The sequence below is a fragment of the Equus quagga genome, chromosome 12 (assembly GCF_021613505.1).
Source record: "Equus quagga isolate Etosha38 chromosome 12, UCLA_HA_Equagga_1.0, whole genome shotgun sequence".
NCBI classification, from domain to species: domain Eukaryota; kingdom Metazoa; phylum Chordata; class Mammalia; order Perissodactyla; family Equidae; genus Equus; species Equus quagga.
In genome coordinates, this window is record NC_060278.1 from 99,204,406 (window position 1) to 99,348,160 (window position 143,755).

Genomic DNA, 143,755 nt, shown 5'->3' on the forward strand with positions numbered 1-143,755 from the left:
GATAAATACAACATATCCAGTCAAATTTAAGTTTCAGGTATATAGCGAATATTTTTAAAAATATAACTATGTCCCAATTATTGCATGGGAGATATACTAGAAAAAAGCATTCATTATTTATCTGCAGTTCAAATTTAACTGCTATGACAAATTCCTACAAGTTTAGCGGCTTAAAGCAAGATAAATTTATTCTCTCCCAGTTTGGGAGGTCACAAGTGCAAAGCGGATCAGCAGGGCAGTGTTCCTCGTGGAGGCAGTGAGGGAGAACCCATTCCTCTGCCTTTTCCGGCTTCTAAAGGCTGTCAGCGTGCCTTGGCTTGTGGTCCCACAATCACTGCAACCCCTGCTTCCATCATCACATCTCCCCTGCCTCTGACCCTCCTTGTCCCTCTTATGAGGACCCTTGTAATTATATTGAGCCTACGGGATAATCCAGGGTAACGTCCCCATCTCAAAACGCTTAAGTTAATCACATCTGCAAAGTCCCTTTTACCCCCTAAGGTAACATATTCACAGGTTCTGAGGATTAAGATGTGGGTATCTTTGGGGACCATTATTGTGCCTAGCACAGAAACACAGAAGTTGCTTCCCAAATAACTTAATGATTAAATGCGGGTGACCCCAATCCAGCCAGCTCCATTCATTCATTCATTCCGTAAATGGTTATTGGGCACCTCCTATGTGCTCTGGGCACAGAGCTGTGACCAAGACAGACAACGTCTCTCCCTTCATGGGTGTACATTCTACCTGAGGAAGACAAGATGGTAAGTTAACAAACGTGGAAACAGACCTTTCCTTTAAAAGGTGGAGCCTAGTTCTCCTCCCCTTGAGAGTGGCCTCGACTTAGGCACTTACTTCTAAAGTGACTATATGTAAATCAAGGGAAAACCGTATTTTGTCTGGAACTTTATCAAATGTCATTCACTCTCTCAAAACCACTTCACCAACTTTTACGTTAACTTTGCCTGAGTGGACAAAACAGCACCCTCAACCAGCCTGCATGGTGACCCACTTTGGAGACTAGGTCATAAAAATCACTGCGGCTTCCTACAGTTGCTCTCTTTTTTTTCCCTTGCATCACTCACTCTGGAGAGAGCGAGGTGCCACGTCATGAGCAGACTCAAGCAGCTCTGTGGAGAGGTGATGAACCAAGGCCTCCAGCCAACAGCCATGTGGGGGGGCCAGCGTGGAAGCAGCTCCTCCAGCCCCGGTCGAGCCTTCACAGGACTGCGGCCCCAGCTGACAGCTTGACTGCAACCTCATGAGAGATCCTGAGCCAGAACCACCCAAGCTGCTCCCAAATTCCCAACCCACAGAAACTATGAGATAATAAATGTTTGGACCTTAAGCCACTAAGAGTTCAGCTAATTTGTTCTGCAGCAAAAGATAACTAATACTCAGATAAATAAACACCACCATTTCACAAACTTAAACTGGTTTAGTGCAATAAAGAAAATAAATCAAGATGACATGGAAGCAAGGGGTGGGGGCAGGGCTGATAAGACTAGGAGGTTGATGAAAGCTTCCCTTGCAGGTGATGTGGAGCTGAGAACAGAATGAGGGGAAGGGCCCAGCCAGCAGAGCTTTCCAGCCCCAAGAGTCTGCACACACCCCTTTGTATAACCACAAGGCCGCCGTTACTATTCTGAAATGAAATTTAAAGATAACGAAATCTTCCTACACACATAATTCTTTAGGAGATAATGACTTAACAAAGAAAGAGGAAACCAAAGGAAAGCAATGTATAATTTGCAAATTTTATCTCCATATACAAATGCTCAGGCACAGTTACACTAAGAGATATAATAAAGCAGTCAGATACTGGAACCTAAAAGCAGAATCCGGGATGATGGCCACAAATGCGGACCAATCGGGCGTGCCATCGTGGCAGTTCAAACACCAGGGCTGGCATAAACGGTGGTGATGTGGTTTGGAAACTGTGAACAACATTTGGTAAAGTTCCAGACAAAATGCAGTTTTTCCTTGAATTACAATGTAGTTGCATTCCTGGAAAATTCGATACGTATTAAAACTGTACCAAAAAATGTTTTGTGTTTATAGGTAAAGCAGATGTAGGTTCTAGGTTCAGATCATTACTAATAGGTTTTCCACCTCCAGGAATGTCTGGCCCAGCCACGTGGGACACGTGTAATTCCTCTCTATGTGGGATTGTCCAGCTTTGCAGGATGTTGTCAAGCATTCCTGCTCCCCATCATAACAATAAAAATATTCCCCCCACAAAATTTCAAAATGCCCCTAGGGATGGTACTGCCCTCACTGAGAAGCACTGATGGAGAGGAAGAGAGGTCGTAACCCAAGCCTTTCATGGGAATGAAAAGGAATCCAGAGCAGTCAGGGAGTCCTAAGAAGGAAGGTAGGAGGAGAGAGATCAGGGCAGACAAGTCAGCCACAGTGAGATGCTGAGACTCAACTCCTAGGGCAATGGGGAGCCACTGCAGGGTTTTCAGCAGGGGAGAGACATGGCTTGACCTTGCTGTGGGGAGTGGCTCAAAACTTCTGTCACTCAGTGGATGGCACCGTACTTTTCTGAGAGTCTCACACATTCATTCACTCACTCATTCATTCAACCCAGAAGTGAGGGGTGTCTCAGCGATCTATTGCTGTGTAACAAGCTACCCCCAAATGTAGTGGCTGAAAGTAATAACAATTTGTTGTTTTCTGCTCTTTTGTGGGTTGGCTGGGCAGTTCTGCTGCTGGCCTCAACAGGGTTACTCAAGCTGCTGTGTTCAGCCGGTGGGCCGGCCGGGGGCTGGGCTCAGCTTGGAAAGCCGGGATGGCTGGGCTTCTGGCTTCCTGTGCTCTTTCTTCCAGATGCTCCTGAGCATTCAAGGCCTCTTGGTGCTCAGGCTCTGGGACGCAGGCAGCCTCAGTTCAGCCACATTCTGGTGGTCAAGGCAAGTCACAGGCTAGTCCCAGGCCTGGAGAAACACAGTCCACTTCTTGAGAGCAGGAACTGCAAAGTCGCCTCACAGCCACGGAATTCGCAGCCGCGAAACGTTCTACCTGGCTCAGGACCAGGATCCGGGGATACAGCCTGGCCCTCCGTGGCCTGCATCCTCATCAGGCAACAAACAAGTCAACAAGTAAAAATGTCAGGAAGTGCCATGAAGCAGGTCAAATAGGGAGGGGGCTACTTTAGACAGTGCGGTCAGGGAGGGCGTCCCTGAGATGGTTGAGCCGAGACCTGAGCATCTGAGCATCCTGCACGGGAAGTTCCGAGGGTTCCGAGAAAGACACTGTCCTTGCGTGAGCCTGGCAGCACCACGGCTCCCCTTGGGGGAGGTGGGCAGTGTGAAAGGACGGGCTTGGGGACATCACCAGGTGGTGTGATGTCAGTGGCAGTGGGGTGGAGTGGAAGGTGCCCTGGGGCCAGAATATCTGTCTTCTTACACACATTTGCGGCTGTGTGACACTGGCCATCTCTGTTCTTCCCGTCAGACGCCCCCAAATACCTCCTGCCCTGTGCACTGCACTGCGAGGCAGTCCAGGTTTATGAAAATAGACGGATCCGCTGGCTCCAGGGGGAAGTGCCCTCAGGGTGGTTCCTACCGGCACCGAGCACAGATGTGGCACTCGATACACAGAAGTGCACTGAGCCAGACGGCCAGGAGGTGGCTCGACTGTGGTGACAGGAGGGTTGCGTGGAAGGTGTGTGTGTCCTGTGACAGGCATGGCGGATCCTGTGTTGGAGTGTCCACAAATACGCCTCCTCTCTCTCTCTCCTTCCTTTCACCTCTCCTTCCCATTCACCCTCGAGCCCAGCTTTCCTTTTCTTTCTCCATCACCCACTAGGCTTTCTTGTCATCTTGCTTTCTTTTCCACTTCATTCCTCTTCTCTCCTCCTGACTTCCCGCTCTTCCCTTTATCTCTCTCCTCACCTCCTCTTCTCTTCCCCTCTTCGCTGCTCCTCTCCTGGACTCTCTTCTTCCTTCCTCCTCTCACGCCACCTCCCCCTCTCTCTCCCTCATCTCTTCTCTCTCACCTTCGTGCCTCCCCTCCTGTCTGGCCACCTCACCTGCTCTTCTAATTCCCCTTCTTCCTCACCTCCTTACTCCCTCATCACCTCCCTCCCTCACCAATCTCCTCTCTCTCCCTCGCCTCCTCTCCTTCCTCCTCACTTCCTCCTCTCGCCCCTTCATCACCTCCCTCACTCTCTTACCGGTTCTCTTCTCTCCAATCTTCTTTTCCCTTCTTTCCTTCCTCTCCTCCGAACTCCTCTCCTTCCTCCTCTTCTCCTCCCGCATCACCTCCACGCGCACACCCTCAGTGCCTCTCTTGCTCCTCACCTCCTCCTCTTTCACCCCATCGCCACCTCTCCTCCCTTCGCCTCCTTTCTCCCGTCCTCACGTCCCCTCCTGCCGTCACTCACTTCCGTTCCCTTCTCCCGTTCCTCTTCCCTTCCTTCCCGCACCTTCGCTCCTCGGCTTCTCGCCCCTGGCCCCGCCCCCAGCCGTAGGCCCCGCCCCACCAGGGTCACGGGGTCGACGGGCGCGCGGCGGCCGTAGCGGCCCCGCCGGTCACGTGGTCACGTGATGCGCTCCAACATGGCGGCGCCGTGGGGCCGCGGTGTCGCTTCCTGACGGGGCGGCGCCGACGGACGCGGCCGGTGCCGGCCGGGACGCCGGGCCCACAGCGTCGTTTGCCCACTCGCTCGCGCCGCCTGTTCGCGGGGCTGCCCACTCCGCCGGGCCGGGGCCATGCAGGAGAGCCAGACCAAGAGCATGTTCGTGTCCCGGGCCCTAGAGAAGATCCTGGCCGACAAGGAGGTGAAGCGGCCCCAGCACTCCCAGCTGCGCAGGGCCTGCCAGGTGGCGCTCGGTGGGTGAGCTGCCCCGGCCCGGCCCCGCGCCGGCCGTTACCCCGCCCGGCCTCTTGGGCTCCACCTCCTCCCCACCCGAATCCCCCATTCCCGGCCTCCTCCCGGGGGAAACTGATGCAGCTCGAGACTGGTCCAAGGTCACCCAGCAAGTGGGTGACAGCCAGGGCTGGCTCTCCAGCCTCCCATCCCGAGGCTCTTGCCATGACTCCTTGACGTCCTGTTTCCTGCTTCCTCCCCTACCCCCCTCAGAGGCAGGAGCCCTTGTCCTAAGTTTTTCTTCTCCTGCGTCCTGTTGGTTGGGGTTCCCCTATGTGAGCGGAGCAGGTGGGAAGAGCTGCTCAACTGGTTTAGGGAAACCCCTGAGGCTTGCTTTGGAAGTGCCGGATCGGAGAATGTTTCCCTTTCATTTGGGCATCTTCCATAACTCCTTCAAGGAAGGAATGTAGAGGGTTATCCCGCATCTCCCAGGTATCGTAGTGTGCAAGAGATCTGCTTATTTGGGCCGCCCACTGAAATAGAGAGTCTGTGAGGGCAAAGATACTTGTCCGTTTTATTCACCGCTGGATCCCTTGCGTTTGAGCAGCACCGGACACGTAGAAGATGCTAATTGAATGGACCCACCGATTATGGAAAGAGGGAGAGAACTCTCTCATAGCTAGTTAAAACCTTGGTAGTTGATTCCGACATCAACATCCTACCTTTTAGTTTCCATCATTCAACAAATTTTTATCAGATGCCCACTATGTGCTAGGCAGTGTGGTAGGCGCTGTAGAGGGGAACAAGACAGACAAGGTGTTTCCCCTTATGAACTTATACTGTAACAGGGGAGACAAAGTAAGTGAATAAGAAAGTTAATGAGACAATTTTGAATACTAATAAATACTTTTGTGAAAGGAAAAGAGCGAGATGGGATAAAGAGGGCCGGAGGACTGCTTTTGATGTGGTGGTCAAGAAAGTAATCCTTTCTGAGGAGGTGACATTCGAGCTGAGTACTGAAACGCTAAAAGTATCCACCATGCAGAGTTTCAGAAGAGAGTGTCGGGCAGTGAGGATCTATACGTTTGACCAGAGCTGTGTTCAAGCTAATTCACCACCCCAATGCCTTTGGTTTGGAATCTGTAAAAAAGACCTGTTTTTCCTAACAAATTGCCTGAGTAAATGGAAAGTTTGATTTTCTGTCACAGAATGTGAGGTTGCTGTCACCTTTCTCCCTTCATTTGGTGCAAGGTACAGCGCTGGAATTCTTCTGGGGACTAGGAATGAACTTGTGAACTTTGCACTTCTCTGGGAAGAATGTCCATACTTTTCATCAGACTTTTTAAAGGGTCTGAAACTCCCTCAAGCGTCAGGAACTGTTGATATCGAGGTTGTTGTTGCTTAGATAATCTGGAAACAGATGCTAGTCCTGTGAAATTCAGGATCAGTGGGAGGAATTTACCGAGGTTTAGATTTTTAAAGCCTTTCAATTCAGAAAACCAAGGCTAACTGTTGGATATTGTTTCCTCAGGAGTGCGGAATAAGCACTACAAAGCAGTTTGTAAGTTAGGCAAAAGCCTGATATTTACAACTCCTCTTTGAACTCCACCTGGATCCTGTCCTCTCAATATTACTTTGAGTGTTGTTGCAGAAGTTTCAAAATAGTTATTTGACAGACAAGTTTTCATTCCCTCTTCAGAAAATTTAACATAAAATTTTCACAAAATTGTGTATCACATTGTTGGAACCTACTTATAAAACTATCATAAGGGCCATAACATTGAGAGCTTAAATGTTTTTGGATCTTGTGTTTGTTCGGAAGTTCATATTTTTCCAACCCAAATTGTGGAATGCAAGTTCAGTGTTTCAGTAGTGAGTTATAAAAAATAGCCTATCTAGGAAGTAGTTTGATCACAGGTTAAATGAATAGCAAAATGACATGGTGGCTCATCATTATCAAATTGGGTAATAGCTATTATAAGGGAACCTATGAATAGCAAGGAGTTAAACTGGCCATCTTTTTTAAGAGAGTAAGTGTGTGTCATTGCTGGTAAATAGAAGTGACTGCTTTTACTTATCCATAATAGAAAACATACAGCAAAGTACCTGGTGATATTTCACGCTGCATCTCAAGGCACGATCATAATTATGTCCAGTAAAAGTAGCTGAAGCGAGCCTGTATGTAAGAAGCATTGCAGTGTGGCTGGTATTTTAGAGATTACCATGTGTAGATTATCGTTAGTTTTGGTAAGAGGAACTGTAAGTGACCGCTCAGAGTTGAAATGCTTGCCTGATAAAGAGCACTTACAGGAGGCAGCTTCTCTGATGCGATTCCTCCAACTATAGTGGATTGGGGTCGGGGATCAGGGCTGCAGGGCTGGATGCAATAGAGATTAGGAGCGCGTTCTCTGGATTTAAGACTGTCTCGGTTCAGAGCCCTTGCCTTCTACTTGCTATCTGTGATCTTGGACAGGTCTTATACCTTCCTTATAGGGTTATTATAAAAATGAAGTTAGTTCCCTGCACGTGTGTTAAATAGTGCAGGGAACTTGGCATGTAGTAGGTGCTCCATAAAAGCTTGCTGTTGTTATTTATTTTTATTACTATTTTAAGCTGCAACAGACCACAGAAACTCTAAGCGCTCCAGCTTAATGTTCTTAACCTGCATTGGTTCCTCATTCAGCAGTGACTTATTGCTCTATTTGGTTTGTAGAGGCAATAGATAAGAATGTAATTACATGACTAAAGGGCTGTGTTTATTGGAATGTTAACTTGCTAAGCTCAGTGAAGACAGGGGTTGTCCCTTGTAAACGAAGCCATGATCAGGATGGACCTGGTTTGGAGTAGTCTCTGATTCGTCTCACTACATGCCAGATGCAGAGATGGGGACTGTCCACGTGGGGATCACGTCTTTCCACCCATTATCTGGAGAAATCAGAGTGCTGTGAGAGTGTTCATCACCCCAAGGACACTGTTGCTCTTTACCTCATTAAAGAAGCTTTAATAGATATTAATAATCTTGAACCTTTCTGCCCTCTGTTGGGGCACATAATTATGTTCTTACACCTCCCTTCCATGACTGTTTTATTTAAGAACCATTTTCTCCCATGATCTCTCTTTAAATTATATTTCTGCTCTTTTTTTATTTATTTATTTTTAAAGATTTTGTTTTTCCTTTTTCTCCCAAAGCCCCCTGGTACATAGTTGTGTGTTTTTAGTTGTGGGTCCTTCTAGTTGTGGCATGTGGGACGCCGCCTCAGCGTGGCCTGATGAGCGGTGCCATGTCCGCGCCCAGGATCCGAACCAGCGAAACCCTGGGCCGCCGAAGCGGAGCGCGCGAACTTAACCACCCGGCCACAGGGCTGGGCCCTATATTTCTGCTCTTAAACTATATGGAGTTTGGAGACTTGACGAGATACTCTGAGTGTTTTTAAATTGGGTATGGAAAAATTTGGAAACCTGGGAAACTTTAACTGAATTGTTCTAACAATACTCTTCATGTATACATATATGATAAGAGATGCAGTATCTTATTTAATAATTTAATGTGCACAAAGTGCTAAGTAAGGGCTAAGTGCTCTATACTTGCTAGCTGTCATTATTCTTAGTCATTATCAAGAAAATATAAAACAAATAGTAACCATGCCTATGTGTTTCTCATATGAAATTGAGTGACTTTTTTTAAAAGGATAGACTTTATATTTTAGAGCAGTTTTAGGTTCACAGCAAAATTGCACAGAAGGTACAGAGAATTCCTGTATACCCCGGCCCCCACATACGCATAACTTCTCCGTTATCAGCGTCCCTCACCACAGTGGTACATTTGTTACAATGCTGAACCTACATTGACGCACTGTTATCACCCAATAGAGTGACTTTTTAAAATCACATGTTATGTAATAACTATATGGGATCTCCCATGGACTAAGCATTTCTGTGTTCCAGGCACAGTGCCATGTGCTTTGCATGCAGTTTAGTCCTCACTATTATTATCCTCACTGAGGCCCAGAGAAGTCGGCCAGTGTGACTCAGCCAGCAGGCAGCGGAGTGGGCTGTCAGGGTGTGAATGCGGGCAGTCTGGCTCCAGAGCCCGAGACCTTAACCGTTACTACCGTGCTGTAGTGTCTGTCCACATGAAAGTTCTTGTGTGTAGAGTCCTCAGTGGAGTCTTTAAACAATCATTATTATGCTGCAGTGAAGTTTGGGGGAAGTTTCAGTAAGTAAAGGGACCATCTTTTCTGTGGTTGAATTTTGAGATGTATTTGAAAGCCTCTAGGCAAAAAGATCCCAGCTTTTTCTCTGCAGCTTTGTATTGCACATGTCTTTGGTTTACTTTAGGGACTAACAGGAAGAAAGAAATGACAGTAAAGAGCTGGTTTCTCCGTAGCTTCATTTGGGTAATTAAGTTTTTCTGATTTGAGACATCTCTCTTCATCAGCGGTAAACTCTCGTATTAATCCTGCACACATAATTGATGTCCGTCTTTGCGTACAGCAGGCAAAGGGAAACCCAGGCTCAGAGAGCAGCTTGCCCACATCTGCTCAACCAGGTGGGGAACAGCTACAACACATGGTCTGCCCTGTCATAGAAATCATAAAATCCATTTTTAGATTTTCTACTCAAACTGTTATATGGGATTTTAGAGACGTGTGGGTCATTGGTGATCTTAGCTTGAACTGTTTTTGTGGCACGATGAAGGTGGAAACCAGACTGGAGTGGGTGGAGGCTTGAGTGGGAGCTGGGGAAATAGACAGTGAGCACAGACAACTGTTTCCCAAAGTTTGGCTGTGCTTTGAAGGGGAGGAGAGAGATGTGGATCATGGGAGGGTTTTTTCTTCTTCTTTTCTTAAAGGTAGAAAATAACTTTTTTAAATGTCATTGAGAAGGAGGAGCCAATTAAGGGAGTACATTCATAAATCTTAGTTGTGTATAAATGGGCAAAAAATATTCAACATTTACATGTCCATAAGATACACGGTAAATTGGTTTTTCCTCTATATGATGATGATGTTCTAATTTTGATATGTTCAAAATAACTATTCTCGCCATTAGGAAGAACCTAAGTGCAAAATTTGAAAAATATAAAAAATATCCCTAAATTGTCATAGCAAATAAAGGAAAGCTTTCAATTGAAATATAGAGTCAAACCTTTAATTTTAGCAAATTCTGGTGTTGTGATTAGACATTTTGTTTGTTTGTTTGTTTGTTTGTTTTTAAAGATTGGCACCTGAGCTAACAACTATTGCCAATCTTTTTTTTTTTTTCTGCTTTTTCTCCCCAAAGCCCCCCGGTACATAGTTGTATATTGTAGCTGTAGGTCCTTCTAGTTGTGGCATGTGGGACACCGCCTCACCATGGCCTGACGAGTGGTGCCATGTCCGTGCCCAGGATCTGCACCAGCAAAACCCTGAGCCGCCGAATTGGAGCGTGCAAACTTACCCACTCAGCCATGGGGCCGGCCCCCAGACGTTTTGTTTACGAGTACTGCAGATTATAAAAGTTTTGAGGAGTAACAGGATGTGGGATCCTGACAGATTACTTTTTGTTGAAAAGCTTTATGATGATTCTTCAGGAGGTCCTGTGTCTAGAGACAGCATCTAAAAATTAGATTTTGATTATTGAATGGCATTCATTTATTGGATTGGCAGAAAATTCATTGAGAGCTGAGTTTGAAACTTTGCTCATTGATTAGTCCTTGGATCCTGGGCTAATCATTTAGCTTCCTTGCACCTCAATTTTCTGAAATGGTAAAGATGATACTACTTGTGTCACAGGATTATTGTAAAGCTTGGGTGAACTGATGCAGTAGAGTAATTAACAACGCCTGACAGAACCCTGCGCAGATTCGGAGGCGTCGCTGTGGGCGCTGTTAGAGGAGGCGCTCGGCACTCCTCTTCTGTGCCTCCCTTATTATGGTTTATGGACGTGTTTGCTGCTCTCTTGACATTTCGACGCCGGTGAAGCCAGGGCCTGGATGATTTAGAGCTCTGTCCTGTCCTTGTAAACCTCAGGGGAGAGTCTGTAAGCAGTGCTAGGGAAAACAGTGAGACCATTCTGTATGGAAAAGAAGGAACTTGCAAAAACGTGTCCTTAATCAGCAAGTACATGGCGTCTCCTGTATAAATAGCTCAGAACTGTACTTAGTCCTCACCGTTTTCACCAGGCTTAGGGGCCTGCCAGGAAAAGACTTGCCTTTCTTTTCAGCAAGTTTATCTTAGAAAATAGTTTCATGTTTGCTAATTCATTCCTGGAGTCTTTCTGTAAGAAACTTCTTTTGGTTTACTGTCTTGGTTGTAAATAAATCTTTTAGCTTTCTTATTAGGTTTTATAGATTTGTCGGGAGAACAGCCTTCTTATCCTAGGACATAAAATTCTTAAATTTTTCCTCAGTCCTAGGGAGTAGTCAGTGCATGTTTGTTCTTTATATAGTCCTTTTGTCTGTAGACTAAACCAGGCTGACGTTCATTCAGAAGATGTTTGTTTGGGTGTTATACCCGGTGTCATGATGCAAGGGAAGCAAAATAAACAAGAACTGTGTTCTCAGGGAGTTTGCAGTTAGTGGGGAAGAAGGGCGTTGTTCAAATGATCACATCATCGGGGTCGTACCAACAAGCTGAGAAATCCTATGAAGGTGAGAAACCTTGCAGGGAGCGAACAAAGAGGTGAGGGAAAACTGTCCTGAGGAAGTCTTGAGAGCTGAATGATAAATGAGAATTAAATAGTTGAGGTGAGAGACATTTTGGCAGCAGGGGGAAGGGCATATGCAAAGACCCTGTGGCAGAGAGGAGTGCGAGTGACTGTTAAGGAAACTAAAAAGTACAAGTGTGTGTGAATCTAAATTATCTCAAAATGAAATTTTTTTTAATTAAAAAAACAAGAAAGTAAAAGAGGCCACTGTGTGGTTGGAGTGTGGTAAGTGAGGAGGGAGAGTATTTGGGGATAAGGTGGGAAAGGTAGGGCAGGGCCCCACCATGCAGGACCTTGGAGGTCATGGTGAGAAGTTTGTCTTTAGATCAAAAGCAGTGAGTCAACACTGAAGAGTTCTAAGCAGGGAAGAAGGTGATAGGATGACCAAGTTTGCATTTTGGAAAGATCACCTGGGCTGTGGTATTCAGAACGTCTAGAGGAAGACCAGAGGGATCGCCTAGGGACTAATGAGGAGGCACTTAGCTTCTTCCAGGGGAGAGATGTTGGTGGCCTGGACTTAGAGTGGTGACAACAGAAATAGTGCAGAGTGAAGGTATTGTCCACTTGTTTAGAAGGCAAAGCTAACAACACCTGTTGATGGATTGGGTAAGAACACGAGCAAGAGGACTGACTATTGAGTTTCGGACTCCCCCAAGTAGGTGGCTGGTGGTGCTGTTCTTGAAGATGGCGTGTGGAAGACCATCTGGAGAGAGGTGGGGGAGGAGGTTAATCTCAGTTGGGACTTGGATGTGTCGTTTCCCCTGTCTTGGAGCATCCAATTGGACAGGCGGAGTAGGAAGTGGATGGATGTATGAACCTGATGTTTATAAGTCAAGCCTGGGCTGGAAATCGACCTTTAGGAGTCTTCAGAGCCTAGGTGGGAATTAAAGGTGTGGGGGAAGATGAGATGGCCCAGGGAGAGAGGGTGCAGAGGAGAGGCAGGGGAGCTGGGCCTGGGCCTGCGGAACCCTGGCCTGCCCGGCTGGGCAGAGGAGGCTGAGTGCAAAGGAGATGAAGACGTGGGGCAGGGAGCAGAGGGCGGATGAGAATGTGTGCTAGTGAAGCCGGAAGTAGAGAAAATTTCAAGGAGGGTGAGGTCAGTAAGGTCAGGTGCTATAGGGAGGTCAAGTGAGGTGGAGACTGTAAAAATGCCCGTCAGATGCAGAGACAAGGGGGTCATTGGTGACCTTAGCTTGAACTGTTTTGGTGGTGCGCTGAAGGGGACAGCAGGCTGCTGTGGGCTGAGGCATGAGTGGGAGGTGCACAGCTATTTCCAGAGTTTGGCTGTGGTGTCGAGGGGAGGGGGAAATGTGGCTCATGGAAGCCTTTGTTTTCTTCTTATTTTAAAGGTAGAAGAGACTTGAACTTGTTTAAGTGTCATTGGGAAGGGAGCCAGTTGAGGGAGAGGTTCAGTAATGTGGGAGAAAGAGAAAGGACAGTTTATTCATTCAACAAATATAGGGTGCCTACTCTGAGCCTAGGAATTCCTAGGTGCTAGAACGGAACAGATGAAAGTCTCTGTTGTCGGAGAGTTTATATTCTCCTCGGGAAGACAGATAATGAATGAACTGATACAAGTATGTCACCGGTGGTAAATACTGTGAAGAAAGATTAGAAAAATAAATCAGAGTAAAGTGAAAAAATAAAGCAGGTTAGGAGATAAAGAATGACAAGGAGGGGTGGGGTGGCAGCTTTAGGTGGTGAGGGAAGGCCTCTCGGAAGGGCTGACAATTGAGCAGAGATCTGAAGGAAGCGAGGGAGTGGGCCATGCGGCTCTCGGGAGGGAGGGCATTCCAGGCAGCAGGAGTAGCGAGTTCAGAGGCCCTGAAATAGGAACATGCAGCAAGTAGCCCAGCGGCCGGGTGGCGGAAGGGGAGGCCAGAGGGGTAGCAGGGACCAGATCTTGGAGAGGCTTGGAGGCCAAGGTGAAGATGTGGGATTTTACTCAGCACAGATGGGAAGCCACTGGAGAGTTTTGAGCAAAGGAGCAGATGTGCTCTGATTTGCATTATGAGGGTTATGGATCATCTGTTTTGAGCAGATGTAATCTGATTTACATTTTAAGGAAATGCCCTGGCTGCTGTGTGGAGAAGATGGGTGGGAAGAGGGTGAGAGCTGAGGCAGCGAGACCAGGTAAGAGGCTGTTGCGGTGGGTGGGGTGGGAGATGATGGTGGCTTGGCCTGGGGTGAGGGTGGCGGCCTAGCATGGTGAGAAGTAATCAGATTCTAGATGGGATGGAGAGCATGGAGTTTCTGAGAAGGCAGGTAGGGATGGGAGACGACAGAGGTGAGCGGATTGGACACTAACTGTCTTCTAGCAGGAGGGAGCAGAGGGTGGGGACTGAAGAAGGTCACTTTGTAGGTTCCCTAACAGGAGGTTGAGGGGATCTCCTTGTGGCGGCTTCTAATTTCTGCATGAAATAGGAGGCCGCTCCCTCTGTTGTGAGTAAAGAGGAATGGTGACGATTAGGAGGGAGAGATGAGGTATTTGAGGAGAGTGGAGACATTTGCAGTTGTCTATGCGGAGAGCTACAGAAAATGAGTTTAACTGGCAATATTTGGGTTCCATTTGTGCTTGGCGGTTACAGCTTTACAGACCTACTAACTTGCCCTGTTGTCAGAGGTCTGGTTGTTAGGTAGAGACAGGTCGAAAGGAGATGGTAATATCTTAGTTTGGGATTTTGCCAGAAGTTAAGACTAAAGGTCAGAGAAAATGAAGGCTATTGATTGCCTATCATTCAGATAATGATCCTGCTAATGGGGCCTGTCCTGGAAATGAAGAAAGAGGAAAGCTGACATGTTGGTCTTGTCAAGGTCTGACTGGCCAGAGAAGGGTCCGACTGGGAGCAGGTGAGTAGGTCAGCTGGGAGGAGAGGAGGCTGTGGGCAGAGAGCAGCAAGGAGCTGAAAGCGCCCCAATTCCATGGGAGGACAAGATTCAGAGTGTGGCCCGCCACACAGGGCTGCCTTGGAGTGGAGGCGGAGGTTCTTGGAGGGGGAGCTGAGGGAGTTGAGGGCGGTGTTGGTTTGCATAGTAGGGAGGGGTGTGGCAGATCAGACGTGTGAGGAGAGTTGAAGGGTCGAAGGATGTTGTGGGACTTTGGGAGAGCTGACCAGTGATGGGATTGTTGAAGGTGGTGATGGTCATTGTTGGACTCAGCTTGGGAGTGGAGCAAAGAAGGTGAGCCGGTGCCGAAGTTGCTGCTGAATAGAAGGGTGTGTGTGTGCATGAGCTGGGTGGCTTTTCTGCTGAAGCTGCCCCACCTCACTGAGTCTCCCTCCTCTCCAACCTGTTCATTTATTGCTGCTAATAGCCCAGTTGGCAGTTGGGAAAGCAGTGCCTATTAAAATGTGGAGCAGTAAACTCGAGCAGGTGTGCCCCACCATATGCTCCTCTTCCTCACCCATCCTCCTCCTCCTCATCATTGAGGGGCTCTGGAGTGTCGCCTCTGGAGCAGCCAGCCTGGGTGTGAATCCTGACTGTGCGGTAGCACTTCCTGGATCTGACCGTGGGCAGGTGACGGTGCCCAGATTCCTCGCCTGTATAGCAGTTATGGGATCAGAATGCTCTTGCCTTCCCAGGTTGTGGTGAGGACCAAATGGGCGCCTGGCCCTAGTGAATGTCAGCTGTGATGATTATACTTTGGGTTCCACTCTTTTTCTTTTTTCCCTTAGCTCTGCTTGGTTCCACCAAGGGCACCAGAAACTTTGCACTATTGCTGACTCCTGTTGTAAGATAAGAGCGCGAGAACTGACATTTATTAACCACCTACTGTATGCCAGACACTGCCTTAGCCATTAATCTGACAATGCCTCTCTCATGGGGTTATCGAGAGAATTACCTGCACCCAAATGCCTAGTTACAGTCTCTGGAGCATATGGGACTGCCTTTTATCGTCCTCGTTTTTTAGAGTAGGAAATGGAGACTCTGGGAGGGTTAATAACCCGCCTGGCATCATTCAGCTAATAGATGTCCATGCCGGGATTTGAACCTAGTTCTCGCTCAGTCTGAAACCTATGTCTTCTCTTTCCTCCACACCAGGCTCTGTCAAGCTGTGAGGTCCCCTGCTGCACACCTTTTCCTTGTTCCGTTTTCTGCCTCTTTTTTTTTTTTAACTTTTTATTAAGATTATGATGGTTTACAACCTTGTGAAATTTCTCTTGTACGTTATTGTTAGTCATGTTGTAGGTGTACCACTTCACCCTTTGTGCCCTCCCCCCGCCTTCCCCTGGTAACCACCAATCAGTTCTCTTTGTCTATATGTTTAACTTCCACTATGAGTGGAGTCGTGCAGAGTTCTTCTTTCTCTATCTGGCTTATTTCACTTAACATAATACCCTCAAGGTCCATCCATGTTGTGAATGGGACCATTTTGTCCTTTTTTATGGCTGAGTAGTATTCCATTGTGTGTGTGTATATATACACACCATATCTTCTTTATCCAATCATCAGTTGATGGGCATTTCTGCCTCTTTTTAATGGAAAAAAAAATATTTTGTTATCCAGAAGCCAACTGTTAGGTTGGACCATATGAAACTACTAATATTTGACTGTAAAAATGGTGCTTTCGTGTGGTTCAGACTGGTCCTTCTCTCTATTCTCACAGCCTCCACCCTGGTCCAGGATGGCTTGCCTGGATTATTAGCAGTAGCCTCCTGATGGGCTTCCCTCTTCCATCCTGGCCGCCCTCCTCTGTATACTCAAAACAGCAGCCAGAGTGATCTGCCAAAACGTAGGTCAGCTCAGGCCACTCTCCGTTCCCTTCCAGGGCTTCCCATCTTCTGGACCCCTGCTGTGCCTAGTGGAGGAGATTTTTCAAATTTTTTTTCTTTAACTAAGAGTGGTTTGGAGAGTGCAACAATTCCTAATTCTTGTGGGAATACTTAAGTGTAAATTAAGAAAACTAAAGGAAATCTGTGAACATTTAACTCGCAGTTGATGTTTCTTGGCCTTCCGCAGTGGCTGTCCCGGTAGTTTCCTCTTTCCTACTCTCCTTGGAGGGCCCTCTGTGTTCTGGACTCGTCTGGCCCTGTGCTGCTCCACCACTGCCGCGGCCACAAGTCACTCTGGCCCTTGATCATTCCCTTTGGAAAACCAGGGTGCACCCTCGCTGTGGTCCTGCCTCAGCAGGCCAGAAAAGGGGATTGGGAAATTCCAGAGCTGGGGTTGTCAACAGCCTGCTCAAGGCCAGGTGGGGCTCACGGAGGAGCATGAGCACCAGAGCTTTGAGTTCTGGTCACAGCAGTCACTGTTTGTCTTAGTGATAGCACAACCAGCATTTATATTGTTCTTCACTTACAGTTTATGGGGTAATTCTTTGCGTTTATTTGATAGTCAAAGTACCTGAGAAGCTATGAACACCGGCTCTGGAGCCCAATTTTCTGGGTTCAAGTCCCACTCCACCACTTACTAGCTTGTGACCTCTCTGGATCTTGTTTCTTCATCTGTAAAGTTTAGTGGAGTTTGGCCTTGAACCCTGATCCTCTGGCTCCTTAGTTGCTCTTTGCTCTTTGGCCAAGCCACATTTAGCTTGTACAAAACTTGAATGTTTTGTCTTCATAGCACTGGTCGTAGTTCTTTTTTTTCAAAGACTTTATTTTTCCTTTTTCTCCCCAAAGCCCCTCAGTACATAGTTGTATATTTTAGTTGTGGGTCCTTCTAGTTGTGGCATGTGGGATGCCACCCCAGCATGGCCCGACAAGCGACGCCACGTCTGTGCCCAGGATCCAAACCAGCGAAACCCTGGGCCACCGAAGTGGAGCGCGTGAACCTAACCACTTGGCCACGGGGCCGGGCCCTAGTCATAGTTCCTAAAAGCCACTTTTATCCCCTGCAGTTACTTTTCTGCAGCCAATGAAATACTTTCTCTTTGATTCTTCCCTGTTCCTTAAAGCAAAGATTACAAACTGGTCAGGGCAACCTGTAAACCAGTTTTATTTGAGCCATAATATTTTTTAAAATATTGAAGTTGCTGTGAACTGCAGTCAGACCTTTCACTTAAAATCTGGATTTTGATCTCTGGCACCATCAGAACAACTATTACTCTGGGCTCAGGGTCTCTAGTGGTCCCAGGCAGCTGAAGCTGAGGCGCTGCTGCGCCCCTTGCCCTGTTGGGTGGTGGGGCACTCCACGTCTCTCCTTGAGGTTCCCTGCCTGGCCACCTTAGGCCTTTGAGCGTGTAACTTCTGCTCTTGGTTTTATTACTCTCAGTGCCTCAGTGAGTAAGTCGCAGTCCTGGTGATTGATTCGTCGATTGGTGGTTTGGCACTAGTGGCATTCCGAAACAGATTATTTTAGAGCTCGGAGGCCAGCACAGACCCTAGTGAAGGCCTAATTGCTTCGGATACATTTAACACCTAAACTTCACGCTAAAAGGTAACCATGAGTGGAAGGAAACTTTATGTCTGAGTTCAGGCAACAGTGCCCCTCTGCCGTGCCACACAGTGACAGTCTTACCGCTAAGCAGAGCCTTAATGTTATGGATACAGATTTCTGCACAGAAAGCTTGGCTACCAGCCTCATGGACTGGATCTCCTGGGCCACTCCCAGTCTCAGCTCGCCTTGCCGGGGGGCCTCAGCTAGAACGCAGAGCTGCCTACTTACTGAGTTCTCGTCCCTCGAGGGCAGGAGCCATGCCACAGAGCTCTCTACGGTCAGTGAGCAAAACAATTGCTATTAGTCGTCTGGGTGTTTCTCCCGTTTTCTTCCGTGTGTAGTAAGGAGACGTTGAAAGCCTGGCTGGAAGGTTAGAAGTTGCCACCTCCAGTGAGTCCACTTGTTCAGTTTTCAGTCCTAAAGTTCAGTCTAGAATAGAGTTGTCCAAGAAAAGGAAATTTATAATTTCCAAAACTGTATTCTGGGGTTGCTAGGATAACCAATGTCGCATCCAAACCGCTGGCTCTGGGGAGAGTGTGTAAGGAAGGCTGGCCTATGGAGATCGTCTGAATGCATGGCCTTCAGGGTAGACCTGCTTCACGGGCCGCTTTGATGACAGTGCACCTGCAGAGCTAACATGTAGGAAGACGTTCGACCGAGTACGTGTGGGGAATTCTGCATGATTTAGATAGGGTGTTCTGTTGTTTCAATGGCCTAAAACCTTGTTCTCCTGGAAATAAGACTCTCTCTTTAAGATTAGGATTTTTGAATAATGACACTTTATTTCTGTGACCTTAACATTGTGGTTGTAACCTCCATGGTAAAGATTTTTAATTTTAGTTCATAAAAATTATAAATGCCGGGGCTGGCCCCATGGCCGAGTGGTTAAGTTCGCGCGCTCCGCTGCAGGCGGCCCAGTGTTTCGTTGGTTCGAATCCTGGGCACGGACATGGCACTGCTCATCAAGCCACGCTGAGGCAGTGTCCCACACGCCACAACTAGAAGGACCCACAACAGGGGCTTTGGGGAGAAAAAGGAAAAAAGTAATAAAATCTTAAAAGAAAAATTATAAATGCCTTAGCTGAACAATTATTGATTTACTTAATACCACTGAACTGTACATTTAAAATGGCTTTAAGATGGTAAATTCTATGTTATGTATGTTTACCACAGTTTTTTTAAAAGTGCTTCAAAAAGTATATATGCTTATCATCGAATATGTGAAAAAAGAGAAAAAATCATCATCCCACTACTTAGACAGCTTTCAATATTTTATGTTTGTTTGTAGTCTCCTATGCATATTTTTACACAGTTGAGATGTTATTGTATTACCATAATATTGTGTTAGCTGTTATTAACATCCGTTTTGCAGAACATGGAAATAGAACATGGACCGTGGACTTCACACAATGCCTAGCACATAGTAACTGCTATGTAAATGCTAGCTATTATTACTGCTATTATAATCACTTTCTATCACTTCAAATCAGCATTTCTATACGAAAAATCTCATAACAATTGTTTTTAATAGTTTCTGAATATCTTTCAGTAAAGTGTTCTTTTGTATAAATGTTGCTCCTAACGTGCCTCTCTTTCTTCCCCACCAGATGAAATTAAAGCAGAAATAGAAAAACAGAGGTAGGTTGGGGCGCATCCTTCTCGCTGAAATACAATGTTAAATGAGTAGGCAGTGGCTGTGGGAACCTGTATGTCAGCGTGTTTTCTCATATTTCTGGTTCTCAGAGGTAACCCACACTCTCCTAGCGTGGTGTCGGGCAAGACTGCATGTGTTTGAACCGATCGCAGGGTAACAGGTTACTGGCTTAATAATCATGTCTGGAGGAAAGGGTGAGGAAGAGCAAGTCAGTGCTGTTGTACCTTTTCTCGACGGGTGAGGCACAGCCTTTCTCTCTTATGTGTCAGGCTTCCTTACGCAGGAGGACGGGCCGTCCTCCTGCCTCGTCCGTGGCTGCTCCTCCCCTTCGTAGTGGTGAAGCCAGTTAGTCACGCTGCAGCAGTACAGCTCTGACAGGGTTGATGCCAGGCTTCTGTCCAGGACGCTCTTGATACAGCTCGCTTATCAGAGGCCTCGTTCTCTGCATGGGGCACTTTGGCGTTTTTCCCCTAATACATGTGTTTAAACTTTTAATTGTCTAGCCCTACAGATGCAGTTTGAAGGTTCTTTTAATTAAATGATTGCAAGTGGGAGGGGAAGTTAGAGTGAGATGTAGGAAGAACAAGCCTTTTTTTTCCTTCATTTCTCCTCTTCGGCCCTTGCCTGCTTTTTTCCTAGGCTTGGCGCTGCTGCACCACCAAAGGCAAACTTCATTGAAGCTGACAAGTATTTCCTTCCATTCGAGCTAGCTTGCCAGTCCAAGTCCCCACGAGTGGTCAGCACGTCCCTCGACTGCTTGCAGGTACCATAACTTGATGGTGTAAAGGGGTGGGGGGAGTCCTCTCCAGTCCATGGGTGGTCCTTACACAGGAGCTATACTAGTGACCACCCTAGTACTCAGAATGTGCTCAGAGGCGATGGAGAGAAGAGCAATCCAACTCTTTCTTTATGGAGGTCTCGTGAGGGAGAGATGAGAGAGGGCTCTGACCTCCTTAGCTAAAAAAGAATTTGTTTCTGTAGAAATATTTCTTGGTCTCTCTTATGTGTGTTTTTCTGAATGAAACTTTTAGCATTGATTGCAATGTTTGATACACATGGGCACATAAGGTATTTTTATGCAACTTCTTTTTTGATAGCGTTAGAATTCATGAGATCAAGTAGAGAAATAGATATAACCAATTCTTTTTATTTGTGGTAATGTTCTGTAAAGTCACTGCAAACACTGCATTAGCAAATATCGAACAATTGTTCCTGCTTACAGTATGAAGGCTGACACTAGGAAGCAGAGCACCTCCTCACTCGACCCTGGCTGGGGATGTGTGCATCAAGTGATTCGAGGTTTTCACTGCTCCGCACGTGTCCACAAATGGCCACAAGTATTGATTTGGGCCTTATAAGAAAATTTTAGCGAGTGGGCACATTTGCAAATACAGAACCTGCAAATAATCAGGATTGACTGTCTTTAGAGCTACCAGTGACCTTGTTATAAATCACCTTTTACTGGTGAAGAAGCAGGAGTAGAAGAGTTAGGGTGACTTGTCCAGTGGCATACAGACAGTGAGAGACAGAGACAGGACTGCAACTCAGGTTTCTCAATTCCTGGTCCAGCATTCTTGTTTTTGTCTTAAGATCTACTCCTGAGGCTTCTGGTTACCTCAAAGAAGATTTATTCTTAACCGCAGTGGGCCACCTACAGGAACGAAAAAAGCTTGTTGACTTTAAAAAGATGTATTGACGAGATCACGATTTACTAGTACTTTCTGGAACAGGAATAGTGACTAGGTTGTCTACTGTGACTGCTTAGCAGCTACGGTGAAAAGCTATCTGGAGCTTTATCTGGGTTTCTTGAGACAGTGTCATGATTGATGAGTTATGTCTGCTGAGGCACAGGACTGCCAAGTGACAGAGGGCGTGCCACATTTTTGGCATCTCTAGTCTAATATTTACTCTATTAATCTCTGTTCTTTGATATATCTACACTTGAAAATTGATGACCGTTTCTTCACAGAAGCACTTCTTCCAAATGAAAACTATTTTCTCATTCAATGTAATTCTGTACAGATTGTCCTATGTGAAACATACAATGAGCCAAGAATTCTTAAATGGTAGGCTCAAGACCTACTTCTAAATTATATGTTGCTGGGAACATTTTCTGAGGAAATTTGGCATTAGTTTAATTTTAGTTGTTTTCTCCTCATGTTAAGGTTTGGTTTTGAAACTGGTGCTGGTAGTTAACATTATTGGTGTCCTAAGAAGAATGACTAACGTGTATTGAGCACTTAGCCTGTGCTGGGCCCTGTGCTAGGAGCTTTATCCACATTATCGTGTTTAATCTTCCCAGGAACCCTCTGAGGTACTTACTCTCATCCTCATTTTAGCACTGGGGAAACTGAGGCTTAGAGAATCAAGTGACCAACTCGGTCAAGTTGCCCTGGCCAGAAAGTGATGGGATTGGATGGATATCTGGGTCTTCCTTACCACCCCACCCCCACCCCCGTCTGTGTTGTTTAACCAGGGGTCCTTAAACTACAACTAGAAGCCAAATCTGGCCTGCCACCTACTTTTGTAAATAAAGTTTTATTGAAACACAGCTGTTTAAATCTGCTCAGACTGATGTCACAGAATATCACAGACTGAGTGGCTTCAACTAGAGACATTTACTTCCCACAGTTCTGGAGTCTGGTGAGGTCACTGTGCCGGCTGGCTCATTTCCTGGTGAGAGCCCTCTTCCTGGTTTGTAGATGGCCAGAGTCTCACCATGTCCTCATGTGGCCAAGAGAGAGCACCAGCTCTCTGATCTCTTCTTATAGAGCATTAATCCCATCGTGAGGACTGCGTCCTCATGACCGCATCTAAACCTAACCACCTCCCGAAGGCCCCGCCTCCTAATACCATTATACTGGGGATTAGGGCTTGGGAGTGGGGGAACGCAGACATTGTCTGTAGCATCAGCTGTGCCAGTCGTTTATGTGTCACCTGTGACTGCTTTCTTGCCGCTACTGCTGAGTGGAGTAGTTGGAACAGAGACCATATGACCTACAAAGCCTAAATATTTAGTCTGTGGTCCTTTACAGAGAAAGGCTGCTGACCTCCACTCTTAACTATGACCCTGTCATTCTGGTCTCGTCAATTGAAAATATGCTGTGTTTTCCTAGAAATAGTCTGTTTCTGGGACTCTGTATGATTTCTGATGGAAACTTGCCGTCCTGCTTTGCCTCAGCCCACTGTCTTGACTGGAGTTAGGACTTGAACAGTGTAGTACCTGTCTGGAGGTTTGTGGCATATGGTTAGCTCTCTTTTCCAGAATGGACCATCTCTGTAATTTAATAGGTACACTAGGATTTCTTGGGTTAGTATACAAAATGCAAAATGTGTCGTCCTTTTTATGATGTTAGAAAGTGATGGGGTGCTCTCTGGAATACTCAGTGAAAAATTTCATTTCCTCTTGGCTGTCCTTGCAGAGCTTTGGACTGGCTTTTCCCAGTGTGGGTGAGGTAACTTCTCTCTTGGAAATGTAAGGCTAGCATCCAGGGGTAAAGGTTGGTCTTGGCAGAATTGAAACCAGCTGCAGACACATCCACATTCTGCCCTGGGCGTTTCAAGGTGTCCTCCTTGGAGCTTGGAAAGGTGATGGGTGGCAGAGGTTTGGTGTGGTGTGCCCTGAGCACTGTTAGCTCAGTGCTCCCTCTCCCCACTGGGAGAAGCCTGGAGATGCCCCTAGTCCTGCCCACAGTCATGAAGTGATAGAGTCTGTGTTCCTTTCTTCCAGCACTGGGTCTGCCATACGCTTCCTCAAGGCCAGGCCTGCAGAAGGAGCGTGAGGATTCAGTCTTGTCCAAGCTAGTGAGCGATCTCTCGGTTTTTCTGGGCACGTATCAATCATGAAATTCTTTTTGTAGAATATCCTCTCAATATATTCATATTTCTTCAATTACAACATTATATACATGTACTGCTGTTATTAACTTACGTATGTTATAAAACTGACAAAAATAGAACTTTTAAAAGGATAGGATAAAAAAATAGATAGAAATAGAGTTCTAATATTTCCTTTATACACCCAGTGAAGGCTGTAGGAAACCACGGGTCTAAGCTGTCTGCCCATACCACAAGCATTATCTTTGAGCTCTTATTTCTAGGAAATTTTGGATTTTTTAATATACACTTTAAAAATCCATTTGTAATTATATAAGTTGTACATGACTACATTCCCTATTAAAAATTTTTTAGAACTTTACAGATAAGGCTAAAGTCCCTTGGATAACTAGTCCCAAACCCATTTGCCTGTTATGGTTTGCTTTCTGTCTTTTTTTCTTTCTTTCTTTTTTTCCATAAATGGTATCACTTATGCACATTTTTCAACAGCTTGCTTTTTGTGTTCAGTGGTGTCTCTAAGATCTAGCTATGTTGCTGCATGCAAATATAGGGCATTCCTTTTGACTGACAGTGATGTTTTATGCCACCGTTTTATCTGTCCCTTGCCCTGTGGAGGGGCATTGACAGAGAGGGTTACAGTGAACATTCCTGTGAAAGCAGCCTTGCTGGGCACATGTATCAATAGGCCAGCTGCCCAAAGGCCTCCCTCCGCTGTCCCTCTTCCCATCCCCTCGTTGTGTCAGCAGGGAATGAGGCAGGCACTTCTACTCTCTGTCTCTATCGCTCCCCCCTCCCCCAAAGTCTAAGCCACTAGCATCTCCCCCGGACAGCTGAAGTAGCTTCTGCACTGGCCCCCTGCTTCCACTCCTGGTGCCCTTCGGCCTGTTCTCCATGCAGGGGTCTGGGGAGCCTTTAGAAGTGTATCACATCGCGTTAATCCTTTGCTTAAACGTGCCGGTAGCTCCCGCCTCCCTCCCTGTACTAAACACTGTCCTCAGGTTAGCTTGCCAAGCACACTCATGCTGCTGGACTCGGTAGGTCGCCAGGCTTTTTTCTGTGCAGTTACAAAAATACTTACACACACTCCCCCGCAGTTTTTATTTTCCAAAAATGAGATAATGCTATGCATTATTGCTGCAACTTGCTTTTTTCAAAATCTCTACAAATCCCACAGGGCCTGTAGGTCCTAGTCAGGATTTTTGGCTTTGGTCTATTCCCCCTGGAGAATATAAACTGAGAAAAAGGACCGTCTTATTCACTACCCCTAGTGCCCAGAACAGTGCCTGGCCCAGGGAAGGGTGAGAAGGCAGGACTGGAAAGACCCACAGGACGCAGGAACTCTGGTTTCTTCTGGCCCGGTCTCACTACACAGACGAGAGAGTAAAATCATACTTAAAACTCTTTTCACTTTGAAGGCTAATATGCCCTTTAAAGAATCTGTGGAGGGGAGAATACTTCCAGTTTTTTTTCTTATTCAAATTAAATATCTAGTAATACATATCCATCTTTGCTTTGCAGCATTAGTATTGGGTTTTGTGGGGCCTGCTTTTCAACATTCACATTTTAGAAGTTCATAGACCATCCCGCTCATAACCCAGTATACAAAAGGGACTTGAGTCCATTAGGAGTCAGGAGTAAGCAATATCAGAAACCAGAGCCCATTTACCGGGTAGCCGGCGCTGCCCTCTTCGGAAGTCTGCATATGCAGCAGCAATGAGAGGGATGAGGTAAAGAGCGTCTTGACTTGTTCTTCAGAAACACAGTTCAGTTCTCCCCAGCCTCACCCCCATCTGGAGATCTCTGGGGCTGGCCTTGATGAGCAGACTGTGTGCGGGCCTCTCCTGCTCCTTCAGTCACTTGATCCAGCAGTATCACGTTTCTACTCTCAGTCACTCTCTCTTAATGTTTTTTTTTTCTGTTTATTGAGTGGCAGCGCTTTCGTAGCTAATGATGGGGAAAAGCCATTGAGAAGTGGCGTCAGTCTGCTGCAGGCTGGGGAGTTTTCCTGTCGTGGTGATAGTGGCACTGTAGATGACCTCAGGAGCTTGTGTTGCTTTGTGCAGGTAGAGGCAAGAATGTGGCAAGCCGGAAACCAAGAAATACAAAGAACACATTTTTTAGTAAGTCCTGGAAGAGAATTACTAAACACAGAACAGCATTTTTTAGTAATTCCCTGGAGGCAGAGAATGCCTTAGAATTCATGTATCCCAGAGGGGCTGTGTCAGATGACCAGTTTCTTTTATCTGGTCAACCATCAAAATAACCTGGATAGCTTGGAGAAAAACACTGATCCCCGGGCTCCACTCTGGAAGTTCTGGTGCAGTGGGTCTGGGTAGAGGTCCAGGAATCTATTTTGAATAAGCTCTCTCAGGTGATTCTGAATCTCAGCCAGGCTTGGAAATCATTCTGCCCCTGACCTTTGAGTTGCCTTCCAGCTCTCTGATTCTTTCTGCATGATGAAATCCAGATCCAGGTCGTCAGGAAGGTGGCACAGTCAGGCTGCCTCTGAAAGGTGGCACTTGTCCACACCTGTCTGTCCCCTGACTGTGCGGGCATGGCCCAAGCAGCCACTTATCTTTTCAGGCATGTGGGTGACACGCAGTGTTTGATGACATAGGTGCGAAATTCAGTTAGTGTTTTTACTTTAATTTTTGGAATAAAAAATATACTGACATGATTCAACATTTAAAAAGAATGAAAGCATGTACTATAAAGTGTCTTAGTCCCACTCCTGGCCATGGCTACTTAGTTCCCCCCTCAAGCAAAACATATTATCATTAGTTTCTTGGGTATCTTTACATTTAAAGAAAAAAAATACATAAATTTTTTTTAATAGCTTGAGATAGAATTCACATGCATACAGTTCACCCATTTAAGGTGTACAGTTCAGTGATTTTCGTATATTGACAGAATTGTGCCACCATCTCCACGGTCTAATTTTAGACCATCTTTATCACCTCAGAAATAAAGCCAGTGCTCATCAGCAGTCGCTCCCCATTTTCCTCTCATCTCCCGAGCTCTAGGCTACAACTGACGACTTCTGTGTCTATTGTGTATAGCTGTTAATCCCTCAATTTTTCTCACAAGTGGCTGTGTACCGGGGACTGTTCTACATCTTGTCTCTTCCGTGGGACACTGTTTCATCCTCCTGGGGCTCTTGTGCCATTGGGAGACAGGATGGACGCTGCCCTCTTGGGTGTCTGTGCCCGCCGTGCCGCAGGGAGTAGAGGGAGCTGTGGGAACCGGAAGTTGGAGGCCGTGCTGGCTGCCTGTGTTTTCCTGCCATGGACGGCTCAGTCAGTGCTGGCCAGGCAGAAGCTTCTTACCTCTCTCCTTTCTGTGCTTAGAAACTCATCGCATATGGACACATCACCGGCAATGCCCCGGACAGCGGCGCTCCCGGGAAGCGGCTGATCGACAGGATCGTTGAAACCATTTGCAATTGTTTTCAGGGCCCTCAGACAGATGAAGGAGTTCAGTTACAAATAATTAAGGTATTTCTGTTTGTTTGTCCAGTCTGGATTTTAAGTTAGAAAGTTAGTCCCCTTTGGGAATTGGGATTTTTGAGGTACCATGTGTTGGTTGTCTCGGGTGGTGCTGAGCCAGAGCAGAAAAATGTAAGCATCACTTAGATCTTTTGTTACACGTCAGAATGTGTTAGCGTGGACTGAGACAAGAAGAGTGGAACCAGGTGTGTTTTCAAAGTAAACAGTTCCACTAATAACAACGTAAATTGCTTGTGAATTAAATTGGCTTGAAATCCTCTGGTCTTTCCCCTTGAAATTCTGGATACGCAGTCTACCATTTCTCAGGAGGTCCTCCTTGATACTCTTATCACCAGTTTGCCCTTGTCCTCTGGTCTCCCCCCATTGTACTTCCCTATTCCGTGTCTGCTGCCAGGAGTGGTTTGGCATGGGGTGGCACCGTCTGCTTGTTGGGAGAGCAGGATCAGGATGGGTATGGCCAACATTCCGCATCTTAAGTCCTGAGTGTGTTAACTTCGTGAGGGATGGTTCCGTGTTAGCCACACCTTTCCTAAAGCTCCTTGAAAACTCACCGGGAGCTGGGAAACTGACTGCCCATCAAAACATGTATATTTGTGATGAATGTAGAGGTGATCAGGTTGGAGCATTTTCCCTCCTGAGAGAAGTGTCTGTATTTTGGCTTTTTAAAAAGTAAGCTGGTAGAAAGCTTACTTCAGCACAACTTAATTACTTCGAATAATTTGGATTTTGTGAAGTTTATTATCTTTAAACTCAAAGCAATGAGGAGTTGACTCCAGTTTAGTTTGCAGAGCCATCTTAAAATTTATGAAGCCAAACCCTGTAGAAAAGTTTGACTGTGGGAGGATGGGGTGAAGGTGCAGGTTGCGAGTTCTTGTTTCAGGCTCTTCTGACAGCGGTGACGTCCCCACACATTGAAATTCACGAGGGCACCATCCTGCAGACAGTTAGGACATGTTACAATATCTATTTGGCCAGCAAAAATCTCATCAATCAAACGACTGCCAAGGCTACCCTTACTCAGATGCTGAACGTCATTTTCACCCGCATGGAAAACCAAGTGGTGAGTGGCAGCAGCTATCAGCTGCTGGGGGCGGGACATCGTCCAATGCTGTGGACTGTTCCACGTGTGGCCTCCGTGCCAGGCGAAGACTCACTAGCGTTTATATCCCCTCTTCCTCTGAATTCTCTGCCCTGTCTTTTGTTCCTGCTTTAAAAAGCAGAGAGAGTGTAGCATGGGTTTTGAAATTTGCATTCAGAATTTGCTTTGAGTTTATCAAAGGAATTTATTTCCTTTTTTAAATTTTATGCTTCTGTTTGGGAATTTTTTAAGCAACAGGCTGTCATATTTTCCATTCCTTATTAAAATGCTGGGACCGTTTAGATTAAATTCCTTTTTTGTTGCCTTTTAGTTGCAGGAGGCCAGAGAATTGGAAAAACCAATCCAGTCGAAACCCCAGTCCCCTGTGATCCAGGCTGCAGCAGTGTCCCCAAAGTCCAGTCGTTTGAAACAGAGCCAGGCACAGAGCAAACCAACAACTCCTGAAAAGACAGATTTAACCAATGGTGAACATGCCGGGAGTGATTCTGGAAAAGTGAGCTCTGAGAATGGAGACGCGCCCAGAGAAGGAGGCCCATCCTTACCAGGTACGCCCCATGCGCTCTCCCTTTCCAGCTGTGAGAGAGAATCATCCTGTGTCTGTGGGGCATATAAAGGAGTTGGCTGGTATCATCTGCAGGAAACCTCTGAAAGCAGCTGTCTGTTTCTGGGCCTCCCCTTGACTTCCCCTTACCTTTTCTCTTAAGGAATGTAACTAGCGAGACCTTGGTGTCCAATGTCTCCTTGTCAGCTGTGTAGTTTTCTCTGGATAGTTCCTGCAGTATACCTGGCTACTGCTGCTTGATCTCAGCTTCAGTGTGGTGGGTCCAGTTTGGGACACTTATTTCCCAGTAGTTAATTGTTTGGGTGGTTAGTCGTTCGGTGTCTGTCTCATCTTCCCCGAGGAGGACAAAGACCTCATCTGTCATGTATACCTGCAATCTCTGTGCCTTGCCCACTGCCTGGCAGTTGATATGTACTCGTAGACATCTGTGAAAGGAGCGAGAAGGTGGGTGGATGGGTAGACACACAGATGGCTACAGATGGACAGATGGACAGCTTTGTTTGCTGCTTCTGTGATCAAGTACATTACAGGTTTTTGTTTGCTTTTTTAAATGAAAGCGATATTCCACACCTGATTATAGTCTTAAAGTAAATAAAATATCAAGCATGAAGCTGGTAAAAGATCAAATAGATCTACACATATTTACTTACATGGAATGATATTAATTGCTATTAAGAGGAAAAATCTGTTATGGGATACTGCACATGGAAATATACATTATGAATGTAAATATACATGATTATGAATATCAAAGAGAGTGGAAAGTTACAAGTAAATTGTACAGTAGATATGAGATTTTTGACTTTTACCTTTATATTATTTGGATTTTGAAATAATCATCCCCACAATAAAGAAATTTCTATTTAGGTTGAGAACACATGATAAACCAGTGATTTAAAAAAAAAAAATCAGGCACAAAATCATGGATTGTGTTTTCATGAGATTATTTCTTATATTTGCATCTTTCCCTGGGCAATTTGTACGAACTAGATCCAAAATTCATGTTTTTTTCTGGAATGCACCTCCGAAGTGATTCTGTCAAATAGTTCTTTACTCTAGCTGGTTGTTGTACGTGAAATATCTGACCATACCTTCTTCTGTCACATCATGGGTAATGGTTTCTGTTGGTAGTGTGTTCTCTACTAAAGTGCACGTATTTGAGCAGCTTTGTTCCTCTACAGTTTACCCGAGTGCTTGGCATGTAGAGGAGCAGACCCAGTGTTGCTGCTAGAATGTTGTTCTGTATCAGTTCATGCAAGGAAAGGACAAAAGAGAAAGTCGCCACTAAGAATTGCATGTGTCTCAGGGTGAGCACAGAGTTGCCATCTACTCCATCCTGCTGTCGTGTCTTAGGGAAGGTGCTCGGAAACTCCTGGCCCACCCTTGATATCTGTCGTCATCTTTGCCTTCTTAGGTCTCAGGGCAAGGACTGGGTTTTTACTGTAACCCTTATCAGGATGTGGTCAATGTATAAGTATTAATATTTAAACACCCTGTAGTAAGTATATCTGTGCAGATGTAAAAGCTGGCCTCTGCGCTGCATGAAGTGTTTCCACCACAGCCCATTTTCTACACAGCAGCCAAAGTGATCTCTTAAAAGCATGAATTAGATCACAACCCTCCTCTGCTTAAACTCCTTTGGTAATTTCCCATCCTATCCCATTCCGAGTGAAATCTGTGCCAGCACTGCCCCCAGGGCTTCCAGGGCCCTGTGACCTGGCCCCTGTGTCCCCCGTCCCCTTCCTATGCCTCTTTCCCGCTTGTTTGTTACACAGTGCGCAGCCAGTGTTTCTGGTCCTTGAAAGTGCCATGCTTGCTCTTGGTGCCTTTGCACTTACTGTCCCTTCCCCACCCTGCCCCCCTTTTATCTTCATGTCTCTTGGTTCAAACTGATCCCCCTCTCTCAAGCTCCCCATCTCTTCTGTCCCATCATCCTCTTTTTGTTTTCTTCTTAGCGCTCATCACTACCTGAAATACTGAAGAGGTTGTGTTTACTTCTTCTCCGTCTGAGAGCTAGGCCGCCCTGTTCGCCCTGTATTCCCGGCACCTGGAATGGTGCCCAGCACACATGGTAGACACTCAGTAAATACATTTTTTGAATGAATGGGGGGAAAAACTTGATTTCTAGAAAATAGTTATTTAGAAATACAGTAACTTAAAATTCTGCTGTAACAAAGAGAGGATTTGCAGTTAGCATGTTGCTGTGGATTTTGTTGCCAGTATTTGGTGTACCCCTCAAGGCTTCTCCCAAGAACGTGGGAATCCGATTGCGCCATCACCCTCAAAAAGAACGAATGGCTTCCACTTATCAAGATGTGGCTCTAAATGAAGAAGAGGTCCTTCAGAAAAAGGGGTTGACAGCCTGAGAGGCTGGCCATGGAGGTACCCGCCCAGGGGAGAGTGCCCTGGCCAGAGTCCAGGCCGTCAGGCCCGTTGGACCCAGACTTGAGCCCTCTGTGATAGAGGTGACACATCCAGCTCTCCTGCGGTTCCATCCAGAAGTAGTCACCATCATGTAGCCACCTCTACCTGGCTGGTCACTGAGCCAGGCGCCGTGCTCACTGATTTGCACGCAACATACGTTTTCCTGCTTAACTAACTGGGAACCCTCCCCATGGCCTTCCTGGGATAATTTGCCTCCCAGTGAAATTTGTATAGCCGGAGACAATTCACCAACAGACCTGAGCATCTTTTCCTTTAGCAGTTTTTCATCCCAAATTAGTAAATCAACATCAATGTGTCAGTGTTATCAGCCTGTCCAAGAAGTGCGTCAGATCGCTCTTTGTAGACTCCCACTATGAGATTTTTGAGCCTCAGACATGCTAGCTAATTCAAACTTTTGGGCACAGCCAGCCAGCCTTCCCTGGGAGACCTTACCATTCTCGCACCGCCTGATTGCCCAGCTATTCTTGTCAGTTGTTTAAAAAACCAGCTTTATTGAGATACAATTCACATACCATAAGTTCTCCATTTAAAACGTACAATTCAGTTCTTTTTGGTATGTTCACAGAGTTGTGCAATAATCACCACAATCAATTTTAGAACATTTTCCTCATACCCGAAAGAAACCCTGTACCCCTTAGCACTCACTTCCCATTTTCTTTTAAGTTCATTTTTAAGATTGACTGTTTAACTCCCAACATTACACATTAGTATTTTTACATTTCTACAACTAATATGTAGCTTTTGTTGGTACACAGTTACCTATGTGTTTACAGATTTCTTTCTTCCGTTTTTCTTTTTGCGTCTCATTCTTTATGGAAAAAACAACCCAACTCTTACGTACTATAAAGTAGAGAAAATTTATCTTCCCTCAGCCATATGGAGGTTCTGCTCAGATAGCCTGGTTTCAGATCATGACTCCACCACTTGGTAGCTCTGTGATCTTGGGTAAAATCTTTAACCTCTGTGAGCCTCAGTTTCCTCATCTGTAAAATGAGGATACAGTGAGTACCTATCTTATAGGTTTGTGAGAATTCGTTGAGAGCAATGTCTGGCCCTTATGGCTATGTAATATGTGTTTGCTATCATTATCTTTCAAATAAGTTTCACCTTAGAAAAATGAGTTAAAGAAGAATAGCAAATAGTTCAGATGGTAATCAGATGTGAAGCTGGTGGGAACAGTGCAGCAGGATAAAGTAAGCCTCTGTTCCATGTTAGCAATACCAGATCCTCTGCTGTAGGAATTTTATTATTTTTTGTTGACAAAAAAAAAGCAGTGTCAGGCTAATAGAAAAATAACAAAATGTACCCACAGATCCCCTCCTTTTTGACTTGTTTTTGACACAGCTGCCTTATAGGGAGGCATTTCAGCTCATTGGTTTACAATGGTTTTATCAGCTATGCAATGTAGTGTAATGTAGAGTGTTTATTTTGAGACATTGTTACCGAATGTATTTCTTCCTGTCAAGGAACCGTATGAGTTTGCGGCTCCCTGGTTTTTTTCCCTTTAGTATTTTTGTTACCATGTGTTCACATTTGCCCCAGATCTGCCTTCTCCCACTCTACTTTTTCCCTAGCACTGTAGGTATAATTTAATTCTTTATTACCCCCAGCTAGAATGTTAAGCACCGTGAGGATACGAATCTTTGTTTTAAACAGTGATGTATATTCCAAATGCCTGGAACAGTGCCAAAAACACAGGTACTCAATTGGTTGATTGAACGAGTGAGTTAATGCATCTTACTACGCCACCTGCGCCCATCCCCCATGGTCCCTACTTAATTGGTTGGAAAACAAGGACATGGGAAGACCTGTCTCAGATTCCTTTTATTTGTTCCCATTATTCTTCACGTGTAATTTCCATCCTCAAGGTCACCTTGTGGTTCCAGTGCTGCCATTTTGTTCCAGGCAGGAAGAAGGAGGAAGAGGGTAGGAGGAAGAGGGTAGGACGAAAGGACTCCCAGCTGAGTCACGCCTCTTTCTAAGGAGGCTTCCTGGAAGCTGATGCCTTCCCCGGTAACTTACGCTTACCCCTCATTGGCTAGAACTTTGTCACACGACCACTCTCTTTCTGCTAGGAAGGCCAGGAAATGTAGGCACAGTCCCTTCTGAAACAAAATTAGAGCGTTGTTAGGAAGAAAGATATGAGGTAGGTAACTGGCAGTGCCTGCCGCCAGGGTTGTTCTCCAGCTGGCTAGGGAGGGCATGGCAGCAAAGGTTTCTCCTATCTGAACCTGTTCAAGATGACCTTCATATTTTTCTTGGGGACAGAGTCTGTGAAACAGGTAGGATCTGGTGCTAGTCTGTAATGGCCAGGTGGTGACTGCTGAGCAACCCAGGGAACCGGCAAAACCAATGTTTCTTAAGTATACTCTTTGAATCTTGCAAGGATTTGATTTGATTTGATTTGTCTAACATTTTCATAGCGTGCTTGAAACTTAAACACTGCAGTCTTCTCAGTGGTTATTATAACACCCAGAAAGGCCTCTTCTGAGACCTACCCCAGGCTGTCGCGTCAGCAGGGGAAGCGCTCCAGGGTTACCGTGTGGAGTCCTGCTGCTGCTGGGCCTCCATCGGGATTCCTCAGCAGCAGCTCCCTCTGCGGGCACTTTCTGCTGGACTTAGGCCTTCCCGACTCTCCCGCCCCTCCTGGCCTGAGACTATTTCGATTGTGCACGAATGCTATTGCGGATCTAGCCTGTCAAGGAGAATGAGTTACACACTCTTATCCCTCCAAAAAATCATGATCCTGATGCTGTTTAAATGGGGAAGCTGCAGTGAGAAGAGGAGATCCACGTTGAAATGGAGATTTTATTTTTCTCCTTCAGAATGAAAGATAATGGAGGCTTTAACTGAAACTTCTCTCAATATTGTTAGCTGGGAAATTTCAATATTGACTTAGTCTCCAGGGCCAGGCAGATGACAGAAATGAGCAGGCTTCTGTCATGAGGACATCGCGAATGTCTTAACAGAGTGACACTACATATGAAACACACAGGCCTAAGAAACATTGTTTGAGTGCTCACTCTTTTCAGGCACTGTCTTCAACACTTCATGTTTATTATCTCATTGAGTTCTCACAAGGCCCTATGAGGGAAGTGATGTTGTAATCATCTTAGTTTACCGTTGAGGGAACTGAGGCTTGAGAGGTTAAGTAACTTGAGTATTCACACTGGGAAGTGGCAGAGCAGGGACCTGAACCAGGCACGCTGGCTCCAGAGCCCTCACTTTTAATCAGTGTGCTGAAGTCACTTCCACAAAGGAACATTTTCTCTCTGCTGTTCTTAAAAGACCCTTCCCTGTCATTCTTCCATTTTTCCTACTCTTGACAGAAAGGTGTTACTAGACACATAGTGCTTTTCTCCTCACTGTACTTTAACAACACTTGTCCACGTGTGATGGCGACTGGCACTTGGCCTCCGCAGAGGAGAGACAGTTGGGAGTGGTGAGGACTGAGACAACAGGATATCTGTAGAGTTGGTGCCCTGGATAAAGAGGGCAGCTGCTCCTGGTTCCAGCCAGTTGTGGCCCAGTGTTGCCAGATAGTCTTTTTTTTTTTTAATAGAAGCCAGATCTGGATTTTTATGATGTCTCCCAGTTTTTACATGTTTGCAGCTAATTCAGCCGTCTTAAAAAACAGTGCATAGCTACAGCAAAAGAAACAATCAGCAGGGTAAAAATGCAACCTATAGAATGGGAGAAAATATTTGCAAACCATATAATGATAAGGATATCCTTATCCCTGATAAGGGAGTTAATATCCAAAATATATAAGAAACTCATACAGCTCAATAGCAAAAAAAAACAATAACCCCATTGAAAAATAGTCAAAGGACCTCAGTAGACATTCCTCAAAAGGCATACAGGCAGAAGAGGAATCTGAGACTGCAGAGTCTGTGCGTCAGGACCAAATCCAGGATCCCACTTGGCATTGAGTTATCCTGTGACTCAATCTGTTAACCACAGATGGACTGCATATATGACGATGGACCCATAAGCCTAGGGTCATCTAGCCTGGCTGTCCAGTAGGCTACGCCATCTGGGTTTGTATAATCCTGTCTTAGGACACTCCGTCCCAATATGAGTTTTCTTCATTCTTCACTGTCTGGTGGCCTACAACACGTTAGAATGGATGTACCGTATTTTGGAAACTCTTATGTTAGAGGCATTTCCCAGCCTGTGGAAATCCAAGATGCAACCATGCCATCAGCCATCTGGCCTCCAGTGAATATCCCATCTACCTGCTACAACGGGAATTGTTTTCACCAGAGAACACATGAGGACAACTGGATGCCTACAGAAAGGCTGCTTAACCGCCAAGCAGCAATGGCAGCCACACTACCAGACAAACCGAAGAGAAGCCAAGAGCGTACCTCATTCACCCCTGATCAGAAGGTAGAGCTGGAAGCGCTGTTTAGTTTGACTCAGTTTCCAGATTATGTCACCCAGGAGTCACTGGCATCAAAAATCCATTTACAATACAGTGTAGTGAAGGTTTGGTTTAAGAACCGCTGAGTTAAATGGAGAAAGAGTGAGTGGAAAGAGCAGGAAGGGCTTCCAGCCCGCGCCTGCCCAGCCAAGAGGAAGAGAGCTACAGCCCCTAGAGACCTTGCCGACAGAGGCCCTCTTCTCCCCAGAGTTTCAGACCCCCAGAGCACACCTCTAACTGACTATTCAGAAGACTGCTTTGCTAACCCAGACGGGACTTCCCCACAGCGTGACTCTGAGCTGGATGGGCTGGTGGCCACAGCTCCTGCTTTGTCCTCCATTCCCTATGACATAGCCCAGGTCATGGAAGCCTATGGATGTTTCAAAGAGGATGAGAGTTCCAGTACTTTCGCTTGCCTTTATCAGTATCTCTCCCTGTCTGATAGCTAGCTGGTTCAGTCCCGAACTGCCCTGCTTCTTAAAGGCTATTGATGCGTGCAGCACAGGAGCAAGCTGGGAATTTCAAAAAGTCTCTGAGATGGTTCATCCCATTGATTTCAAAATTGATGGCTTTAGGTCACACCAGAATTTATGGAGTATCTTTCTATCTTTTCTTCTCTCACCACTGTTTTCTTTCTTTCTTTTTTTTTCTTGAGGAAGATTAGCCCTGAGCTAACATCTGCTGTCAATCCTCCTCTTTTTGCTGAGGAAGACTGGCCCTGAGCTAACTTCCGTGCCTATCTTCCTCTACTTTATATGTGGGATGCCTGCCACAGCATGGCTTGCCAAGCAGTGCCCTGTCCACACCCGGGATCTGAACCGGTGAACCCCGGGCCGCCGAAGCGAAACATGCGAACTTAACCACTGCACCGCTGGGCTGGCCCCTATTTTTGTTTTTAGTTGTGATAAAATATACATAAAACTTAGCATCTAAACCCTTTTTAAGTATACAGTTCAGTGTGTTAAGTGCATTCACACTGCTGTGCAAACAATTTCCAGAACTCTTTTTGTCTTGCAAAACTGAAACTCTGTACCCGTTAAACAGCAACTCCCGTTTCCCCTCCCTCCAGCCCCTGGCAATCTCTCTTCTACTTTGTGTCTCTACGGATTTGACTACTCTAGGTACCTCGTGTAAGTAGAATCATACAGTATTTGTCCTCTTGTGACTGGTTTATTTCGTTTAGCATAATGTCCTCTGGGTTCATCCATGTTGTTGCATGTGTCAGAATTTCCTTCCTTTTTAATTAAAAAAATTCTATGATCATTTAAAAGAAAAAGGCATACAGATGGTCGACAGATATTTGAAAAGGTGTTCAACTTCACTAATCCTCAGAGAAATGCAAATCAAAACCACAATGAGATAGCATGTCACACCTGTTAGAATGACTATTATTCAGAAAAGTGAACGATAGTAAGTATTGGCAAGGATGTGGAGAAAAGAGAACCCTGTACCCTGCTGGTGGGAATGTAAATTGGTTATGGAAAACAATACGGAAGTTCCTCAAAAAATTAAAAATAGAACTGCTTTATGATTCAGCAGTCCTTTTCCTGGGTATACGTCCAAAGGACGTGGAATCAGGATCTGGAAGAGATATCTGCACTCCCGTTCATTTCAGCATTATTCACAATAGCAGAGATAGAGGAAACAGCCTAAATATCCATCGATGGATGAATGGGTGAAGAAAATATGGTATATACGTACAATGGAATATTACACCTTAAAAAAAAGAAGAACATCCTGGGGCCGGCCCAGTGGCATAGCAGTTAAGTTTGTGTGGTCTGCTTTGGTGGCCCAGGATTCACCAGTTTGGATCCCAGCGCAGATCACTGGTTATCAAGCCATGCTGTGGCAGGCATCCCACAGTTGAAATAGAGGAAGATGGGCACAGATGTTCTCTCAGGGCCAATCTTCCTCAGCAAAAAGAGGAGGATTGGTGATGGATGTTAGCTCAGGGCTAATCTTCCTCAAAAAAGAAGAAGAAGAAAATCGTACCCTTTGCAACAACAACAATGACCTGGAGGACATTGTGTTAAGTGAAGTAAGCCAGTCACAAAAAGACAAATCCTCCTTGATTCCACTTATATGAAGTACCTAGAGTGGTTAGATTCATAGAGACAGAAAGCAGACTGGTGGTTGGGGAAGTGGGATGATACTGGTCAAGGGGTACAAAGTTTCAGTTATGCAAAATGAAAAAGTTCTGGAGATCTAATGTACAACAATGTGACTATAGTTAAGAATACTGTGTTATACTTGAAATTTGCTGAGTGTAGATCTTAAGTGTTCTCACCACAAAAAAAGAAAGAAAATAACTATATGAGGTGATGGATATGTTAACTAGCTTGATTACAGTGATTATTTCACCGTGTGTGCTTAAATCAAGTTCAACACCTTAAATATGTACAATTTTTAATCATCACTTGTACCTCAGTAAAGCTGGGTGGGGGAGCAGTGCATGGGCAGCAACGCAACCTGCAGACCAGACGCACTGAGCGGCCACCACTTCCCAGCCTCAGGTCTAACGAGCGCACTGAGCCTGCCACTCCTCTGATGAAATGTATTCAGCAAGCTGATGTTTCTTGGGTGTTGAGTGTGTACACAGGACTTTGGAATGTACGATAGAGATTAGAAACTGTCACCATAATTTGATTAAGTCATAGTATCAGGGAAGGTTGGAACTGGAAGGGAACTTGGAATATCTAGTCATGTGTTTACCAAATCATGGTGCCGATGAGATCATTTTAGGTGGCTCAGGTGAACGGTTTTTATTTTAATAGTTACACATTTATTTTAACATGCATTCAGAAAATATCCTTAGCATATGAAGCCTGTGATTTTGTGATTATTATTGCTTAAGGTGAGCACCATTATGTATATGTAATACAGTCACATGTTGCTTAATGATGGGGATGCATTCTGAGAAATACATCATCAGGTGATTTCTTCGTTGTGCGAACATCATAGAGTGTACTTATGCAAACCTAGGTGGAATAGCCTACTACACACCCAGGCTATAGGGTACTCATCTTAGGGACCACCATTATATATGCGGTCCGCCATTGACTGAAATGTCCTTATGTGGCGCATGACTATATACATAATAAGTGGTGTGTGAAAATGGCGGAAATTATGACTGAAGTATGGGTAACACCCGTCTCGTCTAAATGGTCTTATCTAGATGAAGAAAGAGGCTCAGGAGATTGTGACTGTGGCTGCGGACTTTTCTAACTGCCATTCAAGTTCTTTTTCGCCCTCTAAGAAAAGCATGTAACATCAGTATTTTCCACGTAAATTTACTCACCCATTTAAGTCATTATGGCAGTTTTATTTGTCGGTTATATCTCAGTAAAGCTTGTAGAGGGCTAAATAGATAAGCTGTTATAGAGGGCCAAGTGCCGGGGGGATGCAGATGCTTTGTGCTGCTCTGCAAGACCTGCGGGCCGAGCACGGAGCTCACCAAAGAGTAGCTGGGTGGGAAAGCCTCACGAGGGAAGAAGTTAAACGGTTATTTTGGTTTTGTTTATTTAATGTGATGGCCTTTTTGGTCAATGTGACATTTTATAAATCAGTAATGTTTACTTCCAAAAATCTAGTCGAGGGCTGTTTCAGTAAGTTCTCCCAGAACTAATTTTGTACCAAAACAACTGGTTCTGAACCTCTTCCACTTAAACAGTTAACATTTTACAGGATAATTGAATTTAAAATTTAGTAAATGCTCAACTGTCCCAGTAGAAATCTCCTGCTAAGTTTGTGGGGAAATCGAAGGAGCAGAAGGCACGTCACTTAGCAAGGCTCCATGGTCCCCGCAGTGAAGGCACAAGAGAAAGCTCCATCTTTTCTTCTGCCAGGAACCGTAGCTGGATAAAATTCAGCTCCTGCCTCCAACTTGGGGGTGGTGGGCCCTGGGCTGAGCAGCTGTGACTTAGGAAGAAAAAGTGTAGAAGTCAGAGGGATTTTCGGGTTCCGCAAAGGGAAGCTTGAAGTCATAGCAGATGCTGCCTGAGAGTTTCCCGATTGCACAGGACTTGTCTCTGTTGGCACAGTCAGATTCGGCTTTGGGCTGTGCTTATGTGCACCCTTTGCCTTCTGAAGTGTGACTCTAGAGAACGTTGACATAGTCTCCTTCTCCGCTTTCCTGTGTTTCCCTGGAAATGCCCACATGTATGTGTTTGTCTTTGTGTATTTGGGTGTGTGTAGGGACTGATGATGGAGCTCAGGAGGTGGTGAAGGAGGTCTTAGAAGATGTGGTCACATCTGCCATTAAAGGTAAGAACCAAGAACCCAGCCTTTCCTCCAACTCGTTCTCCAAAAAAATCCTGCGCCAGGTGTTTTAGTGGTGGAGTGCCCACCGCCAGTGAACTCGTGGAAGCTGAGTCTGCCCTTCTTTCACAGGGAATTCAAAAATTACTTGTTTCTAGGGATTGATTTTATTCTCATTTGGACTGGGATCAAGAAGCATAGTCTGACAGTGTTAGAGTTGGGTACTCCACGTGGAGATTAGAGTTGGATGCTCCACGTGGAGATTAGAGTTGGATGCTCCACGTGGAGAGTAGAGTTGGGTGCTCCACAGGGAGACACATCCGGGCTTTCCCAGCACTGGGCTGTGAGCCCTGAGGTGGTGTCCACTGCTGCTGAATTTTCATGGCTAGCCATTGAGGTGTTGAGGGGACAGTCCCCACGTCAGCAGGAATCAGACGCACAGGGAAGCTTCGTTCATTTTGTTAGACTTCCTCCCTAACTCCATCACTTTTTTTGCTGTGGTTTCAGTGGAATTAAACTTGTATAGTTCAGAATGACTGCTGGATGAGTTTTTCTTTGTTCTTGCCCAAAATCTCAGGTCAATGACTGTGTCTTGAACATTCGGTTCCAGTGCCAGTAAACCATTAATAGGTCAATAAATCAATAACTTAGTGGGTTGCAGTCAGCATTTTTTAAATGAAAGAGAATAAAATGAAAAAAAATACAAACTGAATGCATTGCTTATAGTAAAGTTAAGCATTGTTTCATGAAACATGCATTTCAGTTATTTGTGTGTACACATTTGTACTGGGTCATGAGCTTTAAAATGTATTTCTTACTGAGGGTCACGGTCAAAGAAGTTTGACCCACTGCTCTAAGCCTTATCCTTTATTAATCACCAAGCAATGTGCATAGATTTCATTATTTAACTCCATGTAGAAATGTCTTTAAAATAGAATAATTTTAGTTCATACCCTTGGAATTTTTCCTGGGGTCAATACAAGAAGTCCTTACACAATGAGCACTGTCTGTCTTGTTCACTTCTGTATCCCACAGCCCCTTACACAGAGCTTGGCACATAATAGGTACCTGCTAAATATTTGTTGAATGAATATATGCTTTGTAAAACCATTATTGAAGATCATGCTTATTAAGTTGTTTGGTTTCCCTTATATATATAAAGATCCAGATGGTGAATTCTTCATAGATTTCAGCTGTTCTGCTAATCATCAGATATGCTTTCTTTCATTAAATGATGAAATCTATCTAATTCTTTGTCTTTCCCTTTTTCACATGACTGCCAGGAAGCTCAGTTCTACATTTTTTTTCCTGTGACTGAAGTTTTTTGTCGTAACTGTCAAAACTCTTCATTTACATGGCTCTTCTTCTCTAATCCCTCTATTAATAGCCCTTTTAAAAAAATCTGTGCTTTTCATGTTTAGCTGTTTCTCATCCTTTTCGGAAGTGGATGGGGGTGGGCAGGACTGCTGTATTGCACAATTCTGGAGGCACCATTGTCATGGACACAGTATGAATGAAGCCCCCTGGTGGTGGGGCTGTGGGTAGTAGACACTTGGAAAGCCTCAGGGCCTCTTTGGTCAATCCTTTCTCACTGTTATGTCAGTCAGAGAGCGGTGGTGCAGGGGAAGGGGGAAAAGCAGTAGCTGGAGGGTTATGAGTAACTTCTCCCTGGTGTCAGGTAGCCTTTTAGGATAAATTTGGCCATGACTTTTGTGCTTATATTTTAAGAAGCAGCACAAAAGTACCGTCTGACAGAACCCGAGAGAGTCCTAGGCGAACTGGGCTGCCAGGAATGTGCCATTCCCCCAGCAGCAGACGAGAACTCACAGACCAACGGCATAGCGGACGACAGACAGTCCTTGTCGTCGGCGGATAATCTGGTATGTTGGTGATCCTCCCCCACAGACTTGTTTCAGTTTTTACTTTTTTAGAAGATTCAGAATTAAGTCTCTTTCAGAAGAAGCAAGTGGAAACCAGCAAGCCCCATTCAGTAATTCATCACCCAGTCCTGGCCTGATATTCTTTATGTTAGTAGGTTTCATTGGAATGTGCTAAAGTTGGTTGTATATAACACTGATATTAAACCCTGTTTATTCAGGCTTTTAAAAACTTAGATTTCCTGCCCTTTTTCGTCTCTCTCAAAATAATATACATCCATTACAGAAAAATGAGAAAGTATAGAGAAGGAAACAGGGAAATAAATTTATCTGTAATCCTCTAAACCAGAGATCACTCTTGTTAACATTTTACTTACATCCTTCTAGATTTTTCTCACCCTCCCATATTTTTTCCACTTACATGTAATGACACAGTATACATGCTGTTTTGTAATCTGCTTTTTAACCTTAATGTATATTATAAACATCCTTTCAGGTCCTTAGATATGTCTGCCACATTACTTTTTTTTAAATAGCTTTGTTGTTCTCTTGAAAATGCTGTATATGAACATTCAAAACAGGAAGAAATATGATATTAACATCCCATGTCTGTACCTTTTCACCAGTGTTTCTCAACCTTTTTCATTATCACCCCCTCCAGGAACCTTTTTATATTTGTCTTTTTCCTAATCAGCACCTCCCTTCGTGAAATTTTACAGCTACTGATAAACTGGATATTTTTCTATATTCTGTACATATGTATGTGCTTTATCCATAAATAAGATTCTTCTCCCAAGAACTGAGTTTTGCCTCTGTCTTAGTCTGTGTGGGCTGCTGTAACAGAAACCCGCAGACTAAGTGGCTTAAAGACGACAGAAATTTCTCACAGGCTGGGAGTCTAAGATGGAGGTACGAGCAGTTTCGGTGTCTGCTGAGGGCCTGCTTCTTGGTTTGTAGACGGCTGGCTTCTCCCCTGGCAGAGAGCTCTTCAAGAAGGACGCTAACCCCGCTCGTGAGCGCTTCACCCTCCGGACTTGCTCACCTCCCAAGACACCACTTCCAAATATCATCACAGTAGGGATTAGGTTTCAACATACAGATTTGTGGGGGACACAGACATTCAGTCTGCAGCAGTCCCCATTAAGAGGGCATTCATAAGGACGTACTTAAATCCTTACGAGGGACTCGTGTCTTTGTACTAGGCTGCAGCTTGCTTTCTTCACTGTTCATGGACAGCTGCACATCCAGATCTAACTAGTTTTTTTATGGCCATGTAAAATTCTGTCATATGGATTACCATAATCTGTTTAACCAATTCCCTATTAAGTTTTTAGGTTGGTTCAGTTTTATCACAGGAAACAGTTCTGTAATGAACATCTATGTAGATAAATCTTGTGCACGTCCTTAATTCTTTCTTTAGGATAAATTCCTACAAGTGGTATTGCTGGGTCAAGAGTTGGAAGCTTTAAAACCTTTGTTCCTTAGCATCAAGTTAGTCTCAGAGAAGGTAATGCTCAAATTCTGCCCGCCTGTAGGCTGTCACTACTCATTTTCCCATTCCCTCATTAAAACGGGGCAGTAGTGCTCATTCACATCTGTGCTAGTCTGATGGAAAACAATCCTGCTTTAAAAATTAGTAGTATGTTATTTAGCTTTATCTGTTATTTGCATTTCTTGGTGAATTGCTTATTCATGTTTTTTGCCTGTGTTTAATTTGGGAGGAGGGTTTCCATATTTCTGTAATGAATTATAAGAACTTTTTGTATGTTGAGGATGTTAATCCTTGCTGTATGTTACAAATATTTATGTTTTAACTTTTAAATGTAGCTTACTTTTTTAGTTAATAATAAAATAAAATAATGAAGTTTATTTTAAAATGCTTACTATTTTTTCCTCATCTGTCCTGCAGTAGTGTTCTTAGAAATCCTTTTTTGGGACTGGCCCTGTGGCCAAGTGGTTAAGTTCACACGCTCTGCTTTGGCAGCCCAGGGTTTTGCCAGTTCGGATCCTGGGCGCGGACATGCACCGCTCGTCAAGCCATTCTGAAGTGGCATCCCACATACCACAACTAGAAGGACCCACAACTAAAAGTATACAACCATGTACCAGGGGGCTTTGGGGAGAAAAAGGAAAAATAAAATCTTAAAGAAAAAAAAAAGAAATCCTTTTTTATAAACTAATATAAATAATTACCTATATTTGTTTGAGTTTAGTGGGTTTTTTTTCTTTCCTGAGGAAGATTTGCCCTGAGCTACATCTCTGCCAGTCTTCCTCTGTGCCACCACGGTATGGCCACCAACAAGTGGTACAGGTCCACGCCTGGGAACTGAACCCAGGCTGCTGAGGTGGAATGCACCCAACTTAACCACTAGGCCATGGGGCCCGCCACATGGTTTAGTTTTTCTGTGGTTTAGCATGTGCCCATTTATCATTTTAAGCCATCTATACCCACTTTTTGAAGGACAAGAACAAAGTTTTAGAATTGCCGTAATGGCTCCCCCATAGCTCCTGTTGACTTATGGTCCCTTCCCCGACATCCCTCACTTCCCCGTTGGATAAATAAAAGAGCTTAAATTTCCATGAGATAATTACATTTCTTGTCTTTGAAGAATTATCCTTTTGTTTTAACTGTTTGATTTTTCTCTCGTTTCTAATCTTAGGAATCAGATTCACAAGGACATCAAGTGACTGCTAGGTTCTCTCACATTCTGCAGAAGGATGCCTTCCTCGTGTTTCGCTCCCTTTGCAAACTGTCCATGAAACCCCTTGGTGAAGGCCCCCCAGATCCAAAGTAAGCAGACCACAGTTCTTGGCCATTTATAAAATCCAAATGATCCAGGTGGATCTTGTGGGTCCAAGAAACCTGAGTGCCTTGTCCCCTGGTTGGTGTGAATGCAGGAATTTACAGGATGGTCTTAGCTTTTCACACTCATGCAGTGTCTACAGTCCTTTCATAATGAATTATTTCTCTGTCCCCATCAACCAAGATTTTGCCCAGTTTTGTTTTTCTTGGTTTATATGCTAAAAATAATCATTATATTGAACACATACCCTGTTTTTACTGACTGATGAATTTAGTCTCCTGATGAGGGGTAGGCAGGGGCAAGGCGCACGCAAACCTCAGTGCCCTGCCCTGGTTGGAAACCCCTGCTTCATGGATACAGGCTGAAGCCCCAGACTCGACCTAGAGAAGCCAAATCTTCCTACATAGTGCACAAACTACGGCAGGGATCACAGTGCTGCAGGTGTCAGAGCAGAGGTTCTGGAGCCAGAGAGACCTGCATTCAGGACTGGCTCACTCGAGACCAGCTCCATGGCCGTGTGAGTTACCGAACCTCGTCTGAAAAATGGGAATATGGAAAATCACTTTACACGGCCATTTAAATGAAATGATATAATGACGTCCCGAGCACAGGCCCTTGTACTTTATAAAAGTTTTATAGTCACTGTTATTATTATTATTAGTCACTAATAATAACCCTCAACTCTGGTATTAAGAATAGGATGACCATTAGGGAAATGGTTCATGAAAATTTCCCTTTCTTTGTGTCTCTGTGGGCGAGGGTGGGGAGCACGAGGCAGGCAGAGAAAGTGCACTGTTTTCATTGTCTGTGAAGGTTGAGTGGTACTGATGTCATAGTCTCACACAAATGATGTAAAGTAATTAGTTCTGTTAGGTTAGTTGCAGAACCACCTTTCCAGAGTCTGTTTACACTTATTTTGCTCCTGCTGTATTCTCTACTTTATGGCAGAGAGAGAGACAAAAAGAATAGGAATTGTTAGGCCCACCTGGTGGTGTAGTGGTTAAGTTCACACGCTCCGCTTTGGTGGCCTGGGGTTCGCAGGTTCACATCCTAGGCGTGGACCTACACACTGTTCATCAAGCCATGCTGTGGTGGCATCCCACATACAAAATAGAGGAAGATTGACACAGATGTTAGCTCAGGGCCAATCTTCCTCAGCAAAAAAAGAAAGAAAGAAAGACAAAAGAATAGGAATTGGCTGCTCTTGTTCTCACAGGGCCTGCAGGTTCCCAGACGACCCACCTCATGCCGTTTGCCCTCATTCTCTTGATATTTAGGTGCTGTTGCCAATTCTTAATTCATTGGCTCCTCAGAAAATTCTGCTCACTGGTAGAGGAGACTGGCCTTCTTAAGAAACGTGCTTTTTAAAATTGCATCTTTTAGAGCTGTCCTTGTTGTTCATTTTCTCTGCCAGATCGCATGAGCTGCGTTCCAAGGTGGTTTCCCTGCAGCTGCTCCTCTCCGTGTTGCAGAACGCTGGCCCAGTCTTCCGGACTCACGAGATGTTCATCAGCGCGATCAAACAGTATCTCTGTGTGGCGTTGTCCAAAAACGGCGTCTCTTCGGTGCCTGACGTCTTTGAGCTCTCTCTCGCCATTTTCCTGACGCTTCTTTCAAACTTTAAAATGCACTTGAAAATGCAGATAGAGGTACGGACTCCACGTTGATTTTTTTTTATTTGATGATACTTACACCGGGTGAGTTAACTGCTGGTAGCATAGTCACCAGGAGCTAGAGTTATGCTGGAACCCCAAAGAAGAACTTTTTGAACGAGTGAGAGAATGTCTTTTCATAAAAAGTTTCTGCCCCTCAATCTTCTGTGCCCTTCAGTTTAACCAAAGGTTTAAATCGTGTGGTCTGTGTCCTGGACCCAAACATGTTTGTTCAGCCTATACATTGTTTGAAATAACTTGAATTAGTTGCCGGATTGAGAAATCAGATTCTACGTGAAAATCCAGATTTCTAGTTTCTCTCGAAAAATCACAGCGGTCATGCGTTTCCTCGTGGCACCTCTTCCCTGTTGCTCAGGAGCAGCTGCTCCCTCTAATGCGCCCATGTTCTCCAGCTCACCATGGTCCTGCCCTGCTCGCTGTGCCCACTTGAGGCCAGGGTGCCGATGCCCTGCAGCAGCCTGTGCCTGACTCTTGTCCTACCCAGCTTCTTCACTCAGAGGCTCTGCCTGTCCTCAAAAGGCTTTTGGGTTGTTTTTTTTTTTTTAAGATTTTATTTTTTTCCTTTTTCTCCCCAAAGCCCCCTGGTACATAGTTGTGTATTTTTAGTTGTGGGTCCTTCGAGTTGTGGCATGTGGGATGCCGCCTCAGTGTGGCCTGATGAGTGGTGCCATGTCCGCGCCCAGGATTTCCACTGGCGAAACCCTGAGCTGCTGAAGTGGAGCAGCGAACTTAACCACTTGGGCACGGGGCCCGGCCCCAGGCCTTCGGGTTTTTGAGCTCAATTTAAACTGGCTATTAATTGGTGTCCTCCTTTGTCTTCGTGTCATGTAGGTCTTTTTCAAAGAGATTTTCCTGAACATTTTAGAAACATCCACAAGTTCTTTTGAGCACAGGTGGATGGTCATTCAGACCCTGACAAGGATCTGTGCAGGTACTTTTACCCCGAGGGGGCTTTTGATGCTTTCTTCTTCCAAAGTCCAGATTACGATCTTTAACTCCTGTTTTTAGAGTTTTAATGAAGTGCTGGAAAAACCATTACCTTAAAGGCAAAAGCTGACCTAAGGACTAGTCCTGCCCACTGTGTCTCCTCCTTTGGAGGATGATTAACTCCATCTGGTTTGCCCGGGACTTTCTGGTGTTAGCCCTGAAAGTCCCACAACCTGGGAAACCCCCTAATCTCTTGATTGGATGCTGCGATAAATTTGTATTTCCCTTAACACTGTACAATTATGTGACTGTAAACCAAGCATTCCACCTGTCTGTCATCAAATGTAATTTCTCAAGAGTTACACAACTTTAAGAGGTGGATTGGGCAATTGTTATCCCTTTTTTTATGACGAAAGTGAGCCTTAGAGAGGTGGAATGAGCTGAGATTTCACTTGGTCCTGAGTCAGGCCTAGAAAGAGGGCCTCCTGACTTCCTGGTACTTTACACGTACATTTCCTGAGTGGGGCGTGTCCACCTGAGTTGTAGTTCACTAGAAAGAATTTTTGACAAAGGAATCTCATTTAATAAGAAAACATAATTGCTATTTGTGTTAGATCAGAATTTCTAATATCTGTGTGTTATTTTCCAAGATGCCCAGTGTGTTGTAGATATTTATGTCAACTACGACTGTGATTTAAATGCTGCTAACATTTTTGAGCGCCTCGTAAATGATTTGTCCAAAATCGCTCAGGGAAGAAGTGGACATGAGCTGGGAATGACACCTCTGCAGGTAAAAACACCAAGAACACTCATTTCTATTTAAAGTTCATGCATCTCGGTAAACGTTTATTGTGCACCACCATGGTGCTGGGGATACAAGAGTGAATAAAGCACAAACATGCATGTGTGAGCGCACAATTGATGTGGTCACACTTACACAAACAGTGAAGAAGTGGGCTACAGAGAAGAATGGGGCAGGGACGATAGAGAAGGAGTGCTGGAGGTGGGGGTGTTGTCATTTTTAATGGGGTCCTTGGCAGGTGGTCTCCCTGAGAAGGTGACATTTGAACTAAGACATGTAGGAAGCGAGTTCACTCTCAGGCACCTTTCCAAAGATCCTGTGAAAGCGGGATCCCAGGCTCCAGCAAAGGCAAAGGAGATTGTCTCATCCTTAGAGAGCCTGCAAAGGGAACAGGATCCTTAGCCTGCAGTCTGAATGAACTGATCAGAAGGGCCATGGGACGCCTGGAATTACGTGTAGAATTTCGGTGTATGGGCATTTTTCCTAGAAAAAGGTCCATAGCTATCATTACATTCACAGAGAGGTCTCTGCCACCTTAGATGTTGTTTTAAATCTAAAATACTTGCATTTTTCTTTAGATTATCTGTAATTTGCATTTAATTTTTTATTTAAGAAATCAATATTTTTATTTACTTGTAGAGTGGGTCTTGAAATGGGATGCGTTTGTGGGTGTTTGGGGGATAAGAGTGTATCCAGAATCACTCATTTGTTGCATAATATAAGATTCTCTTCTCTTTTTGGAAGTCACTGGTTAAGACCCTGTTATTTAAAAAAACGGAAAGTGTTTTAAATGTTTTTTTTTCAAATTATATTTGCAGTGAATAAGAACTTCCTTTTAAAAATCCAGGTAACACTGTTCGTTTTAGGAAAACACACATCCCATATTTTTGCTGCTGGGGTGTTTATAATGAATACCTTCCAAGATTTTCAGGGTTTTTGCGATGAGCTTGTAATACTTGTCACCTGCTAACTTTTCCTTAGGTTTTGTACTCCGTAGCACTGAATGTCAGCGATTATCTGGAATCCTCATGGGATTCCCTACGAGCCCTGTAGATGTCTGCACTTGATTTATCAGTGAAGTCTCTGTGTCACTTTTGTCCTTTAGGAGCTCAGTCTGAGGAAGAAAGGCCTAGAGTGCCTTGTGTCCATCCTCAAGTGCATGGTGGAGTGGAGCAAAGACCTGTATGTGAACCCCAACCACCAGACCAGCCTCGGTGAGAGAGCAGCGCTGCCCCTGCCACCTCCCTTCACAACAGCTTCCTTCTCTCTGTTGGGAAAGTTGTCTGAGGCTAGTTGTCTGCTTGTCTTAGAAGTAGCCAAACACTTTAGTTTGCTAAATACCTATAGTTTTTGAAAGCCTCAGCTTTTTAATACATCCAAATTTGGGGGGAATAGTGTGAGTTGTGCTCTGACTTCAGTTTTCCAAATAGAGAGCCAGTTGTTTCAGCATTTTCTTAGTGCTCTCTCCTTCCCGCACGGATTTGAAACACCACCTGTATGGTGCACTAAATTCCTTTAGGTGCCTAAGTCTGTTTCTGAATTTTCTGTTCTATTCTATTGATTTGTCTGTTCTTGCACCGATACCAGGCTTCCAGATGCCTGGAGTTCTGTAGGGAGTTTTGATACCTGCCAGCACAGGTCCTCCTTCTTCATTGTTCTTTAAGTGTCTTGACTGTTTTTTGAACTTTAATTCTTTCATGTGAATTTTATCATTAGCTTATTAAGTTCCACAAAAAAGTAAGTTTTTAAGTAAAGTATCTGAGTGATGTCAAGGATTTGTGCTTATGATGCTTACAGTACAAACTCCGTTGTTACAGGTCTGGGAGAAGGAACTGCAAAGCCAGACCTGAGCTCAGCCGCATCCATGTCCCATCTGCTTATTTGGTTTCCTTTGGTTTTGTGTTGCTGCAGGTCAGGAGAGGCCCACAGATCAGGAAATGGGGGATGGGAAAGGCCTTGACATGGCGAGGCGGAGCAGTGTGACATCCATGGAGTCCACAGTGTCCTCGGGGACCCAGACGGCTGTCCAGGATGATCCGGAGCAGTTTGAGGTCATCAAGCAACAGAAAGAGATCATTGAACATGGCATTGAGCTGTGAGTGTGGCTGCTATTCCAGCTGAATCTCTTGGGGCCTCTGGCAAAGCCGCATCTTCCTTGGGAACCGGGGACTGACTCCTTAAGGGGAAATGCCTGTTAGAAAAGCCAGTGCTGGCACCAACAGCCGAACTGATTGAGCCAAGCAGAGTCAGTGAGTGACTGTGTGTGAGACAGAGACAGAGAGAGGGAGAAATTTAATAGCTTTGTGTGGTTGATGCCTGCTCTTTTTTTTTTTCTAATGACAAAAATTAAACCAGTTTAGAAAATACAGAAAACTATAAAGCAACAATGTTAAAAACACTCATAAAATTACTACCTACAGGAAATCACCATTGGTAACATTTTTTCCCAGTTACATACTATGAAAAATTTCAACATAAAAACTTTTGCCATCTTAGTGTTATCTGTGTATGTTTTTTTCTGAACCAGTTGAAAGTAATTTGTAGCCATCATAATATTTCACCCCTACGTCTTTGAAAAATAAGGACATTCTCCCCTGTAACCACGCCATCATCATGACAGTCATTGGTAAATCTGAATGTGTTCTTTCCCGTCTTTTACACACAAAAATACAAACACACAATCTCATATCCTGTCTAGCTTTTGAATGATTAGTTAACTTAGTAAGCTCTGTTTTAAAAGTTGATGTTACAGTACTCATTTATGAAAGGAGGTGTTGATCTCCTTGTTTCCACTCCCACTATCCCTGCATCCCCCCCCAGTCTGTTCTCCCCATAGCAGCTGAAGTAATCCTTTAAAAACTTAAATCGATCTTATCACTCCCTGCCTAAAATCATTCTAGGTTTCCCGTTTCCTCATCACAGCCCCCTCGCCGACCTCATCTCCTGCCAGAACTCCTGAGTGCCACGGTGCATGTCAGTGCCTTGAACACCTAAGGCTCTTCGCACCTTTGGGCCTCGGCTTGGAATACTCTTGGGTCTTTTTCACCCTTCAGGCTTGGCAAAACATCTCTTCCTCAAAGAGGCCTTTTGTAACCACACTATCTGAGCAAGTCCCAAGTTATACTCTGTTCTTGCACCATATTCATGTCCTTCTGGCACAGCCCTTGCCACAGTTTGTGCTCATATATGAATATCATTCTCCGGTGTGCAGCTTGGTAGATAAAAAGTTGAATTCATACATTTGTTCACTTTGCCTGCCTTTAACAGGAAATACAGAATAGCACTGCTTAATCAACTATTAAAGGAAATCCCAAAGTGGGCAGTCTAGGGCTATTTATAGTGGCTCTTATGGACACCAGAGACCCAGGCTCCTTTTATCTTGCTGCTTCCCCATTCTTAACACAATTTTCGTCTTCAGTGTTGCCTCATGGTTTGAGATGACTCTGGAGCACTGACCATCACACACATATTCTGAGGAAGAAGAAGAGAAGGGCAAAAAAGACAAGTCGTCTTTGTTCAAGGATCTTTCCTAGAAGTACCCACACCACTTCTGCTCGTGTCTCACTGGCCAGAACTTTGTCACGTGGCCATACTTTGTTTAAGGGAGGCAGGGAAAGAGAATTTTTATTCCAGGTACTTGTGTGCCCAGCTAAACATGTACGGTTTGAATAGTGTTGGAGAAGGGGAAGGTGGATGTGGGGTGACAACCAGCAGTCTCTGCTGTAGCCAGGTCAGAAATGAAAGGTGGAATTCAGAAAAGCTGCCTGGGTACGCAGGACCTTCCTAGCTGAGAAGTAATGGCTTGTTCATGGCATTATTGTAGCTTGCCTCAATGCCAGCTTTTTCTGTCCTCCGGATTTTGAAATAAGCAACCCTTGTCCCATCTCTTCTTGAAACAGGTTCAACAAGAAACCCAAGAGAGGGATCCAGTTTCTCCAGGAGCAGGGCATGCTGGGGACATCAGTTGAAGACATTGCCCAATTCCTGCACCAGGAAGAGCGCCTCGATTCTGTAAGACGGGGTTGAGCACTTGCCTGTGGGTTCTTTCAGCTGATTCTGAGGTCTTACCAGCATCAACCTGGAAATGGCTGACCCTGAGTGCAGTGGCTGTTGTCCACACCCCTGCTTACAGCAGCCCTGCTTCCCCTTTGGCTGGTGTTGCACAAAGCTCTATGAAAGGAATAAACTAGCCACCCAACAGGTTGTTTTGTATTTATTTGGTGGGACAGTGTCAGAGCTAGAAGTGTCCTTTGGCTGCTAGAAACTCTTCCTCTGGCTGCCCGTGTGCAACCAACCTACCCCTGAGTGTGCCCTGTCATTTCTCCATGTTTACGTCTCTTGTTCCTCCACATCTTCCTTCATTCGTGGCAGGACGACCTGCACCTGGAATGGCTGGGTGGGTGGGCAGGCTCAGGGAGTCCCCTAGCCTTTCTAGCAGTCCCCCTTTCCTGGGTGTTTAGAGCCGAGGCATTCTGCCTCCCCCTTTGACTGAAATGTCTTCTGCTGTGCAATCATATTGAACAATTTCTAGATGTGAGTAAGTGTGTATGGTGTGTATGTTTTAGACCCAGGTAGGTGATTTTCTGGGAGACAGCATGAGGTTCAACAAGGAGGTGATGTATGCCTACGTGGACCAACTTGACTTCTGTGAAAAGGAGTTTGTCTCAGCCCTACGGACGTTTCTAGAAGGTTTCCGCCTACCTGGGGAAGCCCAGAAGATTGATCGGTTAATGGAGAAGTTTGCTGCAAGATACATAGAATGCAACCAGGGGTGAGCGTCATATCAAGTCCCTCCACATCATCTTTTTGCCTCTGTCAGAACACTAATCTTAGTTTGGTTGGGGGTTGAGTCTCATTTTTCTAAATCTGTGGCAAGCAGCTAAGCTTTCTGTTCACCATGTGCCAGGCACTGTGCCAAGGGAGTGTCTCACATAAGACCTCACAGCAACTCTTTGTGTCCTCTTTCTACACACAAGGAGATGAGGGCTGGAGAGCCCTGGTGACTTGCCCAAGATCACAGAGCTGGAGCCCACGCTATTGATGATGATAAAAGAGTAGTTTCAGGAGCTGAGAGGAGGCCTTGGCACCTCTTCCTTAATCAGGAACAGCTCCCTGCTTTAATACCGGGTGGATTGCAAGGATTTTGGTTTTTCTTTGATTGCATGCTGATGAGCAAGTTACAAAAATGGCTACATAACTAATAAAACCGACCTAAGTAGGTCATTTCATCTTGGGGCCTTTTTTGATAGGTAGTTAATATTTTTGAAAGAAGTGGAGATTGAAAAGAGAGCTGACCTTTTTGAAACACCTCCCGTGTGCAGCTGTGCTTTGGGTTTTACATGCCTTTCATTTAATCAGCGGTAAGCCTGGGAGTAGTGTCCCATTTTATAGATGAGGAGACAGGCTCTGGGAGATTGAGCAACCTGCCAGAATCAATCAGCCACTAAGTGGCAGAGCCACGATTGAAGACAAGTTTGTCTAACTCAGAAACTCCTGCGCTTTCCACTGCACTTGAAGTTAAGAATGAGTGTACTCTGAATGTGATGTGGGAATTGTTTGTGGGAACATTTTGATAACAGTTTTGCCTCTCAAGTCAACTCGGTTTTCCTGTTAATTGGTCCCAGTCCTGTAAGTGCATGGCAAGCTGTCCCATGAAACGGCGTGATCAGCCAGGCAGCGTCTGGTCGTTTTAAGCCAGTGGACGTTAGAATTTGCCATGAAGACATAATTAGATATTATTTACTTTAAGCATATCTCCTGTGTAGACCCAGAAACCTTTGCCTGTTTCCCTTAATCAGTAAATATGTGACCCAAGTAAATGTCATGTTAGAATGCAGACCTTTTCTCGTGTTCTTCAGAATTTCTCCCTTTCCTACCAGGGGCAATTTGGATAGACCAGTTTTTCTGGCTTTAGCCTCACATATGATGAGGCTGTGCAGCCACAGGTTTTTACCTTTCTTTTCTTACCTAAGGCAAAAACAGTCAGACTTCCCCAGCATATTGTTTAGAACACATAAATATTTCCTTGTATTTCTGCTGTCAAACACTGTGGTGGATGATGTGAACTGAAGACATCTCATCGCAGGGCAGCAGTTGTAGCCGTCCTGCTGTCCACCGCCTGGCCCAAAGCAGACACCCTCAGGAGCGGGTCCAAGGTGAGGTGGGCGAGTCCCGCAGGGCGCAGGCCACAGGGGCCTCCCTCTCGGGGTCCTGCCACAGGTTGGCTCCGGGCAGTGAGGTGCCTTGCTTCCCTCACCTGGTCCCTGGCCCTCAAGTCTCCTTAAGGGTCCTAAAGAAATTGACTTGAAACTGCTGTATTAAAGGAAGTCTAAATCTGACACATTCTTGATTAGCTTTTCCGCACTCGGGGTCGGTAGTGACCACTCAGTGATGATAAGGCATGAGAACTGCTGGCAAGCTTGGCATCACGTGGAGCATCGGCCTGCGTTTAGTGCAGCATGTCCCTGTTGGCACTGTGCCTTCCCAGCCTCGTCCCCGTGCCTGTTCTTACATCCGGAATCTTCTCTTCCAGGCAAACTCTATTTGCCAGTGCTGACACTGCGTATGTCCTGGCATATTCAATTATTATGCTAACCACAGACTTGCACAGTCCTCAGGTAAAATATTTTAATGATTTCTATATTGTGGTAGCTAACTAGATAGCTTTATGTGGGCCATTGGATGTTTTCTAAATGGTTTGTTAATTTTTTAAAATTTCAGGTGAAAAATAAAATGACAAAAGAGCAGTATATTAAAATGAATCGGGGTATCAATGATAGTAAAGATCTACCAGAAGAATATCTCTCAAGCATTTATGAAGAGATAGAAGGCAAGAAAATTGCAATGAAAGAAACAAAAGAGCATACGATCGCAACCAAATCTACTAAGCAGAGTAAGGTCTAATGGCAAATTATTTCTATTAATTCCAGTTTTTGAGTGTATCAGGAATTACATGATTAATTCCTGATGATTGCTTTAATTTGCATATCTAGATATCAGAATAAGAAATGTGGTTAAATTAATTATTATGCTTATGTTGGTTCTCATATCAGCATCTTCTTGCTAGATTTGTAATTAGTTACAAGAGAGAATTTAAAATAAATAATCTGAGAGCTAAATGACTCCCCAAAAATATTCCTTAAAACTTTAATACCAATGGTGATTATGCCAACTTTGATTAGAATTCTCTTAGTTAAGACCCCTGTGAAGCTGTTTCTTTGTTTGAGAGGCAGCAGAGTGTGGAGCCTGAAGCACAGGCTGTAGAGCCACACTGCCTGGGTTCGAGTCCCAGCTCTACTGCTTGTGAGCTCTGTGACCCTGGGCAAGTAACTTAATTGCTCTCTGCCTCATTTTCCCCTCAGTAGAATGATGATAATGTTTGTAACAGACTTATGAGGGGGTTGAGAGGATTTGTGAGTTAGTGATTGTAAGTCTTCTGAAACAGTGCCCGGCACGTGGCAAGCACTCAGTGAGTGTCAGCTGCTGTTATTCTTTCTTTGTAGGTGTAGCTAGTGAAAAGCAGCGGCGGCTCCTGTACAATTTGGAGATGGAGCAAATGGCGAAGACAGCCAAAGCTCTGATGGAGGCTGTGAGCCACGCTAAAGCCCCGTTTACAAGTGCCACTCACTTGGACCACGTCCGGCCCATGTTCAAAGTGAGTATCCTGAGAAGTCAGGACGTGGCTAAGCCCGATTCTGGAGTTGACCTGCTAACCAGCAAGTTGATAATGGTGAAGAGATTGAGAGGAAAGGCCAAGTCCGGGTGTTTCTTTCTGAACAGTAACTAAAGTGAGTCCTTCCTAGAAGCCCTCTGATGACGCTGGGGACATGCCAGCACCAGCCAAAAGCAAGGGCTCTCCAGTCAGAACATCTGGTTTCAGTCCTGCCTTTGCCACTATGCAGCTCTGTGAGCTTGGTTAGGTTACTCAGTCTCTCTGTTCATCATCTGTAAAATGGAGACAGATACAGGGTTACTGTAAGGGTGGCTGGGGGGATTGACTGAATTAATAATTGTTCAGGCAAAAGAGACAGTTTTATTGTTATATCTCATCTCAGTGGCCTCAGGGTTAGTTTATCAGATGAGATTAGGTGGAGGTGAAAGACAGTATCCTGAGGTATCTCTATTTTTAAAATAGAGGAAAAGGGGGCCAGCCCGTGGCTGAGTAAAGTTCATGCACGCCACTTTGGCAGCCCCGGGTTTTGCCAGTTCGGGTCCTGGGTGCAGTCCTAGCACTGCTCATCAAGCCGTGCTGAGGCAGCATCCCACATAGCACAGCCAGAAGGACCTACAACTAGAATTTACAACTATGTGCTGGGGGGCTTTGGGGAGAAGAAGAAGAAGAAGAAGAAAAGATTGGCAACAGATGAAAATGTCTAGAAAAGATACACGTTCTATATACATAGCACTCATTCTTCTTTAAGATTTTTTTTTATTTTTTATATTTTTTAAAGATTTTTATTTTTCCTTTTTCTTTTTTGAGAAAGTACATAGTTGTATATTCTTCGCTGTGGGTCTTTCTCATTGTGGCATGTGGGACGCTGCCTCAGCGTGGTTTGATGAGCAGTGCCATGTCTGTGCCCAGGATTCGAACCAATGAAACACTGGGCCGCCTGCAGCAGAGCATGCAAACTTAACCACTCGGCCACGGGGCCAGCCCCTTCTCTAAGATGTTTTCATAGTAACTGTTAATAACCTGTTAGTTGATCACTTCTAGATTTTTGTGAGCTTTTATTTTCGGGGAATTCACAAGAAAATTGGAGGAAAAGTAAAGTCTAAATAATTTTAATTAGGAACCTTTCAGTAAACTAAGTTTATGGGACATAAGTTGCTTATAGGTTTTATTTTGCGTGCCAGACTCTGATTTGTAATGGTTGCTTGCTGCACTGTGTGAAGAAGGATTGATTCTCGAGCCCTCAATAGACAGCATGAAGTGGGATCTCTGATTGATTAGTGATATCTGCCATGAGCGCAGGCAGATGCAGTGATGGCACACTAGTCACATATTTACCATCCTTCTTTTGAACTGTACGTTTAGTAAATGGCATATCTATAGTGATAGCTTTGACCACGGTTTAGGAGGAACGGTTTAATATTGTGGATGGAATAGATTGAAATCAAAATCACAGTGAATTTGGCATCCTGGCCGTGCTCATAACTAACAGTGTGGCCTCTCAGAACTCTTCCCATGCTGAAATTCTAAACGTTATTGAAACCTTCCTTCCTTGGTAGCTGGTGTGGACACCACTGTTGGCAGCCTATAGCATTGGACTGCAGAACTGTGACGACACTGAAGTGGCCTCCCTGTGTTTGGAAGGCATCCGATGTGCAATCCGGATTGCCTGCATCTTTGGAATGCAGGTGGGTGTAAGTTAGCAACGCCCTTGAGATGCTGGTGGGCTGTGTTCTTTTAGATTTGGCAAAACTTAGAAACTATCAGTCATTTTCCAATTAGCCAAAAAAGTCTCAGCAAACTCCTTTCATGCGCACTGAGAAGAAGTCCAGAGATTTGTGCTGGCAGCGGCCACATTAGGGGAAAAAATCAGAGATTTGGATTAAAGCCTTCTTTGAAGGTAGGTGGGGTCCAGCTACTTGATTGGATTTGACAGAGCAGCCTTCCTATCTGCCTAACTTGCCTGCCCTAGTGCTTAAAATAGTATTTTTCCTTTTAAAATCAGTTTTTATTATAATTTTCCTTATTTCCAGGTCTTTTCTAGGGGAAACAAATAGTCCAATGCAAAATGAATATGTCTGTAAACCTTTTGAAATCTTCAAAAATTCAAGCAAATAAACAAAATACAATTCTCAAACTGTTATGAAATCAGGAACTTGTCAATCCCACACATCGTTTTCTAAGTCAGTAAGAATTTGCAACCATTTATTTTGAAAAACTCAATCTTCTGTTCCCATTGATTTTATGGTTAGACGTTTTCTTTCATGTGAAGACCACGGGCTTTGACATCAGACAGTCTGGGTTTCAAAACCCAGCTCTGCTACTTCTCTAGCCATGTGACACTGGCCCAGCCAACTTCTCTGAGACATGCTTTATCTCCTCACTTGTCAACTTGAAAAAATAGATCAGGAGTGTCACAGATAATAAAATTTGTGTGACAGTCTTAGCATTCAACAGATTCCTCCTGCGCTCCTTCCAAAGGGAATGGAACGTAAGTTTGAGGTCATTTGGAAAGGAGAGGGCTAGTTCTCAAACATGCAGTGTGTAGGGAGCCTCACTGATAGCAGGAGGATACCAGCATGAAATAACTGGCGTGTTAATGTGCATGAAGCCTGTCAGCGTGTGTACAGAAGGGATCAGAGAAGCCCAGTACACAGTCCCATAGATGTGAAAACAGTCATGCTAAGGATGGAATCTCAGTGTTCTCTATTGGGCTTCTGTTACAGCTGGAACGAGATGCCTACGTTCAGGCTCTTGCTCGCTTCTCCCTGCTGACAGCCAGCTCCAGCATCACGGAAATGAAGCAGAAAAACATTGACACCATAAAGACGCTTATTACAGTGGCTCACACCGACGGCAATTACCTTGGGAATTCCTGGCATGAGGTGTGTGTCTCTTTGAAAGCCTGGTAATTGCCTTTCCTTAGGATGACTGCCAGCATTCGTTTATTCAGTGTCAGTCTCTCTTTGGTCGAGTCCATTTTTCTGAAGTCAAGCCTAACTTCACTCTGGGTTTTCTCTCATTCTCAAATACCTCGTGGGCTGGCCCTGTGTCCAAGTGGTGAAGTTTGCGCGCTCTGCTTTGGTGGCCCAGGGTTTCGCTGGTTCAGATCCTGGGCACAGACATGGTACCACTCGTTAGGCCATGCTGAGGCAGCATCCCATATGCCACAACTAGAAGGACCCACAACTAAAAATACACAACTGTGTACTAGGGGCCTTTGGGGAGAAAAAGGAAAAATAAAATCTTAAAAAAAACCCAAATAACCAAAAAAAAAGCCAAATACCTCGTGTATCTGGAAGTCAGCTCTCTGGAGCTGTGGCAGGTGAAACGTGGTCCTCACGAAGTGCTCCTGTACCCGGCTGCCAGTGTCCTCACAGAGTGCACTTCTCTTGCAGCAACTTCCTTCCCACAGTAACGCCACGTTCCCCAAGTCCTTATGCGCCTCCTGGGAGCGCTAAATCAGTGAGTAGATTCAAGACAAAGCCAGGAGCTTGATTTCTCTCCTAATTGTATCTAAAAAAAAGAGGTCGACATTTACAATGAGCCATTAGGAGATTGCCACTGGGTTCATATTTTAATTTAACTAAACAATATTCTTAAGATTCTCGCCTAAGGAAATAATTAGTCATGTGCAAATGTGTTTGAAAGGTCATTTGTCAGTATTTTAGTTGTTCTAGGGGAAAGATTGGATCAGAAACAGCCTAGATGCCCCAACACTGAGAGATTGTCTTTTTTAAAAAAGATAGGGCATACCGTTCCTTAGAGTGTTATGTGGCCATTTAAAATGATGGAGAGACAAGCAGACGTGATGTGCTCCCCAATGGAAGTACACACCACCACCTAAGGAATGTTTCGGCCAAAACTCAAATCTGAGTCAATTCAAGCCTCTACTGCCGGTTTACAGGAAATACAGGGTACAGAGTAGCATGGCAGATGATATCATGAGAATGCAGTTTGCAAACTCGAGGATATGACAGATCCTCAGAGTAAATGCCAGGTTCCTCAGCAAATTGCAAGAAAAATAGTAGATGGGGGGGGACCTATGGATTAAAAGAAACTGGAGAGAGGAAAGATAAAGATGTTATTAAAGAGTATCTAATGTTGTGGGAACATAGTCACAGTATATTAAATAAAAAGTCATCGTAAAACATTGTGAGGCATCGTTCCTTGTGCCAGACATACACAGAGAGTGAGATTTGAAAAGATAAACAAAAATGTTAACATCCTGAGTAATAGAATTATGGAGGTGATTTATTTTCTTCTTTTTTCCTTAAATTCTAATTTCTAATTTCTCTGTCTACATTTGTTACTTTTTGTTTTAGAGAGAAAACTATAAAAGAGTAGAGATAAGAGCATGGAGAGTGATGGGGACTGTGATGACCTAGAGAGAAAATTGCTACCTGCCCCCCCCCCCCCCCCCGCCCAGGACCCAGTAGTTAAGGAGAAAGGCCTGGAGCCAGATTGCTGGGGTCCGCTCTGGGTACCCACCTCTTCCTCTTCCTCCTGTATGGCGTGGCAGGTTACTTAGTCTTTGAGCCTCATCCTCCTCTGTACAACCTTTGTAGAGTGGTTGTGAGAATGTAAAGGAGTTAATATAGGGAAAGGAGTTAGTTTAGAACGATATTTGGCAAGTGGTAAGCACTCTGGCTTTTATCTGTTACCGTGATCATCGTCGTCGTCATCATCATCATGGCACATACCTTTGTCCCTTTTCACCTAGCCTTTCCTTTCTCGATCACAACTCTGGAGTCTTCCATATTAGAAAAGATGGGGGTTTTTGGGTGAGGGGAGGAGTTGTTGGGTTTTTTTCAGTTGTGTGCTTTTTTAAGGAGATAATTCCCTATCTTCTGAGTCACAGTACCTAGTGAATCAATAAATAGCTGCTTTCTCTCGTAGAACTTTTTTTAACCTGAGCAGTATGATCAGTGTGGCATTCCTGCTGGTTGCCAAGTATATAGCAGCACCTAGAAATTTTAAAAATGAATTAAGCAGCTATTTAATGGTCAGAAACCTTGAGAAATCAGGTTGGAGCCTAATAAGTCTGGCCATCAGTGTTGTTAACATATTTGAGACTCCAGCTGTCCCCAGCTTCTAGGAGAGGGAGGGCATTGATAGTTTACTGGTAATGATTTAATAGCATCATGCTGCGTGGAACAATCGGGATGGCTCTCTTTGGTAGAATGAAGTACCTCTCTCCAGGAAGAATTCTCAGAGTGCTCAGGGGTACAGTGAAGTCCTGTGCTCTGGGATTGAATTGTAAGGTCAGCATGAAAGGCTAAGCTCAGCTTTCGTCGGAAGTTCCCATGACAATTCCTTAGGAAGGGTTTACCTGGAGATCTGCATGCTGAACCTCAGTAAGTTTCATGCGGCCAGTTTTTCCCCCATAGAAGATGAAACCAATTTCTGTTTCTTTAGGTGGGCTCCAGGTGAGAGGGGGCTTGTGTGCAGGAATGCATTCCCGAGCACCAGAACCACCCCGGAAGGCTGAAAGACACAGTCTTTTCTCCCACTGCACTCCTGTTCTAGAGCACATTGGTATTCATTCAGTTATCCAAATAATAATCACTGACTGTTTTCAGTGCTGGGGCTTCAGCAGTGAACAAGATGGGGTTAATGCCGTGGTGGCACTTAAGGTAGAGAACAAACGAATAAATGTATGTCATAATGCCAAAAAGTGGTAGGTAATAAGAAAAAGAATATGACCAAGGGATGGTGATGGGAAAGTTGTGTGATCTCGGGGTGATCAAGAGAGGTCTCTCTGAAGGACACATGTCTGAGCTGGGAACCTAAGGGGTGAGTCAGGGAAGAGCATAAGGCCTGTGTTCCAGGCATAAGGAACAGCAAGGGCAAAGGCTCTGGGATAGGGCCACACATGTCAAGTAAAAGGAGTAGCAGGGAGGCCATGGAGGCTAGTGTGTGTGTCTGAAAGCAGAGTACAAGGGAGGTGGGGGTGGTGTCCGTCTAGATGGTGCACTTACTGAGTGTTGTGGGCTGGAATCCCCTGCTCCAATCAAATGCTTTTTCTTTCTTTACTGAGCACTTATTAAATTTGTATAATTAAATATCTATATAGTATAACTCGATTGTGTCAGCTTTTCTTTCGCTCGTTTTCTCTTTCCCTTTTTAATAGTTAAAAAAAAAAACGTGAAGTCTGTCATCCAGGTCCACATTCAGTGGGTTGCCTAGCTAGGACTAGGGAAGCCATCCTAAGACCCTCAGATTTTATTCTCATCTGAAAAGCTGTGTGTTGCAAAGAACTCTTTAATGACTAAGATTGCAGGGCCCTTTTCAGGCTGTGAAGTGGGACCTCATTCTTCATGCCTTCTTTTTGTTAGATCTTGAAATGCATCAGCCAGCTGGAGCTTGCTCAGCTGATAGGAACCGGAGTGAAGACCCGCTACCTGTCTGGGTCTGGACGTGAAAGAGAAGGGAGCCTGAAGGGCCACACGATGGCAGGAGAAGAGTTTATGGGCCTCGGCCTCGGTAAGACACTGGCCCCAGAGCTGGCTGTCGTGGATTCGCAAGTTAACCGAATGAAACGCTTGTCTCGTCAAGACTGTCACGTAAACCAATCTTTCTTATGTGCCAGCTGACAGTGTGTTTATTAATGGAAGTGGAAGCTGTCTTAATTATGATTGAACTGTCGAGTAAATGCCTGTTTTATAAAAATCACCAGGGTGCATAACTTTTCTTTCTATATGTGTAACTGTGTTGCTTTAGCAAGGCTACAGCTTTGGGCTGGCCCAGTGACACAGTGGCTAAGTTCACATGTTCTGCTTTGGCTGCCTGGGGTTCTCTGGTTGGGATCATGGGTACAGACCTACGCACCACTTGTCAAGCCATGGTGTGGCAAGCATCCCACATAGGAGGTGGAGGAAGATGGGCATGGATGTTAGCTCAGGGCCAGTCTTCCTCAGCAAAAAGAGGAGGATTGGCAGCAGATGTTAGCTCAGAGCTAATCTTCCTCAACAAAAAAAAAAGAAAAGAAAGGCTACAGCTTTAGTATCTGGTATTAGAGGAGTGAGTATGCGGTTCTCTAGATTTTCAAAAAGGTAAATTCAACGTCTCTCCCATGTTCATTTGGGGGGGCTTTTATTAAACGGTATTCATATGAAAGTAGAATTATTTCTGGCTGTTGAATTGAGAGATTCTCTCGTCAGTGATATAACATAATGATGATAATAGTAAATGGGGCAAACAAACATGCCAGTCCACATTCTAAGCACTCAGTTTATATGTTTTAACTCGTTTACTTCTCATAACAATTCAGTGAGATTGGGACTTATCTTCCCCATTTGTAAATGAGGAAAGTGAGGCACGGGGGTGAAGTGACCTGAGCAATGTCACACTGCAAGGAAGCGGCAGAGGTAGGTTTCAGACCCAGGCCGTCTCATTGCCAAGAGCAGGCTCCTTGGTCCTACACACAGTGGTTGGAATAGTACAGCATAATGATTGAAAGCATGGACTCTGAAAATGGGGAATGGTAATAGCACCTACTTCTTAGGGTACATGTGAGAATGACTGGAGGGAAATCCTGAGAATGCCAAACATTCTGCAGCTGTAAGCCCTTACTCGTTCTAGGAGTTCTGGGTTAGTATCAGATTAGTTTGAATTTGTTTTTCTAAATACAGGCATTTAATACCCTAAAAATGTAACAGCCTGTTAGGAAAGGGAGATGGTTAGTATAAACAAGGGAGCTTGTATTAAGAATGTATTTTAAATGCCAAATGCCAGAACCTAAATTTAATTTTATTCTGTCACCAGTTGAAGGTTGTTTTTGACTGCAAACCATTCTCGTTTATGTCTCTTGTCTCTGCAGATTGATGCCACAGAATTTCTTTGTTCTAAGATACTTGATTGTTTTTGAAGCACTGTTGATTTTGTGCATTGTGTTTCAGGTAATTTGGTGACTGGTGGAGTGGATAAAAGACAGATGGCCAGCTTCCAGGAATCAGTTGGTGAGACGAGCTCGCAGAGTGTGGTTGTAGCTGTAGACAGGTAATAATCTTGTTCTCCAGTGAAGCTGGATTACTAGTGGCTTGGCACCCTCTGTGTAGTTACTGGTATGCATGATTCCTAATTTGTTTAACTGTTTTAAGTGTTGTCAGCTCCAGATCACTCAAAAGAAAGATTAAAAGTGGCACATGTGATCCACAGCTACTAATAACCTTCACATTCATTTGAATTTTGACCTTGAATTGCATCATGACCTTTTTAAAAAAAATTTAACTTTAACGTTGTGACCAAATTATGTCAAAAACAAGAGTTTTTGTATGTGCTGATGTTTTAAATTACCTTGTTTCCTTAGTAGAAATTACTTTTTAAAAACTTTGAAGAAGGGTTTAAGATTTAAAGCCTATGCTTAAGTGAGAGTTGGCAAACTTGACGATTTCCATTTCTTTTTCCTCAAAACCTTTCCATCATTTCTGTTTACTTGAACCTTGACCTAAACATCCAGGAGAAATATAGATATTCTTATTTGAAGACGTTCATTAGGTACAAGTGCTTAAAATGTGAATTTTCTTGGGGCTGGCCTGGTGGCGCAGTGGTTAAGTTCACACGTTCCACTTGGGTGACGCGGGGTTCGCCAGCTTGGATCCCAGGTGTGGACATGGCACTGCTTGGCAAGCCATGCTGTGGTAGGTGTCCCACATATAAAGTGGAGGAAGATGGGCACGGATATTAGCTCAGGGCCAGTCTTCCTCAGCAAAAAGAGGAGGATTGGCAGCCGATGTTAGCTCAGGGCTAATCTTCCTAAATAAAAAAAAAAGTGAATTTTCTTTAAATCAACAAACTTCTGAAAATTACCATTAAATAATCGTATATACTGCTGTTCATTTGGTTAATGACCTATCCCAGTGCATTAAATATAGACAGTTTTGAGATGATAGCAGTATAGAGTTTTTAACGTAATTTGTATTGCTCTCAAACAGTCCTCTTAGTATTTTACACTCTTTATCAGTGTGTTTTGATTACTTTGCTCCTGTTGCTTCTCTGCTCATCTCCAACAGAGATGTTCTCTGTAATGTACTTTTGACGTGTTTTCCTTACTTTTTTCAGTCAGGTTTAAGCTAATAGAACGATGTTTACTCTTCCATTAGCGACACGTTTCTTTCCTGTTTCTCTGCTTTAGCCAGATAGTGGACAGTAGCAGTCTTGCCCAGCACCTTGTTGTGTGCTATTCACATTTTTAAAAATTGAGATGTAATTCACATACCACTAGATTTACTGTTTTAAAATGTACACTTTAGTGGTTTTTTGTATATTCAGAGTTGTGCAGCTATCACCACTATTTAATTTCAGAGGGTTTTTGTCACCCCGTAAAGAAGTCCCATTCTTAGCGGTCACTCCCCATTTCTTTCCTCACCAGTCCCTGTAGCCACTAATCTACTTTCTGTCTATATAGATTTGCCGATTCTGAACATTGTTGAATTGCCTATTTATCCCTTTCAGTTCTATATTTTTTGCCTCATGATTTGGGGGCTCTGTTGTTGGATGGATATATGTTTATAATTGTTATGTTTTCCTGATAGATTAAACCTTTTATCATTATAAAATGTTCTTTGTCTCTAGTAATGATTTTTGTTTTAAGTCTGTTTTGTCTATTAGTACAGCCACTCTGGTTTTCTTTTGGTTAATGTTTGGATGTTTTATATCTTTTTCCATACTTTTATTTTCAGCGTATTTGTGTCTTTGAATCTAAAGTGAGTCTCTTTAGGTAGCATATGGTTGGACCATGTTTATTTTAATCTATTCTGCCAGTCTCTTCCTTTGGATTGGAGTGTTTAATCCGTTTACATTTAATGTAATTGCTGGTAGGTGGGATTTCTATGTGTTATTTTTAAACATGTGTTATGTCTTTTTTGATCCCCTATTCCTCCGTTATTACTGCTTTCTTTTGTGTTAAATGGATATTTCCCGGCGTATCATTTTGCTTTTCTTGCTGTTTCCTTTACTGTATTTTTTTTTTAAGATTTTATTTTTCCTTTTTCTCCCAAAGCCCCCCAGTACATAGTTGTGTATTTTTAGCTGTGGATCCTTCTAGTTGTGGCATGTGGGATGCTGCCTCAGCGTGGCCTGATGAGTGATGCCATGTCGGCACCCAGGATTCGAACCAGTGAAACCCTGGGCCTTTGCAGCAGAGCGCACAAACTTTACCACTCAGCCACAGGGCTGGCCCCTCCTTTACTGTATTTTGAGTTATTTTCTTACTGATTGCCTTAGGGATTATGATCAATATCTTAACTTCTAACATTCTACTTTGAATTAATATCAACTTAATTTCAATAGTATGAAAAATCTTGGCTCCTGTATAGCTTCATTTTCACCCCCCTCCTTTGTGCTGTGATTGTCCTACAAATTCTATCTTTATACATGTTTGCCCAGCCACACAGATTTATAGTTATTACTTTTTGCAGTTGTCTTTTAAATCGATAGATAAAATGAGTTACAAACAAAAAATACGTTGACATTATCTTTTGTATTTCCTTGTATAGTAACCTTTACCAGTGCCTTTATTTCTTCATATGATTTTGAGTTATCTAGTATGCTTTCATTTCAACCTGAAGTACTTCCTTTAGGATTTCTAGTAGGGTAGATCTCTTAACAACGAATTCTCTCAGTTTTGTTTATCTCAGACTATTTTAATTTCTCCTTCATTTTTGAAGGTTGGTTTTGCTGGATGTAGAAATCTTGGTTGATAGTCTTTCTTTCAGCATGTTGACTATGTTACCCCACTGCCTTTCGGGCTCCATGGTTTCTGATGAGAAATCAGCTGTTAATCTTATTTAAGCTCCCTTATATCTGACAACTGCTCTGTTGCTGCTTTCGGGATCCTTTCGTTGTCTTTGGCTTTCAGCAGTTTGATTATGTGTCTGAGTGTGATCTCTGAATTTATCTTACTTGGATTTTGTTGAGCTTCTTGGATGTATAGATTGTTGTTTTTCATCAAATTTGGGAAGTTTTTAGCCATTTTTTCTTCAAAAATTCTTTCAGCCTCTTTCTTTCCTCCCTTTTTAAGTCTCCTCTTGTGTGTATGTTGGTATACTTGATGGTGCCCCGCAGATCTCTGAGGCTCTGTTCGTTTTTTTAAATTCTTTTTTATTTCTGTTCATCACATTGAATAACCTCATTTGACTTGTTTTCAAGTTCACTAATTCTTTTGTCAGCTCAGAACTGCTCTTGAGCCCCTCCAGTGAATTTTTCATTTCAACTCCAGAATTTCTCTTTGGTTCTTTTTTTATCATTTCTCTGTATTTATTACTACTCTCTGTTTGATGAGACATTGTTCTCATACCTTCTTTTAGTTCTCTAAACATATTTAAGATAACTTTAAAACTTTGTCTAGTAAATTTGACACCTGGTCTTCCTCAAGGACAGTTTCCGTTGTTCTTTTTCTAGGAAAAGACCATCCTTTCTTGTTTCTTTGAATGTCTGGCAATTTTTTGTTGAAAACTGGACATTTTAAATAATATAATGTGGCAACCTTGCATATCAGATTCCCCACCTCCCACCTAGGGTTTATTGTTGTTGTTGTCATTGCTATTTGTTTATTTAGTGGCTTTCGTGAACTAATTATATAAAGTTTGTATTCTTTTTGCATGTGGCCACTGTCTGCTCAGTTAGCCTTAGTGGTCAGCTAAGAATTAGAGATTTCCTGAAATGCCCAGGACTGTTAGGTCTCCCAGCCTTTGTTGAGGGGTTCTGTGTGCATTTTGAGGCGCTCCATTGATGCTCAGACAAGCAATGCACAACTCTGCTTTTGCTTTTAGTTCTTGCTCATGTAGAGCCTTAAGGCCAGGAAATGATGAGAGCTTAGTGCCTTCTCATATCTCTCTTGGGGCTGTGCAAAGCCTTACACATGCAGTGGCTGTCTAGAATCCCAGGAATATATTGGAGCTTTTTAAAGCCTCCAGTGCACACCTCATTCCCAGCTTTGCCTTTAAGTTTTTGTCCAGGGCCTTGTTTGCCCCAGTTGTTATTGCTGCCTCACGGAGCTGCAGAATTAAACAGTTGCTATGGATTGTCTTTGATAAAAGCCCTCAGAGAAAAGGCTCTTTGCACTGAATGAGGTCCGAGTCAGGTCAAATAATGACAAATCCCCCAAATGGGAGTTTTCCAGGGTATTTCCAGGCAGGTCAGATCATGTCAGTTCTCTGAGAATGGTGTTTTTGGGGAATTCCAAGACTGTTCTGTTCTCTCCAGTGGCTACAAGCTGCTGGTTTCACAGTTACTCTGACTTGGAAGCTTTTGGTCTTTGAGCCTTCTCTGGAGCTGGGGAGAGGGCTGTGGAAATAGGCCAAGATAAAACCCTACAACATTCATTATTCATACCAAGATTCAGCCATTTTTCTTGAATAAATGTTTTTACAAGCCTTTGGTAATTTCCGGAATTCAGTTCTGAAAAAGTTGATTTTGGTAATTCTTTGCCAGTTTTGTTTTGTTTTGTTTTGTTTTTGAGGAAGATTAGCCCTGAGCTACCATCTGCCACCAATCCTCCTCTTTTTGCTAAGGAAGATTGGCCCTGAGCCAACATCTGTGCCCATCTTCCTCTATTTTATATGTGGGATGCCTGCCACAGTATGGCTTGATGAGCAGCACGTATGTCCGTTTCTGGCATCCCAACCGGTGAACCCTGGGCTGCCAAAGTGGAGGGTGCAAATTTAACCACTACGCCACTGGACTGGCTCCTCTTTGCCAGTTTTTTTGTTGTTCTTATGGAGAAGCAGCTTTTTTCGAGGTCCTCACTCTGCCACTCCCACTGTTTTGACAGCACGTGCTATTATATTTTGGCTGTCTTCCCCTCCTGTTGCTGTCTTATTTTCTCTTTCTATCGGTATAGGCATTTCTGGTCTCAACTCAGTTCACTGACCAGTTCTATATCTCTAATGCCTCGTCATTTATTTTAGTGGTGGTGCCAGACCTGAAATATTTCTTTTCTGCCTTTTCTGAGTGTTTGAAATTGAAACTGCAGCCTCCAAATATAATTTTTATTTTATTATGTCTGGAATTATCTTCCTAGAATTTTTACTGGATCTACCAGACTGGATGGAAATGCAATAGGTATGTGTTTAACTTACCTATGACAACTGTAGAAGCCTCATGTTGTGACTGTCTGACCATTACTAATGAGACCTCACGTTTGTTGTTGGGTCTGGCTTGTAGTTGACTTTGTCCGCTGGCTGTGTGCCGTGTCCATGGACGAGCTGGCTTCCCCCCACCATCCCCGCATGTTCAGCTTGCAGAAGATTGTGGAGATATCATACTACAACATGAATCGGATCCGACTACAGTGGTCCCGGATATGGCACGTGATTGGAGATCATTTCAATAAGGTAACTCTTCAGATTCAAAAGCCACTCCCTCAATGTCCAGAAAAAGGCAGGGAACTAAATTCAAAAAAGAAGTGATCAAGCTTTTAGATATCTATAATTCATTTTCTCTGTGGAGTCAAGGACAGCTCAATAGAAATAATAGCATATATGGTTTCACTATTAAATGTCACTACTACTTGTATTCTGGCTTCCATTTCCACCACTCTTCTGAAACCTTTGTCAAGGAAACCAACGTTTATTTTTATATCAGAAACTTCTGTGTTCTGAAATTGACAACTACTGAGAGAAAACTAGACTAAACTACTTTCTCTCCACTAGGGGTTTCATTATATACATGTAGACACAATGCACATATATGTTGAACAAATAAAAGGAAATCAGAAGAATGTGTGTATTATGTATGTGTGGATATGTATCTGTGATGTCATGTGGCTCTTAGGGGAAAAGTAACAGCTTAATAACACTGTTTCCTATCAAAACACATTTCATGATTTCAAAAAAATTTCTCAGGCCTGGCGATAAAGAGTTGTAATACAGATGCTTAAAAATAATGTTAGTAAAAAACATTTATAGAAAAGAAAATTGCTCTCTCTACTTTGAATAGAAGAAGTAGTCTGCACTGGGGGTGGAAGAGTAGAGTACTGGTAAATGATTTGTAGCATCTGCTGATTTCTGTGGGGTAAATACCCCACCATGACCGATTGAAAGCTAGCAATATGGTGTCACTAAATTCAGGTTAAGGAAGAGTTGGGCGCTGTTGGCTCTCATGGGTAGCTGCGAACCTGCTCCAGGACCCCACTGAAATAGGGCATTGTCAAATGGAGTCTTGCTCCTGACTTGATACATCAGCTAATCAAAGTTCCTTGTTTATTTTATTTCCTTATCAGCTCAAAGTAGGGTACCTCCCAGCACCCCATGTGTTTAACAAACTCTGTGAGTACCTTGTACCAGGTGGTGGACTATGAGGTCCCTGCCCTCGTGGAACTCACCCGCACTGTGTGATAAAATAACTGATGGTAAAGGGTGGGCACTGCAGTGTGTCAGTCCTCCCTGGAGGTGACCTTTCCTCTGAATCTCAGTGAGGAGACCGCCACAAGGGCCTGCAGATGACCCAGAGCAGCTGTTTGTTGAGTGAATGGTAACACTGTCATCGAAAGTAATCAAATAACTCAGCAGCCTCCTGGCCACTATTCTGGGTAAATAAATTCTTAGTGGGTCAGCTGGCATAATTGGTGTGAACTTGCTTGAGAAAGAAAACGTAAGCCATTACTGTTATAGTACCTTGTCCTCTAGCCCAAGCTTGTGGCAGCTAAGCTGGAGCAAATATTGCTCGTGTATTCCTCAAGATCTTTCAGCTGACAGCTGTGGAATCCTTTTTCTTCTCAGAAACAACCGTCCAAAAGTGTTTTGGTGAATATTTCTGAACTCTTTAAAGTCTAGATTTCATGTTCAGTGGGACTCCCTTTCTGAGGGGAAACATCAGTTTGTACAGGCAAGTGTTGTGTACAGGAGATGTTGTGAGTTCAGTTCCAGACCACTGCAGAAAAGCGAGCCACACCGCTTTGTTCGTTTCCCAGTGCATATAAAAGTAATGTTTACAGTATACTGTAGTCTGTTAAGGGTGCAATAGCATTATGTTTAAAAGAAAAATGTACATAGCTTAATTAAAAAATACCATTGCTAAAAAATGCTAACTGTCATCTGAGCCTTCAGCCAGTCGTAATCTTTTTGCTGGTGGAGAGTCTTGTAAAAAATGCAGTCTCTGCAGGGCGCAGTAAAGCAAGGAGCAATGAAACAGGGTATGCCTGTACCAGTAACTTTTCCCACCTGTAATTCTGTTGTCAAGATTCTCTACATGCCAGTTTTCAGTTATCTATGGGCCACTTGTGGGCAAGCTTGGGACATAGGCTGACAGATAGTAATTAGACATTTTATGGTTGTCAACTTCATTACAGATGTCCCTTCCATCTGATCAGTGCTGTTAGGCACAAAGTTGTGGAACACTCAGTTGCTCACGCTGGGGCTCTTCATTCTTTCCACCACCTCAGAAAGATGTCTGCTTCCCCTTGGGAACTGGAGCACATGAGAATCTCGTAGGTTTGGGGAAATGCAGGGCTGAGCACAGCTGTAAGTCAGCTCTCAGGATTCTGGCAGGGTCATTGGAACAGTCACGTGATGCCCTTCTGCTACACTGGGGCACATGTGTGTCCTGGTGTGCTGCACGATAAGCATGGTGTGTATTCCTGAAGCAGGAATTCCTGAATCCTCCTGGAGTTTCAGGAGAGGAATATTGTATTTACTAGTCTCTAATTACACAAACATTACATGAACGCCTTAAAAAAATTACAGCTAAAAACACCTTTGACCATCACCACCCCGAACTGGACCCTCCCCGATCGCTAATTATTATCAATTTGGTATATGTGTTTCCAGATACTCTTCTGTGCACATACGTATGTATGTACTCATAGAAATATAGATAATATTCTCTTGATTTCTTTTGCCTTTTTTTAAAATTTTTTAAAGATGGGCACCTGAGCTAACATCTGTTGCCAATCTTTTTTTCTTCTTCTTCTTCTCCCCGACAAAGCCCCCCTGTACATACTTGTGTACTCTAGTTGTAAGTCCTTCTGGCTCTGCTATGTGGGACGCAGCCTCAGCATGGCCTGATGAGTGGTGCCATGTCTGCACCCAGGCTGCCAACCAGGGAAACAAACCCTGGGCCACCGAAGTGGAGCACTCAAACTGAACCGCTTGGCCATGGGACTGGCCCATCTTTTGCCTTTTCTAAAAACATAAATAGTATTACTATACATATCATTTTGTAACTTGATTCTTCCACTTAGTTAAATCTACATTAGCATATATGAATTTATTCTTTTTTTATTTTATTGAGGTCATAATAGTTTATAACATTGTGAAATTTCAGTTGTACATTATTTGTCAGTCACCATATAAATGTGCTGCTTCACCCCTTATGCTCACCCCTCAACCCCCTTACCCTCTGGTAACCGCTGATCTGTTCTCTTTGTCTGTGTGTTAGTTTATCTTCCACATATGAGTGAAATCATATGGTGTTTCTTTCTCAGTCTGGCTTATTTCACTTAACAGTACCCTCCAGGTCCATCCATGTTGTTGCAAATGGGATAATTTTGTCTTTTTTTATGGCTGAGCAGTATTCCGCTGTGTATATATAACACATCTTTATCCAGTCGTTAGTCCACGGGCACTCAGGTTGCTTCCACGTCTTGCTATTGTGAATAATGCTGCAGTGAAAATACGGGTGCATAAGTCTCTTTGAATTGTTGATTTTAAGTTCTTTGGCTAAATACCCAGTAGTGGGATAGCTGGGTCATATGGTATTTCTATTTTTAGTTTTTTGAGGAATGTCCATACTGTTTTCCATAGTGGCTGCACAAGTTTGCATTCCCACCAGCAGTGTGTGAGGATTCCCTTTTCTCCACAACCTCTCCAACATTTGTTATTTTTTGTCCTGGTGATTATAGCTATTCTAACAGGTATAAGGTGATATCTTAGTGTAGTTTTGATTTGCATTTCCCTGATGATTAGTGATGTTGAACATCTTTTCATGTGCCTGTTGGTGATTTGTATATCTTCTTTGGAAAAATGTCTGTTCATATCCTCTACCCATTTTTTGATCAAGTTGTTTGTTTTTTTATTGTTGAGTTGTGTGAGTTCTTTGTATATTTTGGAGATTAATCCCTTGTCAGATATATGATTTGCAAATATTTTCTTCCAGTTGGTGGGTTGTCTTTTAGTTTTGATCCTGGTTTCCTTTGCCTTACAGAGGCTCTTTAGTCTAATGAAGTCCCACTTGTTTATTTTTCCTTTGTTTCCCTTCCCCAACTAGACATAGTATTCAAAAAGATACTTCTAAGACCTATGTCAAAGAGCATACTGTGTGTATTTCCTTCTAGGAGTTTTATGGTTTCAGGTCTTACCTTCAAGCCTTTGATCCACTTTGAGTTAATTTTTTTGTATGGCAAAAGATACTGGTCTACTTTCATTCTTTTGCATGTGGTTATCCAGTTTTCCCAACACCATTTATTGAAGAGACTTTCCTTTCTCTAGTCTATGTTCTTAGCTCCTTTGTCAAAGATTAGCTGTCCATAGATGTGTGGTTTTGTTTCTGGGCTTTCAGTTCTGTTCCATTGATCTGTGTGTCTGTTTTTGTGCTAGTACCATGCTGTTTTGATTACTATAGCATTGTAGCATATATTGAAGTCAGAGATTGTGATGCCTCCAGCTTTGTTCTTTTTTGTCAGAATTGCTTTAGCTATTCGAGGTCTTTTGTTGTCTCATACAAATTTTAGGATTCTTTGTTCTGTTTCCTTGAAGAATGTCATTGCGATTCGGATTGTATTAAATCTGTAGATTACTTTAGGTAGTATGGACATTTTAACTATATTTATTCTTCCCACCCATGTGCATGGAATATCTTTCCATTTCTTTATGTCATCATCGATTTCTTTCAGTAATGTCTTATAGTTTTCAATGTATAGGTCCTTCACCTCCTTGGTTAAATTTATTCCTACGTATTCTATTCTTTTTGTTGCGATTGTAAATGCGATTGTATTCTTGACTTCTCTTTCTGTTAGTTCATTATTAGAGTGTAGAAATGCAATTGGTTTTTGTAAGTTGATTTTGTACCTTGCAACTTTGCTATAGTTGTTGATTATTTCTGTTTTCCAATGGATTCTTTAGGATTTTCTTTATATAAAGTCATGTCATCTGCAAACAGTGATAGTTTCACTTCTTCTCTGCAGATTTGGATTCCCTTTATTTCTTTTTCTTGCGTAATTGCTCTGGCCAAAACCTCTAGTACTGTGTTGAATAAGAGTGGCAAGAGTGGGCACCCTTATCTTGTTCCTGTTTTCAGAGGGATGGCTTTCAGTTTTTCCTCATTGAGTATGATGTTGACTGTGGATTTGTCATATGTGACCTTTATTACATTGAGATATTTTCCTTCTATATCAATTGTATTCAGAGTTTTTATCATAAATGCATATTGGATCTTGTCAAATGCTTTCTCTGTGTCTATTGAGATGACCTGTGTGGCTTTTATTCCTCATTTTGTTAATGTGATGTGTCACATTGATTTGCAGATGTTGAACCATCCCTGCGTCCCTGGTATAAATCCCACTTGATCATGGTGAATGATCCTTTTAAGGTATTGCTATACTCAGTTTGCCAATATTTTGTTGAGGATTTTTGCATCTAGGTTCATCAATGATGTTGGCCTGTAATTTTCCTTCTCTATATTGTCCTTCTCTGGCTTTGGGATCAGGGTGATGTTGGCCTCATAGAATATGTTAGGAAGTGTTCCATCTTCTTCAACTCTTTGGAATATTTTGAGAAGGCTAGGTATACAGTCTTCTTTGAATGTGTGGTAGAATTCTCCAGAGAAGACACCTAGTCCTGGACATTTATTTTTGGGGAGGTTTTTGGATCCTATTTCAATCTCTTTACTTGTAATTGGTCTATTCAGATTCTCTGTTTCTTCTCAATTCAGTTTTTGGAGGTTGTAGGAGTCTTAAAAATTCATCCATTCCTTCTAGATTGTCCAATTTGTTGGCTTATAGTTTTTCATAGTATTCTCTTATAATCATTTGTATTTCCATGCTATCCACTGTAATTTCTCCTCTTTGATTTCTGATTTTATTTATGTGAGTCTTCTCTCTTTTTTTCTTAGTGAGTTCGGCTAAGAACTTGTCAGTTTTGTTTATCTTCCCAAAAAACCAGCCCTTTGTTTCATTGATCCTTTCTCCTGTTTTTTTGGTTTCAGTTTCATTTATTTCTACTCTAAGTTTAGTATTTCCCTCCTTCTGCTGACTTTGGGCTTTGTTTGTTCTTCTTTTTGTAATTCTGTTAGATCTAGCTTGAGATTGCTTATTTGAGATTTTTCTTGTTTGTTAAGGTGAGCCTGTATTGCTATGAATTTCCCTCTTAGGACCACTTTTGCTGCATCCCATATGAGTCAGTATGGTGTGTTTTCATTTTCATTTGTCTCCAGATATTTTTTGATTTCTCCTTTAATTTTTTTCTTTTCTTTCTTTCTTTCGTTTTTTTGGTAAGGAAGATTGACCTGAGCTAACATCTGTTGCCAGTCTTCCTTTTTTTTGCTTGAGGAAGATTGTGGCTGGGCTAACATCTATACCCATCTTCCTCTATTTTATGTGGAACACCACCACAGTGTGGCTTGATGAGTGGTGCTAGGTCCACACCCAGTATATGAACCCGTGAACCCCAGACAGCAAGTGGAGCGTGTGAACTTAACCACTGTGCCACCAGGCTGGCCACTCTTCTTTAATTTCTTCAATGATCCATTCGTCGTTCAGTAGCATGTTGTTTAGTCTCCGCATATTTATCAATTTCCCAGCTTTTTTCTTGTAGTTAACTTTAGTTTCATAGCATTATGGTAGGAAAAGATGCCTGATATGATTTCAATCTTCTTAAATTTGTTGAGGCTTGCCTTGTTTCCCAGCATATGGTCTATCCTGAGAATGTTCCCTGGGGACTTAAGAAGACTGTGTATTCTGCTGTTTTTGGATGGAATGTTCTATATCTATCTATTAAGTCCCTCTGGTCTAGTTTTCCATTTAATTCCACTGTTTCTTTGTTGACTTTCTGTCTGGATGGTCTATGCATTGGTGTCAGTGTGGTGTTGAGGTCCCCTACTTTTATTATCTTGTTCTGGATATCTCCTTTTAGGTTTGTTAGTGGTTGCCCTGTGTACTTTGATGCTCCTGTGTTTGGTGCATATGTATTTATAAGTGTTATGTGTTCTTGTTGGAGTGCCTCTTTATCATTATATACTGTCCCTTTTTGTCTTTCATTGCATGTTTTATGTTGAAGTCTACTTTGTCTGATATAAGTATGGCAACACCTGCTTTCTTTTGTTTGCCATTAGCTTGGAGTATTGTCCTCCATCACTTCAGTCAGCCTGTGTTTGTCTTTAGAACTGACATGTGTTTCCTGGAGGCAGCATATTGTTGGGTTTTGTTTTTTAATCCATCATGCCACCCTGTGTCTTTTGATTGGAGAATTCAGTCCATTTACACTTAGAGTGATTATTGATATATGAGTGCTTAATGCTGCCATTTTATCACTCATTTTCCAGTAGTTCTGTATTTCTCTTGTTTCTCATCCTGTGTATTTCGGACTGTCAGTTTGGTAGTTCTCTGTGATGGTTTTCTCAGTTTTCTCTTTATTTATCATTTGTGCCTCTGTTCTGATTATTTGTTTAGTGGTTACCATGAGGTTTATATAAAAAAATGTCATAGATAAGACAGTCCATTTTCTGATAGCCTCTTAATTTCCTTAGTCTAAGCCGATTCCATCCCATTGCTCTTCACCTTCTAAGTTATTGTTATCACAATGTATTCCATCTTGTGTTGTGAGTTTCTGGTTAAAATGGCAAGATTATAGTTATTTTTGATGTTTTCCTCCCTTTTATCTTTAATGTTATAATTAAGTTTTTGCTAACCTGTTCTGATAGAGAGCTGCAATTTTCTGATTTTCTCTGCCTGTTTATCTCATTGCTCAAGGTTTTGTAAACCCTTCCATTTTTTTTTTCCAGGTATGAGGCCCTTCTTGATCATTTCTTGTAGAGGGGGTCTTGTGGCTAAGGGGGGGTCCCTTAGCCATTGTTTATATGGGAAAGTTTTTATTTCTCCATCATATCTGAAGGATATTTTTGTTGGATAGAGTATTCTTGACTGAAAGTTTTTGTCCTTCAGAATTTTGAATATATCGTTCCACTCTCCTAGCCTGTAAAGTTTCTGCTGAGAAATCCTCTGAAAGTCTGATAGGAGTTCCTTTGTAGGTTATTTTCTTCTGCCTTGCTGCCCTTAATATTTTTTCTTTGTCATTGATTTTTGCCGGTTTTGCTACCGTATGACTTGGAGAAGGTCTTTTTACATTGATGCAATTAGGAGTTGTATTAGCTTCTCTTGTATTTCCACCTCCTTCCCCAGATTAGAGAAGTTCTCAGCTATTATTTCTTTGAATAAGCTTTCTGTTCCATTCTCCCTTGCTTCTCCCTCTTGAATATCTATTATTCTTACGTTGCATTTCCTAATTGAGTTGGATATTTCTCGGAGAATTTCCCATTTCTTTTTAGTCTTAGTTCTCTCTCCTCCTGCATCTGAAGCATTTCTAGATTTCTGTCCTCCAGATTGCTAATTCTGTCCTCCAGAATATCAGCTGTTACCTAGGAAGTCCAGATTTTTCTTTATCTCATCCATTGTGTTTTTCATCTCCAACATTTCTGATTGGTTTTTCTTTATAGTTTCAATCTCTTTTCTGAAGAATTCCCTCTGTTGATTAATTTTGTTCCTGCTTTCATTGAACTGTCTATCTAAATTGTCTTGTAACTCATTGAGTTTTTTAATGATAGCTATTTTGGATTCTGTGTCATTTAGATTGTAAGTTTCTGTGCCTTCAGGATTCATTTCTGAGTGCTTGTCAGTTTCCTTCTGGTCTGGAATTTTAATATATTTCTTCATATTGTTTGATGGCGTGGATTTGTGCCTTTTCATAGTGATAGTATCTAGTCACAGATTCTACCTGCTGCCACTGAGGGGTAGGGGTCAGGAGCTGTGTATCCTGAGCCCACCACGATTCTTGCCACCTGTGTCTTTCCTTTGGCATCTGTGGTGATACGGCCTGTCTGCGGTTGCCAGCTCGTTTGCTCACAGCTGCTGCTTTTCTCACTTATGAGCGGGCACTCTGGCCAAACAGCTTTGCTGGAGCACCTGGTGGGGGGAGGGGTGCTTTCTTTCACATGTGTGATCCTGGGGTTTTCTTGCTCTGCCCTCACTATCTGCTCTCCTGGGGTGCTGGCTTATGAAACACCCCCACTGTAGCTTAGCCTCCTCTGTGTGGAGCTTTCCCTTGGGCTGTGAGGGAACTTGGGGAGAGAAGGCATTCCTGCAGAGAGCCACCCATGCGTGCGGTCCTGCACCCTGGGTCACTGCCAGGGAGGGAGGGAAGATCCCCTTACCTCCTTTGGTTCCTCCTGGGGCATCCAGCACCTCCACCTTCAGATGTATGGCTGCGTGGGTCTCTCAGACATCTTTTGTGTTGTGTCAGTGTCCTCTCTTGGTTTATGAATGTCCTTTTCGTTGTATCTTAGTGGGGAATATCTAAGGGAAGAGCTCCCTTTGCCATGATGCTGACGTCACTCTCCTTATTTTTTTTAATTGTGGTAAATACACAGAACATAAAATTTTCCATTTAGCCATTTATAAATGTATAGTTCAGTGGTGTATAGTACATTCACATTGTTGTACAACAGATCTCCAGAACTCTTTTCATCTTGCAAAACTGAAACTCTACACATTAAACAACTCCACATCCCTTCCCCCTCCCGGAGTCCCTGGTGACCACCATTCTGCTTTCTGTCTCTGAATCTGATTACGCTAGGGACCCCAGGTGAGTGGAATCGTGCACTATTTGTGTTTTTGTGACTGGCTTATTTCACTTAGCATAATGTTCTCAAGGTTCATCCATGTTGTAGCCTGTGACAGGATTTCCTTCTTTTTTTACGGCCGGGTTTATTCTTTTTAACTACCACATGTTATTCCATGTATATGAATACACCATTATGATGTAGCCATTTTTCTATTGGTGGCTTCACTTTTTCTTTATTACAAATGATACTGCAGTATTACTTTTGTTAAAACTAAAACATTTTCAGGTCAGACTGCGTGTTGGTGAAATTTCTCACTTGGAGCATGCTGTTGCGCGATGCCCTGGCTCCCTTGCCCAGGGTGTTGGTGGGAAACACTCCCTTGCTCTGCTTTTAGGGATTCTTGAGGGAGAAGTCTGAGAAGCACCAGCCGAATGTATACCCATAACTCTAGTCCCTAAAAGTAGGTGACCACAGACAAGTACAATATTAAGGAAATACTGCAATATTCCTGCTGAATTTTTCAAGGCTGATGATGCTCACTTATAATCATTTGCTTTGGGTGACTGACATGGGCAACTATGAAAAGGCTTTACAGAGACTTTAAAGTCTTTTGACCCTTCATGTATTTGGATAAAATTAAATAGCACGTGGGGAATTGTTCTCTAATGGGTATAGAGTTTCAGTTTTGCAAGATAAAAAGAGTTGTGGAGATTGGTTGCACAACAACATAAATGTATTTAACACTACTGATTATACACTTAAAAATGGTTAAGATGGTAAATTTTATATGTATTTTGCCACAATTTTAAAAAAAATTAAATAGGATATTTTGAAAGTATTTTTTTTTAAAGATTGGCACCTGAGCTAACAACTGTTGGCAATCTTTTTTTTTTTTTTTCTGCTTTTTCTCCCCAAATCCCCCCAGTACATAGTTGTATTTTTTTTTTTTTTTTGAGAAAGGTTAGCCCTGAACTAACTGCTGCCAATCCTCCTCTTTTCACTGAGGAAGACTGGCCCTGAGCTAACATCCATGCCCATCTTCCTCTACTTGATATGTGAGACGCCTGCCACAGCATGGCGTGCCAAGTGGTGCCAAGTCTGCACCCGGGATCCGAACCAGTGAACCCTGGGCCGCCAAAGCTGAACGTGCACACTTAACTGCTGCGCCACCGGACCGGCCCCCCCAGTTGTATATTTTTTAGCTGTGAGTCCTTCTAGTTGTGGCATGTGGGACGCCACCTCAGCATGGCCTGATGAGCAGTGCCATGTCTGCGCCCAGGATCCAAACAAGTGATACCCTGGGCCACCAGAGTGGAGTGCACAGACTTAACCACTCGGCCATGGGGCCGGCCCCTGAAAGCACTTTTATTTTATTTTATTTTATTTTATTTTTTATTTTTATTTATTTTTTTTTTTTAAAGATTTTATTTTTTCCTTTTTCTCCCCAAAGCCCCCCAGTACATAGTTGTGTATTCTTCGTTGTGGGTTCTTCTAGTTGTGGCATGTGGGACGCTGCCTCAGCGTGGTCTGATGAGCAGTGCCATGTCCGCGCCCAGGATTCGAACCAACGAAACACTGGGCCGCCTGCAGTGGAGCGCGCGAACTTAACCACTCGGCCACGGGGCCAGCCCCACTTTTATTTTATTTTTATTTATTTATTTACTTTTTTTTTTTTGAGGAAGATTAGCCCTGAGCTAACATCTGCTGCCAACCCTCCTCTTTTTGCTGAGGAAGACTGGCCCTGAGCCGACATCCATGCCTGTCTTCCTCCACTTTATATGTGGAGGCCTGCCACAGCATGGCTTGACAAGCGGTGCCATGTCTGCACCTGGGACCCAAACTGGTGAACCCTGGACCGCCAGAGCAGAACGGGCAAACTTAACTACTGGGGCACTGGGCCTGCCCCTGAAAGCACTTTTAATTAAATGTGTAATACTGATCTTTCATCGCTAAACTTAAAACAAAATTGTACAGACCGTAGCCAAGAGTACCGTTTTCTTTTCTCCTTAGGTATGTTTTCCCAGAGCATTTGTTTTGAAGGCAGGCTTTCCATTTCTGACGTTCAGAACCCCCCATCCGCAATTGTGCTGTGCCCATCTCACCTCACTTCCTGTTCCTGCTCAGGTTGGCTGTAACCCCAATGAAGATGTGGCTATCTTTGCTGTTGACTCATTAAGGCAACTCTCCATGAAGTTTCTTGAGAAGGGAGAATTAGCCAACTTCCGTTTCCAGAAAGATTTTCTGAGGCCCTTTGAGCATATCATGAAGAAAAACAGGTATGTCCATTGTTCTGGAAGACCGTTGGTCAAATTCCCCGATGGGGGCCTAAAAAGACCTCCTAACACTAACCACACAATTTTTCCTCCCTTATTGGTGGAAACAAAGAAAATGAACAGACTGATGCACACCTATTGTCTGTAAGTACGTCACACTAAGATCTGTGTGTACCCTTTCCCAGAAGGATAGATTACCCCCCTGCCTCTGATGGAAGTATGCTCTGCTGCTTTGCTGTGGCTCGTGCTGAGGGAGTTCAGAAAAAGAGCCACTGCTGAAGCATCCTCAGACAAGGTCACGAATTCTGCCCCAGGGATGTAATAAAGGTTGGGACAGCTCTCCCTCTGCAGCAGTCACCTTGTTCCTTCGTTCACTCGACCTGTGTTTATCGAGGCTGCTGTTTGCTAGGTTCCATTCTATGTGCCAAGCATACAACGTAAAGAAAACACTCAGGGGTCTGGCCCCGTGGCCGAGTGGTTAAGTTCGCGCACTGCGCTGCAGGCGGCCCAGTGTTTCATTGGTTCGAATCCTGGGCGCGGACATGGCACTGCTCATCAAACCATGCTGAGGCAGCGTCCCACATGCCACAACTAGAAGGACCCACAACGAAGAATATACAACTATGTACTGGGGGGCTTTGGGGAGAAAAAGGAAAAAATAAAATCTTTAAAGATAACAGTCAAATATCTCTGTTTTCATTTGGCCCTGATTTGATAGTTATTGCCTCTGGGTGATGGGTATAGGGGTGTTTATTACTATATCCTCTTTACTTTTATATATGTTTGAAATTCTCCATAATGAAAAATAAATCCCTGTTTATATTCCAGTGGGATATATAGATAAACAAATGAATGTTTAATAAATCAGTGGTAATTGCTTTGAAGAACATTAAATCAAGTTAAGGGGATGGGATAGAAGCACTCTTTTTTTAAAAAATTTTATTTTTCCTTTTTCTCCCAAAGCCCCCGGTACATAGTTGTGTATTTTTAGTTGTGGGTCCTTCTAGTTGTGGCATGTGGTACACCGCCTCACCATGGTTTGATGAGCAGTGCCATGTCCGCGCCCAGGATTCGAACCGGCAAAACCCTGGGCCGCTGAAGCAGAGCGCATGAACTTAACCACTCGGCCATGGGGCCAGCCCCTAAGCACTCCTTTCTATGTAGCAGTCAGCTGAGATGTGTTTGGTAAGATGACCCTTCAGCAAAGACCTGAACAAAATGAGGAACAAGCCAGGAATGGCTATATGTGGTCTTGGGAAGAGTGTTATAAGCAGAGGAAACAGTGAAGGCAAAAGCCCATGGCAGGATGTGCTTGGCGTAGTTAAGGAGCAGCAAGGAGACCATTGTGGCTGGGATGGAGGGAACAAGGCAGAAAGTCCTAGAAGATGAAGTCCCGTGGTAGCAGGGCACCTGAATCATGTAGGAACTGTCAGCCTTTGTAAGCACTTTGTCTTGTTCTCTGTGAGAGATGGAAGCCATTGGAAGCCTTTGAGCAGAGTAGTGAAATGGTCTGACGTATTTTAAAGAATCACCTGGCCTTTATCCATGGAAAATGAGAAGCAGTAGGCTGAGTGATATATATGTGTATACATCTCCATATGAAATACCATACCATCACATAAAGGGATTTTTTTCTTTTATTATGCTTTTTCTACATTTTCTAAAACTTTTATTGTCATATATTACTTTTAACAACCAGACAAAAACCATTTTGATAAATATATATAGTTCTTGTCAACAAGTTGCTTTTTTGCCCATGGAGAGACAGTTGTATTAAGAATTCGATTGTATTATGTATTAATGCCACCTGGGTGTGGGATGTAGCGAGTCCTCCGTTTTCTGCAGGCTGCGTATTTACTTTGTGGACTTTACGCTAATTTTTAACTCTGTTTCGACTTTCTCCGTGCTTCTCTAAATGATCTTTCCTGTTATTGGTTGTTTTGGGTCCCGCAAACAAGCAGGAATGTTTTCCTTGTCTGTTGGAATTTGTTAAGTCAAATCTGCAGTCCCGGAACCCCTCTGATGACTTTCAGAGCTGGCACTACAGAGGCGATAGGTTTGTGTAGTCTTGCCTCTTGCTGTTTGTGAGATAAGAGAGTTCACCCCATGATTATATCTTAATATGTTGCAGGATATATCTGCTAATCCATTGCAGATATTCAGGTAACGAACATCGTGTTTAACCTTGTAACTGCTTTAGAAAATGGGCCATTTTTTCTCTCTCCAGGTTTTGTTCTGTAATAAATAAATTTAAAATATTGCCTCTTAAATTATATATGTGTACTGTAATCCATGTATACGTATTTATCATATACATAAATGCCTGCCCCAAAATCTAAGAGGATATGCATTAAGAATTTAGTAATGGTTATCTCTGGGTGGTTGAATTATGAGTATATTAGTCAAAATGTTTTGCGTCAGAAAAACTGACCAACAATGGTTTAAACCCATTTAAGGGTTTAAACACAAAGCTATGTATTGTTTACCTAAGAAGTTAGAGGCAGGCAGCCCCAACTTTGGTTACATAGCCCAAATTGTCATCAGAGACCCAGGTTCTTTCCATGCCTTTCTTTGGCCATCCACAGGGTCACTTTTCATCCTGGAACCTATTGTTTCATGCTTACAGGATGGAGGTACTAGTTCCAGGCATCCAGCTGTGTTCAGGTGGGAATAAGAGGAAAAAGGGCAGAGCCTGCCAGGATTATTCCTTTTAAGACAAAAGCAAAAACCTTCCCAGAAATCCCTCTCCCCCATCCTCATAGATTTTCTCTCACATCTAATTAGTCAGAACAGATCACGTAGCTTTCTTAGCTGCAAGGGAGGCTGGGAAATTGAGGGCCTAACACATGAGAGCAAGATTGTCATGTTATCGTACACTGTTTATGATCGGCTTCCTGGGGTTGGGCATGTTGCTGCCTGGATGAAATCAGAGTTCTGTTTTCAAGGAGGTGTGGGGTGGCTGCAGGAAGGCCACAGTGATTGTCATATTATTTTTCTTTCTGTTGTTTTGTGCCAGTCTCAACCTATCAATACCAGTGTTGTGGTTGGACTAGCCCTTGTGGTTCTTATTATGATTGCAAGATGCCTTTGAGCAGTAACATCAGAAAACTTTGAAAAAATAAAGGTTTATTACTTACAAGACCTGGAAATTACACAGCACACCTGGGGCCACACAGCAAGGTCACGGGCAGAGAGAGCGCACAGGCAAGCAAATGAGTCTGGGCCTGGGGTTCTGCTTTTATTGGGGTCAAGGGTGGGAGCCTAGCATTTCACAGGCTTACTCTTTATTGGTGAATTTAAAACATAACAGTGGGAATTTAAAGCGCAGGAAGAGAAAAAATAAAAAGTAGTCCAAATGGTCACTCATTGAAGTCAACCAAGATCTCTAACCCAGAGGAGCCTCAGTGGGGGAAGGCAGCCTGGCTCTTTGTCTGTCAGTGGTTAGCCATGTGTTTATGTGAGATAACCCTCTTTGAAATGGATATCTCGGCAGTCAAAGCTTAACTCAGGCACTTGGATTACAAAAAGAAAAGCCAACTGTCAGGGCTTACACTACAATTGTCTTTTAATTTTTTTTTTAAATGAATGTGGAGTACTTACCTGCCTTTTTTTTCCTTTTTCTGCTTTCTCTCCCTAAATCCCCCCAGTACACAGTTGCATATTTTTTAGTTGTGGGTCCTGCTAGCTGTGGCATGTGGGACGCCACCTCAGCATGGCCAGATGAGCGGCGCCATGTCCACACCCACTATCCAAGCTGGCAAATCCCTGGGCTGCCAAAGCAGAGCACGCAAACTTAACCACAGGCCGGCCTCATTACCTGCTTTAAAAACTGAGGTTTTTTGAAAGTGCTGCTTCTAAGTGATGAGCTGTGTTCGTTTCTCTTCCCGCTATCCGAAGTACAGATGACATGACTGCCCCATTTCTTCCTCAGGTCTCCGACCATCCGGGACATGGTGATTCGCTGCATCGCCCAGATGGTGAACTCCCAGGCGGCCAACATCCGCTCAGGCTGGAAGAACATCTTTGCTGTGTTCCACCAAGCAGCCTCGGATCACGACGGGAACATTGTAGAGCTGGCCTTCCAGACTACAGGTCACATCGTCAGTAAGTGGCTCTGTCCCCTCCCGACTAATGTCACACCTGCAAGTATAGAAGGGTGACCACTTATTTCCTGTTTTACTCCCAGAAGAGGCTCTCGTGTTCTGGTCGTATGTGCTATAATAATGGGCCAGGTGGTGATCTAAGCACTTGAGATATGCTTAGACATGTGACAACAGCTCTGTGAAGGAAATACAGTCAACCCCCGTTATTTGCAGATTCCGTGTTTGTGAATGCACCTGCTCGGTAAAATTTATATGTAACCCCAAAACCATACTCCCAGTGCTTTTTTGGTCATTTGAGGACATGCACATGCACAGAGCAGCAAAATACTTGAGTCACCCAATGTACATATTCCCAATTGAGGGTGAACAAGGCAGTCCTTGGCCTTCTTATTTCATGTCTTTTACTGTAAATAAACAAGAGTTCTTTCCTTGATATATTTAGTACCACGTTTTTTTGCATTTTTGTCTTTTTGTTGGTGATTTCACCATTTGAAATGTCCCAAATCGAGGTGCTGAAGTGCTGTTCAGGGTCCTTAAGCAAAGGAAGGCTGTGATGTGCCTTATGGAGAAAGCATGTTTTAGATAAGCTTTGTTCAGGCATGAGTTACAGTGCTGTTGGCTGTGAGGGCAACGTTAATGAATCACCAATATATATTAAATAAGGTGTCTTTAAACAGAAACTCACATAAAACAAGGTTACATATTGCTCAGTTGATGAACATATGGTGCCCAGAGGCTCACAGGAAGCTACCCCCGTGTTTCCCCTGAGAGCAGTGGCTCAGTGTTTGCTTGTTCAGCGTTCACTGTGACTTTATGGAACACAATCGCCATGAGTAACAGGAACTGGCTATGCCATTATTTTCCCCCATTTTACCGAAAAGGAAACTGAGGTACAGAGAAGTAAAGTAGAATAACCTGTCTGAGGTCACGCACCTAGGAGGTGGTGGAGCAGGATTCACACCCAGGCAGTCCAGCCCAGAGTTGGCGCCGTGTCCTTCCACTCTGGACTGACCAGACGTCCCTCGTCCTGCCTGTGATCACAAAGCAAGATGTTTACTGGTCTTGGTCTTCGTCAAAATTGTAAAGCATTGGGTCATCTTTGATCTTTTTTGATGTCTTTTAACTCTTTGTAAGCTTCTTGCTACTCAGATTTTTCTCTTAGGTGATATTTGTAGAGTTTTGAAAAACCTAAGATTTCTAAATTGCCTTTCACCTTTAGCTCATTCCCGTCTTTATCTCACTTTATCTTCACAAGATTCCAGCGAGGTAGCATGAGGTGTGGTCTTAGGACACAAGTGGCCAGGGAATTAAGCAGTGTGCTCAGGACACAGAACTGGGGCCAGAGCTTTGCTCGGTGCTCAGCTTCTGTCAGGCAGACCACTGAAGGCCAACTTCACACACATCAATGTTTGTACCTTACCTAGTTCCTCGGGCTCCATCCTAAAATCACTTAAGTTGAAATGGACACCTGGGCATCCTGCTTAAACTTGGTTTTGTCCTGGCTTGCCTCTCTCACTGCCTTAGGGACACTTCTCAGATAGGACCTCTTCAGAGAGTCCTGCCCTGCCCCCCAGCCTCAACAGCTGCTCCTACCTTCTGTCCCCGTACCCCGCACTCGCCCCACGTGAGATTGTTTTACATCTGTAGTGACTTAGGTGATTATTGTCTGTCTTTCTCACTGGAGCATGAGCGTCCTGAGGGCAGGAAATTTGGTCACTTCTATGTCATCAGGGTCTGCAATCATGCTTTGCACATAGCTGGCACTCAGTAAATGTTGAATGAGTGAATATTTGGGCCTTTACACCATTGCTTGAGCTCAAGAACCAGTTTAGCCCAAGCTGTATTCAGTGCATTCGTTCCTGGATAATTTAATAAGAAACTGTTTTCCAGAGATACTGACATGCTTTTCTTTGATTTTCACAAAAGTAATCATCTGTGATGTGTGAGTGTTTAATCCCTATTTCTAAATCCTGGTCTTATGAAAAATGTGCCTCTGTTTCCCCAGCAACCATTTTCCAGCACCACTTCCCTGCAGCCATCGATTCCTTTCAGGATGCTGTGAAGTGCTTATCGGAGTTCGCCTGCAATGCTGCGTTCCCGGACACCAGCATGGAAGCGATCCGGCTCATCCGCTTCTGTGGGAAATATGTCTCCGAGAGGCCGCGGGTGCGTTTCCCTCTCCTCGCTCACACAGGCAGGGAGGGGAAGAGAGTCATCTGTTTTGTCAGTAGGCAACAACCCCTTCCTCCTGGCAAAGAACTTTCCAGCTACTCTTTTAGAAATGTGTGTTTGCCCTAAACTAGGTGTCTATTTCAAAATGCTGCCATTGCAGGGTTATACCTATTCTGTTATTTTGTATGTGTGAAATTATTGATTTTATTCATATTGAACTTTTATGCAGTATTCTACAAATTGTTTTTGTAGACGATAACAGTATTTTAGTTTTGAATTTTGGCAAAGCTGAAGAAACTAGACCTTCTTAGTTGGAAGAAATCAAGCCTTCCTTTTAGAAAATGACATTTTGCCATTGTGACGTGGCTGAGGAATCAGGTTTATAAGTCGCCTTTTGTTTTCTCACAAAAATGTTTGGGGTTTTCCTGTTATGTCTCACCTTTCCAAAGAGGCCTGCTTGATTTAAATGACAGGCTCAAAACATGGAATTTGATAGAAACAAGCATATCTAAACTATGATGGCCTGTTCAGATCGCCCCTTAAGCATTTGTTTTTTTTTTTCCGAGGAAGATTAGCCCTGAGCTAACTGCTGCCAATCCCCCTCTTTTTGCTGAGGAAGACTGGCCGTGAGCTAACATCTGTGCCCATCTTCCTCTACTTTATATGTGGGACGCCTACCACAGCATGGCGTGCCAAGCGGTGCCATGTCCACACCTGGGATCCGAACCAGTGAACCCCAGGCCGCCGAAGCAGAACTTGCTCACTTAACAGCTGCACCACCGGGCCAGCCCCTCCCCTTAAGCATTCTTTACAGAACTCCAACACCTAAGATGGTGTGTGGTCCCTACAACAGCTCATTGAGAACTGATGATAATGAGAGCCGCTGTTTGTGGAGCACTCGCTACATGTCAGGCACCATTCTAGGTATTTTCTGTGTGTTGATTCATTTAATCTTTGCGTCAGACCTATGAGATGGGTAATTCTATCCTCATTGTATTGGGGAGTTAACCGAAGCACAGAGAGAAATCGCCTAATGTTAGATAACCAGAGTTGATAAAGAAATTCCATTACAGCAGACGGTCCCACTTCAAGAGAAGTTACAGAGCAGAGGGCTCAAAATCCCAGAGACAGGGCAGAGCGCAGGGCTTCACATCCAGCCTGGAAAGACTGCCAGCCCCTGCCTGCGTGAGGTTGGGCAGCTTACGTAACCTATTAGTGCTTCAGGTCACTCATCTGTTAAATGGGACCGTTATTTCTCCCTGGCTCATGGCGTTGTTGTGAGAACTGTTATTCCATGTAAAGCACCGTCACAGTTCCTACTCCAGAATGAGCACTCAGTAAATAGCAGCTGCTGCTGTTTTCAATAGTATGTATGGGGGCCGGCCCCATGGCCAAGTGGTTGAGTTCACGCGCTCTGCTTTGGCGGCCCTGGGTTTCGCTGGTTTGGATCCTGGGCGCAGACATGGCACCACTTGTCAGGCCATGTTGAGGCAGCGTCCCACATGCCACAACTAGGAGGACCCACAACTAGAATATGCAACTATGTACTGGGGCGATGTAGGGAGAAAAAAATCCCCGGGATTCCTCATCCTACCTTGCTGAATGCATATTTTTAGGAGAGGAGAATATGTGGAGCCTTAATTTTTGTGTAGTCTTCTTTCAGTTCCTTCCTTTGCTTGCTTGGTCTGCATCTGAGAAGGGACTTTCATTGTAGGTGCTACAAGAATACACAAGTGATGACATGAATGTGGCTCCTGGCGACAGAGTCTGGGTCCGAGGCTGGTTCCCCATCCTATTTGAGCTCTCCTGTATCATTAATAGATGCAAGCTGGATGTACGGACAAGGTAACCATGTCTCGGGGCGGTGTGCCTTCATCCCTGAGTGAGCCTCCGTCGCCTGCTCACCTCACCTCATGCTCTCCCACTGTCTTCTCTGCCGTTCTCTGCCCGCCCCATTCCCTCTTCTGCCCCTGGCTTTGTTTCCTCTAGAGGACTCACGGTCATGTTCGAGATCATGAAGAGCTATGGCCACACCTTTGAAAAGCACTGGTGGCAGGACCTGTTCAGAATCGTATTCAGGATTTTTGACAACATGAAACTCCCGGAGCAGCAGTCGGAGGTAGGTGACAACTAACGCACTGCCCTGGGAAAGGCGGGGGGCCCCTTTGCCCTTTGTCTGACTCTGGGGGCCATGTCACGGAAGCCTTAAATGCTGAGCTACTTAGGGTGTGTTTTAAAAATAGAAACACCCTTCCTGGCACTCTTCTACCAGGATCAACTAGTACTAAGAAACTCGCCCCATCTGGGGAAGGGTCACCATGGTCCATCTGCCCACTTGGCCCTCGGGCATTGCGCTGCCCATTCAGCAGGGCACTTGACTGGACTGCTTAGTTATTAGGTTCATATCGACTTCTCAACAGTTAGTAAAAAGTGGAATATCTCTGGTCCCTTTAAAAACCCATTAAAAGGATTTTTGATAAAATCACAGTTGGAGATGATATTGGTAAACATTAGGCCTTTTTTTAAGGGCTGTTTGATGCCTCTAGCTGTCTTTGTTATTTCTCCTCTAGGGGTAGGGGATGGGGAAAAGATACTCTATCTCAAGATTTTTAGATGGGAGAGTAACTTTTTTACCTTTTTTAGGAACACCATTCCCTCCCTCCCCCTGGTATTAAAGTAACATATCCTTAATATGGAATATTAGGAATATACAGAAAATTCATAATTTTACCATTTAGGAATTAGGACTGTTTTGGCAGATTTCCCTCAGTCTTCTACATGGTTTAATATGGTTGAGGTCCTAGTATAGATAAAGTTTTCTAATCTTACTTTAAAGTAACTTAAATTTTTCTTCATTATCAAACAAATCAGAAAACAGAGGAAGAACTCATTTAAACACCCATAGTTCCAGGCAACCACTGTTTTTTTCCCTTGGTTTTTTTTTTTTTTTGAGGAAAATTAGCCCTGAGCTAACTACTGCCAATCCTCCTCTTTTTGCTGAGGAAGACTGTCCCTGAGCTAACATCCATGCCCATTTTCCTCCACTTTATATGTAGGATGCCTACCACAGCATGGTCTGATGAGTGGTGCCATGTCTGCACCCAGGATCCAAACCGGCGAACCCCAGGCTGCCAAAGCGGAATGTGCGCACTTAACCACTGTGCCACCGGGCCAGCCCCCAGGCAACCACTGTTAACCCTTCAGATAACTTCTCATGTGTGTGGTTTTTTTTTTTGTTTTTTACAAAAATCGAATCCCAACACACATATTGTAAACTACCTTTTTAACTTATACATGAGTGTTTTACCACAACTCTAGCTTTTCTTCTGCAGCATTATAAGAGCTGCACAATATTCCTAGCTGTGGATGTTCCATGGTCCATGTAAAATTATTTCCAATTTTTCTTTCTTTAGGCAGCACTGAAATGAACATTTTTTGCAGCTACATTTTTACTTGTTTCTTTTTTATTCAGGATGGGTGGTCTGACCGTTAGGTCAGAGGCTTACACGTTACTGAGGCTTTTGATGTGAGCTTCTAAGCTGACCTCCCAGTAAATTTGTAGCCGTTTACACTGGAGCCATGCATGAGAGTTCCTGTTTCTCGTACTCTCTCGAGCTCTTCATATTTTAATTTATTTAATCATTGTTAAGTTGATGGGCCAAAAATATAACATTAAAAAAATTTTCTAATTGCTGGTGAGTTTGCATATTTTCCTTTGCCTCATTGATCATTTGCATTTCTTTTTTTTTTTTTTCCTCTCCCCAAAGCCCCAGTACATAGTTGTATATCCCAGTTGTAAGTCATTCTACTTCTTCTATTTGGGATGCTACCACAGCATGGCTTGATGAGCGGTGTGTAAGTCCACACCCAGGATCCAAACCAACAAACTCCAGGCCGCCAAAGCAGAGTATATGAACTTAACCACTCAGCCATGGGGCTGGCGCCTGTGTTTCTTCTTTTATGAATTGCCTTTTCATATCTTTAGCCCCTCCCTGTTGGGTTATTCATCTTTTTCCTATTGATTTATGAGTCTTTTAATATATATAAATAATATAGCAGATCCTTACATAAATTGCAGGTGATTTTGCCCACTTTGTTATTCTCGTTTCTTTTCTGTTTTAGAAAATTTTAGCTTTTTTTAAAAAGTTAGCTCCCGCCAACTACAGATTGATTGATTTATTTATTTTTGCTGAGGAATATTCTCCCTGAGGTAACATCTGCTGCCATTCTTCCTCTTTTTGTATGTGAGCTGCCGCCACAGCATGGACACTGATAGACGAGTGGTGTGGATTGGCACCTGGGAACCGAACCTGGGCCACCAAGGCAGAGCACACCAAACTTAATCACTAGGCCACTGGGGCTGGCCCAAATTTAAGCTTTTAAAGAACTTAATCTGTCAGTTTTTTCCTTTACGGTTTCTACTTTTGAGATCATGGTTAGCAATCCTTCCCTTGTCCATGATTTTATAAATCTCTCTCTATATTTCCTCTGGTAATTTCATGGCATCATTTTTAATATTTAAACTTTTGATGTGCAGTGTATTTAGTAAACTCTCATACTCATTTTTCCCAAATTTAAAACTTTTGTAAGTATCACTTTGAATGACTGTTAATATTCTGTCAAATGGATATATTTATTACTTAGCGTTATTTACAATAGCCAAGATATGGAAGCAAGCTAAGTGTCCATCAATAGACGAATGGATAAAGAAGAAGTGGTGTCTGTGTATACACAGACACACACACACAATGGAATATTACTCACCCATTAAAAAAAATGGAATCTTACCTTTTGCAACAACATGGATGGACCTGGAGGGTACTATGCTAAGTGAAATAAGCCAGACAGAGAAAGACAAACACCATATGGTTTCACTTATATGTAGAATCTAAGAAACAAAACAACAGAAACAGACTCATAGATACAGAGAACAAACTGGTGGTTGCCAGAGGGCGAGCAGGTGGGGAGTCAGGCAGAATAGGTGAAGGGGATTAAGAGGTACAAACTTCCAGTTATAAAATAAATAAGTCATGGAGATGTAATATACAGCATAGAGAATGTAGTCAATAATATTGTAATGCCTTTGTATGATGGCAAATGGATACTAGACTTATAATGGCGATCATTTCATAATGTATATAAACATCGAATTACTATGTTGTACACCTGAAACCAACATAATATTGTAAGTCAACTATACTTCAATAAGTTAATTAATTCAATTTAATTTATAGCAGCGAAAAAAGTATCACTTTGAATTCCTGTTTAATATTCTGTCATGTGGATGCACTTAATTTATTCACATTGTTGGGCATTAATTTGTATCTGTGTTTTCAGTACCTAAATGCTAGTGTGGTAAACATCTTTATTCATAAACCTTCACCCACAAATCTGATTATTTCTTTAAGGTCCATTCCTGGGAGTCATGTTGCTGCGTCAGTGGATATGAACGTTTTTAAGACTGTTGTTACATATTGCCAAATTGTTTTCTGGAAACGTTTGCCAATGATGTATAAGACTGCCCATCGCACTGCAGGGAGAGTTGCTTTTAGACATTATCTTTTTATTGTTTTCCAGAAGTCCGAGTGGATGACAACAACTTGCAATCACGCACTTTATGCTATTTGTGATGTCTTTACCCAGTTTTATGAAGCTTTGAATGAAGTTCTTCTTTCTGATGTATTTGCGCAGTTGCAGTGGTGTGTAAAACAAGGTACTCTGTATGTCTCTAGGCGTTATTTTTCTTGACATAGTCCTTAATGAGAGATTAAGTTTTTCGGTATATGAAAGCATGAATATAATGCCAAGGAGTACAAATGTATAATTTAACTAGTGAAAATGTGTATTCTTTTAATTTAATTAGATCATAAAAACAACTTCCCCACCAAATCAGTTTGTAAAGCATTCCTTTAAGATGGGATGTAGTTGTTTTTATGTTTTAAAAGACGTACCTTTATACATTATACTATTCTTTCTGCTTTTGTATGTTTGAAATTTTCTATAATAAGATGTTTTTCAAAATGTGCTATGGGAGTCGAGATCAACAGCTTCATCAATGGACGTTTTTTGTTTGAGTATTTATGTGTTTATTTTGGGGTATATCAGAAATAATACCCACGTACTACCTTACACCTGGATTCCATAGATAGTTTTGGCTTAAGATGAGGCTTAATTTACTTAAGTTTTTCAAAAGGTGACTCAGGTTTTTTTTTTTTTTTTGGTTGGTGTTTTTTTTGAGGAAGACTGGCCCTGAGCTAACCTCTGTGCCCATCCCTCTCTATTTTATATGTGGGACACCTGCCCCACGGTATGGCTTGATAAGCAGTGTGTAGGTCCATGCCCGGGATCCAAACTGGCAAACCCCAGGCCGCTGCAGCAGAGTGCATGAACTGAACTGCTGTGCCACCAGGGCGGCCCCATGACTCAGTTTTAAAATAAAAGATAAAACAGTTGATACTGATATGGCAAAAACTGGAGATGAAGTGTTTGACTAAATTTTTAGAAACACTGGTCTAATATTTTCCATCTTCTTTTACCATTTCTGGTACAGGAAGCCAGTTAATTAAGTAGCAAAATGTTGACCTTCCTCCATCTCAGCAATAAAACTATGATAAATAATTTTACCTCGTTAGGGCCTACTTTAACTATAAAAATGTTAATACCGTCTGTATCAGTGCTTCTCTTTAAGCCTATATATTTTTTTGTGTAGTCTCCACCTTAGAATATGAAGCATCAGCTATCTGGTGGGAATCAAAAACAGCAATTGAGGTTTAATGATAAATGTTGCTTTATTTTACAGATAATGAGCAGTTGGCTCGATCAGGTACAAATTGCTTAGAAAACTTAGTAATATCCAATGGAGAGAAATTCAGTCCTGCTGTTTGGGATGAAACATGCAATTGTATGTTGGATATTTTTAAAACAACCATCCCGCATGTGTAAGTGTCAGTGTAATTATTGCTATTTACTTCTGTGTTCAGTGGATATCTTAAAGCTCCGGGTTTCCTTTCACATTGATCATTTTCCTTCTCTTGCATTCCGCTAAGTTTGCTGACATGGAGACCTGCAGGAATGGAGGAAGATTCATCAGAAAAACATTTGGTAGGATTATTATTTTTTTTTTTTTGGTTGTCTTTCTAATATCATGGTAAAAAATTAAGCAGCCTGAAGAGTTTGTGCTTTTCTGATGGAAAGTGAGTAAGAAAGGTTAAGAGCTCTAAAAACATATGAAACCTATTTTTTAGAACGTACAGAAAAGTATTAAGAAAATAAGTCACCTCATCTAATGAAAACCACAGTTTATTTACATTTCTACGTTTTTCTTTATGTGACTGTGTGTATATAACGCACACACATGTGAAATTTGGGCACACGCGACATGTAATGTATTATGTAACAACATTGTGAGCATTTCTCTATATTTTTGTTTATTTAGTGATTTCTTTCCTTTTTTTTTTTTTTAATTTTTCCTCCTTCTCCCCAAACCCCCCGAGTACATAGTCGTATATTTTAGTTGTGGGTCCTTCTAGTTGTGGCGTGTGGGACGCCGCGTCAGCATGGCCTGGTGAGCTGGGCCAGGTCTGTGCCCAGGATCTGAACCAGTGAAACCCTGGGCCGCCGAAGCAGAGCGCACAGACTTAACCACTCAGCCATGGGACCAGCTCCCTCTCCATATTTTTAAATATTCTTTGAGAACCGCCTTTTCAGTGGCTGCACATTATTATAATTTACTTAACTAATGCTCCCTTGTTGGACTCGCAGGTCAGTTCTGCGTCTGTTACAGGTAACACTTGGGTGTAATTATCGTCATTTGTTGTTCTCCTAAATAAAGAGTGCTTTCCTCCACACCAGTAAAACAGTGGTGCTTATTTTTTGTGTGAGGGCACATAAAGAGGTTCTAATTCAAGTCTCACTTTAGAATACTTTGGTTTACAGGAGGTTTGTAATATTAACTTCTATTCCCAAATAACTATAAGGCCATTAGCTTTTGAAAAGCATTTGGGATATACCAACTTAAAAATGAAGCACATTATTTTTAAACATTTTCTGTTTTTTAACTCTGTCTTCTGCTTTCAACTTGAAAAAAAAAAAGCTAGCTGTCTCACCAGTTTATTTTTGGACTTGATCTCATTAAAAATTTGTCACTCTCACTGATAAATCATGATATATAGAGAAATGCCCTCTAAATTGGAATCAGAAAATGTGAACTCTTAATGGAAGGAATAATTGAAATTCACAGTCTCTCTTGTGCAGCCTTTGAGAAGTGCTACATTAAGCATTCAGGATAATTTTATTTCAAGCTGAGCAAGACCCTTAAATTCAAGTTGGGCGAAGCAGTGTTAAAACAGGCACATCTCTGCTCGGGTACTGAATTGTGGATGAAGAGAAATGGACATTGTGTTTCTCTCTGGCTTACTTTTAGGATGTGGATCTGGACCGCCAGTCTTTGAGCAGCATAGATAAGAATGCCTCGGAGCGAGGCCAGAGCCAGCTCTCCAACCCGACCGATGACAGCTGGAAGGGCAGACCGTACGCAAGTAAGCCGGCTTTTGTTGATGTTGTTATTTATTTATTTTAAATAGGTAACACGTTTACCTGATTCAGGTATTCAGAAGGTGCAAAAGTGTAAACGTGATAAGCCTGTCTTCCACCCTGTGCCTCAGTCTACCAGTCCCTTCCCTGTAGCAGCCAGTTTCACCAGTTTTTTATGTACCTTTCCAGAAACATTTTGTTTATATACAAGCAAATGCATATCCATACATACACACACACATGTATATCCATATTTATGTATCAATTCTCTTCCTCTACTTTTTATATAAATTATAGAATACTGTGCATTATTCCTTTTTCTCTTAATATATCTTAGAGATCATTCAAAATCGGTACCTAAGGAGCTTTCACATTCTTTTATACTATTGTGTCTTATCCCAGGATGTTGATGTACTATTGTTTGCTTAATTGGGTTCCTACTAATGGACATTTATATTATTCCCAATCTTTTTTTTTTTTTTTTTACAAACAATACTACACTGAATCACCTACTATATCTGTCATTTGTGAGTTTATCTGTACAATAAATTCCTAGAAATAGGGTTGCTGGATTAACAGATAAGTACACTTGCCATTTGACAGATAATTCCAGATTGCTGCCCACTAAGGTTGTACCTATTTACATGATCTTTGGGAACACCTGGGTGATACTTGGCATCTTTGGAGTAGTTTTCATTTGCAGCTTTCTAGTTATGAGTGAAACTGAGAAGTTTTTCATGTGTTTAAGAACCATTTCTATTTTTTCTATGAATTATCCGTTCATAATCTTTGCTCATTTCATATTGATTGTTGGTCTTTTTTTATTGGCTTGGAGGAGCTCTTTATATGTTAAAGATCCCTTTTCTGTGTATGAGTTTCAAGTTACTTTTACCAGTTTGTCTCTTAATGCTGCTTATGGTGTGTTTTGCTGTCTGTCATTTGAAAAAATAGGTTGAACAGTTGCCATGAGCCAGGCACTATACAGTGTGTTTCATGTGTGTGATCGCATGTAATCCTTACGCTAACCCTTTGAGGAAGTACTCTTTTACATTTGAGTGAACTGGGACTTCAATGACATGACTTGCCAATATGTAGTAGAGTTGGGGTTCAGACACACTTTTAGCTGACTGAGAATCAGAACTTTTCTGGTGTCATTCTGGCCTTTTTTGAAGTTGTGTGCCTGTTGTTTTTCTTCGTATAGTCCCACCCTCTTCTCAACATGTCAGGCTGTAGGTGTTCATATTGTTGTTAACTTCTGAAGCACCATGTTAGAAAAAGCCATGTGTGATCACCATTACCTTTTGAAGGCATAAAAAATAGTCACCCTTGAAATCCATTAAAAAGGCGCCATGTTGGAGACTGACGCCCTGTTCCTCAGCAGCTGCAGCACAGCCACTTTCTCTCCAGTGTCCAGTGAGAGCGTGAGCTCTGTTTCCTCATCAGCTCCAGATAAAGAGGTTGGCTTGTGTGTAGGGGGCAAGTGTACATTTCTTTAAATAGAACCACTCTCAGTGCAGCAAAACATCTGTACTCAGAGATGCCTGGGACTCAAGACCCTGCTGTTGCTCCAAGGAACGGTGCTCCTTTCTCCCGTCTCCATCTCAGCCCCTGTTCTGGGCACGCCTCACTGAGTGGAGCAGCAGGCAGAGTCTCTTACCCCACTCGTTTTGTTTTCTTCCCTTCTCTTAATTTTTGGTCCAAGATGATGTAATTGAATTGGCATAAGTTATAATATTACAACTTCACTGTCTTCTTTTTCAATTAAAACTTAATGCTGTATAGACAATTTATATGCTTGTGTGTGTGTGTGTGTATATATATAATTTCACAGCCACTTTCAAAATCTTGAAGGTGACCAAACCTTCTTGTTTTCCATCACTAAATGCTTTATTTAATGTTTTCAACATTCTGATTCTATGACAATAAGTTGAATAAGAAATCTCTACTTTTACTATAGTCAAATCAGCCAACACTTACGAAGTACTTGACATGTGTTGCCCTTGAGCCCAGGGATTAAGAAGATAAAAATGGATGAGACACTAGTCAGAGACTAGTCAGTAGGCAGAAACCACACCAATAATTTGAACAGGGAAAATGCTACATAAAGAATGGTTAACTAGTCAAAGATGGCTAACCAGTAAAAGGTAAAAGAGGACTCTTGAGGGATATAGAAGTAGAAAATGTAGAAAGCAGGTACTACCTCCAGGGCAGACAGCAAGTGATCCAGAACTAAAGACTTAAGTGAGCCCCGCCCCCGTCCCTCAAAACTGAAATTCAGACCTCTTTGGATGGTCTGGCTACCGCAGGAACCTGTGGCCCCGTGTGGTTAGGGCACAGTCGGAAGCTGGTCTGTAGGAGTGGCGGCAGAGAAACTTGCCGGAGGACACGGAACCTGCGTAGCTAACCCCCTTCTTCAGGTCTTTGCTCAAATATCACATTTTCGGAGAGATGCTTCCTGACCAGCTTGTTTAAACTTGCAACCCCACCCAAACACCATCCCTGCCTTATCCCCATCCCTACCTTATGTCATCATCATTTGACATACTATGTCTTGTACTTAAATATCTTGTTTATTGTCAGTCTCTGTCATGGGAGCTGGGATTTTTGTCCAGCTTATTCATTGTTATGCCACAGCATCAAGAACTGTGCCTAGCGCACAGTAGGAGCTCAGTGAATATTTATTCAGTACTGGCTGAATCATTATTAGGGTTAATCTTTATCATCTAATATAGATCAGAAACTGTTTGCCAGCCTCCTCATCAAGTGTGTGGTCCAGCTGGAATTGATACAGACCATTGACAACATCGTGTTCTACCCTGCAACGAGCAAAAAGGAAGATGCAGAGCACATGGTTGCTGCCCAGGTAACGGGAACAGGCCTCGAGAAGGGCATCCTCGTCCCAGGGGAGCTTGCTCAGATGCAGTGGTGTGCTGGAGCCAGCTTGTCCTGGCTCACAAGAGCCCATCCTGCTCCTCTCTGCCCAACCCCTTGTTCAGTGACATCATATTGGGTAGCTTGAAATTATTGACCACGATGGGAGTATTTACACCACAGAAATCAGTAGACGCTAAAAATTGGGCTCCTTTTTTTTCATTCCCTGGAAAGCCAGTTTACCAGCATACCACTGCTCAGATGCCACCCCTCACTGTGGTGCTTCGAAACAAGACTGTTATTAATCACAGAGACTATTCCTCGTAACTCATCTACAGTTTAACCATAAATAACTGAGAAGGAAAATATGTGGATAAAGATACTAGTTTTTCCTTCAGAAAGCTCACTTTTTTGTTTTGTATATGCAGTCTTCTGTATATACAGTATTCTTGGAAACCAAGAATTGAGTGTCCAAAAGTTGGGCAGTACCCTTACACCTTGGGTTGCAAACTGCAGTGCTTGTGGGCGGCAGAGCCTGTGAGCTGGTGTGGCAGGCCGGGTGGCACTGTGAGGAACAGGGTGCTGCAGCCCAGCCAAAGCACAGCCAGCTCCCTCCCCACTCCAGCGGCTGTTGCTGTTGGGTGGGTCAAGTCGTGATGCTCTTCCCGTGTTTCAAGAGGAGTCAGAGTTAAGACTTTTTCATGTTGGAAATCTCCTGTTTATTAAATACTGTAATTACTGATGAACAAAATACGTCTGTGGGCCAGATCCAGCCCAAAGGCTGTCCTTTTTTGTTTTTTTAGTTTTTAAGTGTATAATTCAGTGATTTTAGTATATTTACAAAGTGGTGCAGACATCCCTACTGTCTAATTCCAGAATATGTTTTTCATTGTGGAAGGGAACACCCTAGCCATTAGCAGTCACCCTTTATTCCTTCCTTGCCCCAGCCCTTGGCAACCACTCATGTACTTTCTGTCTCTATGGATTTGCCTCATCTGGATATTTCATATTAATGGAATCATACAACATGTAAGCTTTTATGTCTGGCTTCTTTCACTCATCATAATATTTTCCAGGTTCATTTATGTTGCAGCATATATATATCAATACTTCACAATTTTTCATATTTATATATGACTTAATTTTCCATTGTATGGCTCTACCACATACTGTTTATCCATCCCTCAGTTCATGGACATTTGGGTTGTTTCCATCGTCTGGCTATTATGAATAATTCTGCTATGAACATTTATATACAAGTTTTTATGTGGAGTTTTTTTTTTTTTGGTGAGAAAGATTCTCCCTGAGCTAACATCTGTTGTCAATCTTCCTCTTTTTTTCGCTTGTGGATGGTCAGCCCTGAGCTAACATCTGTGCCAGTCTTCCTCTATTTTGTATGTGGGATGCCTCCACAGCATGGCTGATGAGTGGAGCAGGTCTGCACCCAGGATCTGAACCCACAAACCCGGCCACTGAAGTGGAGCACACAGAACTTTAACCACTCAGCGATGGGGCCCACCCCTTGGACATATGTTTTTAATTCTCTTGAGTATATACCTAGAATTGGAATTGCTGAGTCATGTGGTAACTCTGTGTTTACCTTTGTGAGGAACTGCCAGACTGTTTCCCAAAGCAGGGGCACTATGTTTACCTTCCTGTCAGCAGTGTATGAAGGTTCCAGTCTCTTCACATCCTCACCGATGCTTGTTATTGTCTTTTAAAAAAGTTATTATAACCCAGTGGGTGTGAAGTGGTATCTCATTGTGGTTTTGAATTCCATTTCCCTAATGACTAATGATTTTGAGCATCATTTTTGCTTATTCGCCATTTGTGTGTCTTTGGAGAAATGTCTGTCAAATCTTTTGCCCATTTTTACATTGGGTTATTTATCTTATTGTTGAATTGTAAGATATTTAAGATATATTCTGGATACTAGTCCCTTGTCAGACAGATTTGCAGCTATTTCTCCCGTTCTGTACATTGTCTTTCAGTTACTTGATGGTGTCCTTTGAAATACAAACGTTTTTAATTTTGATGAATTCCAAGTTACTATTTTTTTTTGTCACTTGTACTTTTAGTGTTATATCTAAGAAAGCATTGCCTACTTCAAGGTCACAAAGATTTAGGCCTATGTTTTCTTTTAAGAGTTTTATAATTTTAGCTCTCACATTTAGGTCTTTGATCCATTTTTGAGTTTTCTTTTGTATGTAATAGGAAATAGGGAGTCTGCCTTCATTCTTTTGCACATAGATATCCAGTTGTCCCAGCAACATTTGTTGTAAACATTTTTTCCCCCAGTGAATTGTTTTGGCACCCATGCTGGAAATCACTTGACCATAAATATAAGGAGTTATTTCTGGACTCTCAGTTCTGTTCCATTGATCTATAGGTCTGTCTTTATGCCAGTACTACACTCTCTTGATTCCTGTAGCTTTTTAGTAAGTTTTAAAATTGAGAAGTGTGTCTTCCAACTTTGTCCTTTTTTTTCCAAGATTATTTTGGCTGTTCTGTGCCATTTGCATTTCCATATAAATTTTAGGAGCAGCTTGTCAATTTTTGCAAAGAAGTCAACTGGGGTTTTGATAAGGATTGTGTTGACTCTCTAGATCAATTTGGAGAATGCTGCACACACTGCCTTTTGTAACTTCTGGCTTATAAGGGGAGTGGGGTCCACTCCTAGAGAGCTCAAGAAATGTAAAATCCCTAATTATGTCTCACAGGCAACATGTTCGATAAAAACTCCTAGCCTTTCTTACTTGTTTTTCTGGGGTTTTTGCTTCACATTTGAAAACACATTTGTTCAACTTCCTAAGTTCATTAGTCACTTGATGAGGCTAAAGAAGCCACTTGGCTTTGTTTAACTGTTTCTTTCAGTGAGTGTGTTTTGAGACTCACACCTTCTATCACACATATTGCAGTTCGATTTTTTCATCTTCCAATTTCTTTGTAAAATAAAAAAGAGGACAGTGCAATCCTGTAGTAAAATTATTGGAGAACTACATACTCCTGTTCACGCAGTGAAGACAGTACTGACGAAACTGAAACTTGGGCCGGCAAAGCCAACCATCATGCAGAAGCTCACTGTTTTCTCTCACCAGCCACTGAGCAAGAGACTAAATGGGAAAATAGTTCAGGGTGTTGAGGAATGAAGTGTATCTTACACAGAAGAGGACTTCTGGAGAGTTATAACTGCCTATATCTGATAGTACAATGTCTCAAACCACTCCGTCTTCTTTACTTAGCCCTCTTATTCTCCCCTCCATAGCAAGACACGCTGGATGCAGATATCCACATAGAGACAGAGAATCAGGGCATGTACAAGTGCATGTCCTCCCAGCACCTCTTCAAGCTGTTGGACTGCTTGCAGGAGTCCCATTCATTCTCAAAGGCCTTCAACTCCAATTACGAGCAGCGGACTGTCCTGTGGCGAGCAGGTAAGGCCACACAGCGGATATGACAGGTGGCCACACTGGTCATCCTAAAACGTTAAAGCCATTGGGAAATTCCTGATGTTGTCAACATAGCTGGAATAACTTACCAGATATTTTCATGCTTGAGGAAGAAAGAAGGGAAGTGCTGGATAGATTTCATGCCGGTACCAGGAGTATTACCTGGCACAGGGAGATCCTCAGTAAGTGTTTGAAGGAAAAACAAACTGACAGTTAGAGACTTGAATTGATGGAGCAAGTCGAGAAATTTGACATTAGATTAAACTTGTATAGCTAACTATGATGACATAAAAATACGTGACATGAAAGTGTGGTAGTCTAGGAGAAACAGAAAACGTTTATACATTTTCTGAGGCTTGTAGGGGTTCTCTGTCTTCCCCACCTCCAAAAATAAATACGTAAATCCTGGGGCGACGGTAGGAGTCTGATTTTTTGAACTTTCCCCAAAATGATGCTTTATATAATTTTTTATTGTTACCATTACTTTTTCTTCCCCAATGCCTATTTCATCCCACAATTTTAAAACGTCATTTTTCTCTAGGACTTTAAACCATCTGGATGTTTTACGTCTTTGCCTGTAATGAGGTTTTGCCTATGAGAGTGGTTTACACGTTTCTGTGGCTGATTGGTACTGTTTTGTTTAAGAAAATGTGTTGTTATATGTGCTTTGTGAAAAAAAAATCTAGCAACTTAGAAAAGTGCTAGAATTCTTAAGAGCTGTTACACTTGAGAAGATGAAACACATGGCTTCAGCAGCCAGTGAGCAGTGTCGAATGGAGAACACTTCCGGGCATTGAGAATGAAGTGTGTCTGGAGGATGAGTTGTCATGACTGCGTTTTCTGGTGTCACAGTTGAGCTGTGTCAAGATGTGAGATGTTTCAGTATTTCCTAAAGTAGCTAGGTTAGGCTCCCACATGATTTCTCAGCATTATCCTAGAAGTGTGCCCTGTTTATATGACTATCTGATCTCCAGGTTTTAAGGGCAAGTCTAAACCCAATCTTCTAAAACAAGAAACCAGCAGCCTGGCCTGTTGTTTGAGGATCCTGTTTCGAATGTATGTCGATGAGAACCGCAGGGATTCCTGGGCAGAAATACAGCAGCGACTTTTAACGTAAGAATATTGGTTTCCAATTAAATGTCTTGTCTGTAATACGCAAAATACATCACAACCATACTGTGAATTGAAAGGGTAGGAGAAAAATGCTACATGCTGATGCCCTCTCAAACTGTTTTCCTTTTTGTTTTTTCCTTCCATTTAGTGATTCTTCTGTTTCACTTTTCTTCATGCCCTGAAGAGAGCAAGGCCTCATTTCTTTCATTCCTAAACTTCTTAAGGCACAGAAACCTGGGCAGTGAAATGAGCTCAGAGTCAACAGGCCTGGAGTGAAGTCCTCGCTAGGTTCTCTTTAGAGCACTGTCAGCTCCAATGTCCCATCATTCCTTCCTTCCGAGAGGAACGTATGAGAATCATACTGATACTGGCTTGCACTTACTTTGACTGTGGGGAAAGGCAGCAATGGAGAAACAGTGGGAGGCCATTGAGAAAGCCCAGACAGAAGAGCAGGCCTTTGCCACCCAGCTTCTTGGGCAACTGTGAGCAAGATGCTTATGTTTGAGCCTCCTTTTATTCCTTTACAATTTAAAAACAGATACGCATTGCTGCTCCTGTGCAACCGTGTGATAAGACCCGCACTCTCCTGCACTGCTCGTGGGGAGTGTACAGTGACGGGACCTTTCTGGAAATCAGGTGGCATTATATATCAGGAGGCTTAAAGTGTTCACTCTTTCTTTGAGTCAGTAATTTCACTGTTATCGAATCTACTTAAGAAAATATCTTAGAAATAGGAACCAGGATTTCCACTCAGAGTACTCACTATGGACTTATGTATAAAGAGAAAAAATTTAAAATAGCTCAACTGTGGAATGGATAACTCAATTATGATATCCTGTGATAGGATGTTATGCAGGGGTTAGAAATGAAGTTTTTTGGCTTTTAACATTGTCTAAATTTCAGGTGACCCTTATTATATTTCAGTTTCTGTGTAGATTGCATCTTGTTCACCACCAACAGATTAGTTTTTATCTGTCACCGTACACATGTGCCCCATACCCCTTTTGCCCTCCCTCCACCCCCTTTTCCTCTGGTAACCACTAATCCAGTCTCCTTATCTATGTGTTTGTTTATCCTCTACGTATGAGTGAGATCATACAGTATTTGTCTTTCTCTGTCTATTTCGCTTAGCATAATACCCTCAAGGTCCATCCATGTTGTCGCAAATGGCACAATTTTGTCTTTTTCTATGGCTGAATAGTAAAAGTGAAATTTTTAAAGAATAATTTTCCTTGATGTGGAAGTCAATAAGTTTTACCACAAAAAAAGCAGGATGTAAAAAAGTGTATATGTATACTTAGGATTTTCAGCAATGTTTTTTTAAAATCATAGACATAGAAGCTGGAAGGAAATGTGCCAAAATATTGTCATGTGTCCCTTAGGATGATGGAGTTATGGGTATTTTTTTCTCCTTTATAATTTTATACACTTTTCAGTCATCTTACAATGAGAATATATGACTAACAAGTCATAAACTGAAAAAAGAATTAATTAAAATGGACATGAGTAGCTTATTTCAACTCAAACTAAGCCCAAAAGAGAATTACCTACATAGTCTCATAGAGTTTCTCTAAAGGAGATACATAAATGTTAAGTTTTTAGCATAACATGTTAAAAAAAAATAGCAGTTGTATGTGATGTGAGAAGAGAAAGTCAGTGTGTAATTAACTATGGATAATAAGCTCTTCTGCCCTTTGTGCTGCAGACAGTGTTTGAGCTCCAGACACATACCAGGTCTGAGCTAAGCTAACATTGAACGTGCTTACTTCATTTAATCTTCACAGCAGCCCCTTGAGTTTGGTACAAATGTTTATCCCCATTTTACTGCTGAGAAATCTGAGTCTCAGCAATTTGCTCAAGCTGCACAGCTCCTGCAGGTGTTCAATAAACATTCATTGCAAGAATAGAGTTCTCTTGGGGCCAGCCCGGTTTCGTAACGGTTAAGTTCATGCACTCCGGCAACCCAGGGTTCGCAGGTTCAGATCCCAGGTGTGGACCTGGCACTGCTCGTCAAGCCACGCTGTGGTGGCATCCCACATAAAACAGAGGACAATTGGTACAGATGTCAGTTCAGTGACAGTCTTCCTCAAGCAAAAAGAGGAAGATTGGCAACAGATGTTAGCTCAGGGCCAGTCTTCCTCACCAAAAAAGAAAAGAAAAAAGGAATAGTGTTCTCCACTCTGGGAGAGTGTGAGATGTTGATCTGCTGTTGTGTCCCCTTGATTCTTCCAGTGTGTGCAGTGAGGCTCTTGCCTATTTCATCACGGTGAATTCTGAAAGCCATCGGGAGGCCTGGACGAGTCTCCTGTTGTTACTTCTAACAAAAACCCTCAAAATAAACGATGAAAAGGTATAAACAAGTAAACTCTGATGTCTCTGCTAGGACATAGGTTTGGGTTGGCTTTTTACCCAGAGTAGCTATTTCTGAAGTAGCTATTTTCTCAATTTTTCCAAGGATGGTTATATAACTAGCACCATTCTAGATACATTGGAGAGAATTTAATTGATTATAAAAAATGGATGCCAGGCCAGCCTGGTGGCGTAGTGGTTAAGTTTGGCACACTCCACTGCGGTGGCCTGGGTTTGCTTCCTGGGCGCAGACCTACACCATTCGTCTGTTAGTGACCGTGCTGTAGTGAAGGCTCACATACAAAAAGAGGAAGATTGGCGGCAGATCTAACTCAGGGTGAATCTTCCTCAGCAAAGACAAAAAGAAAAAAGAAAAAAAAAAAAGAACGCCTTAGGTTATGGAGGCTTTTTCTCTCAAAAGAGCCCCACTTGAGAAAGGCTGAAGTTGAATCCGTGCGTGTTGTCATTAAATAGCTATGGTGATTTTAACCATGGCTGTGTTGGAAGAAAGGGTTGAGATTGTAAAACGCTGGTTTACTAACTTGCTTTACTAAAGGCTAGTAGCAAGGCTAACCCCAAATAATTTGTGAAACATAATTAAAAGAAGTTTTAATTTGCCACGTTTTTGCATCAATTTTCTAATGGCAAGAAAAAGCACCAGTATTGTGAGAAGTTCTAGGGTGGGATGAAGACTTTTGAAAAACTAGTGCCCAAAATGTCAACTTTTCTCTCTCTTCTTCCCTCCCACCTCAAGTTTAAAGCACATGCTTCAATGTACTACCCCTACTTGTGTGAAATTATGCAGTTCGACCTGATTCCTGAGCTCCGAGCAGTTCTGCGGAAGTTCTTCCTACGGATAGGCGTTGTGTATAAGATATGGATTCCAGAGGAGCCATCACAGGTACCAGGGACTCTGTCGCCAGTGTGGTAGCCCTGGCCCCCGCGGGCCACTGCTGCAGCTCTGCGGAATGTTCACCATGCCACCTCTCTCTGGCACCTCTTGAGACGGGTAAGATCATAGAAACAAGAAGTCGGCATCCTGGAGCTCAGAATGGCCTGGATAAAGATGGCCTCTACGCTGGTCCCATCAGAGCCCCTGACTAAGGCGTTGTGGTATTTCATTAAACTGTTGCAGACCCAGTTAACACAGTAGGTGGGGAGACTGTTTCATCTCTTTCATTCCATTTTACTGATTGAACTGTCCGTCACATCTGTCATTGCACATGTCGTCATTTTCCAGCAAAGTCCCATGATTGTCAGAGGAAGTCACTCTCCTTGAAAATCCTGAGCATAGCTGTATAGGTTCGTGATTATTAGAGTGTGTGTTAATAAAATTTCTTGTAATGGCTGAGTGCCACCTAAAACATGCCGGGCTTTTTGCTGTCGTTTGAGTGTGTTAGAGAAGTTTGAGTGTCTTGTCAGTTTTGAGTCAGCTGTAGTTAGGTTAGTTTGGGGAAAGGAAGGGAAAAAAGGTTTGTTTTCTGTTTTATTTTGTTCATGTCTGAATGATTTTTAAAGTATTTTACAAAAAGATATTATTGAAGATTTGATTGAAGGCAGAATTTAGTAATTAAGTTAGAATTAAGAACTTGCAAGGTTTAAAAAAAATGTAGTACCTCCTGACTCTCCCTGTTTTAGTAACTTGGGGAGAAAAAGTCTAGGAAAAAGCGAAAAATTGAATGAAAATGGTTAGCCTTCCTTGAAGTAAGTATTTGTGGATGAGTATTAAATTAAAATTACCAGAATACATTGTCCATATTACGCACTCTGAAATCTAATATATGAAGTAGTAATGAAAATGAAGTAGTAATTTAAGAGTTAATTTATATCTGAGTAAATCTTTTATTTTTTACCTCAGAAAAGTGAGTGTACCAATTGTCAGAACCCTGCTTCGCACAGTCCCCATTAAAGGGCCCTCGGGAGAGGGTAGTGACTGCGTGTGGGAGGGTCGCTCTGGGAACCTCCTCAGCCACGTCGTGCATTGAACCAGAGCAGATCTGTGCTGCTGTGGGGCCGGTACAGCCGAACTGTGACCGTGGTGGGAGGTGGCCTGTGCCCAGTGCTTCTGTTGATTTGAGCCTAGGAGCTGAATTCTTTGGAAAGGTTAGATTCTGGGGTCTTTATTATCTTCATGATGGTGCAATACTCTTAACTGGAGAACTCAATTCTGATGCAGCTTCCGTAAAAGTGGGCAGTATACAGATAAGCTTGGAGCCTGCAAGCAGTGCATCTGGAAGCTTAATTTATTCCGAGTCAGCGAGAAAGAGAGCACACGTCCTTCTCTGCCCTCTCACCCTCTGCCCACCTAGAGCAGCATTCGGCATCGGAAGAAGTGTTACAGAGTTAGAAAACATTCAGACTTCTACCCACGCCCTTCAGTCCTGTAAATTGGATTGTATTGATGTCAACTCTGGTGCCTTAGAAGTTAGTAAGTTGGGAACCTATGTATAAAATCGGATATTTTTTCTTTATAGAGAAGGATTTCTGGTGCTTTTGTTTACTGAGAGACCGATTTCTTAGAGTTTTTTGTTTTTAGCGGCCTTGAGAAATGTTTGGCTTGGGCCAGCAGTGCTCTGTCTACGTTTTTCTTTCCCCCAAAGTATTTTAATTTCTCTACCAAAGAAAAAAAGGGCAGGTTTAGGTTTTTATGTTACTTACATCCATTAAAGAGGAGCTATATAATTCAGCAGGAGGGGACCGGGGAGAGTATTTTACTGTGAATGGAAAATGTTAGCACTTTGACTGACTTTTCCTGGAATCCGTTACATCTTTACACTGCAACGTGGAACTTACATTCTAAGACTCACTCCCTAGTGCTGTAGCTCGTTCAGCCTCAGCAAGTCAGTCATCTCCATGGACATTTGTACTAAAGGGATAAATGAGGAACACGCATGTTCGCTCATACTTACATCTTCCATACAGTGGCATCCCTGATTGGAGATTTTTCCTTTCCTTCTAAGGTTCTCATGTGACATTTTCTTCATTGAATGTGACTGGAAGACTTTTCCAATGTATTCCTGCCTTTAATTTTGGCCTCCTCTTGCAGAGTAGGAAATGTGTAAGCATATTTTGTTACTTGCTGAAACATTCAGGTTTTAATTTCTTTTTAACTTTGTCTTTTAAAAGATTTGATTTTCTGAATGAGGCATTTGAATTGTACCAGCATGGACCTTTAGAAATCTGGCTGTGAAACCATTTAGGGTAATTTTTCTTGTCAGTGGACCGTGATGTACAGAGGAAATCCCTAACCTCCAGTATAAGCCATTCAGCCTAACTTCTTTGACCGAGTCTATTCTAGCGCATGGTCACCGTGGCCTGTGCCACTCAGACACTAGTGAGAAGGGTGTGGGTGACTGCAGCACCGGGCCAGGACGCCACTTACAGTTATTAACACAGTTATGGACAAGAGTGAAGCATTTCCAAGGCCTTATTTCTTTCTCAGAATGCTTAAAGTGTGGGTTCCATGTGCTGGGTCTCTAGAGAAGTTTTTATTTGTTACAATACTGCTGCTCTGAGCAATTTTGTTTTCCTTCATGGTCCTTTAGGGAAATCACCAGCTTTGGCATCTTAACAACAAACAGTGGATGGGAAATTTTATGTCTAATATGCATCTTTAGAGTCAAATATACCTTCTTCCTGTTACTCCTCACGTACAACCAAAGAACGTACATTATGGAAATTGTATAATAATATCTGGAAACACAACACTCTCCTCTGATAGGTGACTTTTGTACAAAATGCAAAGAAAAACTAAACTTTTTTGTTCTTTTGTGGTTATGGCTATAGACTTAGTAGTCTTTATAATTATTAAAGGAACCTGCTGATAAATGCTGGTATGACCATCTCATTCAAATGTTTGTTGTTACGATGCAGACGGATATTGGTTTAAACAGAAGCTGGATCCTTAATACTGCATTTTCTGAATTGTTTTACTATTTGTGTTAAGGTAGACATAGCTTGAATTCACATGAAATCCTGGAGTTGTGCTGTCAGCAGCTTTGTAGTGTGGGAAACAAAGAAACCAAAGCTGAGTATTTAAAAGAATGAATATTTCTGGAAATCCTTGCTCTCAAAAAAAGACACTCATCAAAAGTGTAGTTTTTCTCAGTGTTCTAATTTTTAAAAAATTTTATCTGCATATTTGCATCAAATATTTCTTTATGTGCAAAATGTATGTTTTACCTCCTTAAAATGCCTAAAATTTAGTTAATAGCTACTTTTGTTTAATCTATACACGATGATTAAGTGCATTTAATATTGGTAATTTAATGAAAAGCATTCCTTGCCCAATGGATGTATACATTTTTGAAAGAATAAGCAGAATTATATAATATGAAATGCTATGTAAAGTTTTCTATGTAAAAATATTATGTATAATACTGTTAAAATATCCCATGCTTTAATCAGGTGGTAAATCAATAAAGTTTTAAAAAGTAAAGCTGTTTTTAACGTAGTAATTAATATATATATCAAGCCATAGTTTGGGGTTAGTTTGTTCTCGTGGCAGGTATAAGCTTGTAGTTCTCAATTGGTGGTAAAATTGGGCCTTAGTATTTAAATGAATATAATTATTAATGGGAGAATATTACTTGTGGGTTTTAATTTTTGTTTTTAAGTAAGATCCCCCTCTTCCCCTTTCTTTCCTCCCACCCCCCACCGTGTGAAAGGGGAAAAATCCAGTCATGAGAAGATTCTTCTTTATCTCTTGAATACACTTTAGCTCACTAATTAGTTGACCAGTGAGTTAGTTCCCAAGAGAAAACAGAAGTCTCCTCTTGCTGGCACTGAGGGCAAGATGACAGAGGCTGACTCTCGGGGGAGGCCACGGGACCCCGAGTGGGAGGCAGTTCTCAGGTTCACACAGGGCGCCCGCGTCTAAAGGCAGCAAACTCTAGGCTTGGCTCTGCTGCTTCCAAACTCCAGATCCATTCTTTCCAGATATTCTAAAGTTGTAAACCATTATTCTACTTAAAGTATCCCAGTGCTGAAATTGACGAATACATTGTTGTCTTATTAATCCACTGGAGTAAAACTTCTGCTCTCTGTGGTACTACATTTCAGGCGCTTCCAGTGATGAACGAAAGGACAGCCCTTTTGGAAAAGGTTTCTAAAGAGTCTTTATCTCTTCAGAGCAGATCATGCCTGAGTTTCATCTAGAGTAGTGGCTTTCACCGTGCTGCCAACCAGTGGTTTTCTCTGCTGTCCCCAGGGGACACTTGGGACACTTGGCAACGTCTGGAGACATTTTGGGTTGTTACGGCCAGGGGTGGGGAGGATGCTACTGGCATCTAGTGGGTAGAGGCCATGGCTGCTACTGCACAGCCCCCCACCGCAAGCAATGACCCAGCCCCAGTGTCAGCACTGCTGAGGTTGAATGAAAAACCCTAAACTAAAGTGACTTCCTCTGAGTCTAGCAAGGCTTCTTCAGCATGGTGTTGGAGGACCTAAAAGTCCATCTTTAGCAGATACTTTCTGCTTTCTTTGGCCTTCCTGTAAAAAAGGTCACTTCTGCTTACTCATTTTATGAAGGAGGACATGCCAAGGTCACTGGTTGGGCAAGGGTCAGCTCCGCCTTACTTAAATTGCTACTTAAGCATTTTGAAAGCCTATTTCAGCATGATACTGCATTTGTACCCTGCCAACAGACTGGAACAGGTTTTAGGTGAAAGTGTATTTTCTTTTGCAGAGGACCAGAGTAGCTCCCTGGAATTTTTGCAAACCTGTGCAACATGCCTGTTGTCCAGTTCAAGAAGTCTGCTAAATTGTCGTCGGGTTAGTTATTTCTGTCACATCTTGGGAGTGTCCAGCTTACTAAATGCAACTATGTGCCCCCAAAAGGAGGAGGAGTAGGGGTGGGGACTCCCCAAGGGTTCTGGCAAAAATGATTTTAGTATTTTTTTTTAAATGCCTATTTCCAGTCACAAGCCAACCTTATCTGGTGCTCAAGTGAAGATTGAGCCTTTGAGGATAATTTTGTGTAATAGTCAATTTTCATCTTTCCTAGAGACTCCCAGACTTCACATAAGCCTTCTGTCGGGGCTGGTGGTGGCATAGTGGTTAAGTTGGCATGCTCAGCTTCAGCAGCCTGGGGTTCACAGGTTCGGATCCTGGGCATGGACCTACACGCCGCTCATCAAGCCATGTAGTGGCGGTGTCCCACATACAAAATAGAGGAAGAAGGGCACAGATTTTAGCTCAGGACTAATCTTCCTCAGCAAAAAGAGGAAGATTGTCAATGGATGTTAGCTCAGGGGCCAATCTTGCTCACAAAAAAAAAAAACATTCTAAAGCTTCCTTTTCATTAACCCAATTCTGATTTGCTTAAAGAATTTATCTTGATTTGTGTTCAAGAAATATCCAGGGCCGGCCCAGTCACGCAGCAGTTAAGTGCACATGTTCTGCTTTGGCAGCCCGGGGTTTGCCGGTTCGGATCCCGGGTGTGGACATGGCACCGCTTAGCAAAAGCCATGCTGTGGTAGGCGTCCCACATATAAAGTAGAGGAAGATGGGCACGGATGTTAGCTCAGGGCCAGTCTTCCTCAGCAAAAAGAGGAGGATTGGCAGTAGTTAGCTCAGGGCTAATCTTCCTAAAAAATAAATAAATAAAAATTAAAAAAAATAAGGATACAGTTATTTAAATTAAAAAAAAGAGAAATATCCATATGTTCTAGTAAACTTACTAGCTTGAGTAAATTTGAGCTTAAATAATGGCATAGTGATTGATTTTCTTCTCCATAGTGCTGTGGGTTTCTGAGAAGTAGGCAAAAACCAAGCACCATTCTGTAAGAGAGGCAGTGGACTGATCATGGGAGCTGGAAGGAAGAACTCTTGGTGCAGAAGGATTTGTGCTAACTTTCTGCCCTTTTTGAACGTTAGCAATATTCAGGCCATTAATGTCACTCTTTAAAGAACTAACATTTATTGATGGTTTACTGCACTCCAGACACCTTACTAAGTGCTTTGCATACAGGAAGTCCTTTAAACTTCACACAACTGAATGAAATAGATGGCAGTATTAGACCCCCATTTTTTAGATAAGGAAACTGAGGCCCAGAGAGGCCCACTGAGGCTGTGTGCCTGGATCACACAGTTGGGAAGTGGCAGGGTAGGCCTCGGACCTGGGCTCTGTCTCCAGAGCACACATACACCACGATCACACCGACCACGTTGCCTCTCACTGCACCTGTTAATCTAGGGGAAGGGGCATCGTCCTGGTCTCTGAGGAGCTTAAGTTCTAAGGCGCCTGTTTATAAGTTGAACTGCTTGGGTATCGCAAACACATGAGTAAGAAACAGCTGTTACCAGATCCCTTACACTGGCCTTCATAGAGCCATCCCCTGGCCCCTTTCATGACTAGCACGGATACTGAGAAGTCGAGGACAGGAACCGTGGCTAGCAGAGAGAATGTAAGAGGAAGTGAGCCAATGCCAAGGTTGGGCCAGTAGCCCTTGAGGTTTTCTCCTTGCGCTAGTCTCACCTCCTTCCTACCAGTTCATAAACTGCCTTCATTTTTCCACTTAATTACACCCCTTGAGATTCACCAATTCGTGACTTCTTTAGAGTTTCACACTTGCTCTTGCCTCAGGGCCTTTGCCCTTGCTATTCCCTCTACCTGGAATGCTCATTTTCTAGACTGCTCCATGGCTGGTTCCTCCTCCTGGGTTTAACCCAAATGCTAACCCGTCAGCTGCCCCCTTCACATCCTCCTCAGAGCTCACCACCATCTGCAGTGACTTGTTTGGTATCTGTCTCACCCACTGGAATGTAAGCGCATGAGGGCAGGAACCATAGCTGTTCTGTTTATGATAATCTCATCAGCGGGAGCACAGTACCAAACACATAGTAGACACTCAATGAATTTTTGGGGAAAAAATGCAGGAAGTGTTGTTTTTAAGTGGAAATTCTAGGATGATCATGGGACAGTTCACTACACAAGGAATTATGTCATTCCCTTTGTTTTCTCTGGTTGCTGGCAATTCCACTCTCCATTCACCTTGCTGAGCTTGAAGAAGCAGCTGCCATCCAAAGACCTACTTCCCCTCCACACCTGCCATCGTGGAGATCAGCCCTAAGCACATGCTTCCCTCTGAGAAAGTTCTGGAAGGTGCTCACTCCTCAAATCCAAAGGCCACAGGTGCCCATAACGCTCTGGTTTGACATTCCACATTCTCTAAATTCCTGCTGGTCTCACTTCCCCCTCCTCTCCACCAAAGAAGGAGAGAAAGAGATCTTTATTCCTCCTGCCAGGCTTCCCTATTGGTCATTTTATATGCTCTTGCCATTTCAACCATTGTTCGGCCTTTTTTTTTCCATTTCTGTGATAGCTCCTAGCAGCAGAATAACGATAATAATAATAGTGACCATTTATTGGATTCTTAATGTGCCAGGCACTTGCTCTGTACACATCATCCCTTTTAATTCTCACAAGCACTTCATAAGGTAGGGTACCATTATCATCCTCACACCCCACTTTTTATAGAGGGGTACCTGGGGCTCAGAGAGGTCAATGAACTTGCCTAAGGCCACACAGCTAGATTCAAAGCCCTGCAGTCTGGCTCTAGAGCCCGCCTCTTAAACACTGTCCCACACCGCCTCTCAGTGCTTGAGAGCCGTTAGCTCCGTCCCCATCCTGCTCCTTCATTGCATCCTTGATGCTCCCTTCAGTCCCTCCCTAAGGAGGGATGTCACACAAGGGAAGGGCCATTTTGATGAGCTGGGGAGAGGACAGGTGAAGATCACGTGGGCACTGCCCCAGTGGGCAGAGAGCGCAGCATAGCACTGACGTCTGCAGGCTCTGGGGCAGAAATACAAATGTGGGCTCACATGCACTAAGTCTAAATATTTAAAAGTTATGTGTCAGAATAATAAGCTTTCTAATAAAACACAGTCTATCCTCCTTCCTTCACAAATAATACCTTAGTAATACCTGGAACTCCAGATTCAAAGGCTGACTTCTCAGGCTCCTCAGGGTTTCATGCTAGAACGTGGCAACACAGGAAGAATTGGTCCTTGTCCTGCACCCTTTCTCCTCCCACCTCAAGCCTCACCCTGCACCCCAAGGCTTTGTGTGTGTGTGGCTATCCAGCTCTGTCCAAACCCCCCGCAAACACACCCTAGTCTGCACCCTAAACACACTTCAAACACACTTCCAGCTTAGGGGTGCTCACAACTGCTGTGTATTTGCTCTCAGAAGTGACACAAGCAAGAGGTTAGGTTTCCATGGATTCTGGAAGAGGGCTCAGGGCCTATAGGGGGGGAATTCCAGGGCCCTGTGCAACTGGAATGTGGTCTGAAGGGTGACACGGGTTCTCGGTGAGCACACCCCCTTGGCCCTTGGACCCCTCACCTGTGCGGAGGGAGCAGCTGAAGGAGGGTCAGGGTGGAGCCCCCTAAAGCACAGGGACCAAGGCAAGGATCCGGAGGCTTGCCCAGGTCTAAAGCAGTACCAGCCAGGAAAACAGAGGACTGGGGATGACGGGAGGATGCCAAATACATTTCCACCCAGTCACGAAATGGTCATTAACAGCTGACACTGTTGGACACTTATTTCCCAGGTGCTCTTTCATGGACTTCATATACATTGGCTCTATAATCCTCACAACCACTCCAGGAGGCAAATTACTGTTAGTATTCCTCTTGCAGAGATTAGGCAACTAAGTTATAAGTAACTTGCCTAGTGTCACACAGACAGCATTGGGATCTTAACCTAGGTAGCCTGGCCAAATCCATGGCTCTTAACTAGTGTGATACAAAAGGATAAAAGAAGAGTGACAATAAAGGGATGGTAAAACATATGTCAAGATATGTCAATTATATCTCAATAAAGCTGGAAAAAAGGATATGCCAGATCTAACAACATTGATATCAGACAAGATAGAATCAGAAGAGGACAGCTCTGAAAGGGCCGAAGAGGAGTAGTTCATGTTGTCAAATGATAGATTTCATCAAGAAGCAATAGCATGAACCTTTATCTACCTAATAGCTTCAGCATAGAAACCAAAAGCCTGCTAAAGTACACTTTAACAACAAGAAAGCCAGGGGCTGGCCCCGTGGCCGAGTGGTAGAGTTCGCGTGCTCTGCTTCGGCGGCTCAGGGTTTCATGGGTTTGGATCCTGGGCACGGACATGGCACCGCTCATCAAGCCATGCTGAGGCAGCGTCCCACATTCCACAACTAGAAGAACCCACAACTAAAATATACAACTATGTACTGCAGGCCTTTGGGGAGGAGAAGGAAAAATAAAATCCCTTTTTTTAAAAAAATCGGATAAAGAAAAATTTAAAAATAAGGGCATAGGGGCTGGCCCCGTGGCCGAGTGGTTAAGTTCGCGCACTCCGCTGCAGGCGGCCCAGTGTTTCGTTGCTTCGAATCCTGGGCGCGGACACGGCGCTGCTCATCAGGCCACGCTGAGGCGGCACCCCACATGCCACAACTAGAAGGACCCACAACGAAGAATATACAACTATGTACTAGGGGGCTTTGGGGAGAAAAAGGAAAAAAATAAAATCTTTAAAAAAAAAAAAATAAGGGCATAGAGGACATAAATAATCAATACATTACCTACAACTAATGTTCTAATTAGCAAAAGACCAAGTCTTTCCTGTTTGTGAATTTTCCACCATGTGCACATATGTTTAAAAATAAAAAAGCAAAGGTACCTCCGTTTTTTTTTCTTTGCTGAGGAAGATTCACCCTAAGCTAACATCTGTACCAATCTTCCCCTATTTTGTGTGTGAGCCACCAGTACAGCATGGCCATTGAGGAGTGGTGTACGTCCGTGCCCAGGAACTGAATGTGGGCCGCTGAAGCAGAGGGTGCCAAACTTAACCACGAGGCTACTGGGAGTGGCCCAAGGTACCTCCATTTTTAAAATGGTAAGAAACGACCATCTGATACTTCCCAATTTTAGCTATCAACACTCTTCTGCATCTCAGATGGGCTTTAAAAGTGAGATTGAACCAAAAGAATACTTATTCTTTCTAAGCACAGCTGAAAATATCCATGCTTTTCTGAATCAAAATAAAACAAAATTGTCTTCCCATGGAGCACACCATAGATAACTTATCTTTTCAGAAAGTCTTTCCATACACTAGACACATTGTCTTCTCAGGGTTTGAAAAGAGGGAAAACTGCATGAATACTCAGTTCCTGCTCCTTGCAGTGGCTGGATGATATTTTTGATTTCCAAAAAGGTACACTAGAAGTTGCAGCAAACCTACGAGCACGTGTGCATGGGGTGGGGGACGGGGATTTCCGAGGGAGATTTCAGGTATCACCCATGCCCCATGGAGAGTGGAGAGCGAGGACACGCAAGCCTTTCCAAGCCCCTCACCTGCATGCTGCTTCTTGTGGCTGCAAAGGGCGAGGGGAGAGGGCCCCACTGGAGCTATGTCCACAGACATGACAATCTTGGCACAGCTTGAGGACTTCCTGCAGAAACTGGCAGAGAGGCTAGATCGAAACAAGATGCCAGTCGGCCTCCTTCGTGATTAGCTCTTGGAAAACTGTTAAGTCATCAGGGTCGTTCTCACCAGGACTGGAAGACATTTGTCCAGGAAAGCAGATTAGTACAATTAAAGATGATTACTTTATAAGGTGAAAAGCTTGTACTTTTACTGCAATGGTGAAAATACATCTTTTCCACCAGTGTCCTAATAACTTATAGCTTTCTCGATGGACTTCACCTATTTATATAGAGCATTTCATTCAACATTCAACAAACATTTATTGAGCAGGTACTGTGTGCTAGGTGCCAGGGGTATAGCTATAAATAAGGTCCTTGTTCTAATAGCATCCTTAGGTGGGTGGGGAGAGAAACAATTAACAAAGAGACAATTAATTGCAGAGTGATAAATGCTATGAAGAAAGTAGAATGATATAATGCAGGTAGAGCTGCCAGATAAAATACAGGACACCTGATTCAATGTGAATTCCAGATAACCAATGTATCATTTTTTAGTATAAGTGTGTCCCATGCAATATTCATACTAAAAAATTATGCATTGATTTTCTGAAATTCACATTGAACTGGGTGTCCTGTATTTCATTTGCTAAATCTGGCAACCCTAAACGTCACCTTACTGGATGTGGGAGTGGGCAATTTCAGATAGGGTAGAAGGCCTCTTTGAAGAGGTGACACTTGAGCTGGAATCTGAATGTACAGAGGGGGCCAGTCATTCAGGGATCTCGAAAAGGATTCTATGCAGAGGGAAGAGCAAGTACAAATGCTCTGAGGTGGGAGTAAGCTTGGAGCTTGGAAGAACAGAAAGGAAGGTGGGGTGGCTGAGCTGAGTGAGGGTGGAGAGGAGGAGGAAGGTGATGAGGTCAGACAGGTTGGTTGGGGCCAGACCTTGTAGAGTTTGTAGACTACGATGAGATGCCGAGTAATTTTACCAAAAACGAACATCCATAAGCCTTTCACTACAACACAGCAACTTTTTCTATTTTACCCATAGGAATTGCTTTTACATATTTGTAGTCAGGGTGCTGTCAAAGATAAAGCCCGACACTGTTAAACAGTGAAAACATTTTATTCAGTTACTATTGGCAATAGGGGAAAGAGCTGAGATCCCTTCGGATTTGTGCAGAGGTGACTGGGCGTTTTAAAGGGAGGATGAGGGAGTGGAGAGAGTGGGGGCTCAAGTAAAAACTTACAAAGGGTTGGTCAGTGTAAATGTGACTAGGCCAGCTGTGTCTGCTAGCTGGCAGTCATCAGGTCGGCTTCCAGCCCCCCACAGAAACTGGAAGACAGAGGTCCTACCTCCCTGATGTTTACATTTCAAAGGAATGGCTTTCAGGTCCTTGAGAAAGACACTCCTGAATTGTAGGAGATACATATATATCTCAAAGGGACAGAGGAAGGATTCAAAATTGTAAGCCCTTTTTAGTAAATCCTCTAAGAAAGGGAGGTTGGGGCCTATCCTCAGATGTTGGCCAGAATAAACAGTAAATTCTCCCAGCAGCATTGAACTTTCTCAGGCATTCACTGGGAGCAGGGGTGGGGAGAGGATGGACACTGGGGTCATCCTAGGGACACGGCCTTATGCTGCTAGAAGCCATGTTCAAATTTGGTCATCTATTAGCACAGAGGTTTGGACAGAGTTGTCATGTGCTGACAGTTCTGCAGTTCTCATTGCTATGTAATTCTCTGTTCTTATAATATTTGTTTTATTGAATGATGACCAAATAGTGTGCCTTTCAGTCCCAGGAGTAGCAAGCTAGCAATTCTAAGGGACAGGTCTGAGTGGAAACAGCTGGGCCTGTTGAAGGAGGAGGAGGAAGTGGCTGAAATGAGGGTTAGGATTTCCATAAGTCACCATTGGTTTCTCTCTTTTCCCACATTCAATGTATCATAAGATCCTATGGGCTAAAATATATACTGAAGCTGTCCACTTCTCCCCATATGCACTGTTACTCACTCTGCTCCAGGCCATCACATCTCTCTCTTGGATGCATCCAACAGCCTCCTCACTGGTCTCCCTTCTTCAAGCTCTCCCCCCATCCAGTCCATTCTCCACACAGCAACCCATAGGCTTGTTTTTTGTCTCAGGAAGAGTCGCACTGAGCTAACATCTGTTGCCAATCTTCCTCTTTTTTTTTTTGTATGTGAACCACTGCCACAGCACAGCCGCTGACAGACGAGTGGTGTAGGTCCACGCCCAGGAACTGAACCTGGGCAGCCTAAGCAGAGTGTACCGAACTTAACCACTAGGCCACCAGGGCTGGCCTCTGTGGGCTTTTAAAAATATAAATTTGGTGTTCATCCTGTAATGGATGCGTGTAACACAAAGTCCAAACATGGGCTTATGAGGCCTGTGTCATCTGGCCCCTCTCCAATTCATTAGGCCTCAGCCTAGCTCATTCCTGCCTCTGAGCCTTTGCTATTGGCATCCCCTCCTCCTGGAATGTTCTCCAGGCTGATCTTCTCCATTTTTTTTTTAATTTAATTATTTTATTTAAGTCTTATTGGCTTATAACATTGTGTACGTTTCAAGTATATATCACTATATTTCAGTTTCTGTAAAGACAGCATGGTGTTCACCACCAACAGCCTAGTTTTAATCCATCACCATACATATGTGCCCCTTCACCCCTTTTGCCTTCTCCCCACCCCATTCTCCTCTGGTAACCACCAATCTCTTCTCTTTGTCCATATGTTTGTTTATCTTCCACACGTGAGTGAAATCATGCGGTGTTTGTCCTTGTCTGGCTTATTTCACTTAACATCATACCCTCCAGGTCCATCCATGTTGTCCCAAATGGCACGATTTTGTCGTTTTTTATGGCTGAACAGTGTCCCATTGTGTACGTATATACACCACATTTTCTTTATCCATTCATCCCTTGATGGGCATTTGGGTTGCTTCCACATCTTGGCTATTGTGAATAATGATCTAATGAACGTAGGGCTGCACAAGTCTCTTTGAATTGTTGATTTCAAATTCTTTGAAGAAATACCCAGTAGCGGGATAGCTGGATCATACGGTATTTCTATTTTTAATTTTTTGAAACAGGCTGATCTTCACACAGCTGTCTCCTTGTTGAAATTCAGGTCAGTTGTCACTTGTTCAGAGGCCTTCTCTCACCATCCCATTCACCTTCGGAGTCACTGCCGGCCATATCATCCTTTTTTAAAATTTTCTTCTCATAGCACTTATCAAGGTCCGAAATTCTCTTACATGTTTATGCCCTTTCTCCTTCTAAAACATGAGCTCCTTGAGGAGCAGGAAGTTCTCTTCTGTCTGAGACGCTATGGACATGACTTTGGGCAGCTCGTTCGATAGTCCCTAAGACCTACTACGTGCCTGACATTAAGCCCTGGCACCAAAGTAGGTGGCAATCCAGCGGCCACTCGCTGGATCGCTGCTGTCTCAGGAAAATGGGAATTGTGATGCCCGTTAGAGCGGTCAGAGCCAAAGGGCATTGTCGCTTGTGACGTCAGCGCAAACACAGAGCGGGGCCGCGATTGGTCGTTCGAGCTCGGTGGGGCCGGCCCCGCCCCCTGCCTCGGCCCCGCTCACGCATGCGCCCGGCCGCAGCCTCGCCGCCGCGCCATTTTGCCGGGGTTTGAATGTGAGGCGGAGCGGCGGCGGGAGTGGGTAGTGCCGGCTACAGTCTGTGGCTGCGATTCCCTTCTCCGTCCCCGTATCCCCACGAGGTAAGGCGCGGGGCGTGCACGCCCTGCCGCGGTGGCCTCTTGGGGTCCAGCTGGGGGAGGGATGTGGCGCTCCCGGCGCTTCCGAGCGCTGGGAAGCAAGGAGCGTAAGGAGCGCGCCTCTGGGCGGGAGCGGGACGTGGGCCTATGCCTCGGGCGGCGTCCCCGGGCAGGGGCTTGGCTTCGCCGACGGCTTTCGCCTCACCTCACGGCGCCGCAGGTCCAGGCCCAGCCCGGCGGCCCCGGGCCTGTGAGGGGCGAGGGCAGCCGAGGCGCGGCCTAACGTGAGGCCGCCCGAGTGCCCGCCCCTTCCCCTCCAGCGCCGCGCTGATTGGCCGCCCCGCCGTCGTGCTGCTCGGGAAGGCCGCCTCTCATTGGTCGCGTCCGCGCGTCCGTTCAGGGCGCTCCCGGCCGCCCGCAACGTGAGCGGAGTGCGGCGGCGAGGCCTGTCCGCCCGTGGGGCTGGGGATGCTGGCCGCCGCCCGGACCGCCTCATCCCCAGGCTCGCTTTCTAATTAGGGCGGAGCGGAGCGTCGCCGCCCTGCTGCACGGTGGGCATCGCGGTCTCACTTTGCCGAGTTGTTAGGGAGGGCAGAATTCTAGTCCGTGCCCCTGGGGTCCGTGCACCTGCCCGGTAGTGGGAAGCGCTGTGGTGCGGTAGGTCGGAGCGTGGGCTCTGGAGTGAGAACGCCTGGGCCTCTCCCCGATTTGGCCTCTCCCCAGGAGTGTAACTTAGGGCTAGTCACATCTCTCCGAGCCTCCGTTCCTTATCTGCAAAATGGGCTGAAAATAGCATCTCCGTCGTAAAGCGGCTGTGAGGAGCCACTGAGTCGTTACCGTGGCTTAACGACTGAGTTAAGTCTCACCTGAGCTGACCCTTGTGCTCCTCCCCACCCGTCTCTTCTCCTCCTCAGCCACCGTAGCCTTGCTGACCTGACCTTCCTTTTTCTCAAGTGTTCCAAGCTCATGCCTACCGTAAAGCGTTTGGACCTGCCTTTCGTTTGCTTGGAAATTACCAGCGTCAGATCCTTGCGAGACTGGCTCCCTGTCCTTCAAGTTTCACTGCTCTGGGGCCTTTTTGACCACCTCTCTAAAGACCTCTTTCCTTAAACTCATCACGTCACCCTTACAGTATTGTTTACTTCATTGCATTTATCCTTATCTAGAAGTACTTCCAGTTTACTTGTTTATTATCTTTCTCAACTGCTAGGATGTAAGCTTTGAGAGCGGGGACCTTGACTGTCTTGTTTACTGCCACATCCAGGTGGCCAGTGCTTGCCACGTGGTAGGTGCACTAGTATTATTTCTTAGAAGCACAGAAAGGGGCTTTTTACTCTTGGATCCCACTGGTGCTCTTTTCTTTCTCCCATTGGGCTCCCATAGTTGAATTTTTTGCCCCTTTTTCTATGTGTGTCTTCATTTTTTTGCGTAATCCCTAGGACTCTTATCTACCCTATTGTCTTCCCTCTTAAGATCCTTTACCTTTCACTTCTCTCCGTCAGCTTAAGGGAATTCTTTCTAACCCTTCTGGTTACTTTGATTTCAGCTATTTAAGCGCTGGGACAGAGGGAAACCCTTTCCTTTGCAGGATTGGACGGGTTTGAGAGCAGTGCTCTACCTTTGGAATTAATTTGTTCCTTTATTCATTTAATAACTTTATTGAGTATCTACTTAATCTTTGAGAATAGAGTGAAGAAACAAAAATGGACAAGGTCTCTTGGGAAGCTTATATTCTGATGGGGGAAAGAAACAATACAGATAAATGAATTAGATGATTTCAGATAGTGACAAGTGACAGAGTGATATGACAGATGAAGGCGGCTTCTCTGAGCAGGTAACATTTGAGCTGAGACCAGCCATGGAATGGTGAGGGGACAGAACATTCCAGCAGAAAGAATAGAAAGTACAAAGGCGGGAGGACAGGAACAAGCTTGGAATATTGTAATATTTGAGGAAAATCCAGCTTGCTAGAGTAGTGTATGAAGAAGGGAGGTACCCAGGGGCCAGGTTGCATGGGGCTTTGTAGACAACGGAAGGAGTTTGGGTGTGATTCCAGGCGGTATGTTCCTGTGATTAGATAGCAGAGGATGGGTCACGGTGTTGGGGTATGTTGTTGATGTGTGTGTCAGATAGTTTTCATTCATTGGATCTCTTTCCCTTTCCCCAGATGTAAGGCCTCATGAATGGGTCTCTAATGTGGAGGAGATATCTAAGGAAAAGGCACACATCTTGGATCAGCTTATGTCACAGATGTCTGTGAGATGCCTTGGGAAGCAAAGCTTTTATTCCAAAAGTCTTCGTCTATAACTGGGGGCCTGTGGGAAGAGGCTAGACTTAGGCCCAGCCAGTCGTTCAACAAGAACGACTTGGAACTTAGATAAGCCCATCACAATGGATTTATTGTGGCACATGTGTTTAGTTTTGCATATTGGTAGGGATTTCCAAAGATAGCCCTATGGAGAAAGTTAAGTATCACCCCTCATTTAAAGGCAGAAGAATGAATTTTCTATTTCTAGTTTGAGTATTTTAAAATCAATAATACCTTTTACATTTATATATTGCTAATGTTTTAAAGTGTCGAGGTACCATCACTTGTGGCCAAATAAGATAACTTAATTAGACTTTGATCTTGCTGATATGCTGTGAATACTTGTAGAGTATGCTCTACAATTACCTGATTTGTCATACTTTCCCAAACCAGGGCTAACCTTACAATTTGGTTTTATAGATAGTATCATAAGGAGATATAAAAAAGGTTTGTTGACACATATTTAGTCCCTTAACTAACATTAAAGTTCTAGGTTCTATGTAGTATTTTAACTTTCATGGATTATGGCATGCATTTTATTTTATTTTTTTTATTAAGATTATGATAGATTACAACCTTGTGAGATTTCAGTTGTACATTATTGTTAGTCATGTGGGTACACCACTTCACCCTTTGTGCCCTCCCCTCACCCCCCATTTTCCCTGGTAACCACCGATCAGTTCTCCTTGTTTATATGTTAACTTCCACCTATAAGTGGAGTCATATAGAGTTCGTCTTTCTCTGTCTGGCTTATTTTGCTTAACATAATACCCTCAAGGTCCATCCATGTTGATGCGAATGGAACAATTTGGTCCTTTTTTATGGCTGAGTAGTATTCCATTGTGTATATATACCATATCTTCTTTATCCAATCATCAGTTTCTGGGCATTTAGATTGGTTCCACGTCTTGGCTATTGTAAATAATGCTGCGATGAACATAGGGGTGCATGGGACTCTTGGGATTGCTGATTTCAGGTTCTTAGGATAGATATCCAGTAGTGGGATGGCATGCATTTTTATTAACACACACACTCACTTTTTTTTTTAACTTAAAATTAGTCCTACACTGGCACCTCAGCTTTGTTGTTTTAGGGTCATTCTATCATGTGGTCTTAGAATCAGTTGTCTCTACCTCTTCCTGTTTGTCACAGTCAATTGACCAGAATAAATGTGAAGAATGATAGTGCTTCTGATGGAAAAATCAATCAAGGGGATGTAGCTTTTGAAAATAATACAACAAATACATAGTAGGTGCTCATCACTATTTATAAGGCTCTAGGGAGATTACAGTGAACAAAACACAAAGTCCCTACTTTCATGAAGCTTACGGTCTAGTGGAGGGAGAATCATAATAAACAAGAAAGCAAATTAATATGCTTGGTAAAATTTCCTGGCAAACTAGAGTAAGGGGATGGAGAGTGGCTGAGGTGCGTGCTCTTTTAGATAGGGTGGTCTAGGCAGGCATCTCTGAAAAGAGACCTGAATAAAGTGAGCAGTGAACCATGTGGCTCTCCAGGGACAGAGCTGTCCAGGCAGATGGGACAGTATGTACAAAACCCTGAAACAAAAGTATAAGCACTGGTGTATATGAATAGTAATACAAGGCACATTTCAAATTCACTTCTTCCTTGAAGCACTTTTGAATGAAGAGAAATTAATTATGGCAGGTAACTTGGTCATTTGTTTATCTGACACATGTAACAGTTCCTACTTTATGTTGGGGATGCTAATAACTGATTCTTAAAGAGTAGTCTTCAGACTAGGAGCTCCTGTTTTAGCTAGTTAACGGACATACTGACTCATCCATTAGTTCATGCAACAAATGCTTACCAAATGTCTGCTATGTGTCGGGCAATGTTGAAGGTCCTGTGCATACAGAGACAGGCAAGACATGCAAAGTCCCTGCCCTTGGGAGCTTACAAATAAGAGATAAATAAATCAAGGGTATTTCAGATGAGGAGTAATGCTGTTAACAGTAGAACAGGGATGAGGTAAATAATAGTCACAGAAGGCCCTTTTGAGGAGCTGTCAGTAGGCTGATAGCTGAATGATGCCTGATATCAAATTAGAAGGAAGAGCATTATTACAGGCAAGGAGAACTGTCTTGGCTGGTTTGAGGAGCGGAAAGGCCTTTGTGGCTGGAAAATAGAGCCAAGAAGAAGGTAGGAGATGAGGCTGATAGGTGCCAGATTGCCTGGGACTCTTTGCATGGTAAGGAGATTAGATGTTTAATACAAATAATGCTGCGTACAGTGCTCTAGGAACATAATTGTAAAAGTTAGTAAAATGCAGATTTATTGAGGAGTATGTTAAAAAGCTCAACAAAATAGATCCACTTAATCTCTGTAATCCCCCCAACATACACACACATAGTTTCTAACATGCTGCGTTGCATAGATCCCAAAAGGTGGGATAAATTTGTGTGTGGCAAAGAAAGACCAGTTTTTTTAGCTCATATACACTGATGTAAATGATTTTGCTTGGCAATAGCAAATTTTCATGATTTCATAACAGATTCAGCAGTTCATCACAGAAAAAAAGAATGGGAAATGAATTGATTAAATCACCACTTTCCAAGACGTATTCCATAATAAATTGGTTCTGTGGCCAAGTAATGGGGGGAACTCTGGATTAAACAACGTTAAACTCAGATTTACTCTTTGACTTCCTGAACCCTTTAAAGTGAATCTCCAAAGGGGGAATATAATGTATAACATTCTCTAACCTTTTGGTAGTAAAAACCAGAAAGGGTAGCCTCTCAGTAAATATGTATGTGGTCAAGTGGGACTTGATATTCATGCCCATACGGTGGTTTGCCCTGGGTCAAAGGAAGTGAATAGAGAGGTGGTGGAATTTACTAAATCAGGCAGAATGTTGGCTTCCCTTGTGATAAAAACATTTTTAATTAAGGGAGATGACTGTAATAAGGAGAATACAAGATCATTTCAATCAGATTGTTCTCTTTTTTGTGGTTTCTGGCTGTGGAGGAGTACTCTGCACGAGCACAGCATTAGATAGCACAGCCCTATTTTCCCCCAGCTTTTTTTTTTTTTTTTTAGTGTCAAGCTAAAGGGCGATGGCTCTTGTGTTGTTTGGATCAGTCTTGCTCAAAATCTCAGTCGTCATTGACTTCTCCTCTCCCTAGTTCCCATCTGGCTGCCCTCTTTCCACATCATCCTTTCTATTGCTGTTCCCAGTGCTTCCACTCTAGTTCAGTCCTCTGTCATTGTTATTTCCATCTGAGAGACGGCCTTCCGTAGTAAGAAGAGGGTAGCCCTATAGACTATAGAATCAGACTGATTTGAATCTGATCTTTATTAACTGTGTGTGACTTGGGGCAAGTTAGTTAATGTCTGAGTCTCCTTCCTAGTATGTTTGTTATGTGAAATGATAGGAAGCGTGTAAGACATCTAGTCTTATGCCTGGTTTACAGATGTGACCCTTCCCTCATTTAAAAAAAGTGTCCTAACAGATCTCTTGTTCTCTTCCTCACCTCCGTTCTGCAAACTATTACCAGCCCAAAGTTCCTATACTCCACTTTCATTAAGTTTTTACCCATTTCAGAAAACCTTTAGCAGCTTCCTGTTGTACGTTAAATCATGAAACTCTTCAGCAAAGTATCGAGGAACCTATATGATCTGATCTCAGCCTCCAAGGCCACTGTTCCCCAAAAGAGTTAATGCACTCTTCCTGTGTCTGTTACTTTGCTCACACTATTTCCTTTATGAGGTGAGTCCTTATTCTACTTTTCCTATCCGATTCTATATATCTTTCCAGTTCAGCTCAATACTCACAGCCTCTGGAAAATCTTGGACTGCCTCAAACCCCTGTCACTCTCTTCTTGACCTCCTAGTAGTTAAGTTGCAGTCTGCGTGATTCATTTGGCGCTTCTACTCCTGGGGACAAATGGGTTTCAGAATTCAGAATTTCTTTTTGGATGCGCATACTGTGGATTATGCCACATCTCCAAGGGAGCTTGGGGCAGTACCCTTCAATCAAACACATTAATATTTCTTTAGTGAAACAAATTTACATACTAAGTGAGATAAATCAAGACTATATTTATAACCTCAGGCAGCTCAGGCCAGGTTTTGCTACCACATGAGTTTGCCACAAGCTTGTTTTAAAAAAAACGCAGCTTATAGATTTTTGGATTTCAGAATTGTAGGAAAAAGGTTTTATAGATCTGTAGTTGGCGTTTCAGTTCTGTCTTGTCTTCCAACTAGTATGTAAGCTCCTTTGAGAGCCTGAACTTGTTTTTTCATAGGCGTTTAAAAAATATAATAAAATTATAACTTTCTGATTGTAAGTGTAATACATATAGGTGGTTGTAAATGTAGTACGTATAGGTGCTTGTAGGATATTAGAAAAATTTACAAGAATGTGAGGAGAATAAAAATCTGTATCCATCACATAGACATTACCACTATTTACATTTTGGAGTTTTTTCTATACATTTGAGTGTATGTATAGTTTTGCATAATTTCAGTTATGGTATACTTGACCTTTTTTCCACTTAGCTTTATTACATTTTACAAAAAATTATTATGTACTTAATATTTTTTTTTCTTTTTTGTCATAGAAGCCCCAGATTAATTTGGTGCATGGTTGCCCTAAAAGGGGCACATTTCCCTAGGTTCCCTAGGAGCTATGTGTGGCTTCGTCCCTAAAAGCTGGCTAATGGGATGTAAGAATTGTTTTTTTTAAAAAAATAGCTTTATTGGGGTATAACTTACTATGAATTCATTCATTTTAAGTGTACTGTTTGGTGAATGTTCGTAAATTTATACAGTTGTGCATCCCTCACCACAGTCTAATTTTAGAACACTTCCATCACCCCAAGAAGTTCTCTCGTTTAGCGCTTAATTTTATCTACTGACTAACAGCTTGGAGACCATAAAGTCCCATTTATAACATTCTCTGCTTTTTGGTCCATTGGTAATGATGCATGCATGCACACACACTTGTAATCTGTGTATATGAGCTATTTCTTTTGTGTGTGTATTTCTTAGCCTTATGTTGTCAATTGGATATACATAAGCCACTTATTTAGTTTATAATTTGTAATATATTAGATGTGAATATTTTTGGTCAGTTACAGCATACTCTTGATTTATAGTTTTTTTTAAGCTTTAAACATTTAATAAAGTTGCTTTTTTATTGAAGTATAATTGTCATATAACATTATTATTAGTTTCAGGTGTACAGTACATCAATTTGATATATGTATATATTGCAAAGTGATTACAAGTCTAGTTAACGTCCATCACCACACATAATTACAAGTTTTTTTCCTGGTGATCAGGACTTTTAAGATTTTCAGCAACTTTCAAATATACAATACACTGTTATTATTAACCGTAGTCATCATGTTCTATATTACATTCCCTTGTCTTATTTATTTTGTATCATTTGACCACCTTTGCTCATTTTGCCCTCTCCCCACCTCAGGCAACCACCAGTCTGTTCTCTGTATCTATGTGTTTGGTTTTTTGTTTTTTTAAGATTCCACCTGTAAGTGAGATCGTATGGTATTTGTCTTTTTTTTTTGAGGAAGATTAGCCCTGAGCTAACATCTGCCACCAATCCTCCTCTTTTTGCTGAGGAAGACAGGCCCTGAGCTAACATCTGTGCCCATCTTCCTCTACTTTATATGTGGGACACCTGGCACAGCATAGCTTGATGAGTGGTATGTAGGTCCACACCCAGGATCTGAACCGGTGAACCCCGAGCCCCTGAAGCTAAATCTGCAAACTTAACTGCTGCGCCACCAGGCCGGCCCCTTGGCTGTTGTTAATAATGCAGTGAACGTGGGGGTGTAGATATCTTTTCGAGTTAGTGTTTTCATTTCCTTCAGATAAATACGCAGAAGTTGAACTTCTTGATCATGTGGTAGATCTATTTTTGATTTTTTGAGGAACCTTCATACTGTTTTTCCATCGTGGCTGCACTAATTTACGTTTCCACCAACAGTGCACGAGGTTCCCTTTTCTCCACGTCCTTGCCAACACTTGTTATTTCTTGTCTTTTTGATGATAGCTGTCTTAACAGGTATGAGGTGATATCTCATTGTGGTTTTGATTTGCGTTTCCCTGATGATTAGTGATGTTGAGTACCTTTTCATGTACCTGTTGGCCATCTGTGTGTCTTCTTTGGAAAAATTTCTATTCACATCCTCTGCCCATTTTTTAATCAGATTGGTTTTTTTCCTGAGTTGTAGGAGTTCTTTATATATTTTGGATATTAACCTCTTATCAGATATGATTTACAAATATTTTCTCCCATTTGGTAGGTTGCTTTTTTCATTTTATTGATAGTTTCCTTTGCTGTGCAGAAGCTTTTTAGTTTGATGTAGTCCCACTTATTTTTGCTTTAGTTGGCTTTCCTTTTTTTTGAGGAAAATTAGCCCTGAGCTGGCATTCTACTGCCAATCCTCCTCCTTTTGCTGAGGAAGGCTGGCCCTGAGCTAACATCCGTACCCATCTTCCTCTGCTTTATATGTGGGACGCCTACGACAGCATGGCTTGACAAGCGGTGCCATGTCTGCACCCGGGATCCGAACCGGCGAACCCCGGGCTGCCGAAGTGGAATGTGCGCACTTAACTGCTGCACCCCTGGGCCGACCCCTAGTTGGCTTTGCTTTTGTTGCAGAAAAGCAGCTGTCATCGTTTGAACACCAGAATTATCTCCCCAGGTGCAAATTCTCAGCATGTAGTTTGTCTTCAATACTTGTGATTACACGTTGTACACAAAGGAATTTATTCTAGTTTCTTTGAACTTAGAACTGTTTATGAGATCCTTACTTTCTTCTTAAAATTTTGATTTCTCATGATGGGACTTTTAAAAAAAAATCCTAGTGAGTTATTTTTTTAACCCTTTGCCCTTTTTCATAGCATTAAATCAGATAAACTTTATGGTAACTTTGATCACTTCTTCAACTTTGTTTTTCTGTGCCTATCTTTTTGGTATTATGACATGTTTCTTTTTTATCTCAAAATTATCTCACCATTGTTTCAAAAAAGCCCATCTTATTTTCTGGAACCTTGTCTCAGCTAAGAGTTGGGCTTATAGCCCATACCTAAAACATAACAAATGGATGACTTTCAGAGAGGGGAAGACCGCACTATAAAAAGATTCATTTATGTAAATCACTGTGTCCTCATGTGACCAATTACCCAAATCTCATTTTTTGTTTTAGGTTCTATGGCAATGGAGCTAAGCGATGCAAATTTGCAAACGCTAACAGAATATTTAAAGAAAACTCTTGATCCTGATCCTGCCATTAGACGTCCAGGTAAAGAGAATAAATATTGTTTTGTGGTTGATTTATTCTTTAAGGACAGGTGAGGGAAACCTTTGTGCAATCTGCCTGTTTGTAAATTAAAAAAAGAAAAAAGATTTACGCTTGGATTCTCAGGCTTCAGGATTCTATAGTCCTAAAGTGTGTGGTTGGCTGCTCACAGCTGGTATAACATATGCTGGTGTGGTGTTTTTTTGGTTTTGTTTTGTTTTTTGAGTAAAGCAGCTTTTATTTGACGTCTTCTGATAAAAAGTACTAGTATGTTTAGAGTTCCGTGTCCCTCAGCCTTCTGAAAATCCCCACACCTGCCTGTTTTTGAGATACAATAATTAAGGCATAGAGATGAGAGTTAATTCCCTAAAAAGTGATGAAGTGAATGAAACCAAGTAATCAGACACTGTCTCTTAATTCCTGTGTTAGGTTTGATTTAATTAGTATATTTAAAGGCGTAGAGTTTCTCCCTTCCTCCCTCCCTCTGAATTTGACCACTTTCCCTGAGACACTTAGTATAAGCTTAGAATTGCAAGATTAGACACTCATACGAGTCAAGTGTGAGGGTAAATGAGGGAAGCAGGTCAAGTGGGGACTGGTAATATCCTGTGATTGTATGCCTTGATTAAAGGGCAAATATTATTTGAAACCAGCTAACTTTGGGGGATTCAGACCAGTTTTGCAAGATCAAATTTCCAGCTTTGCTTGAAAAATAAGGATATTTATAAGGAATTATAAGGAATAATTAGACTTAAACTCACAAGAAGGTTGCTTTGAGGATGTTGATTACAATTTAGGAAGCAGACCTGGCGATCTCTATGGGCTTTTCTCCAAATCGTGGATACAGGCTCCTATGAAGTGTCTTCATTTTTAAGTGATAGCAGCTACCTTCAAAACTTTTGAAGCATGTGTGCAAACCCAACAGACTGCTTCTGTGTCTTTGTGGGTAGTCAGTTGATAGTCCTCAATGTAAGGCATGTTAACCGGAAATGCTCTTGATCTGTTTCTTCAGAACTTACTAATGTGCATGCCCATGAAGAGCGGTTTGGGAAGGGCCCAAAGAAGACACAAATGAATGCGTGTGTGTTATATTCATATGTTATAAATAATAAATAGAGTTGTAAACATGTTAATGCATACATTCTGTTCTAGGAAAGCCTTTGTAATTTCTGAGAGGGAAAATTGATTTCCCCATTAGTGCTTAAAGAAGAATTGTGTTCTTGGGTAAAGGGAAATTAATTAATGGCTCTAATCTTCTTAGACTTTCCCAGAAAGCCTTTGCCAACACTATTAAAAATTATTTTTAATAATTATGCTTTTGTAAGGTGAAGGTGCTATTGTTTTATGAATCCAGGACAGAATGTAGGAATAAATTGATGTTTCTGGGAAGAGCTAATGAACACAGCATTTCTCGAGGATTGGTACTAGACTGACTCAGTATCTTTATCAAATGACCTGGAGGTGGAAATATGTAGTGGATCCTAGTTTACAGATCCACTCTGCTCCCATGGCTGTTGAGCTATGACAGTGGTATGGATGAACTAGAAGACATTTTGAGGCTTCTTGAGTGTGTAGAAACGTCAGTATGAATATTCTGTGAGCAAGTTGAAGGAAATGAACACAGAAAGGAATAATTAAACTCACAAGAAAATTGCTTTCAGAATATTGATTTCAATTTAGGAAAGAGATCTGGCAATATATATGGGCTGTTCTCCAACTTGTAGATATAGTGTGTTGCCTTGTACAAAATGCAGACCACTAAGAGGAAATACCGAAGCTTTCTAGACTCATACAAAACCATTGTGTGTACCTTCCTGAAAACTTTTTTTTTTTTTAAGATTTTATTTTTCCTTTTTCTCCCCAAAGCCCCCCGGTACATAATTGTATATTTTTAGTTGTGGGTTCTTCTAGTTGTGGCATGTGGGACGCCACCCCAGCATGGCTTCATGAGCGGTGCCATGTCCACACCCAGGATCCGAACCAGCAAAACTCTGGGCCACCAAAGCAGAGTGCACGAATTTAACCACTCAGCCACGGGGCCAGCCCCCTAAAAACGTTTTTCAGTTCAGTATTCCTCATCTTTCAAGAAAGACATGGTAGACACAAAGCAGGGAGGTTTTGAGGATGGAAGTTAAAGTCTTGAGATTCATTCAGAAAGAAGAAAGGTGTTAAGTCATATTATTATTTTGTAGAAAATAATAGATGTTAGTGGCAGACCTGTTCAATAAATATTGGAACCTTGGAATGGATGTTGCCTTGTGGAGCTTAAGATAGGAATAATTAAAAGAAATGCTGTAAACTTTCACCATGTGATCAGTAAATCTAGGAGATTTATTATCCCTCAGTGTAGTATGAGTTGAAAATATGTGGGTAAAGTCTTTGTAAAAATTTATTGCTGGTATTAGAAATGTTTACTTTGAGAAGAAAATTGAGGGCTAATATGGTAGAGTAAGAACTGGACTAAAACTTTTTCAGTGACGACTATTCTAGCTGTACGATCTTGGACAAGTTACTTAACCTCAGTGGCCTTATGTTTAAAAGGAGGATACTACTACCTAACTCTCTGGGTAGTAGTGACAGCTTAATGAAATAATCTATGTGAGTAAAGCACCAGATCCATATGGTTAATAATAATATATATTAGCATGAGTTAACTCATTTAGTCTTCATCACAGGACTATAAAAGAAATATTACTACCATTACTAATAGTGCTTTAATAATCCATCTGGAACAGGACAGGGTAAAAGACTTTTGCCCTACAGTCACTTAATCTCTGAGAAACAGATTCTCCGTCAGGTGGGTAATCATCCGATCAGACCACTTTGTAGGTTTGTGAGAATCAAGTGAGTTAATGGAAGGTAAAGTGATTTGAAAACCAAAGTATGTAATTAATGTAATGTCATATATAGTCGATTTAATAGATAAGAAAAATGAGGCCCAGGAGACCCATAATAGGTTGCCTAAGGGAAAATATTCTGATCTTTCAGTTTTTTGATGCTTCAGTCAAGGATATATATAGTTCACATATGCATAAAGTGGAAAGATTTGGTTATAATAACAAATCTAATACGGAAATTCTTTTACAGCTGAGAAGTTTCTTGAATCTGTAGAAGGAAATCAGAATTACCCACTGTTGCTTTTAACATTACTGGAGAAGTCCCAGGATAATGTTATCAAAGTGTGTGCCTCGGTAACGTTCAAGAACTATATTAAAAGAAACTGGAGAATTGTAAGTATTTTGTGCATACATAGTTTAATACCCTCTGTGTTTATAAGATTTATATATGAAGTGCTCCTGAAAGATTTAGACGCAGATTAAAGGTGAAATTAAACAGGCTCCTCTTCAACAAAATATTAGCAAGTCAAATCCGAAAAAGTTTTTAAAAAATTATATACCATGACGAAGTGGGATTTATTCTAGGTATTCAAGGCTGGTTTAACATTTGGAAATTAATTGATATGATCTCTCACATCAGTAGACTAAAAAGAGAAAAATCACACGATCCTATCAGTAGATGCAGAAAAGCATTTGACAAAATCCAACACCCATTCATGATAAAAACTCTCAGTAAACTGGGAATAGAGGGGGACTTTCTCAACTTGATAAAGACTATCTACAAAAAACCTACGACTAATGGTGAGAAACTTGAAGCTTTCTCGCTAAGATCAAGTACAAAGTAAGGACGTCCTCTCTCACCTCTCCTTTTCAACATTGTGCTGGAAATCCTTGCTAATGCAGTAAGAAAAGGAAATAAAAGGTACACTGATGGGGAAGCAAGGCATAAAATTGTCTTTGTTCACAGATGACATGATTATTTAGAAAATGTGAAAGAATTGACAGAAATTAAACAGAACACTTTTACAAAGTTCCTGTTGTTTCGTTTGAATTCATAATATGAATAATTCATATTATGATGTATAAATTCATATTCATATTAGCAGCCCAGAGCAGCTTGATAACCCCAGGTCACTAGAGAGTGAGACTTAGTTTTAATCTCCATTATGGTTGAAATTTAACTCTAGCTCACTGTCTGCTGAAGAGACCATTGTGTGGGAAGACACAATCTAAATGAATACTTGAAGAACTTTCTATTGTGGACTGAGAAAAATTATAAAAAGCTGAAAAACTGCATTACACGTATAAAAGATTTATAGAATGCAAAATAATTTATATTTGAAGTCTTTGATAAGGGATTTTGCCCTATGTCTTGTATGATATGAAAATATATTCTAATTTTTAGGTGAATCCTCTTTTGCTGTGAGTTTAATGACTAGTATAAAATTATAAGTTAAGAAACAGGAACTGCTATTTTCCTTACCGTGGCACAGTGGTTCTCACTTGGGGGTGATTCTGCCCACCAGGGGATGTTTGGAGATTTTGCTTGTCACAGCTGGAGGGCAGGGGTGTCACTGGCATCTAGTGGGTAGAAGCCAGGGCTGCTGGTAACCATCCTTCAGTGCACAAGAAAGATGCCCACAGTGAAGATTTATCTGGTCAAAAATACTGATAATGATGAGGTTGAGGAAACCTTGGCTTAGGATAAAGAAAAAAATGCCAATTGTTTTGTAATGACAACGGTAATGATACTTAGAAAGTATTATGGTTGACAAAAATGGCCAGTTTTTCTCAAAAGTCAACTTTGAGTTTGTTTAAATATTTATTCCTCATTCCATAAAAGACTTTAAAAATAGTAAATACAGTTCTTAAGCTTGCATAGTCAGGTGTTACCACGTGTGGAGGAACAACTTGGTGAATCTTCGAAAGAATGTTTCAAAAAAATCTATCCCTCTACTTGTTGACGTGCTAGCCCTCCCTCTATCTTGATCTGTAAAACTAGTGAGACTTGAGAACCTCTGGGTGATGCAGCTGGATGCATTCACACGGGTAGTCGTCAAGAAGTTTTCATAGAAAAGACCTTTGACTTAAGGTGAGAGTCAAATTGAAGCTTTTCAAGATGAATATGGGCTAAATAGCATATATCTATAAAGATTTTAACCACGTGCCCTGATTAGTTTACGTGTAGAACTGAGATTCTTAATTGGCGGTATGGAGTCAGAGCAGCTCATTAATTTGTATATAAAATATTTGCATTTGGGATAGAATGTACGTTTTTCTGCAGGAAGAGTTCATGCTTTCATCAGATTATTAAATGAATCTGTGACCCATATATGTAGAAGGAAGGCCCTACCTACCTTCCTCTATGTTTTTCTTAGAAAACCAGGAAATAAGAAATGGTTCTATTTTGTCTATAAACCTTTATGGTCATGGATATGGATTTTATGTTCTTTGCTCGTTGATGTTTTCCTTTTAGGTTGAAGATGAACCAAACAAGATTTGCGAAGCTGACCGCGTAGCCATTAAAGCCAACATAGTGCACTTGATGCTTAGCAGCCCAGAGCAGATTCAGAAGCAGGTAAGGCAAGCCCTGCGTTTTAGGTAGGCTTATCTGTAGGGCTTTTATCTAGTTAATCTTTCTTCTCCCTCCAGTTAAGTGATGCCATTAGCATTATTGGCAGAGAAGATTTCCCTCAGAAATGGCCTGACTTGTTGACAGAAATGGTGAATCGCTTTCAGAGTGGAGATTTCCATGTTATTAATGGAGTCCTTCGTACAGCACATTCGTTATTTAAAAGGTATTGATGTATAAATTCATATTTTTAAAATACTTTTTTTCAAATGTTTTTGCTTGTTATTTTAACAGTTATTTTGTCATGCCTTTGAGTATTATAAACCTAGAGTAAGAGAATAAGCCTCTCAATTCATTGTCGTGTTTGTTTCTTCTTGAGTAGGGTGTTTATTTCATATTGCCATATTACCTCTGAAATACCTATTATCCATAAACAGTGTTTGATTCCTTTAAAAAGAAAACTAAGAAAAAAGAATACCATCAGAAAAAAAAAAAAACCTAAGAATTCCCTTTGAATTTCAGAAAACTGTCAGCCATAGTTTTTTCTCTAATCTCTCCCTGAAGACCTAAAGTCTGTAAACAAAAACTTGTGAATCTGCCTATTTTACCTTAATTTTCTAGATATCGCCATGAATTTAAGTCAAACGAGTTATGGACTGAAATTAAGCTTGTCCTGGATGCCTTCGCCCTGCCTTTGACTAATCTATTTAAGGTATGGAATAACTATCTCGGTGATCGTTTTAAATTACTTAATATTTTAAATTGCTTAAATATTTACATAAATTTTAAGAGAATGCTTTGAAAGCTTATTTGATAGGTGATATTCAGAACAGCATATTTTTTTGTTTTTTAATTTCACACCTTACACAGAAATAGAGAAGATGGTATACTAAACTCCCGTGTGTCTGTTACGTGAGTTTAACAGCTGCTAACGTTTTGTTGTTTTTTTTACTTTGTTCCTCCCGTCCATTTTGTCGTAATAGTTCAAAGCAAATTTCAGGTATCGTATTTCACTGAAGTATTTGAGTATGCCTCTCTAAAGGAATAGATCCACATTTTGATTTGATTTTTTTATGGAGTTTAATTTATTCATATATTTGTACATCATCTTAGAGTGCATAGGCGACTTTCCTGAACATGTTCTTCATCTTTGTGAGAATCTGGTAAGATTGAAAGAGATATATGGTTAACCATTTTTTCCAGATAAGAAAAGAGGGTTCAGTATCACAGTTCACAAAAAAGAGCCAGGCCTCAAACCTGGTTTTGCCAACTCTAGAAAAACTGCTCATTTTATATTTTCAAATGGGAAAGTTGAGTGATAGTCACAACTTTCTAAAATGTAGAGTGTACACAGGATTTTTATGGTTAGGATGTCTTACTGATGGTACGTTTCATTAAAAAATGAAATCAGACAAAATGTGATTAATTTTTTTCTGCCTGTTGGATTGGCAAAAAATTTTATTTCTTTTTAATGATGTTAAAAGTCTTAGCCAGAGTGCAGTGAAATGAGCGCTCTGGTGTCCTGTCCACTGGATTATAGATGGTACTAGCTTTCTGGAGCTTGACGTTTCATTACAAAAAGCTTAGTATTCATCTAAGGATCCTAACTCTAGGATTATAGGAAGTAACTTTTGTTGAGTGTCTTTTACATAGAAGGTTGCACAAAGTAGTAGGACCTTTTATGTGTATTTGCCCATTTAATTCTGTTTTCTCTATGAGGTAGGCATTGTTCTCATATTATAGATGAGGAGATTGGGGCCCAGTAAAATAACTTACTTGCTCAAAGTCATGCTCATTAGAAGGAACAGAGTCTGGGTTGTATAAAGATCTGTCTGGCTTCCAAAACCTGTATTCATAGCACACTTCTGCTTTGGTAATACACTTCTAGAATCTCAAACTGTGAAAGTTGAGGTGCGCACCAAGTTTTATAGATAAGTCTGTTTATTGCAGTTGGATGATGAACAACTGGAAACAACCTAAATGCCAAGTGGCAGGGGAATTGTTCAATGAAAGCATATAAAAACAATTTTGGTAATATCTTTATATATATGCACCGAGGAGACTGGAAGGATCTAGTTCAAATTATTAACATTGGATTTTTCAGTAGTGCTATTATGGACAGTTTAAAAATACGTATTTTAACGTATTTTCCAACATTTCTTAAATGACTGTATGCTGCTAATTAAAAGCCAAATTTTAGAGAAGAGATTTTATTTATAATATGAATAGAAGCTAAATTTCAGCCTAGTGCAAGGCTGTTTCACTAAGGTTTACAACACGCTAAAACTTTGTTCCTAATTTCCTTTCCAAGGCCACTATTGAACTCTGCAGTACTCACGCAAACGATGCCTCTGCCCTGAGGATTCTTTTTTCTTCCCTGATCCTGATCTCAAAACTGTTCTATAGTTTAAACTTTCAGGTAAGTTTTTGTTTTATTTCTTGCATTTGATTCTTATTCTTTGGTGTCAAATATATAGTTTTTCACTTGATTAAAACTGCCAGCATTGATTTTTCTGAAATTAGTTTTTTTCTTATTCTTCCCATTCTTTATCTGTATACAAATAGTGTTCTGCTTTATTGTAGTTCCTAGAGATGCTAGGGGATTTCTATGGGGAAAAGTAGCATTCTCTTGTATTCCAGTAATTAGGGAACCTTACATCCTAACTCACTGTTTGGAGAATCACTCTGCTATTTTTTCAGAGACACTGAGAGACCACGTTCTCAGGCCTTCCTCTTTTCTTCATTTAAGTGGCTGTTAATGCTGGGGAACCATGCCTTGATTAGAGGTCTCTGCCTAGCTTACTCAAAAAGGCTTTCATTGGAAGCATTTCTGGGAGACAGAAGGCTGAAGGAGGAGGCTTTAGATGGTGTAAGAACCTGGCATTTCAGGAAACATAGCCACAGTGTTATAGCAAAAAATGTCTGGTCACCCTATTGCTACTGAGATAGTGGCCTCCAGTCATTCTTTCTGTTCTTGAGTGATTACTTTAAGACAGAGTTTCAGGACTGAGAAGAGGGTCTTATTGGCATATCTTACTATACTGAGATGCAAGAGGAAGGATCTAGCTTTCTCATTGCTTATAGCCAGAGCCGAGTACCTGAACTTAATCCTTACAGCAGGACTACACTCACAGTGCTAGGGAGGCCATTCCCCAAAAAGAACATGTAGAATAGGAGATACGCGGCCCAGTACCCACCTCCATGTTCATTCAGACAGTGGTTTGAGAAATTCTTACTTAAAAGATACCACTGTTTTTTCTTACACCTTCCTTTGATTTCTACTTCCTAGAAATCAGGTAGTATGAGGCTCTTAATAACTTGTTAGACATAGAGGAAGGAGGCATCATCTTTCCCCTTGAGGGGCTTATCCCTCATTAAGAAGGCAGTACTGTGCCACAGCAAATTAGTGACTGTCTGAGACAATAAATCTGAATCGGTGGGCATCTTACAATAAATGCAGTTGTTCAGAAAGGAAAAGGAATATATTGGTAAGCAATGAGTTTTGTAAGTAAAGCCTTCATACAATCTTAGCTGGACCTTGAAGGACTAAGTAGATTTGGATTGGAACAGGAAATAGAGGTGGCATAATTTGTGGTTGAGAGCATACAGAGACAGAAGTCAGAATGGTTTATTTAGCTGCCAGACCTAGCTGGAGCAGAGGATTCTTGTCAAAGTAGGTAATGGTTGGCTCACACTGAGAAGTGTGGACTCGAGTCTGAAGGCATGTGGAAGATATTTAGCATGGTGGGTAAAACGTATTAAAATAGCATACTTATTATTTCAATCAAAAGGCTCCAGTCAGCATTTATTCTTTAGGATCTCCCTGAATTCTTTGAAGATAATATGGAGACTTGGATGAACAACTTCCATACCCTCTTGACTTTAGATAATAAGCTTCTACAAACTGATGTAAGTATTGTTTAAAATGTTTCCTGAGTAGCCTTTTTTTAATTTAAGAATTATTTGAAATATAATGTCACTTATATCTCAATTTAAAGAAATGTAAAAAAAAATTGAGTACCTTCTGAAAACATTGGAAGACAGTTAATTAGATTTCAGAAAATGAAATAAAATTATCTAAGAACATTTAGCATGCTGGTTCCTTAAAAATTATTTATTCTTTGCATTGTTGATAGGTGAAATTCTAAGAATGCAAGTAATATTTGATTATATGGGATGTTCCATATTTGGCTACTTGTAGTATACAGAATTACTCTTATTGTGGGCCTAGCTTAGGTTACAATTTATGGATAAGGCTATTTCATTTCATTATTGAGAGGAAGGCCTCGGTGTATTCACATTGTGAACATTTATAAAAGAGAAAATTATTTGTCATTGAAGATATTAAGAAAACTTAAACCTCTGTAATAATCACTTTTTAAAAAGTCATCCACACTATGGGAAAGAGGGAACATGATGAAACTTTGTAATGTGTGAAAATTTCTGACTTGGATTTTGTAATGCGTGCTTTTCAACGTAAGCACTTACTCTCTTTCTCATTTGCTTATTAATATATTTATGATCTACTTCTTACCCAAGAAACAAACTTTTTGTGAGCTGTTTTCAGTGATTAATAAATAAGAAGTATTTCATCTTTCACTTATTTGAAAGACTAGGTGAGGAGATTGACAGTGACATAGATGTGGTTTCAACACTTGGCTTTGGATTTAAATTTTTAAAGAGTTAGTTCAGGAATTACAGCTACTCTCCATGTTTATGGTAGCATTAAAGTTGTACGTTTGAGTTTTCTGTTTTCTCTTATGTGAGGATGAAGAGGAAGCAGGTTTATTGGAGCTCTTGAAGTCTCAGATTTGTGATAATGCTGCACTCTATGCACAAAAGTATGATGAAGAATTTCAACGGTACCTGCCTCGTTTTGTCACAGCCATCTGGAATTTATTAGTTACAACAGGTCAAGAGGTTAAATATGACTTGGTAAGATAATGGTAGAGACAATAACTCAGACGTTCCCTCCCTACCTCCCCCAAGAAATAAACGATTCAATCTTGCTTTTAAAAATATGCTTATTGTTGTGTTTTATTCCAGTTAGTAAGTAATGCAATTCAGTTTCTCGCTTCTGTTTGTGAGAGACCTCACTACAAAAATCTATTTGAAGACCAGAATACGCTGACGAGTATCTGTGAAAAGGTTATTGTGCCTAACATGGAATTTAGAGGTAATTATGGCAAAGTGTTCTTTCTGTTGCTTTTTATAACTTAGTCTAATTTGTGTGTGTGTGAGGAAGATTGGCGCTGATCTTCCTCTTTTTGCTTGAGGCAAGATTGTTGCTGAGTTAACATCTGTGCCTGTCTTCCTCTATTTTGTATGTGGGACGCCGCCACAGTGTGGGCTTGATAAGTGGTGCTAGGTCTGTGCCCGGGAATCGAACTTGTGAAACCCAGGCCACCGAAGTGGAGTGTGCAAACTTAACCACTATGCCAGTGGGCCTGCCCCAGTCTAATTTTTTTTATTGCTAAAGAAACTTCATAGGCCATTTATTGCCTATTTTCTAAACCAAGACCAAAAAACGTGGTATAAAAGGCATTTGTGAAATGAGTTCTGCTGTGATGAACTTTGTTGTGTACTCTGGAGGTTTTTTCATGGAAATATTGAATAAGACTTTAAAAATTGTGTTATGTTGAGAAGAAAGTAAACTAGCCAGGATCTCAACTTAGGGAAAGAGTTTTGTTTTGTTTGATTTATTATTTCACCAAGGCAAATAGCTGTTTTTAAACAGTTGACTTGAAACTAGAAGTGATTGAAAACTTTTAAATACAGAGTTGAAACTCACTTTGTGCTTAAGGTTAAGATAGTCCTAAGGGCCTGTACTTGTTTTCTGTTTTTTTTTTTTTTAAGATTTTATTTTTCCTTTTTCTCTGCCAAGCCCCCTGGTACATAGTGGTATATTTTTAGTTGTGGGTCCTTCTAGTTGTGGCACGTGGGATTCTGCCTCAGCATGGCTTGAGGAGCGGTGCCATGTCCGCGCCCAGGATTCGAATCAGCGAAACCCTGGGCCGCCGAAGTGGAGCTCGCAAACTTAACCACTCGGCCATGGGGCTGGCCCCGTTAAGGACCTGTATTTGTATACAAAATGTCTTCCTTACAGTTGGGAAGAGCAAGTAGTAAACATGGAAGGAATTGTGTTCCATATCAAAGCAGTTAGTAGATCGGTGGTTCTCAAATTATCAGACTGAAATAAAATGAGGAAATAAAGGAAAATATAATATGAAGTTTTATTTCCTTTTTTGTTTTCATAAAAGTATATTTACTTAAAGGACAGATCTTTATGCTGATCTTGCCCATCGTACTCTTTTTGGTATTGAAATGACTTTTATGAAATAATGGTGATTATAGTTGTTAGGTTGTTTGTTTTAATGTCTTTTGGCAAAATAAAAAGTTGGCATCACTAGATTGGTCCCTGTCACTCACTTTTCAAAGTTGATGGTGAAGTACAGTTCTGGGGACGCCATCACATTAGAGCACGTGAACCTGTGTCACAGCTGTGTGAATTATCTATTACCTGACCTTTTGGGTAGTATTTGCTGCTCTAAGTAATGATTAAGAGTAAATGAAGTCGTCATTTGTTGGGAAAGAACACTTTGCTGTAAAACATGGCAATTCTGCATATTCTTCTGCATACTCAGCTGTAGAAGTCTAATTTGTCCTACCTTTGAGGGCTTATCTGAAATGTCAGTTCTCTTTGCAGCTGCTGATGAGGAGGCCTTTGAAGATAACTCTGAGGAGTACATAAGAAGAGATTTGGAAGGATCTGGTATGTGTTTTGGTTTTTTACTGTTAGTCTCTCAGCAAGCCGATTTTAAGGCTGCTCTCTTCCTAGTAAATATGGGAGGAGGGGAGTTAGAATGAGTGTGTCATTTCAGCTGGCTTTCACGGGAGAACTGTTTTCCTTCTTGAACTTCTACAGCCTGAAAAGCAGCTCTTATATGAGCTATGTCAGAGCGTCAAAAGTTGAATCATTTGTCTTCTTTTTTTTAGGTACTTACTAGTGTTTATGATACTAATATGTCCTTTTTAGTTTCTTTCTGATTTTGTGTTTCTTGTGAAAAAAATGTTCTTTTTATTGTTTATGTGCTGACAGCAAACAGATGGCAGTTTGTTTACTTATAAACTCGGTCACTTGTTTGGTGGTTGTTTCTTTCTCCCATGATATGTTTCCCTTTGATTTTATAGATATTGATACTAGACGCAGGGCTGCTTGTGATCTAGTACGAGGATTATGCAAGTTTTTTGAGGGACCCGTGACAGGAATCTTCTCTGGTTATGTTAATTCCATGCTGCAGGAATATGCAAAAAATCCATCTGTCAACTGGAAACACAAAGATGCGGCCATTTACCTGGTGACATCTTTGGCATCAAAAGCCCAAACACAGAAGGTGAATCTTTTCACTATAGTTTTGTTTCTAAAAGAAACTTGTTGGTATCCACAGAAGTTAAAAAGAAGTAATTTATTTCCGATGAGACAGCCTACTCTGCTAGATAACCTGTTCTGATAAGAATTCATATAGTCTCCAAAGATGACTTTATGTCTATGGATTAAGCACCTAAATTTCTCATGGACCGAAACTGGCAGATGCCACACTTTTTCCCTCAGCTGAGACTCAGTGTATAAAATGTTCTGAACTTAAATTTAGCTGTTCTTTAATTTGGGGAAGTTTCTTTATGGTCTATTAAAATAGTCTTGTTTTATATTTAAGCAGTTGGTGTTTTGAAGTGTTCCTCTCCACCTGCTTTTCTAAAGTTACCTAAATTTCCGATGTGGTAGATATATATAGGAGTTTCATGTTAGTTTACCCTGTTCCAAATTTGTTTTTCAGCATGGAATTACACAAGCAAATGAACTTGTAAACCTGACTGAGTTCTTTGTGAGTCACATTCTGCCTGATTTAAAATCAGCTAATGGTGAGTTTTATGAAATTTTTTGATACAACGTAGTATACCCACAAGTTTTATTTGCATTGTTATTTTATACTACAAAATAAATAACATTATGGCAAAAGTCATAATAGGGCTCTATCTCATCATGATCCTCAAGAAATTGGCTCCTCTCCTTGTTGAAGTTATTTCTTTTATTGAATAAATTCTCACATGGCTTCTCCAGATGTTGCCCAGGTAAAATTGACTTTCTATAAAGAAAAAGTTGCTTGTTTATAAGGAAAGCAGGAACAAGTAAGGCTGAATTGTAACTCAGCTTTGTTATCCTGATATATAGTCTAGGAATTACATTTTGGTTTTCTTTTCCTTCTCATTTGAAAAATGAACTCTTTAAAATTAGAGTAAATTAAAGTACCTGAATGATAAATATTAAGGATAATTTCCCATGTTTATGAAAGTAGGGGTGTGTGTGTGTATCCATCCCCCTTTTTAAACTTTTTGTATGGAAAATTTAAGTACATTAACAAGGAGAATATTATCATGAACTTCATGTTACTGTCATCCAGTTTCAAGAATTTTTTTTTTATTGAGTTATTGATAGGTTACAATCTTGTGAAATTTCACTTGTACATTAATGTTTGTCAGTCA

General features: G+C 42.4%; 2 protein-coding genes across 4 annotated transcripts in view; both read left to right on the forward strand.

Moving 5' to 3' along the window:
* The first annotated feature begins 4,550 nt into the window (after positions 1-4,550).
* ARFGEF2 (ADP ribosylation factor guanine nucleotide exchange factor 2) lies at positions 4,551-109,495 on the forward strand. Of its 3 annotated transcripts, none has more exons than XM_046678430.1 (39): positions 4,551-4,839; positions 19,486-19,516; positions 20,172-20,295; positions 26,717-26,863; positions 27,756-27,935; positions 28,285-28,519; positions 39,602-39,670; positions 41,396-41,544; positions 44,202-44,332; positions 45,760-45,994; positions 46,850-46,949; positions 47,596-47,735; positions 48,853-48,961; positions 49,659-49,842; positions 51,647-51,758; positions 52,313-52,518; positions 54,280-54,364; positions 54,468-54,639; positions 55,250-55,401; positions 56,976-57,104; positions 58,143-58,301; positions 61,755-61,902; positions 63,318-63,417; positions 68,441-68,481; positions 68,584-68,753; positions 80,314-80,465; positions 84,394-84,566; positions 86,571-86,731; positions 88,452-88,582; positions 88,727-88,856; positions 92,315-92,450; positions 93,537-93,675; positions 93,784-93,838; positions 95,160-95,274; positions 98,002-98,132; positions 101,406-101,574; positions 102,564-102,702; positions 104,935-105,052; positions 105,806-109,495. In XM_046678430.1, the coding sequence occupies exons 1-39, from the start codon at positions 4,719-4,721 to the stop codon at positions 105,980-105,982; spliced, it is 5,355 nt and encodes a 1,784-aa protein (XP_046534386.1). In that variant the 5' UTR covers positions 4,551-4,718; the 3' UTR covers positions 105,983-109,495. The 3 variants fall into 3 exon arrangements, with proteins under 3 accessions (XP_046534386.1, XP_046534387.1, XP_046534385.1); XM_046678429.1 differs by having other exon boundaries at positions 4,552-4,839; positions 41,393-41,544; XM_046678431.1 differs by lacking the exon at positions 39,602-39,670 and having other exon boundaries at positions 41,393-41,544.
* Positions 109,496-120,074: 10,579 nt separating this feature from the next.
* CSE1L (chromosome segregation 1 like) overlaps positions 120,075-143,755 on the forward strand; it is a 45,697-nt gene continuing 22,016 nt past the window's right edge. Inside the window, exons 1-13 of the mRNA XM_046679521.1 lie at positions 120,075-120,208; positions 129,713-129,808; positions 132,893-133,035; positions 135,119-135,220; positions 135,295-135,440; positions 135,836-135,926; positions 137,526-137,633; positions 139,031-139,123; positions 139,982-140,149; positions 140,261-140,390; positions 141,921-141,986; positions 142,406-142,608; positions 143,050-143,134. Coding sequence (XP_046535477.1) covers positions 129,718-129,808; positions 132,893-133,035; positions 135,119-135,220; positions 135,295-135,440; positions 135,836-135,926; positions 137,526-137,633; positions 139,031-139,123; positions 139,982-140,149; positions 140,261-140,390; positions 141,921-141,986; positions 142,406-142,608; positions 143,050-143,134 — 1,426 coding nt within the window. The 5' untranslated portion in view covers positions 120,075-120,208; positions 129,713-129,717. The remainder of the gene's footprint in view (positions 120,209-129,712; positions 129,809-132,892; positions 133,036-135,118; positions 135,221-135,294; positions 135,441-135,835; positions 135,927-137,525; positions 137,634-139,030; positions 139,124-139,981; positions 140,150-140,260; positions 140,391-141,920; positions 141,987-142,405; positions 142,609-143,049; positions 143,135-143,755) is intronic.

Bases quoted from the DNA above. Each gene is read 5' to 3' on its own strand.
- ARFGEF2 (XM_046678429.1), top strand. From the start codon at position 4,719: ATGCAGGAGAGCCAGACCAAGAGCATGTTCGTGTCCCGGGCCCTAGAG. The intron at 86,732-88,451 runs GTGCGTTTCCCT...CTTTCATTGTAG, and splicing joins ATGTCTCCGAGAGGCCGCGG to GTGCTACAAGAATACACAAG. The intron at 88,583-88,726 runs GTAACCATGTCT...TGTTTCCTCTAG, and splicing joins AAGCTGGATGTACGGACAAG to AGGACTCACGGTCATGTTCG.